The sequence below is a fragment of the Manihot esculenta genome, chromosome 16, assembly GCF_001659605.2.
Source record: "Manihot esculenta cultivar AM560-2 chromosome 16, M.esculenta_v8, whole genome shotgun sequence".
NCBI classification, from domain to species: domain Eukaryota; kingdom Viridiplantae; phylum Streptophyta; class Magnoliopsida; order Malpighiales; family Euphorbiaceae; genus Manihot; species Manihot esculenta.
In genome coordinates, this window is record NC_035176.2 from 31326078 (window position 1) to 31445867 (window position 119790).

Sequence of the window (119790 nt, forward strand, 5' to 3'; positions counted from 1 at the left end):
TTTTTCTTGTTAGATAAATATTTCATACTTGAGCACTGAATGATGTGGTTTTCGGAAAATGGCATAGATGCAATTATACATTTTATGGCATAGATGCAATTATACATTTTTTACCTGTTGTGTGATTCTAACTTGAGTGATGCATCACAGACATTCTATAAGGCCTCAAAACAGAGGTTTGATGCTGATTGTGATTTTAAGGAGAGGGCACAGAAAGCAGTTGTTCGCCTTCAGGTAAATTATTTACTTTTGACCTGAAGAACACATAAGTTGATCTGTCTTGCAGTATCATAGTAAAGTGGTAGTGTTGGACTTATTGAACTTTTTAGGATAGGGATTGAATATGATGTTTCTTTTTGTATACAGGGTGGAGAGCCCAAGTACCGCGAAGCATGGGCACAGCTCTGCGACATCAGCAGGAAGGAGTTTGATAAGGTCTATCAACGCCTTGGAGTTCATCTTGAGGAAAAGGTAGATACTCGTATTTCTCTATATAATAATAATAATGAAATGATAACTTTTGTGAATATCAACATAAACTGTTTTAGGAAGCCGTGGAATTTTCCAAATAAGATATGACTTGGGCTGGTTCGTGAATTAGCAACATGCTGTTCTTTCTTGATGCTAAATTCCTTTATCAAGTTTGATGCAATATATGTCATTTGCTAAGGCTTCTTCCTTTTTCAATTTCTTGGATATGCTATAAAAATACATTTTGTATGGATGTTTTGCTGGAGTGGGTTGAGAGTGTCTCTAGTGAAGTTATATCTGAAAAATTAATGATGGTTAAAGTTCAAGTTGCATTCTTTTCCCTTCCTTTTGGTGGGGGTTTCAAGAAGCCTTTGTGTGACAGGGGATGAGAATAATTATATTTCCATTTACCTTATTAAAACCATCAAGCCCCAACAATTTCCTTTTTTTTCAATGACATAATCAATAAGCAAAAAATGGAAAGCAAATTCACATAAATGTCTTTATATATTTTTTGTTTGCAGGGAGAAAGTTTCTACAGTCCATTCATTCCTGGGGTTATAGAGGCATTGACCAATCAAGGATTAGTTCAAGAGAGTGAAGGTGCTCGTGTAATCTTTATTGAAGGAATTAATATACCTCTTATTGTTGTGAAGAGTGATGGTGGTTACAATTATGCTTCAACTGATCTAGCTGCCCTTTGGTGAGTTTATTTTCCCACTTTGAATAAAATCTGGAGTTTTAGGTGACATTATCTTATTATGCAAAGTACTTAGTCCCTGGTTTCTATACTTGTTACTGTGTGATCTGTGTTTTTGTGCGGAAAAATTTGAAATTCCATTAATCGGACTTGGTTTGCTAAATAGTTTTTAGATTCTATCTATTCTAAAATGTAAGATTATTATGACTTTCTTGGCTTTTCCTCAATTTTTTCTTAACTCTTTTGATAGTTCAAATAACCTCTAGAAGTTACCAACTTGGCCTCTGTTTGTTTTAGGAAAATATTGCTGGTGCATATGTTTGGAGACTTTTTTAACTTGTTTTTTGGTAAAAGGCATCAAGGATGTTTGCGCGTACAGAGTTTGTTAATGCTCATTTGATGCCATATGTTTTTTGCATGTTTTGGTGCATTGTTAAGGAAGAAAAAGGTTGGGTTTGGAGGTGAAAATTGAAAATGTCACATGTTGCTTGACATATATAGGTATCGCCTTAATGAAGAGAAAGCTGAGTGGATTATATATGTTACTGATGTTGGTCAGCAGCAGCATTTTGATATGGTATTCAAAGTAAGTACCTGTCACCATATGTTGAATGGTGCATTATGCATGATCTTTAACTTGTTAAGGTTCTAAGCTTTACTTTTTATATCCCATTTATTAGTCCTTTTTGATGTGAAAATACCCAACTTGTTATTTATTTCCATACATTCTATGCTTTAAACTTAGTGCTATTCTTAATTTTTAGTTAAGGTCTAACAATCATTTGGTTTCTAACTCAGGCTGCCAAACGTGCGGGTTGGCTGCCTGCTGATGATAGAATATTTCCTAAAGCTAGCCATGTTGGATTTGGCCTTGTTCTTGGAGATGATGGCAAGCGCTTTAGAACTCGGGCCACTGAAGTGGTTCGGTTAGTTGATTTACTGGATGAAGCAAAGGCTCGGAGCAAAGCAGCACTTGTTGAGCGTGGTATAATAACTAAATGATCTATGGTTTATATGTTAATAGCTACTCATATGCCTTAAAACTTTATCATCCTTTATGTTTGTACAATATATAGAATCTGCTTTACCTTGCTTCATGATTAGATTGTTTCCACATAGGCTTTCAACTTATATAGCAAATAAATATTATTCCATATCATGGACAGGTAAGGCAGAAGAGTGGACTGAAGAGGAGCTTGAGCAGACTGCTGAGGCCATTGGTTATGGTGCTGTCAAGTAAGCTATCTATACTATTTTCAACTTTCCTTTTTTCTGAGTATGTTGTATTTGTAATCATGACCAGTTCATTTGGTGGTGTCTTTTGTTCTAGGATTGAGCACACTTCTAACATTTGCTTGTGGTGGGCCTGATGGCCTAGGGAGTGAAAAGATTAGAGATTTTATGGTTTTGAGCAAGAGAAAATAGTTCCACTTTTTGCAGCAAAAAGTTTGCTCAGAAATAATGAAGTCCAGTGGCCGAGAGGTGAAAGTTTGAGTCAATATATAGGAATTTCTTTTCGGTTTAGGGTTTATAATTGTAGAAGCCTAGAGGTTCTAGCGCCAAAGCTGCAGGTATGAGTTGTTGGATCAATGGATCTCACTACCCTGTTGGGGGCCATAACTGGGAGATATTAGGGCTACTGTGGATGGTTAATTGAATTCACTTTTACGGGCTGGACAATTAACAGCAGCACATATATACTCGAAAAAATAACTAATGTGGGTAGGTATTTGCATCTCTCTTTGCCATATCATGGTATTAGAATTTGGAAAATTCCTAACTAGTAAGAGGCTTCTTGGATTTATGACGAAAACCTTGAATTCTTAGAACTTCATTGAATGATGGAAGACTCTGTTTAATTTATCTAATTAAATTGCAACAAGATGAATGAGAGTCATCTCTGTTTCCAGAACACCCATAATTTTTGGTTTTGCACTTACCTTTTTCTTAATCTTAAATCTTGTACAACTGGACCTATCAAATGTTAAAAAAAATTCCATTATATTTTGGATGACATTCCTATGCAAGAACAACCTGAAGTTGCCAGATCTGAGAACAATGTGAAAGGGAGTGATGTGTTGCCCTATTGCTGCATATCTGACATATGATTCCATGAGTAGAACTCATTGTTTACCCTTCCAAGTTGTGGGATAGTTTGCTGCTTGAGGATTACTATGTGCTTATTTCTTTGTACAAAATTGCTTATCGATATAAACATGTTCTTTTATTCATTTATCTGTGAACTATGCTTTTGATGCATTTTACATTATTAATTCTTTTTCTCAGGTATGCTGACTTGAAGAACAACAGATTGACCAATTATACATTCAACTACGATCAGATGCTTAATGATAAGGTAAATGTAAATATATGATTTGCTGGTTGTTAGATTGTAGATTACCTGAATTTCTAGAAGCTAAACTTGTGCATTATAATGAACTTCTAGTTCTTATGTTTTACCACCCCCATGCATGAGTTTTTTACTTGCCTATTATGCTTTGACATAGATGTCATAAGGTTCTCGTTGCTTTCTTATCTTGAAAAATTTTTGAACAGGGAAACACTGCTGTTTATTTGTTATATGCACATGCTCGGATCTGTTCAATCATCAGGAAATCGGGTAAAGACATAGAAGAATTGAAGAAAGTAAGTTCACTTTCTAGTTGAAGCTCCAGCTATCATAGAAATTCATGTTGCACATTCATTCAACCCCAAAAAAGTGGTTTCTTTTTCTGACTTGACTGCATTAGTAATATCACTTGGAGTCAATTGTTTATGTCATATGACTTAATTCCAATACAAATCTAAACACAGTGACAATCCTTTTATACTTCCATGATAGTGGCTTGACCATGATAGAGAATTTTCAATGGACATGCTGCGCGCTAGTTTTATTACTGCTTGTAACTTTATACCCCGACTCTATCTTTATGACCAAAATTTCGTGTAAACCTCTGGCAAATATTTTATATCACAGTCTTCTGATAGCTAAATTTTAATTTCTTTGCCACTTCTAAACTTATTATTGAGTTGCTTGTGGATTTTAAGGATTGTAATGACAGTTGACATCGCAAGTATCAAAGTTGCTGTTGTTATTTTATTCTCGCTTCTCATGTCCATTTTTGTGATGTAGACTGGGGTTTTGGTATTGGCTCATCCTGATGAGCGTGCACTAGGGCTTCATTTACTACAGTTTGCAGAGGTAAGAAATGTCATCAAGAATCCAATATCTTGCTTCTTCACCTTGCCTTCCGTGCATTTTAAAGTTATGGCTTTGCAAGTTGAGTTATGATGAATGCGTTTGTCCTACTTTTCAGACCGTTGAGGAGGCCTGCACCAATCTCCTGCCAAATGTGTTGTGTGAATATCTCTATAATTTATCTGAATACTTCACCAAATTTTATTCCAATTGCCAGGTCCAGTCCAACTATGCTAAAATCTTAGTTCTCTCCTTTTTCTTTATTTTCCCTTTTTTTTTTCCTCTGTGGATTGACAATAATATAAAGACTAAGATGTTTACAACCTAAGAGCTAACAATGTGATATTGGAAAATTGAGCAGGTTGTTGGGTCAGCCGAGGAAACGAGTAGACTCTTGCTGTGCGAAGCAACAGCCGTGGTCATGAGGAAATGCTTTTTCCTTCTTGGAATTGTACCTGTTTACAAGATATGACAAAACAAACCCAAGAAAAAGGGGTTTTGTCTATTTTTCTTGAGACACTGAAAATTGTATAAAGATCATCATATCATTTCTTGGCAATTTTGTCGGAAAGATTCTTCGTTTAGTAGTTAGGTTTCATATATGATTTCTCAATATTTTAAAAAGGGCTCACTCTCTAGAGGAAATAGACGGATTGAACCTTACTGAGTTTCTGATATTTCCCATCACCTACACGTTGCCTGCCACCCAACTTTGTTTTTAGGCAACCTTCCTGGATGTTAAATACTCCTATAATTAAAGACATAATTAAATATTAGAAGCCAACTCTAGTCGGTTCAGGCAAAAGCCTAGAGAGCCAATAAGTTTATCCTACGCGGTGAAGTTCATTTCAGTCTCTTGAGCAAAGGAGTACTTGGTTAGTCTTGCTTTGATTGGTTAATCTTGTTTTGGATTTTTTTTAAAGGTTGTTATAATAGATAACTTGTGATTTGGCTTTAGAAATATGGTTTTAATAGTATACAGTAAGACTAAAAGCTGTAATTTCGTTAACCTGATTCTGTCTCTAAAAATGGTAAATTAATTGACTGATGAAACAAATCAAATATGAAAGGTTAGTAGGGGGGGGAAATGGCTCTATAAATGTCTAATTAAAAAAAAATCTAAATGGTATTATTTTAATAAATTACTGTTAAGTTTGTGTATTTTTCTTAAAATTAACTATTTAGTTTGTTTTTTTTTTTTGGCATTTCAATCCAAAGAGCCAAGTTAGTTTGGGATATTATATCCAATCAGGATTATGACGGATTTTCATTTCTTAGGGTTTGATTTTGCTATGCCCTTAAGACTGCTTGTAAATGGTTAATTTTGCTATGCCCTTAGGGTTTCTTTTCAGTACTGAAAATTGAAATGGGTTGCAGTTGCGAAACTTTACATTCAATTCCATTAGCCGATTATATATAAAAAAAAGTTGATGGCAGATTAATAATTAATTAAGTTCAACTAATTTCAGAACAGATAATCGATCCTTCATGCGTATTTCAGCTTTAGCCAATTGAACTCACCTGGATTTGCCAATGTGATTACTTGAATAAAAAAATGTATCTATTTCTTTGGTTTCCATTAGACTGCAGCATGCTTAAAAATAATTATGCTTTCTGTATTTTCATTCCTAATTTCTTCACACGTAAAAACCAAAAAAACACTCACTAGCTTCCAATATTAATTCTGCAGACTCATTAAGTTTTCATATATATGGTTTCCAGAAGTAGTAGTTGCCGTTGCAGAGGGATGAGAGGCCCTAGCAATCGCCCATTAAAGAACTTCATCTCCTTCCTAAAGAAGATAGAAAAGATCCTCTTGATCTTGAGTCCCTTTTTGATATGGCAGCCTTTGGACTGTAACACTTGTTAACATCTAAAACCCTAGCATAGCTCTTGCATGACTTCATTTTAGATCTGTATGGAATCACAGTCACTTTCTTTGCAAGATCTTCTAAGCTCTTCACACTTGCTAGAGATGTGTAAGACTGAGACTTCCCTTGATAAAACTTTGAAAGACCTCTCCTTCAAGAGTTAAAAAAATACATTATTAGAGGCTTTTTCATAATCAAGTTTCATCTAAAATTAGGAATCCTAACTTTTTATATATATATATAAAATTTATACTTACTTGACGGGAAGTTGGGCCATGAGTTCTGATAATTCATACAGAGGTCCATTCAATGTTGATGATGATGAAGATGCATCTTCTTCTAAATCTGTTGAAGAGATTGAAGCTTCCATGGAGGATTCAGCTGTTGTTGATTCATACTCAGAAGCACCATTACCACCTACCCAGAAGAGATCTTGCTCGTCTCTATTAGGGTTTATCTTTTGCAAAGTCATATCCAAAAAATTTTGCTCTGCTGCTTCAGCCATGTTGATGATCACCAGCAACAAGCAATAACAAAATATATAAAAGATGATGTTGTTGAAGACTCTTAGTTTTCTATGTAGTCTTTCAGAAAGAGCATATATATATATATATGGCCAGCTGATGAGTAATATATTGACGACACATAGAAAAAATATTATTTTATAGCAGAAAAGGTAAAGGGTAATTGACTATTCTTTGAATTATTAATATTTTAATATATATTTTTCTTTATCCTGTGACTTGTCGTCATCGTCATCATCTTCATATACTAATGGTGGAAATTGAATAGCATCCCATGGTACAAGGAAGTGGATAAGGTCTAAATTTGAAGACATCTAAATCTGAGTCACCAACCTTTTTATGGGAGAAAACTTGGGTCACTGTCTGAGGCTACTTTGCCTCTTAAAGCAGTGGCAAATTTTAATGTTTTACAGGCACCCAAATATTAAAAGCTATATTTCAAGAATGAATCTTGATTTGAGAATTAGTTTAGACGACAAGCTCTGGTGGAAGTGGGTATTTTCCCACTAATCCTTGTTTGCCAAGGATCCTACTACCTTTCGTTTTTTTTTTTTTTTTCAGGGATACTCCTAGTTTGTAGTTTGGATAAACAATCGATCAATTCGATTCGATTCGATTTGATTTTAAATAAATCAAAAATTAAAATTTTAATTTTTAAAAAAATCAAATCGATTTTAATTAAAAATCGAATCGAACTGAATCGGTCTGATTCAGTTCAATTCAATTTGATTTGATTTGATCAATTTAAATTTTTAATAAATTTTTTATTTTTTACACTTTATTTTTAATATTTTAAAATTTGATTAGAATATTTTAATTTTAATATGATGTAATCTCTATATTATTAAAAATAATATATTATTATCACTAATCGATTCGATTCAATTTTTTTTAATTAAAATCAAACCGAATCGAAATAACTAAAATTTTTAAAATTAAAAATTGAATCAAATCAAAATGAATAAAAAACTAAACTAAAATTTTAAATTAATTCGATTCCATCGATTTTTTTAGTTTTAACTAAATAATACTGACTCCTATATATAGTAATGAAACCCAAACACGGTGAAAATTAAAATGTGTAAGTATATACAACGAGAAAAACAATTTTAATTTGGAGGGGAATGGTGGGTAAGATAAGAGTATAGAATTAAGGATAAGGAGGTTGAGTTGGAAACTGGTGATGATAACGTTGGGGAAAAGAGGAGCACCACATGCTTTTGCTGCCTATTCTTTTGCTTCACATTCATACATATATTTTAAAAAAATATATTTTGAAGATTTTTTTATAATAAATAGAATAATTTTTTATTTGAAAAAAAAATATAAAGATTAATATGTCGAGTTTTTAAAATAGTAGGCATTTGGATTTTTCCTTTTTACATATCATTGACACACACGTAATCCTAACACTTAGGACCAATTACACCAAAATTCTCAGCCCATTATTTCTGCAATCTTTATGATTACATAGATTTTGGCAATAGACATGAGTTTCATGATAACATCTTTCTTTCTTGCAGGACTTGATCACTTCCGCTTCCATCCTTTGGATGAAAATCTTAAAAAGATTTTTTTTTTTTTTTTAAATGGATCTTAAAAGATTTTTAATACTGTTGAGATTATAAAAAATTACATATTCAAATCTAATAAATATAGATCGTGTATAGATTTTTTATTTTTTTTTATATTTTATATAAAATTTCAATATAATTTTAATACATAAACATCTTCAAATAATTAAAATTGGAGAAAAAAAATATACCAAAAATCCCAAATAAACCCTCTGCCATTCATGACACATAAATCTTGTATTTAAAATTAAATTAGCAATAATTACCAAAAATCCCACATAAAATTTCAAATTATTTTCTAAAAATATTTGAATCTTAAAATTAAATTAGCAATAATTATTTATAAAGTACAAGCAGTGGTTAGAACAAAACTATTATTATTAATTTTAATTTTATAATATACTGGTTAAATTCTAATCTGACTATAATTTAATTTTAAATCCCTTAACTCTCTTATTGTTCAGGTTGAGTTTAAAAATATTAGATAAGGTTACTAACAAACGTTGAAACCTAAATAAAAGCAGCAGAAACGACATTGAGGGTTCTAAGAATATAAATAATCAAAACAAAAATAGACAAAAGAAGATTGAAATCAGTTTTAGACATTAAGTTTTCCAAATTTAAGAGCCATATGATTTGTGCAATAAGAAGACATTAACATGTGAGGAGCAACTACGCTTAGCTAACAGCCTATGAATACATTAGAATTGTTTAAGGAGATAATTAGATTTCATTAGAAAAAGGGCTTGATCAAATCCTATTAGCTATGAAAGTAGGTTGGAAAAATAACAAAACTAAGCAACAACAGGCCTAATACTCGTAGTCCAAGCCCATAACCCACGCCAATTAGAATTCTAGTGCCAAAGTTAAGAGAGTTCTGGAAACAAAGAGATCATTATATTACTTTGTGATTTAGACGTCCGGAGCAACTTAGCATTAAATTACGAGACATTCGTTTGTCATTCATTACTAGGAGTAGCAAAACTAATTATCTAATTATCTAGATATTTTGAGTTCAACTTTGCGTTTAACATATTTACAGAAAAAAACAAAAGAGGCACTCGTATATAAAATTATAAATATAATATTTATAATGTCTGAAATTTAAGAATGATTTTAGGATTAAGTGAGTTTTTGTAAGTTTGATTTTTCTTTTTTTTATTTTTTTTTTATTTTTTTCAGGCGTGTTATCACCATTTTACACCTGTATTCATCTGTCATATTTATGCGAGCAGTCTGCACATGTGTATTGTATTCTTACTCTTGTCATGCAGCTATTTAATTTATTCCGGTGCCATTTGGACACGATCTCTATTATTGCAGGTTTTCTCTTTATACGGAGGCTAATGGTTGTTCAGGCTGAATTGCTCCGAGCCCATTCGAGTTTTATTTGGTCCACAAAGTCAGGCCTACATTAATCTGAAGCTATCCCTTCATCACACTTTGAGCTCGTATTAGATCGGCATGTTCTTTTTTTTGTTTGGGCCGCGGCAGGCCTAGGTGTCTAGAGCCCATTAGTCATCAAGTGTCATTTCATGATTAGTAAAAGAGTAAATGTCGAAATTCCCAATTACTTTTACACGGCTTAAGAAGAGAGTTCTATCAGACGTTACTTCTTTCGTCTTCCTCGCTTTGAATCTCACTTCCATTCGTTGCTCTTCCTCTTGCATCACTTATGCTATTTTGCATCCATTCTCTCTGTATTCTTGATTCTTCGGTCAGAGGTACGTTATTGCTCTTCTTATGACTTCTACTGAAATACCTACGGTAGATGATTTAGTTTCCTATTACCCTTTCTTTCCTGCTTCAACATCTTTCTCCTGATCTAATAGATATGAAGATATTTAAAATTAGGGCACCCCTGAGTAAAGAGCAGATAGTCCTTCCTAACCCACCGCCTACGGGCTTGATAGACGCTCAACAGGAGCGCAGTTTGGTATTTTTCCTTAAGTAGCACGAGTTTGAGTTAATTTTTCTTTTTACCCCTTTTTTCATTGAGGTCTTCCGGCGCTTTAGGGTAACTCCCCGAATGTTGTCTCCTAATTTCATACTATTCATGTGTTGCTTCAATTCAATTTGTTTGTGTTGGATTTACCACTTCTGTCGATTTATTTTCTACTTTATTTTGTCTAGTTAGGTCTTCTCTTTGGTTTTATTATTTTAGTCACTGAGCAGGGTTATCCATTTTTACTAGGTACAAAGATTCAATTAAGAGCTGGGTAGAGTATTTTGTTGTCGTTGAGCTAAAGGATAGCTCTAGGGTCGAATGGAACATTAACCTATCTTGAGGGGATGTGCCTCAAGGTTGCAACGAGTTCCCTAGGATAAACCTCATAGATCAGATATGCTTTCTCTGACCGACCTCTGTAAAGAAGAAGTATGACGTTGAGAAGTGCACGTTCATGTCCTCCCTATAGGTCTATCACCAAGCTGGTACTTTTAAGTTTTTCTCTTGTATTTTTCTTTTTCTTTGCGATGTTGAGTTCTGATTAAATCTTTGTTTCTTTTTTAGCTTCCGACGTGCCTATGGACAAGATCAAGTTCCCTAAGAACTTCATCTTGTCTCAAGAGAACCTTAAGGACACCCTGGCAGCCTTCCGGGCTAACAAATTTGTTGCTGATGTTGCCCAAGAGGTCTTCCATGCTGGGACTCCAACGTCATCAATTCGTCCTCCTGCTCACACCCCTGCATCTTCACTAGCTTTGGTGCCGGTGTCAGGAGGTTCTCGTTCTGCGACCTTCAAGATATCAGTTCCTCCCAAGGCATCGACCTCCTCCAAGACTCCTGCTATCCCAAAGCGTCGGCCTCCTCTAAGACTCTTGCTACTCCAAAGTGTCAGCATCCTCCAAGATATCAGTTCCTCCCAAGACGCCGACCTCCTGCAAGACTCCTGCTCCTTCTCTACTGTGTTGAATGAGCATTCGACTATAAAATCTGCCAATACTTGTGTTTTAATTACTGTATGAGGCCGATAAATGAGGCAGTATGGACTTATCTCTATTGACCAGGCTAGCATTTGTCCCAAGGTCTCGGGCCTATGCAAGATTTTTCTCAAGAGTTGATATGTCATTACAATTCTCTGATGGTCTTCTAGATACATCTTGAACTTCCTCACTGTTAATAGTAAGGCGAATGCCAGCTTCTCTATGTTCATATATATGACCTCGGCACCTTTATGTACTTTGCTAACATAGAAGATTGGTTTCTAAACTCCTGCTTCTTCCCTTACCAGCACAACACTCACAGCCTACTCTGATGCGACTAAGTAGATAGAGAGTTCTTCCCTTGTTAATAGACTGATGAGCACGTGAGGAGAGCTGAGGTATTTTTGAGGTTTTTGAAAGCCTCTTGGCAATCCTTCGACCATTCGAAGTTAGAGACTTTGCTCAATTTTTTAAAGGAAGGTAAACACCTTTCTACTGATCTGGACATAAATCTGTTGAGCGTCATAACTTGTCTTGTGAGCCTTTGCACATCCCTCACACAGGTCGGTTCTGGCATATTCAAAATAGCTTCTACTTTCTCTGGATTTGGCTCTATGCCCTTTCCACTAACCATATAACCCAAAAAAATTTCCCCTCAGATGAAGAAGGCACACCTTGCTGGATTCAACCTCAGTCAATAATGTTGTAACACCAAGACCACCATATCATTGATATACACCTCCACACTCTTTCCTATCTGGTTCTTAAAGATTTTATTCATCACGCGTTGGTACGTGGCCCTTGCATTTTTTAAACCGAAGGGCATGGCTTTGTAACAATATGTCCCATTTTCTGTTATGAAAGAGGTCTTCTCCTTATCACCCTTATCCATTGAAATCTGGTGGTATCTAGACATAGCATCCAAAGATGACAAGTAATTGAAGTCGGCCGTAGAATCGACCAGTTTATTTATGTTAGGAAGTGGGTAACAATCTTTAGGGCAGACCTGGTTCAAATTAGTAAAATCTATACACATTCTATATTTTCCATTGGCTTTTTTAACTAGCACAGGATTAGCTAACTACTGTGGGTACATGACTTTCCTAATGAACCTTGCCTCTTCTAACTTCTCTACTTCTTCCTTCATGGCCTCTTGCTTCTCCTTGCCAAAGACCCTCTTCTTCTGCTTTATTGGCTTTGCATCGAGAAAGATTTTAAGCTTGTGAGTCATCATTTTCGGCCTGATTCTCGGCATATCCGAAGGTTTCCAGGAAAAACTTGATGCATGCCCCCTGATTAAGTCCATTGTTGCTTCCTTCTAGCTTTGCTTTAGGTTCGAGTTTGTGCTAAAGATCTTATCGTCCTCTTGCTCCGACAATGGGAAGGTCTCCAGTTCATCTACTGGTTCAGTCCTGGCTTCATTTCTTTTATCTCAAACTTCCATAACCTCAGGGTTGATTTCTTCCTGCTGAGTATTCTGTTACTTTACCGTAACCCAATATATAGCTCTGACTTCTTTTTGTCTTCCCCGGACGACACCGACCCCTCCACTAGTTGAAAACTTCATGGTCAGGTATCTGATGTTTGTCACGGCCTCAAAGTCATATAGCATCGGCCTGTCCAGAATGACATTGTAACTTGGTGGTAACTTTACCACTAAGAACACGGCATAGGTGTGTTCGTGACAGAGGAGGCTCTCATAGGGTGAGAGCTACCTTCACCTTCCCTTCCACTACTATGGGAGTACCTCCTATTCCCTTGACCGGAGCCTGGTCTTTCACTATCTGCTCCTTTGGTATCTTCATCTACTAAAAGACCCAGTAGGGGAGCAAGTTCACTTTACTGCCGTCAACCACCAGTACTTTTTGAACCTTGAATTTATGGATCACCGCCTCAATGACTAGGGCATCATCATGGGGCATTTGTACCTCCTGTGTGTCTTATGGGGAAAAGGAGATAGCCATCGAGGTATGCTCCGTAACCTGCATTACCTCCATGTTGCTTTTATTTTCAGTCCTCCCCCTCTTCTTTCCTCTTTGGCTCATCTGACCTCCTATTCCCCCTACTATCATATTGATCGTGCCACTGGAGCCATCGTTCATAGGTGCTTCGATCCGCCTTCTTACTTTTTCTCTCGTCTCTCCTAGTTGTGGCCTCTGCCCTTCCATTTTCTTCACAAAGTTCTGAAGATGGCCCCTCTTGATCAGTCTCTCTGTCTTATGTATCAATTGGTAGCAGTCGTTGGTGTCGTGTCCATGAGTTATGTGATATTAGCAATACTTGTCTGGATCTCTTCTTTTCATATAAGTTATTAGAGGTTTAGGCCATTGCACGTAGTCCTTGTCTTGGACTGCCATGAGCACCTTGACTCGTGATACATTCAAGGGTGTAGCTTCTGTTGGAACGTAAGGTTGATAAGGCCGCTGGTCTTTTCTCTCCCATCTGTGCTTATTCAGTGCCTCTAGGCCTTTGTCCAGTCTTTTCTTTGGAATGTCTCTCCTTCTATCATTAATGCCTCTATCCCTCTCTTTGTCTTCCCATGCGAACTGGCTGATGGCCAAGGCATCGTCCTGCCTTATATACTTCTTTACTCTCTTCATCAGCTTCGGCAGGGTAGTTGGGGGCTTGCAACACAAGGATCCAAAAAACTATGGAGAGATCGTACCTTCCTGCATGGCTTCCACTACTCTTGCTTCATCCAGCTCTGGTATCTGCAATACCTCCGAGTTAAACCTGGCTACACACTCTCTTAGGGACTCATTTCTCCTTTGCTTGACCGTCTCCAAGTAACTTGTCTTCCTTTCAGTAGGGACTCCAGCAATAAACATCCTGATGAATAAGTTGGCCAGGCCAACGAAGTTCTTGATGCTTCCTAATTCCAAGCTATTGAACCAAGCTCAAGCTGGTCCCATCAAGGTTGTGGGGAAGTCCTTACACATCAGGGCATCAGAGTGGGTTTGGAGTTCCATGAAGGTCTTATAGTTTAGCATGTGATCTCGAGGATTTCCTATTCCATCATATGCAGCCAACATTGGCATCGTGAACTTCTTTGATATGGTCTCCTGCTGGATCCGTTTGACGAATGGTGATGAGGTCGAAAGCATCGGTCCATTATTGTCCTTGGCCCTGAGTTCCATCAGTAGCTTCTCCTCTAGCCTCTCCAACTTTTGATCGACCTCTATATCATTCCTTCTGGGCCTCTTCTCTAGGCGGTGATGACCTCCTTCCAGTTCTTCACTTTCAGACCTTTCTGCAGGTTTGGATGAATAACTTTCTGCTCCATCATTTTCTATGAGATCCTTTGCTATCCTGCTCTGAAGTCGGGCTATTGGTTCATTCCTTCGGCCTATTTCCTCATTTCCTTCCCCTGTCCTCTTGCTGCTCTACTGGGGATCTTGATTGTTCAAAGTGGGTTGGGGCTCGCTGTGCTTGAGCCCGTTCGCTATAGGTAGCCTGTTCGGTGGAGTGTTGAGACTTCTCTGTTGCAACATCTAACTTAGCTAGTTGCCAGTGTTTTGTAGTTGTAAGGCCATATTTTGGAGTTCTTGGTCTGACAATGGGGTATGAGGCATGGCTACAGTTGAGTTCGGTGAGTGGTTTGGCAATGCAAGTGACAGGTTTACCGAAGTTGGCGGGCTAGGGAATGAGAATAAGATGCTTTCTATATCGAGCTCAAGTCATTCTGAGTGATCCCTGTGTGGTTTTCACCATGGTTAGCCACATGGATCTTAGTGGCTGAATGAGAATTCAGGTGACGTTAAGATCCCTTCGTTCCCATAGACGACACCAGTTGATGTCTGAGATCCAAAAATGGATTTAAGATTAAGTGAGTTTTTATAAGCTTGGTCTCTATTTTCTTCCTTCTTCCTTTTATTTCCATTTCCTCTTATCTTTTTCGGGCATGTTACCACTGTCCTACACCTGTATCCATCTGTCACGTTCATGTGGATAGTCTGCATATACATATTGTATTTTTACTCTCGTTAAACAACTATTTAATTTCTTCCAATACTATTTGGACATAATTTCTATTATTGCGGACTTTGTCTTTGTCTTTATACGGAGACTGACGGTTATTTGAACCAAGTTGGTCCGAGCGTATTCGAGTGTTATTTGGTTCACCGAAGTCAGGCCTGCAATAATCTGGAGCTATCCTTCATTGCACTTAAGGCCCATATTAGATCGCCCTGTCCCTTTTTAAGTTGGGCCGCGACAGATATTGGTGTTTGGAGGCCATTAGTCATCAATATCTATACATGTGTATCGCCACTCTATTTATAAAAAAATACTAAATATTATTAATTGTAAAGCGTATTGTTGATATTGAGCAAATTTATATAGAATTAAAAATAATATTAGAAAATACTTTAAATTAATTTACCACTTTTTAACAAAATTTTTAATTTAAACGATAATAAAATTTAAAAATTTAAGTATTTGATTTAAAATATAAAAATTAATTTATTAATTATACTAAAATTTAAAAATTAAAATATAATTGACCCTTTTAAATATCTATATTATTAAAAGCTATTTACATAAAAAATTTAAATAATTTAAAGTTTTAAAAATTAATAAAATTATTTAAAATTATAAATTTTATTACAGTTATATTCAAATTTAAAACTTAAATTAAAAAGAGTGTCTTCTTAATATAGCAAAAATTATTTTATCATATTCATATGTCTTAAATAAATACTATTAATATCAAAAAATTTAAAATTTATATTTATTTTTTAATTTAATCTAAAATTTTAAAATTATGTAATTCAACTCAAAATCTTTAAATTTATCTTCCTTTCCGATTAAATTTAAAGTCATATTATTATACTTCACTTCAATTTATTTAATACAATAAATTATAATTTAATTTTTTTTTATTTTTTAATTACAATTCTTTAAAATATTTTATTTTAATGTAACGTCAATACTTGTATTTTTAATATGCTAAACGGTAATAGAATATTAATAATATAACCATAAATAATAAAATTATAATTTTTATTTTTTATTATATTAACATAATCTTTTATAATAAATATTATGAATTTTATTGTGATAGATCTCTAATAAAGTATTAAAAATAAAAAAATTAATAAATATAAAATATGTTACATTTTTTATTGAAATTAATAGTAAATAAATAGAGAGAAATTAAATTTATGATTTTTTTCTCAACAAGAGAGATAGAGCCCTTATTTTATTAATTTAAGTCATGAAAGTCACAACCTATCAGCATCCAGTAAATATTTAATAGTAACAGGAGACTATTGATGAATTTTCAAATTAAAATCATCACCAATGATTAAATTAGTCAAACGATCCGCTACCGCATTTGTTTCCCTGTAAATTTTCACCATCTTGACTTCCCAGCTTCTATTGATAAGATCACGACAATTTCTCACCAAATTAGAACTCTAAAAACTCCTGCACCTCTACCTGCAAGTAAATCTAACGCGAGTTGAGAATCCGTTTGAACTTCAATCTTCTTCCACCCTGAATCCCATGCTAATACTAAAGCATAATATATTCCCCATAGCTCAGCTTCTATTGCTCCACAATTACCTAAAAACCGTTGAAAGCCCAAAGCCATCTACCTTCATTGTTTCGAAAACAACCTGCACAACTTGCCCTTTCCGCTAACAACAATGCACTACCATCGGAATTCACTACCACCCAGCCTGTTTCTGGCGGCTTTCACCAAACATACTTCAAAGACCGGCCTGTCGGTCCAGACTCAACCTGCACCGAAAACCTCCATGCGTGAACATATTCTTTTGCTCGAAGCTGAATAAATGACGCATCAATAGTATTCTTTTCATTATTCTCATTAAAAATCAACAAGTTTCTTCGCTTCCATAACTACTAAACAGCCGAACTAAAAAACACATCCCATAGTATTCCATTAGCCAATAACCCTACTTTTTCTATATTAGCATGTAGCCATAAAGGCACATTCAAAATATAAAAAAATGGAGAAACTAAATTGGTAGATAAAAAGGAATTCCAAATTTGTTTCACATGTTGGCAATCTCATAGAGCATGCAAAACAGATTCACTTGCAACTCCACAAAGAAGACATAAATCATAATCAATAAATTATCGCTTTCGACGTTGAATATTAACCATGATTTTCTCATGTGCCATTTCCCACAAAAACAATCGAACTCGCTGTGGCATCCTAACCTTCCATAGCCCTTGTCAATCCATATTAGATTCTGGCACATTTGAATAAAACGTATCAAACCCTGACTTAACTGTATATAAGCCAGAAGAAGAATGTTTTCACGCAAAACCATCCAAACACGACATATCATCAACTAAAGTAATTGGTTGGAAATATAAAAGGACAACAGTAGGAAGAAGAGAATTTAAAATGTCCCAATTCCAGCCTATATTAGGAATCCATAAATATCGAACACAAACCTGCATATTCAACTCAATCAATGGTTTAAGTGCAAAATTCCAAAGAGACCCAATCGGAAGCCAATCATCCAGCCAAAATCTAGTGTGCATCCCACTATTCATATCTACAACTACCCCTTTTCGAAGTAGCTCCAAACCATAACAAAAAGATTTCCAATTGACTGAACTATTATGTAACACCCCTTACCCGTCTATAAAATAGCTTAATAAAGGATGCCACATACTATACTATATGCAATTACATATGTGGAGTTAAATTAGCTGTTACCCTATAACTTGTTCTTAAAGTTGTTTAAACACATGTTGAGTCACAAACAATTTTAACTGGAGAAACTGCAAGAGTCTCCCCTGTTTATTAGCAATTATCCCTATGGACAATAGTCATAAAATCAGTTCATTTCATTTAAGCAGGCACGTCGGCTTTAGGAAGCACCTCAAGCTAGCATGTCGGGAAATCCTTAAGCACCTCCCGAAAGTAACCTGATTCCGACCTATTTATCGCATTAGATGCTTTATTTTAAGATATGTATGTTTTCTTATTTGGGCTTTCTATGATTCAGTTATTACAGCTTAAAAATATTAAAATACTATTATTGGTCGTTCTTATTTTAACTCTATCTTTGGATGTATAACTCTATATGAATGCAAGTTAGACCTCTAAACACAACTTTTAATACTCTATCTATAAACCAATTGTCTGTCAAACGGTTATGGATAAGCTAGCACCTCCCCTATTCAGCTCGAGGTTAAGCTAGCACCTCCCCTGAAACTAATTACTCTAACTTTAGCATTCTACAAGTTAAAGCTAATGGTTGCTCTATTTCTATACGTAGGTTTTGGAATGTTACATATTAGCTCGCTTAGCGACCTCCCAATGAACAAAACCTGACTCATATTTATTGAAAAGACATCTAACCCACAAAACTTGCGAATTATTATAAGCTCGCCAACACAACTTTCCTAATAGAGCCTGGTTCATTTGTCGCATATTTCTGATGCCAAAACCACCTAAAAATGAAGAAAAAAGAAGAAAAATTTATAATTTTTTACATTAGCAAGATAAAAATGAAGAAAAATAAATTAAAAAATTTTAAGTTAGAATTACATTAATTTTTAAAATTTTAAATTAAATTATAAAATAACTAAAAATTTTATATTTTTTATCAATAATATTTATTTATATGATATGAGTATAATAAAATAATTTACATTATCTTGCTATATTATTAAAATACACTATTCTCGATTCAAGTTTTAAATTTAAATATAATTATGGTAAAATTTATAATTTTATTAGTTTTTATAATTTTAAATTAAATTATAAAATATTGAAACTTTTTTTATTTATGCTAGTTATTATTTTATGAAATATAGAAATAGTTTAATTAAATAATTTTAATATACGAAGTTTTAAAAATTTAAAAACCTAACAACAATTATCTTAAATAATTATCCGATGTAAATTGAAGAGATAATTATGGTAAAACCCAAAATTCATATTTTGAAATATTGATCTATCGTAAATCGACTGTAAAGTTGGTGCCGTTTTGGGTTAAACCAGTTAAGAGTTTAAAATAGAAAAACAATAACAACAAACAAGCAAAACGCTGCCACTAGCTCGACTTGGTTTCGTCAGAGCAAAAAGGTCCGAAACGAAGGAAAAAGCGTTTCTAAACATCAAAGAGCAAAATAATCACAGCCTAACTTCTTCTCCTTCTTTGGCTTTGCAGAGACGAAAAACATTGTTTCTTCAACACAGAAACCACAGACAAAAGGAGCAAAACAAATGCAAAATAATGGGCAACAAGATCGCCCGCACAACGCAAGTCTCCGCATCAGAGTACTACCTCCACGATTTGCCTTCCTCCTACAATTTGGTCCTTAAGGAGGTGCTTGGCCGCGGCCGCTTCTTCAAGTCTATTCTCTGCAAGCACGACGAGGGTTTGGTTCTCGTTAAGGTTTATTTCAAGCGAGGCGATCCCATCAATCTCAGAGAGTACGAGCGCCGTCTCGAACAAATCAAGGAAACCTTCCTTGCCCTTGACCACCCCCACGTCTGGCCCTTTCAGGTCCAAACTTTTCCATTTCCCATTTCCTTTTTTCTGTTTTGGGATTTTGGAAATTGCTAGCCTTTTGCTTTTGATTTGGTGGGAAACGCAGTAATTAAACGTAATTAAGAGTTTTTGATGTTTAGATAAGTTTAATGTGCTTCTGCGAGCTTTACTTCAATGCAACTTTGATTGGGCTCGAATTAGGTACAATTGGTTGGGAAAGAAGGGAAGAAGGTGAGTGGTTTGAGTGTTTTTTTTTTTTTCTTGGGTGTTGTTTTCGGTTTTATGAATGATAATATAGATGTGATAATTCTTTTAAATAATGGTGATAACTAAGCTCTGAACTGGAGAATTTACTGTCTTGTTTGATTTGTAGGGAACTGGTGAATTGAATCTTAGACTTGAGGGAGGAGAGCTAAATTAAGTGTAACAGACCTTTGCGTTTGAGCTTACTGGATAAGATAAAGAAGTGCGAATTTGAGTATATCCTTAGTTTTATAGAAAGATAACTGGTGGCTAGCACGAATAAGTTAGCTCTGTTATATAGTTATTCAGATTTCAGAAGCCAAATAGTTAAGAATCTTGTTGATGATTACTCAATCTGAACTTTGTTAGGGAATTAAATTAGGCATTATAGTACGAACTTCTGACAAGGTAGTTTCTCTTCCAGTTTTGGCAAGAAACAGATAAAGCAGGTTATCTTTTGAGGCAATATTTCTTCAATAATCTTCATGATCGATTGAGTACTCGACCTTTCCTCAGTCTAGTGGAGAAAAAGTGGTTGGCTTTTCAGGTCTCCTTCTCTCTCTCTCTCTCTCTCTCTCTCTCTCTCTCTCTCTCTCTCTCTCTCTCTCTCTCAATACAGACATGTGATGTGCGCCCGCACACACATTAAAGCTCTTTGTTTCTATTTATCTCTCTACATAAATTACTTACCATGGGTGCAATTCCAATTAATATTTTGTGGTTGTGCAGTTACTTCTTGCTGTGAAACAGTGCCACGAGAAGGGTATTTGTCATGGTGAGTGCAGTATAATGAGAGAAGGTTGCTTTTGCAGCTATAGTATTCTAATGACTGGGTTTCATCTTTGTTCATTTGGTTTGCTGCAGGTGACATTAAGTGTGAAAATGTGCTGGTTACTTCCTGGAATTGGCTTTATCTTGCTGACTTTGCATCCTTTAAGCCAACTTACATTCCTTATGATGATCCTTCGGATTTCTCCTTCTTTTTTGACACTGGAGGAAGGAGGCTCTGTTATCTTGCACCTGAGGTTTTTCTTCTTCTTTATCTCTGATAAATTTCTCTTTCTAGTTTTAGTTTATCTTGCTAGTTAGGATTTAAGACTTAGTTGTTGTTGTTTCCTCCTTTATTTGGTTTTTTCCCTTCTAAGTGCAATTTTTTATTTATATATATATATAATTTGTTTTTCATCAGTTACATTGTCACTAAGGAGTTAGAACTCCATTAGAAATGCTCTAATAAGCCACCTGCTGAATTAGTAACATAGATAATGAGTAGAATTAAATTTAAAGGTTTCAGATATAAGAGATACAATTGATTGTTTTTGCTGGACAAATCCTAGTGTTTAAGGCTTTAAGAGTCACAAGCTACTTTTACATCTCCTACCCTGTGTTTGGGAAGCAGGTGAAAGTGTGCGAAAGAAGAGAGAGTGGTGAGAGAAAATTAGGTGAAAGAATCATCTTTTCATCTGTTTGGGAGGAGAGGTTGGGAGGAGAAGAGAAAAACGTGTTAAAAGTTGTCTTCTTGGGCCACTACAAATTTTCACCTGGGTTTGAGGGGAAAATCTCGGGAAAGATGGTGCACTTTTAACCCTTAGTTTATTTTTTATTTTATAATATGAGTTGAGGGTATATTATTAATTATATTATCTAATATTTCTTTCCCTGCCCACATAAATTATGTTCTTGCATTTTCTCTCCCTCTCTTTTCACCTCATTCCAGACAAGAGAGGAGAAATGAGTATTCACTTCCCTCACATTCTACCTCTCTCTTTTCTTTCTCCTCTTTTTTTTCTTCCACCCAACGTTCTGCTCACATAGCATCAGATTTCACACGTTTTAAGAACCATTTGCTACTATTTTTCTCTAGAGTAACCAGTCTTCCAAATCTCTTCTCCCCCTCCTTGCTTTTAAAAATGATTTTATATGTCTTTCTGGAGTTGATTATAGTTTCATATCCTCATAATTTTCAGAGATTTTATGAACATGGAGGTGAGATGCAAGTTGCTCAGGATGCACCATTAAGGCCCTCCATGGACATCTTTGCTGTAGGGTGAGTTTTGGAATTACAAGCATTTTTATCTTTTAAGTTATGGCTGTCAAATGACATGTTGATTGTGCAGTTATGCTAGAGATGACTATTATTATCTCTGCAGTAAATAATGCATGAGGTAAAGGCGAATTTTTTTAAATAAAAATTTAAGTAGGTTCTGTTTGGTTTTCTTAACAGTGTTTTTTATTGTTGTGAAACTAAAACAAGTCTTCTTTTCGGTGAAGGTGTCGGTTTGCACGTCTAGTTATTTTCTAAACATGTGGTAAATCCTACCTGTTTTAAGACCTAAGGAATATTATGTTTTTGGGATAAGTTTTGAACAGTCCTTTTATTCACCTGGTATTATTGACCTGTAAAATTTTTCTTTCCAACTCCTCATCCTATTCACTTCTTTTATTTTGCTTTCTTGGCTGGGGTTGTCGGGGAAGGGCATGGAAGTGAAACAATGTCACACTGGATGATGCTTTCAACCTTGTGATCTCTAAGGAGGGTCTGATATATGCAACCCTCTTCTTGTATGAGTTGTTTTGATGTGGTTTGAGCCCTTGATCTCCTCGTCAGAGTATGGAATCCTATCCATGGGATGGAGTTGGTGTTATTTCAATGTTGTTGTAGCTCTGTCTTGTTAACATTGCAAACTCAAGAGAATGTAAAAGCCATTTTGATAGCAATTTTGCAATTTTCTTTCTCAAGCATTGGTTTCTATATTTTGTTATGCTGTTTCATGATGTGATACTTATTTGAATCATCATGTTGTCAAATAGGTGTGTAATTGCAGAGCTTTTCCTTGAGGGTCAGCAACTGTTTGAACTCTCCCAGCTTCTTGCTTATCGCAGAGGACAGTATGATCCTAGCCAGCATCTTGAAAAGGTTCTATGTCTCTCTCTTTAACTTGTCCTGATTTATATGCCTTTTGTTAGTTATTGATTTAAAACTAAGTTGCCTTTGAATTACCAACCAAAGGAAAAGTGGTGTTGTTGGGGGGGGAGGGATGCAACTTATTCTCAAATTATGGTATTGATTTACCTTTGGAAATGCTATGCATTTAAATTTGGAGAGAGTGCTAGATATGTTAGACATTAATTCATTTTAATATTGAGGTGGTTTGCAAATCAACATGGCTAGTAAGGTAGTGTTGTAATCCAATCATTTATGTATTGCCCTTTGACCTTATAGATACCCAATGTGGACTTTAAACGCCCCTCCCCCCCCCCTTTTAGTGTGACCCCATAGTTGTAACTTGACAATCAATTAAAATGAACCCACGCTAAAATCCATGACCCAAATCAGTCTCTAATATCATGTTAAATCTGGAGAGAATGCTGGAAACATTAGATATCAGTGCATTTTAATATGGGATTATGTAAGTGTAATTGAGTTGCTTTACACATCAAAATACCTAGCCGAGTTGGTGTTGCAACCCAACCATTTATATATTTGTCCTTTCACCTTATAGATTCTCAATGTTGGTCTTTCATCCTCGTCCATTTTCCAACACATGCCATCTACAGTGTGATGTGTTTTTTCACAAGCTATATTTCACTGGTCCATCTTAGCCTTAAGGGCAAATCTTGCGAAGATCTGGCCTATGTGAATCCAGGGTATAAATGTATGGGTCTTAATTATTTTTATATGGACTCACTATAATTGTTATGTGCCTTGGGTCCATGTAGACTGGGTCTAGGCAAGTATTGCTCTAGCCTTCAAACTTTGATTTTCACCTTGTCCTGCCTTTAAGTTATTACTTGTAGCATGTGCAAGAACTAATCAATAAACAGTGAGATTTTGTAAGTGTGATTATTCTTCTCTTTGTCAATTCAAATAGTCTGTGAATGCAGATCCCAGATTCTGGAATCCGCAAGATGATTCTTCATATGATCCAGTTAGAACCAGAGGCTCGACTTTCTGCTGAAAGCTACCTGCAAAATTATGCTAATGTTGTGTTTCCTGCCTACTTCTCACCATTTCTACATAATTTCTACTGCTGCTGGAATCCTCTTCATTCTGATATGAGGGTAAGTAATTCTGTTATACCATGGAAATTTGAGTGTCCTTGTTGCTATAAGTACTCACATATGCTTGCTGCTCTTTTGTCAGGTTGCAATGTGCCAGAGTGTTTTCCATGAAATACTTAAACAAATGATGAGCGATAAGACAGGAGAGAATATAGAAACTGCATCTGTGAATTCCATGAGTGGTAAACTAGCGCTAGATATGGTTGAAAAACCAAACTTGGACTTGACAATGGACTCAGTAAAGAATGAAAAGACAGAAAAGGGTTTAGTTCGTGACCAATACAAACTTCTTGGTGATATCAGTACCCTTCTTGGGGATGTAAAGCAAAGTAATGACTATGCTGGTGTGAATTTGGGGCCCGAAAGTACACCCAATTCTGCATTTTCCCATGACATCAAGCAATGTGGCATGCAATCACCTGGTGAGCTTCTTCAAGCAATCTCCAATGCATTTAGGAAAAATGATCATCCCTTTCTGAAAAAGATCACCATGGATGATTTGAATTCATTGATGTCTGAGTATGACAGTCAGTCAGATACATTTGGCATGCCTTTTTTACCATTACCTGAAGATAGTATGAAATGTGAAGGTATGGTTCTGATTGCCTCTCTCCTCTGTTCCTGCATACGCAATGTCAAGTTGCCCCATTTAAGGAGAGGGGCTATACTACTGCTGAAGTCGTCTTCCTTATATATTGATGATGAAGACCGCTTGCAGCGGGTACTACCATATATAATTGCTATGCTTTCTGACCCGGCAGCAATAGTGCGTTGTGCTTCCCTGGAGACTTTGTGTGACATTTTACCTTTAGTTCGAGATTTTCCTCCTAGTGATGCAAAAATATTCCCTGAATATATTCTTCCAATGCTTTCCATGCTTCCTGATGATCCAGAAGAAAGTGTGAGAATATGTTATGCTAGCAATATAGCTAAGTTGGCACTAACTGCTTATGGTTTCTTAATTCACTCAATAAGCTTGAGTGAGGCTGGTGTTCTTGATGAAATGAATTCAGCACGGAAGTCACTGGCATCATCCAATGAGACATCTGGACGCCTTCAGAGAGTAAATAATGATTCACAGCTTGCACAATTGAGGAAATCCATTGCTGAGGTTGTTCAAGAGCTTGTGATGGGTCCAAAACAAACTCCAAATATCAGGAGAGCACTCCTGCAGGACATTGGCAACCTGTGTTGCTTCTTTGGCCAGAGACAGAGTAATGATTTTCTTTTACCTATCCTTCCTGCATTTCTAAACGATCGGGATGAGCAGCTAAGAGCATTATTTTATGGAAAGATTGTATATGTCTGCTTTTTTGTGGGACAAAGAAGTGTGGAGGAGTATCTTCTACCTTATATCGAGCAGGCCTTAAGCGATCAAACTGAGGCTGTCATTGTCAATGCACTAGACTGTTTGGCGATCCTCTGTAAACGTGGCTTCTTGCGGAAAAGGATACTGCTTGAAATGATAGAACATGCCTTTCCATTGTTGTGTTATCCTAGTCAATGGGTTAGAAGGTCAGCTGTCACTTTTATTGCAGCCAGCAGTGAAAGCTTAGGTGCAGTGGATTCCTATGTTTTCCTGGCACCAGTTATACGGCCTTTTCTTCGCAGACAACCTGCTTCCCTAGCTTCTGAGAAGTCTCTACTTTTATGTTTGAAGCCTCCTGTCTCAAGGCAGGTATTTTACCAGGTTTTGGAAAATGCTAGAAGTTCAGACATGTTGGAGAGACAGAGGAAAATATGGTATAATTCATCAGCACAATCCAAACAATGGGAAATCACTGATGTACTCAAAAGAGAAGATGGGGAACTAAATTCAGTAAAGAGTTGGTCTGACAAGAAAGTGATTTCTGAGACTCAAAAACATGATGGTGATGTGTTCAAGAAACCAGAGGATGGTGAGGCAAAGTTGAGAGCTATGGGCTATATGAGCAGTGTTTCTAGTATGGTTGACATTCGTGATCCTTTATGCTCAGAAAAGTTGCAATTTTCAGGCTACATGTCTCCACAGATTGGTGGTGTCAATAGCTTCATATATGATAAGTCCTCAGAGGGCATACCTTTATACTCTTTTAGCATGGACAGGCGAGCAGTAAAAATTCCTCCTGCAGCTTCTGATTCTTCATTGCGAATGAACTCACTTGGAATTGGTTCATCTTACATGCCTTGGATGGATCCAGTAAATAAATCATTTAGCTTGGCCAGTTCAGTCCCTGCACCTAAGCTGGTTTCTGGATCATTCAGCATCAGTAATGGGTCTAAACAGTTCTACAGAGTGGTTCATGAACCAGAAAGCAGGGAAAATGATCAAACAACATACATTAACAGTAAATTTCAGGAGATGGGATTATCTGGTGGAACAAAGGGAAGTTCTTTTGCGGTGGAAGATGCTTCTGCTCCGACTGATCTAGCTGGATTGCCATCCTTTTCACGGACCACATCAATACCAGACTCTGGCTGGAGACCTCGTGGGGTGCTTGTAGCCCATCTGCAGGAGCACCGTTCTGCTGTCAATGATATTGCAATTTCAAATGATCATAGCCTGTTTGTGAGTGCATCTGATGATTCAACTGTCAAGGTGTGGGATTCAAGAAAGTTGGAAAAGGACATCTCCTTCAGATCGAGGCTGACATATCACCTGGAAGGGAGCCGAGCACTTTGCACTGTAATGCTTCGTAACTTTCCTCAAGTAGTTGTTGGAGCATGTGATGGCTCAATGCATGTATTTTCTGTTGATCACATATCCAGAGGCCTTGGCAGTGTCGTTGAGAAGTATTCAGGTATTGCTGATATAAAAAAGAAGGATATTAAGGAAGGTGCAATACTTAGCCTTTTGAACTATACATCTGATAACAATGCTAGTCAGATTGTTATGTATAGTACTCAAAATTGTGGAATCCATCTCTGGGATATTAGAGCAAATGCAAATGCATGGACATTAAAAGCTGTTCCTGAGGAAGGCTATGTGTCTTCTCTAGTAACAAGCCCGTGTGGGAATTGGTTTGTCTCAGGATCTTCTAGGGGTGTGCTTACACTTTGGGATCTAAGGTTCCTTATACCTGTGAACTCATGGCAGTATTCTCTCGTATGCCCTATAGAGAAGATGTGCCTTTTTGTTACTTCTCCAAATGTCAGTGTATCTAATACAAGACCCATGATATATGTTGCTGCTGGTTGCAGTGAAGTTTCTCTGTGGAATGCTGAGAATGGGAGCTGTCACCAGGTACATGGCATTGTTTTATTTTTAAATGCACAATATCCATGGTATGTGGGCCAAAATATTGACCAGCAGAATTCTGTTAGGAATTAGGTTGTAACCCTAACACATATGAGAATTAGAAGAAAGAGAGAGAGAGAAAGAGCAGAAGAAGAAGAAGAAGAAGAGAGAGAAGCAGAGATTTGAGAAACAATTGAGAAAGAGAGAGTAATTGTATTCATGAATCTGGAAAAAGAGTAGCTGGATCTCTCTACTGGAATTTATACACTCCTTAACTGTCAGCTAAAGTCAACAGAAAAAGTTGCAAGTTTTTACAACGGAAAGAACTACTATTCACGCCTATTCCAGCTATTAACTACCCGAGACCTTTCTAGAATTCTTTCTTCTCTTCCTAAAACATGTGACAAATTCCTACATGCAAAATTGAAAAAAGCAAGAAAAGATTAAAACCTTGTGTGTTCACTTTTTCATTTGATGGAGGACTAAGTTAGTTAGGTACTAGGATTCTTAAGGTTCAAGTTCAACAGATTTAAGAGTAAAGGCTGAATACTGTTGTAAGTGTTGTATTGCTCTTTGCTATATTATTGGAAGGAAATGTTCTGGTCTCACATTGTTAATGCTCAAGCCTTTGCTCTTTCTGCTTCTGCAGCAGCTAATTTGTTTATTAGATAAATTATAGTAGGATGTTAGTACTTTTCTTGCCAACATATCATCTCCCTAGATTTGACCATTTTCTAATCACTAAAGTTCATTAACTAGTATCCTGAAGTGATTCAGAGAAAATTTATTGGCTAAAATTATGTGAAGGGCAGATGCACAACATCTCAAACCTGTATGAATCCTGATCAGGAATATCGCATCGTGGAGCTAGATAAAATCTATTGAGAGTTAGAAGAATGGTTGTTATACTTTTGTAGTACAATTGAATTGACCATACTGTACTGCATATAATTGAAAGAAAAATTAAAGTATAAACTTTGTTGTTATTAATGATAGTTATCTATCTTCTAATTTTGTTGTTATTAATATATGATGCGCTAGATGGTTGATATTGTTTAGCATGTCTCAATTTTTCTTCCAGGTACTGAGGCTGGCAAATTATGATAATGATACTGAAATGTCTGATACACCATGGGCCTTGGCCAAACCATCCAGTAAGGCAAACTTTAAACCAGATATAAGGCGTAATGTCAGTCCAAAGTATAGAGTTGATGAGCTAAATGATCCTCCTTCCCGTCTTCCTGGTGTCCGTTCAATGCTTCCTTTGCCTGGAGGTGATTTGTTGACTGGAGGTACTGACTTGAAGATACGTCGATGGGATCATTGCAGGTTATGGCATGAATTTCTCCTTTTATCCCTTCTACTCTTCATCATATGGCAGTTAACTAATTCCGTTTCATTATCATTGCAGCCCGGAGCGAAGTTACTGTATTAGTGGGCCAAATTTGAATGGAGTTGGAAATGATGATTTATTTGAAATAAGATCAAGTTTTGGAGTGCAGGTTGTGCAGGTATGTTGGTATAGAATGTAGTCCTCTGAAAAGCTTCAATAATTCTCTTTTGAGGTGTCATTTATTTTTTATTTTTAATCCTTTCTTTTCTTTGCTAAGTTAGATTTTACCTTTGGGGTGATCATATATTTGTCCTTTTAGGATAACATGGTCCTGCAGATGGGGAGAGGGGGAGCTGCCCCGTGCCCCTCCCCCACCAAAACCTCCCTCCAAAATTCCTTGTGTGTGAGTGTGTATACTTAGGGAAAAAATATTTATTTTAGTTATTGGTCTCTCAAATTATTTTATTGATCACTATATAGGTATTGTGAAATATTAATTATTTATTTCTCATTATATATTAAACAAATTTTTATAGAATTGGCACCCTCAAAGAAGATTTTTAATTTAACCCCTCGAAATATATGGACAATAGGTGTAGTTAACAAATTTTTAAATCAAGATTTTATATGTAATGTTGGCCCCCTTAAAGGTGTGGTTACTGAGGAGCAGTCCAATAATCTGGAAAATTTAACTGTGTGAGGAATTGGAGAATAAAAACAATATTTTCTTTATCTCTACCCTCCTTAATAAACAACTGGCCATACCTCCTAAGTTTCTCTTGATATTCATATTTTACGCATTTGCATCGATGATCAACTTATTTTTATTGCAACTGGCTGGAGATGATGGTGAAGGGATCACAAATCAATCAAGTCTGGTGTTCACATCTCTGTTTTTGCATGGAACATTATGTTTATTATTTTGCTTTTTTGCAGGTGTCTCATGTTTGTTGATTTATTTTACTAATTATGTGAGACATGTAATGTTAAAGTTACTTACCTTGCCAACAGGAGACAAAAAGAAAACATCAAACTACCAAGTTGACAGCAAAGGCAGTTCTGGCAGCAGCTGCTACTGATTCTGCTGGCTGCCATAGGGATTCCATCCTTTCTTTGGCTTCTGTCAAGTTGAACCAAAGACTTTTGATTTCAAGTGGTAGAGATGGGGCTATCAAGGTTTGGAAGTAAATAACTTAAGCATACAAGTGCTTTATTGTACATATAATGTATTTGTCACGATTGTATATAGCATATTAGGACCAGGAAGTCAAATTCTCATTTTGATGCTCAATTTTATTCTCAGCAACTTGCTTATACCCGCTCACCCCTCACTCCAGAAAAAGAAAAGGAAAAACCTCAAGGATTTGTACAGCTTCAGAATTTATTTACTAATCAGAAAAGCTATGATATCTAGGTGTACAAATTATTTCTCCAAATGCATATTTTATTTTATCTTCAAAGCAGTTGCCTCATTTCTGTTGATCTCCTTATTATCTCAGATATGAATTAGTATTGGTTACTTGAACCCAGTGTTATTAAGGCGCCAAGCGAGGCCCCCTTCACTGGGGTGCCCTCCTCAGTGAAGGGAGGCGAGAGGTGGGTGAGGTGCTGCCACTTTGAAATAATGTTCTTTTACTTTTTAAAGTTTTAAATTATTTTTAAAACATAAGACCCTAGTCTTCTGCTCTCCTAAAGTGTCCAACAGCCTCTCAAGTAATCAACAGCAGCCTCTCCTCCTTTCCTCTTCAACTTCAAGACTTCAACTCTCTTGCTCTCATAACAGGTATGTCTCTTTTATCTCTCTCCTCTTCATCTCTCTTTCTTTTCTTCTCTTCTCTCCCTGTCTGCAACTTCCTGCACTTTCAGGACCAGCAGTTGCTCTTCTTTTTTTCTTTTTTTTTTCCCTTTTCTCCTCCTCCTCCTCTTCTTCTCATCTTCCATATTCTTTCTTCCCTTTCCCAATATGGCAGCCAGCAATGCTGCAGTGGGCAGCAGTGTTGTTGTCGGTTTTTTTTTCCTTTAATTTTGTTTTAAATTTCTGCAATTTTAGTTTAAATAAATCCTTAATGTAGATTTTGTTTCATTCTCTTGCATTGATGTGGCCTTGTATTTTTCACAAGCTAGTGCCTATAAAATCAAAGTGGGGAAATGAGATATTGATATGATAAATAAATCATACAAGATTCTACTTGGTAATCTATGAATTCTAGAGAATGCTGCAGGAAGTTGCATTAACTTAGAATGGTGGGATGGTTGATTCACATTGGGCTGACTAAGAAGAGTATTGTTTCCAGATCATATATGATATGTGGGCAGAGCTATTAGAGAGAGTTTATTAAATAGAATATGGCTATAGGTGATGGTAGGCTTTGTAGTTTCTTTATAAACCAAGATAAAGCCTTAGTGATGAAATTAATTATGCACTTTATTTGGATTACAAGGCCTTATTTGGTTTTTGGCATTAAAATTGTTAGATAATGTTTACTGCAATGGAGAAATAAATTCATTTTGTGATGCATAGCTGATATGGATTTTTGATGTTGGATCTTATTCATACCATGCTATAGTTTATTGTGCCCTTTTTGGATTAAGGTTGAGATTATAATTCCTGGTCTTAAAAGAAATTTGGCAAGACAGCCTTTTAAGTGGAATTTCTGATATATATGAAATATTGCCCTTGTCAATTTTTCACATCTGTTGTCATTATAGTGTATGCTAACTACATATAATGTAATTATTTTATTCTGATTCATGGTTTTCCCCCCGGAAAAAAACCAAACAATCTCCTATAATTTTCATAAGGACCAAATAAGCTTGATTTCAACTTTTTGGTCGAATAAATATACAACTTTGTATTTTGCACTAAAATAACTAAACAAATAATTAGTATTTGAAATTATGAAAAATAATTTTTTGGTTAAAGAAATAATATTACATTATGGTAGGACTTATAAGTTCTAAATATGTTTGTTAGAAAGTATTCAAAAGTAATTTAAAATTAAATTTGATAAATTTTAGTTTTAAGAACTCCGGGTGTACAACTTCAAAATAATAATAATAATACTACCATTTGAACAATAACAATATTAATATACAAATTATATTATATATAACTCTCAGTAATAATATTATATTATCTTTTGCATAGTTCTTAATTATATAATTTTTATTTTAAAGTATATATAATTAGTATTCAAAAGCATATTATATAATTAATGTGATTCACTCATATAATTAAAGATTATAAGATAATTTAACGCATTTATGACTGAAATTTTTTAAAAAAGTATAAAAATAAAAGATACACTTATTCCATGGCCTCCCAGAGAGTCCATCTTGGTATGCAAATGCTCGTTCTGCCATCACGAGGCTTTCATTGGGTTCTTTTACTTTTAAATGGTCTTCTTCAATCTTGATGCCCAGCCTCTGCTTCCTTCTGTTGCCTGGACGATTAATAAATTTTTGTGTTGGTTCTTTATAAACGTTTTTTATGCCAATCTTGAGAAACAGACTTCTGACATACCTTTATCTCGTTATATTTTTGCTGGCTCCTTTTATTAGATCCTCAGTGGACTTGAAATCTTGAATACAGACTTTTGTTAGATGATTAAAAGGGAAAAACTCCTCATCTTCTAACTGAAGAGCAACCAAACCCCAAAAGTTAGCTGCCGTTTTTCAGAGAGAATTGAGAGAGGAGGGAAATATGTGGCAAAATTATAATTTGGACTACTTAGCACAATTGGGTTAACATTTTAGATTTTCTTCTCTGATTCATAATTTGGTTCAGTTACTGTATCAAGCAATAACTAGGGGTTTGATGGTTCTTTTCTTTTTTTTTTTTATATAGTTCTGTTTTTTTTGTCATTTGAATTATTTAAAAGTTGAAATGACTTCAACTTCAATTATCTGTACATGTATAACTGCATATTCTGTAACCAACAAACTATAAGCAAACAATGTGTTGCTCTGTTTGTTTGGAATAAATTTTGATACTTTTAGATACTAGATAGATAGAAGTTTGACATCAGGAAGTCATCATGTAGAGTGTATACTTGGTAGTGGCCGGGTACCCTATCGATGATCATTTACCATCAGTCTGGCATGGGAGATGTTAATCTATGTTATTCATCCCTTATCACTGTAGCTTTTCAATGCTTAGCTAAAGTTTAGAAAAGCTTATTTAATGCTTATGTTATAACTTTAGGATTAAGTTAGCTAAAGTGCTTTGCCATAACAGTGAGCATCTAAAAAAGAATGTCAAGTATCATGCATATTTACTTCTGCCAAGGTGCTGTAGGAAAATGCAGGCCATGCTATATGCCCACACAGCGGAAGTTAACAAAAGGTACCTCCTTCATAAGATGTATCAACTGATGCAACACTGATATGTTGCACAAAAGCTGCATAATCTGATCCTCAACCACCCAATTTCCCGATCTTAATTTGCTGTTTCGTTAGCGTCAGAGAGTTGACTTGTGAAATAAGCCTAGTTCATATGATGAGAGTCATCTTCTATCTGTAACTTTTTGTTCTATGGCAATGTCATTTTTACTGGTAACTAAAATGTGGTTTATCTTTAAGTAGTATGTTCATTATAATCAATTTATCAAGATTTGATATGAGATAAGATTATGCTTACCACAGGAGAGCTGCCAGAACCAAGACATGACTTGGATGGCTTTGAGTTATGGGGGTCTTGAACCATTGAAAATCAGCAATAATCCTTTTGTACGAGTGAGAGGAGTTACTTCTTTAAATTGTAGCCTACAATGTGATATTTTACTATGCCTCTTTATGTTAGTTGTCTCTGAAGTTGCTTTATATCAAAGGACAAAATGATACGAGATACGTTTTGTTCTTGTACCTTAGTGGCTTACATGTTGTAGCTTTATTACTTTTGCCGGTAATGGCATTTAGTTCTACTTGTTTACATGCGCCTGGATTAGTAGCTCATCGAGCTGAGTTGCAAAGGTATGAAATCCTGCCCCTAAATACTGCACAATCAATGTTCGAGTAGGATATGGCCCTTAAAGCTGGCATTCCCAACTGGACAGAAAAATTCGTCTTTGAGATTTCCACCCTGTAGCTTTGCAAAAAAGCAACATAAAATGCACATGTTAAAGTTGCATGAAGGGCTGCTTTTTCCTGCGTCATAATTTTTGTTTTGCTGAGAGGGTAAATAACAAGGCGTTTATTATGGCCCAAGAACCTCTAGCAGTGCTGCTGTGCCACTGTTGGGATCAACAGCACCAACTGTCCATGCTTGGACAAATCTATAAATGGTTGCAAACGGTGACTATATCAGTAGAACAGAGACTATTATTTGTATTCTGTTTTTATCTATCTGGCCTTGTCTTTTCTTGGCTGGCGCAACTAGTGTCAGGTGAAATCCTGAATTCCTGGTATATTCTGCTCCCCCTGAAGTCTCATCCAAAAGGTGTCATATTCTGTATTCCTAAATGTGCACATGCATAGATATAGACTTGTGCAGTCGGAGTTCACTGCTTGCAGCATAATGAGGTTTTAAAACCCTGGTCCTGGTCCTCCATGTTTGCCACTTGTCCGCCCATTGATCTCATTATGGTTTCACCATCAAATGCTGATAAGTTGCGAAAATAGAATGTTTCTAAATGTTAAGTGTGATTAAGATAATGGATTTTAACCTAATTTTTATTTTTGTTTTCATTTCCCACTTCCCGACGAAGCATTTGGATTTTGGAACGCCTACTTAAAATTTCAACTGGTGAGAAGGGGGAGTCCTAAAGAGTAAAGTCCCTCGTCCTTTCTTTATTCAAATCAAGTAGACAAACTATTTCATGGGATGAAAATTTTTTTCTGAAAATATCAAATCTAACTTTGTAGAGGTGAATTCTTTAAAAATTTGTATAGTTTACATGTAAATTTGCATAAGGAGTTGGAAAATGTTGTATGGGTAAATTAAAACATGGATTGGTCTTGAAAATGTAGATTTAATTTCATGATATGAGCTTCTTCTGTTTGTGTCTAGTCATGTGATAAGATTTTTTACTTTAAAAATGACCAAAAGTTTCAATTATTTATATTATAAAGAAATTATTTGAAAATAAAATATAGAAATTTGTAATCTTATTGGTAAAAAGTTCGATTCAATTGAAAGGGACTTTGAAATTCTTGTCCTAGTGATCTCTATTCTTGAGTTTAATCATAAACTGTTCAAAGTTCGCAGCCAAATTGGACCAACAGTTTCTAGTAGCTCTAACTTGATGATAATTCATATTTACCCTCACAAATTAGTATATACTAACCTCAGAAGAAAATAATTTTACATGAAAAATATTTTGAAGAAAATTATTTTTTATTACTTAATTGTATTTTTTTTAAAAAATAAGAATATTAATAAATTCAATATGTTGATATTAATAAAATTCTCAAATTTCAAAAAATACTTTTTGTTTTGAAAGTTATTTTCATTAAAAAAGATTTAATCCTCTTTTTAAACTAATAAAATATTTTCTATTAATTAATTTTATTAAGCATTTTGAAAGTTAATAACTTGATATAATAAACTAACTAATAACAATATCAATTGAACAATTTTTATTTTTATTTCTGTCTCCAAGTGGATTCAAAATTAGGACCTCACTGCTGTAGAGACTCTACTCTGTGCAATTGCTCTAAAGTTGATTAGTAATTGAATCATCTTTCAAAAGGTTACAATTTTATCCACTGGTATTAGTCCAGTTCACACGAAAGTTGATATGACCAAATTCTTTTTTTTTTTTAAAGAAACTTTTAGTTAAAGTAGAATTAGAATGGTCACATAATAAGAGATTTGACAAGGAATACTTTTCCTATTTGTTAAAGAAAGTTTCTCTCGCATTGCTCAGATTCTCCACGACAGTTAGCTAATTTTGGAGTCTATTAACAGTGGCTTGTAAATACTTTCTTTTGATTCTCTGCAACTAGATTTGAAGTGACTTTAGTTCTACAGTACTCTATTGGATTTAATTTGTATATCTATTTGAAATATCAAATGAACACATTCTCTCTTTAAAAGAATCAAAATCAATTCTCTCATGTAGTTCTCGGCATGTTTGCTATGGTCATTTTTTGCTAATTGTTGAAGGAGTTTTCCCTTTGGTCGATCCTCAACTATGGGTGGTGATCTCCTTGAAAAAGTACGTTGGTAGCTTAAAGTTATACCGGATTGAGTTATTGGAATCCAAAATTTTCTATTACTTTTTATTTTTCTTATTTTTCTTTGGGCCGTAGAGCCCTTTGATGTTTTGGACTTTAATGGTTTGTATCTCTCTTCATCTTAACTTAATAAATCTACTTTTTGACAAAATTTTTTTTTAATTATATTAAAATTTATTTAATATAAAACTTTTAATAATTAATTTGAAAAATAATTAAAGAGTTTTATGTTCCATTTATTTTTTAAAAAATAAATTCTACATAAAAATATTTTTAAAAAATTATTTAAAAAATATAATTTATTTTCCATTATTTGATTATAATATTAAAAAAATTAATAATCTATATATATATATATAAATTTTTTTTCCATAAAATATAACATAATTAATAAATTTATTTATTTATTTTTAGAATTCAACACGTTGTTAAAATTAGACTTAATATAATTTTTTAATAGAAAAATTTTAAAAGAAATTAAAGTTAAGAGACTGAAATATTAAATTTTAAAATAAAAAAATAAAAATATTAATTATGCTTTTCAGACAGAAAATTTTTCCATCTTAAAAAAAAGCACACAGACAACTTTTAGGACTAATTATTGGACGGTCATGATTGATTGTTAGGTAATGCTAACAGACCCACGGGCCACGGGAAAGAACTAAGAGTTGGGTGATTAGATAGAAACAAAAAGGCATTAACAATCAGCAAAGCAATTAGCCATTAGCAATTATCCATTATCCATCTTTTATGAACAAGAATATATTCACCTTCACAACCACACTCACTCACGGGCACTACAAAACAATGCCCACGTAAAGCAATTTTCTTTTTTTTTTTTTTTTTTTTAATAATCAACGGCCAGCCAGCTCTCTTTTGTGGCCTACATCGTTTGCCCTTCTTCTCTCTTCATGGATGTCAGTGGAAGCACCCGTGACCTCTCACTCTCCCTGTCAATGATTCTCTCTTCTTACAACGTCACTTTCCACCTAAACCCCAAGTACCAACTACTTGTTTTCCTTCCTTCCTCATCTATATATATATATATGCCACTCAGCCTCTGCCTGCCTTCTCCAAATTCTGCATTCTTCTTTTCATTCTTGCTCAGAAAAAAAGAAATGTCAAATTCTCATCATGTTCTCTGTATCTTGTTTCTTCTCATTCTCCTCCATAATTCAGGCCTCTCACTAGGCCATACCAAAGGAATTAGGCCCCGGAAATCTCCCGTGAATCTTCCAACAATAAATGAGACTAGAGTCCAATTCTCAGAACAACAATTCATGAAGTGGGTCAAGTTTGTTGGCAGCTTAAAGCACTCTCTTTTTAAAGCTGGAAAGAATAAGCTTTTCCCTTCTTATACTCTTGTTGTCAACAAGAATCCAGCTGCTGGTGACTTTACATCCATTCAAGATGCCATTGATTCTCTTCCTTTTATCAATCTTGTTAGAGTGGTCATCAAGGTCCATGCTGGAGTTTACACGTGAGTTTTTTGATATATATGTATATTTTCTTGTCCTTATGTTTCTTGCTGGTCTTGCTTTGGCTCTGCCAAATTGGTCTGTTTCTGCTGAAGCATTGAGTCTTGAGTCTTTTGTCGATATTCACTTCTACATTATTTTTTGTTTATCGTAACAAGTATGGGAAAGTGATTCCAGGTTTTGTTTTATGTTTTGTCTTTTTCCTTCAACTCTCATGAACTTTATGCTCTGTTTTCTTTTTCTTAGGGGAATTTTCCTTCAATTTAATTTCATCGATTTCTAATTTCGCAATGGGTTTGTTTTTATTAAGATATGAAAGAATTTTTGCAGAGAGAAAGTTAGTATACCTCCATTAAAATCCTTCATAACCATAGAAGGAGCTGGAGCAGATAAAACGATTGTACAATGGGGAGACACTGCTCAAACACCTGGGCCAAAAGGGCAACCTATGGGGACCTACAGTTCTGCAACTTTTGCTGTAAATTCACCTTATTTCATTGCCAAGAACATTACATTCAAGGTAACAACAGTCTTCATCTTCTTCTTCTGCTGCTACTCTTTCTCTCTGTTTGGCTCTCATTACATATGCAAGCAATGTGGAACAGAACACAACACCAGTGCCACCGCCGGGAGCAATTGGGAAGCAAGCAGTGGCATTCAGAATATCAGCAGATACAGCAGCTTTCTTGGGGTGTAGATTCTTGGGAGGTCAGGACACTCTTTATGATCATCTGGGCAGGCATTATTACAAGGATTGTTACATTGAAGGTTCAGTTGATTTCATCTTTGGAAACGGCTTGTCCTTATTTGAGGTCTGCTTTATTTCCTACCCTTTGTTTATTTCCTGCGTGTATAAAATGGTAGTGGGAAAATCTATACATGCAGATCTGCTATAAGCGAGAATTGGCCGTTAATTAGATAGAATTTAAAGTTCACTGGATGAATTGCAGAGGGACCAACTAGTTAAGAAAATATAATAATTTGATTTTGATTTTGTTCTTAACTGAATAAAGAAATGTAAATTAAAAGTTGGAATCCTAGAAATTGGCTAATCAATAATTGAAAATGGGGTCATGAATTTAACTTTTTGGACCATTTCCTTGAATATCCAAAAAATATCTTAAAGTAAAAAAAGGGTGCATCATTTCTCAAATAATTGATTATGTAATAATTCTGACTGATTAATTAGGATGATAATCTAAATATGATTTGATTATAAAGAAAAGAAAATAAGAGAGAGTTGGAATGGCAGAGGTGTCACGTGCATGCAATAGCACAATACACAGGAGCACTAACGGCGCAAGGGAGGAGCAGTCTGCTGGAGGACACGGGGTTTTCATTCGTGAACTGTAAGGTCACGGGCTCAGGAGCTCTCTACCTTGGAAGGGCGTGGGGACCTTTTTCAAGAGTCGTCTTTGCTTATACTTACATGGACAACATCATCATCCCCAAAGGCTGGTATAACTGGGGAGACCCTACCCGTGAAATGTAAGTCCTCTCCATCAATATAAAAATTCATGTTATTTTGAAGTATTTTAATTTTAAATAATTTAAATGCAAAATCTAATAAACATTTTATACTTAAAGCACCCTAGCTTGAGCAAATGGTGATGATTGCAAAGTTGCTTTTGGGGCGCTGATTCTTTTCTTTTGTTTTATCTAAAATGGGAGAAATAGTGGAAACTTGGACGGTGCCCGTGCCACAGCCTCCTCGATGACCTGCACTGCACTTGATAGGTTTAGGTGAGAGCAGCTTTTCTGCAGACGAATGACCAAAATGCCCAACTAAATCCAACCCAAAATTCTCCACCTACACGCTTCAATCCACGGGCAGATTCGGCAGATGGGGACAAAAATGGGTGGTCAGAATTGTGGAAACCATACCCATGAACATATACATGTCCTTTACTCCTTCAGATTGCAAAATCTACGTGTAATGCACCTCATAAGATTGCATAGAATAAACCATCCACCCAACAAATGTGCATTGCCGTGCTTGTGCGTAGCCCATTTAAAATTTAGGCCACGCCAGAGCTGCATGGCATCTGCGCATGTTAACCTAATCCTTGGCTGCTTGTTTAGTTTTGGCATTTTCAGCTTGTCCATAGCATGATGTCCAATTGCATGAGTTGTTTTTAATAAGTTTATCAATAATTTATAAAAATTTAATTTAATTAATTTTTTTCTAATAATTTTCCTATTTAAAAATTCTTTATTTAGAAAAATATTTATAATCTTATAGAACTTGTTTAAATTTACTTTTATAAAATGACTCATATCAAACAGATGGCCAAGGTTCTGTGGGTACTAAGGGTTGTTGTGGCTTGACAGGACTGTGTTCTACGGGCAATACAAGTGCACAGGACCAGGAGCTGACTTCGCAGGAAGAGTGTCATGGTCTAGAGAACTCACTGATGAGGAGGCTAAGCCTTTTATTTCACTTAGCTTCATTGATGGATCTGAATGGATCAAATTATAAACCATATTTATATTTTTCACCATATAATTTTTATGCCCTTTTAATTATCATTTGTAAAAGCCATCTTAGTGATATTTTTGGTCCATAATTTATATTCAGATTTTTTTTTTTTTTTGGAAGGGGGGTTTTGATGAAATCGATGAGCATTCATGTATTAACTTGAGTAAAATGATCCACTGCAGTAAATTACAATACATATACTATCTTAGTTACTATTTCCAACCCTCCCTTACTATTACTGGCCATAGTTACAAAGCTTTTATAAGGTAACATGTAGAGTTAGATCTGAAGGGTGGCTAGGTTAAAAAAGGCACCTCGCTTGTTCTTTAGCTGACCATAAGTTCCTCGCTCCACCACCTTTCCATCTGCAATAAAGGCAATGGAATCAACCTTCTTGATGGTGTTAAGCCGGTGAGCCACCACGATCGTGCTTCTTCCGACCATGATTCTGTCTAATGCTTCTTGCACAACTTGCTCAGATTGCACGTCAAGTGCACTTGTTGCCTCATCTAGCAATAATATTGTTGGTTTGCGAATTATAGCTCTTGCAATTGCTATTCTTTGCTTTTGCCCTCCTGATAGTTGCACTCCTCTTTCCCCGCACTCCGTCTCGTAGCCATCTTTCAATGATCTACGGCACAAAATTTTATATTTCGTACTCATTTAATAGAAAAAAAATATGGGGTGTTAATTTTAGTATTTATGCTTTAGTTGCAGCTCTTACGAAATAAATTCATGAGCATTGGCAGCCGTGGCAGCCTCCACCATCTCGTTTTCAGATGCATCGAGCTTTCCAAATACAATGTTGTCACGTATGCTGCCAGAATACAACACTGGCTCCTGGCTGACGAGCGCCGTGTGCTTTCTGTACCATTGAACATCTAGTTCCCTTATGTCTACTCCATCTACTTTTATTGAACCTCTCTCAACATCGTAAAATCTTTGAATCAATCCGATCACCGTTGATTTTCCACACCCACTTTTCCCTACTAGTCCAACGCTTGTGCCTGGTTTCACCTCCAAGCAAAATTGGCGTAATACTAACGTTTGTAGCCTGCTTGGATATGCAAAATCAACCTTCTTCATCTCTATCCATCCATTTATTTTTTCTAGATTGGTTCCCACACTAGAACCACCCCCCACCTAAAGGAAACCACAAACATAACATGAAACAATGATGAAGAATTGTAAGCAAAAAGATTATGCAACTTACATGGGAAGAGCCTGAAATGAGAGATTGTCTGTCAAGAATTTGGAATACAGATGCCACTGCTATGGAACCTTTGGCTAAATCAGAAGTCATGCTTCCTGCTTCAGCTATAACCTTTCCAGTGCTTACTAGAATAAAGAAAGTTTTAAACACATCGCCAGCTGATATCTCTCTCTTTTCTACTAGAGTTCCTCCAAACCAAAAATCTAGAGCCCATGACATGAAAGTTAGGCATTGAGCAGAACCCATACCAATTCCTGCTAGCCATGATTTCTTCCTTGCTTCCTTCCTTGGTTCCTCTTGAGCCTCATCAAACAGTTGAAGTACCTTTTCCACACTTCCAAATGAAGTAACAATTTTATGGTTATACACTGCTTCTGCCCCGATTTGAGTACTGTGATTTTGTGCCTTGACGAAATTTGATGTGATACTAGAGAGCAAAACTTTTCTAGTATAGAAACATAGAATAGTGAGGGGCTGGACGGCGATCATGACAAGTGCAAGCTTCCATGCCACAATTAGCCCCATAATCATTGCTATGGTAACTGCAGAAGTAGTTTGAACTAACAAAGAAACTCTGTCTGCGACAAGAGATTTAACCATGGAGGCCTCATTGCTCAATCTTGAACATAGAGCCCCACTAGAGTTGTTCTCTTCATCAAACCAAGCTGCCTCAAAAGTCAAGATCTTCTCTAGCATTCTCATTCGAATTCTCTTGGTTAGCCTCTCACCCATAAAAGCAAAATTGTAGTGTTGTACAAGATTTACTGTGATGGAAATCAAAGAAAGTGAGCAAAATATTAAGGAGTATGTACGTATTCGAGCATGCATTTCCTCGTGGCTCGGTGCAAAGAAAGCTGCAATCATCCCACCAATGGTTAAAGCGTACACAGGTTGCACAGCACCAAACAATATAGCTGAGAGGCTTCCCATAAGGCCTTGCTTCCATTCAGGAGCGTTCAAAGAGAGAAGACGAGAGAAGGAAGGTGGGGGTTGAGATACAGGTTTTGGGCCGTCAAAAACAGGTAATGGTGAACCAAAGATGGCTGGGCTCGATCTTCCTGTGCTTATCCGCCCTGCACTGCTTCTTCCAACTGAAGAAATACGTGCTTGGTCTGGATTCTGTTCATGGTCGTCACAACTGAATTGCTTCTGTAACTTTGCAAGATTCGCATAGTGGCCGTTTTTTATGTTAATGAGATCGTTGTGTGAACCTATTTCAATGATGCATCCATTGTTAACTACTGCAATGAGGTCTGCATTTCGAATTGTAGAGAGCTTGTGGGCAACCACCTGATGATTGATCAATACCATGCTTAGACAAAAATTAAAAGTGCTGTGACAGGTAATTGATAATGCTAAAATAATCATGTAGGACCACTGATACTTACCAGTGTAGTTCTTCCCATGGAGGCTTGATCAAGAGCATTTTGGACTAATGTCTCTGATTCAGAGTCAAGAGCACTAGTTGCTTCATCAAGTAACAGAATCACAGGGTTCTTGATGATGGCTCTAGCAATGGCAATTCGCTGCTTTTGTCCACCAGATAAAAGTGCTCCTCGTTCCCCAACCTTTTAAACCTAAACATGTTATATTTAAACTGAATCGAATAGTATCCATTAATAGATAAAACAACTTGAAGTTACCTTTGTTTCATAGCCCTCTGGAAGCTGCCTTATAAAGTTATGAGCATTTGCAGCCATAGCTGCAGCTGTGACTTCATCCATGGTTGCATCAAGCTTCCCAAACATTATATTCTCTTTAATTGACGTCCCAAATAATGCATGTTCTTGACTAACAAGACCCATTTTTCTTCTTATCCATTTCAGATTCAATGTTCTTATATCAACACCTTCAATCTTCACAAATCCATCATCGACATCATAGAATCGCTGCACCAATGCAATGGCAGTGGACTTTCCACTTCCACTTGCACCAACGAGAGCTACTGTTTTTCCAGCTTCCACTTTGAGGCTGAAGTCTTCGAGGACAGTGGAATCCGGACGAGATGGGTATGTGAATCTGACATGTTGGAATTCAATTTCTCCTTGTATTTTGTCTAGCACAACTCCTTCTGTGTCTTCACCATCAATTTCAGGAACCCGATCAATTCTGTGGAATATTCGTGTAGCAGCAACAGAAGCTTCTGTAAAGTACCTTAAATCAGGAAGTGCCATTCCAAGGGATCTGCATTGGGTGCATTGACTGGTTCATTAATAAAAATTCTACTGCAACTAAAGCCACATACGAATACCCATTTCTAATAATGGAGAATATTTAATGCTAAAAGAAAACCATCAATGTTAAAGAGATTAAGAAAAAAATAAAACAAAAAGAATCAAAATATTATGTTTACTAGTGCGCAGCTTTCTTTTAAGATTTTTCAAAATTCTCTTTTATCACAGAATAATTTGACCGTATGCAGTAAAAAGGCCAGTGGGATTTGATAATGTTGGCTGAGCATTGGTAAAGGTTTCAAAAGTAGAATTGCATGTGGAGGAAAAGAAAATGAACTTTTGGATGAATAAATACTAAAATAAATGGAAATATATTGATCATGAAATATTAATATCCATTCTTCTTAATTTACTACAATGGAAAAGAAGTTGAATGAGTTTTTTTTTTTTTTTTTTTTTAAATTGTTATATAAAACAAATTGCCACCTTTTATTAAGATAAAAAGTTTCCATGATTAGATAAAGGAACTTTCATAAATTGGAACATACATTAAGGTAAACCGATCTAATTTGTTTGTTCACTGTTGAATTCCATAATAGTAGTCAGCAACACAAAGAATCCACAAGCATTAGGCTTAAAGAAACTTTAAGTAGTGGGGTTTTATCATAATCCTCATGAGGTAAAGGTTTTCGTATATATGAAAAGTAAAGGAAGAGACAAAACTGCACACACTGTAAAGAAAAGTAAAACCAGAGACAAAAGCTAAACCAATTGAGTTGAAGCTGATTAGAAAGGAGGCATATGGAACCCTACCATCAAAGTCGTCCATAACTCCCGTACTGGATGCTCCAAGTATACCATCTCATTACACTTGGGAGGTGGTGAATACCATCTCATTACACTTGGGAGGTGGTGAATCGAACCAAAAATATTACAATAAATAATTAAACAAAATAAAACTACCCATTGAAGCACATAACTCTTAGCCCCATCATCTTTTTTTTTTTTTTTTATAAAAGATAGAATTTTATTAATGGTCACGGAAAACTTAGTTTAAGACCCCCATAACTAATCCCAGGCAGAAAATCAACCTAGAGAGAATCAAGTTAAATGAGAAAACCTCATATGGAACGAATCCATTATGCAAACATAAAGTGTAAAGACAAGTTAAATAGAATCTGGGGAAATTAAAGGAAAGAGATAGCTATTTCTTTGGAACTCCGGTTTCGAAGGCTTAACATAATTACTAGACCTAACTTTCCCAAGAAAATTAAATGGGAGGACTCCACTAAATCTCTGATTTTGATCAAATAACTTTTGAAAAGGACAAATAGTGAATATCAACTTAGCATGCTTTGTCTATTTTTATATTAATTAACTAGGTATAAGTTAATAAATATGCTTGAAAAGTAAGCAATATATGAAGGAAAATGTAGGCAAAGGAATAAAAGGAACATACAGTCCTCCCAATATGAAGGAAATTCCGCCAGCATAGATCCTTCCTCCACTTTCTCCTTTGTACATAACCAGGCGGCTTCCATACCAAGCAAGGAAAGCCCATATTGCAAATGAAAGACCAGTGCTCCCCACTGCAAGACCTTTAGCTATGCCTTGCTTAATTCCCAGCTTCGATGTTCTATTCAAAATAGCTGAATATTTATCAAGAATCCTCTTCTCAGCAGTGAATGAATACACAGTCTTGATGGAGCTCAGTGCCTGCTCAACTATGGCGTTTGCTTTGCTGTACTCCTTGTGAGCTTTCTTCGACAAGTAGAGAAGATATTTCCCATAAATCATTCCAGGGATAATTAAGAGAAGCAGAGTTGGGAAGGCTACTAGAGACAGTCTCCATGAAAAGTAGGTGGAGAATGCAAGTCCTGAGATGAAGACTGATGCGTGCATCAAAAATATGGGTACCTGAAAAATTAGACAGAGGATTTGAAAATCAAGTGCAAATTGATAAACTAGCCATGAAAAATTAATTGATGGATACAGATCTTGGAAATTGCGTCCATAATGTCTCGAAGAAACTATAACAAAAACGTTGTTGGATTACCTTTTCACTTAGTACTTCTTGTAGAAGAGAAGTATCCTTTGATATGCTATTGATGATCTCTGAAGTAGTTGCTTCTTGTGAATCGAAAAACCCAACTTCTTGTCGGAGAGCAGCTTCCAAATACTTGTAACGGATCTTCAAAACCTGTCGTTCGCTGGTTTTGCTCCAACAATAACCTTCTGCAATCATCAAAGATAGATTTACGACCCATACATATGCTCTAGCCAGCCTAGGGCGAGGATTTCTATGTTCCACCAACACACAAATAATCATTTTCTTTAAAGATAGTGTGAAGATTAGGGCATTTTATAGGGTTCCACACAATAACGACTTCATTTGTCGTTGTTTTCGATGTTTTCAGATCATGTCTCGTCGTTACCACTCCCACCTTGAGCTCTATGTGGGATGCTATTTAATTGATGGGTTCATTTAGCTTGTCACTACATGTTCAAACAGCTTCTTGCCCAAAGAAAGCAAAGCAAAGAATATGCATATATAATTTGGTAGTATAAAGTTTTTGAAATTACCCATAAAAGCCACCACCATGACTGCTAATCCCAAGTATACAAAGTATAAACTGCACTGTTAACAAAAGTGTACACGTTAGGTACAGAGAGAGAGAGAAACAAGAATGATGGGAAAGTTGACTGCTAACCTTTTCAACTTCAGTCATGAAATTCCCTTGATTTTTTTGGCCCTTACCATAGCCCAAGCTATTCATTAAGCGGCTGGCAAACACCAGCAGGCAGTTGGTGGACATGCCATCGCCAATAGCTCCAACAGTACCCAGAATCATAAGTAGCATATCAATCCAATCTGCATATCTGAAGATTATGGCTATGGAGTTTCTCTCTTCGTTTCTCATCTCATTCTTCTTTGGAGAACTCATTTTCTATCTGCTTCCAAAACCCTTTGTTCAGAGAACTTGCAAGCTAAGATTTTTTTCAGTATTTGCTAGCACATTAGCAAAAAAAGAGAAAAAGGACAAGGTTTGTGCATATATAAAGGACTTGGCTGGCTCAAACAAACGATTTGCACATCTTCCTCTGTCTATATATAGAAGAAGGAGGGTGGGGATTTTCCATCAATCAACCCTTATAAATTATAATTAAAGGTTTCCTTTAAAAAAAATAAATAATACATGTGGGGTGGTTAAAGTATTCTTTTAATGTTCTAGTGGTGAATACTTTCCATACTATCAAGACTTTCCATACTATCAAGATAGCCTCCATTTGGCCAAATGTTTTCAAGACAGAGGACTCAGTACTGTCTGATTCGCCTTTGAAAAAAATATTTCACATAACCATGTTTTTCATCACTATTAATATTTGAATTTCTATTTGAAAAATAAACTACTCCATTAATATTTGAATAAAATCATAATATCTCAATATTTTGTTGAGTACTCTTGAAATAAAATCATAATATTTTATTGTCATATGTTAGTCCATACAACTGTAAAATTAATATTACTATAAAATTTCTTACTGTTAATTTTAATATTTATTGCAATGAATATTGAATCTAAGTAAAATTAAAAAAATTATACTTTGGTAATATAAAATTCAAATATTAAGATTTCTTATATTTTATGATAAATATTTTATGATTGTAAAATTAATGAAGGCTAATAATGATAAATAATAATGACAGAATTCAAGAATCAAATACTGGATTACTTTTTCTTTTTGTATTATTTTGAATCAATTTATTATCCCAAATTTTTTCAAGAGGGAAGATGGTCACTATTGTCCCAACACCCAATTATTGTTCTTATTCCTTGATCAATTTGTCAAGTTTAGTTCCACCTTCACGTGAGGTTGCTCTTTTTTTCTTCCTTAAAGTGTCCTATATTGTCGGCTTTTTAAAGCTTTCTATTTTATTAATAATAATAGTCCTGGCTAGCTAGAGGCATATATTCCAAATCTAATTGATTATTTTATTTTTAATTTATTTTTTATTATTAAATTAGATTTCTTTCACTACTGTAAGAACTCATGCTTAATTATTGTGATTAATTTATAAATTAAGACCAAATATATGCCTAAAATTTTCAAACTTTAATAATATATTCATTCCGATATTTATAAATCTTGTACAGTATTTTTTCTTGTTCCTCCGCTCATCACCGGGAGGATTAACTGAGTGAACAGCAGGAGCATGGTCAGATTGTAATACGTCACCCCACTATGCATCCCCAGCTGTATTTGTCTCTCAAAAATGAATAAAAATATTATATAGATGTGCATTTTACATTTCCCTTTCTTCTTCCACTTGTTCTTTAGTTCTTGTTTCCAATTAGGATCCAATCTGTCAAGCCTTTGCCACCTACTCTTTGCCTCTTTTCCTGAGAAATGCCACGGATGATATAATTACCCATATCTTTGCTTTGAATATATATAAACATTCTTGCATCTTTGAATACCCAATTAGTCATATAGAATAAATTGCATTCCTAGACTTAATCCAAATAATTAGCTACATCAAAATTTCATTAAGGAATTCCGAATTTAATTTTTCCATTTTTTATTCCCTTAACTTAAATAATATATATATGTATAATATTTTTATTATTATATAATATTAAAAAAAGTTATAATAAAATGATATTAAAAATATAAATTATTTAATTTTAAGCAGCAAGAAATGCAATTAATCAATATTTTATGTTGGGGAAGAAGGTTGGGTTGATTCTCTATTTTTTTTATTATAATTTCAATTATTATTATTTTTTTAATGGGCAAATACTAATTACAAATAAACAAAAGGATTAAAACACATGATTATTAATAATAATAATATAAAATTTTATAGTGGGATTGCAGTGGAGTCTTTCAGGAATCATATTCTCTCTTACCAAAATTGACTAGGGTTTGACTTGGTTTTACTCCACCCTTAATAATTTAATGATGCTTCAGCTTTATGCTTGCCAACTCTTTGCCGTCCAAATCCTATCACCAAGATTATTTTCATTTAATTGTTATACATATTCATTTATTTAATTATATATTATTAAAAAATATAGAATATATTTTTTTTAATCTTTTAAAACGATTAATATACATAATTATATGTATGAAAGCCACAAAATTATAAAAATAAAATAAAATAAAATAAAATAAAATGAAGATGAATTATTGGACAATAAAAGAATCATCTTGGCATAAGTACAGGCCTCCGCCTTGTAAAATCATTTGGAAAAAATAATTCCTACCTTATAATAATATTGTTTTATATGAAAGATTTCGATTTGATAATAAGCATGTGAATCATGTTTGATATATAAATGGTGGTCAGGACTTTGCCAGTTTTTCTTTTTTTTTTATTATTATTATTTTAATTAATTCAGGTTAATTATTTATTCTTATTTAATCTATTGATTTGAGAGCTATTAAATGGGTTAAATTAAACAATATATTTACAAACGTGTTAACATGTTAAAACTATTAACTTAATATAATTAAATATTAAACTTAAAACTTAATCGAAACAAAATCACTTGTAAAATAAGCCGTATTAGAGTTTAAATTTCTTAATTAATTTATGCAATGATTATAATTAATTAAATTTATATAAAATTTATTATTAATAATAATTATATTATAAAAATTTTTCTGTCATGCAGATGGAGACTAAACCTGAACGCTTATGGACAATTTAATATAAACAAAAGGAATAAAAGTAGAAACGAATTGTAGGTGGGGACAATTCCAACAAGTTGCATAACATTAACATTAGCAGAAACTACTTTTGGTTGTTTTATTTTGAAGTACTTTAATATTGACAAAAATTCTCTAATTAATCACATCTCATATGTGTAGATATAATATTGATTTGAAAATCACAATTAAAATCAACCACTTAAATTTATCATCGGTTATAATTATGATAGAGACAATGCTAGTTCAGTTTTAAAATCATATTCAAAATCAACCGCTTAAATTTATTTTTATAACTCCCATAGCTTTGTATTGATTGAAATTTTTATATATTAAATATTATATTCATATCAAAAATAAAATAAATTTTCATTCTAATAAAATTTTTTAAAATTTTTTAATATAAAATAAATTTTTAAAAAATAAAATAAATTTTCATTCTGATAAAATTTTTTTAAATTTTCTTAATTTTTTTTTTCATTTCGTTCATTTCAAGCATAGGGTCTAATAATACCACAAATATTGCTCAGATTTCCTATCGTTATATTTTATCCATATATGGTATTCAATTTTAATTAAAATTTATAGTTATAAACTATCCAACAGGAAGAGTTTAAATTTTTCTTAGGTCACAGTTTTAAAAGTTTCCATATATCAATATTAATAAAGTTCTAACTTGTAATGTTTGTTTTATAAAAAGTGGGATAATTAATCACATAATATATAAAGTCTATACAATAAATTCTAATAACATGATCCCATTAACATATCAACTAAAAGATTGAATTGCCAACTAGTATTTAAAATGCAGTCGTTAGATTTTCATCACCTTGAAAGTCTCTCCCATGGACATGGAACCTTCCTTTCCATGACTTAGGAGATTGTGAGTCAGAGGAGTATGTTCTTTTTTTTTTTTTTATACTTTTTTTCCTTTTTTATAAGCCAAAATTATTAAAAAAACCTTAGCATAGTACATTATATTCATCGACAAGACCCAAAAAAAAAAAAAACTCAATAATAATATGATATGTTTTAAAGAAATTAATATTTTAATTTTTTAATCCACTTTAAAAATATTAAAATTTAAAATATCACACTCCAAAATAATTTTAACACCATTGAGGTAAGTAATAAATATTTCTTATATTTAAACTACATTAATATCTATTGCATTAATTGTTGCTTATATTTTATAACTACAATTTATTCTTTTATTTAATTGGTTAGGAAAATATAAATATTTATTATTGTTTAAAAATTTTAAATTTGATTGGTTAATAGACTTTTATTTAAATTTAAATTAGTTAAGAAATAGATTTATGTTTAAATTTAAATTGGTTAAAAAATTAGTTAAATACTTCAATTCTATTTAATTACAATTTTTGTTACAATTCAAAATAAAATTTTAACAAATAAATAATAGTTAGTCATCTTTTAAACAATTTCCCCTTTGAAAAAAAGTTTTCTTTAAATTTAATTAATAACATAATCTAACTTAATTTTTATAAATATATTACAAATTATTAATGTAAGTTATAAATAATAAAAGTATATTTTAAATATATTAATAATTAAATATTAAATAAAATAGCACAGTCTCCCTACTAAATTTATAATGTTCTCATCCAACTAAATTAAATATTATTGCTAAATCAAGACCCAACCTTTAAATTCATTATAAACAAATTCACTTTTCACTTCCAATTTGAAATTCCCATATTCCGTTGATCGGACCAAATCCAAAGGCACTCTTGGTCAAATAATATTTATCACTATAAGGTATTTGTGTTAAATGTAATTTCCTTGAATACTCTTATAGTTCAAAACGAGAGATATGATTAGTAATAGTTTAAATAATTAAATTTAATTGTTTATTTTGAGTTTTTTATTATTATTATGTAATTTTAATTTAATATAATATTTTAAAATTAATTAATATATATAATTGATTGATTGATTAAATTAAGCAAGAAAGTGGGCCTTAGAGTAGAGGTAGGTCCACCACTTTAAACCCAAGTCACTAAATTTAATTATTGAAATCATGGTTTTGCCATCATCGACCACAAAGAGAAGGGGAAAAAACACTTAACAGGGCAATAGCTAGTGGGGATTCACAACTTTACCAATCATTATCATACAAAGAAGGTGACAACACAATAAGAATGCGAAAATGACAAAAGCAGAAGCCTATGTTTTATTACATTACATGCAAATAAAGAAATAAAAATGTAAGCTTTCCATTACATTAACCAAATATAAAAACTAAATGGACACTTCTTTTCTTAAAAAATTTACACTTAAAAAGAAAGAGACAAGCAAGAAGGTATTATTGGAGATTTATTAAAAGTTAAAGCAGAATAATAATGGATTTCCAACACCATTAGAAGAGCAAGAGAAGATTAGGGGGTCCATTTCATCTGTTTTTTCTATTTATGGAATTCAATTAGGTGGCCTAGTCTTCTTTTTCCACCTACCCTCCAAGAAATTGCACCAGGCCGGCAATACTAGCAATTAGCAAATAGCAACTGTCACACCCTTTTAAGTTTTCCTTTTTATTGCTCTAAAGCCTAATTCCTCTCTCACGCATAGATTTAGCTGGCATGCTATCAAAAATAAAATTATTTAATGAAGTTATTTGTTTCTAACCAACTGACGCATTGAAGATAACAATGTTGAGGTAGAACTGAATGTGAACCGTTTCTCTCCTTTTCCTGAATAATAACGTTTCAATAGTTGCCTTGGGGAGTGGATTCTCCAAAAACTTACTAACCAATCACTTGTGTTTGCCTTGGTTAGTATCCCCACAATTAAGGATAAGTAAAATCTGCTTCAGTTTTCTCTGGAAAATTGAACTTTTACTATAAAATTACAGATAATACAAGATCCCAATGCAGTCTGCACCTCAAATTCGGCAACGTTCTTTCTCCTTCCCATCCCCATAATGTGAATGTTTAAGAGATCTTTCTCCAGAAAAGGGAAATGATGATGCAGCTGTTAGTGCAGAATTTTACGGGCTAAAACAAGACACTGCCACTCTGCCCATTTTGTTTTAGCAACATTCTTCCTGGTTAGCACTCCTACAATGTGAACGTGAGGATGGCGATCTTTGTCCACTCAGAAATGCAAAGACCTGTTTCAAATTTCCTCTAGATGGACGAGCAGTCACTGCAAATTTACAGATGAAAATAAGCCTCCGTCTCATCTCGCACTTGGTAATTTGTATATTTCTGAAGGATTCTCCATCATCAAAGGTTCCTAATAAAAAGGTTCAAAGTTTAAAATAGACTCAAGAAACAGAAGATCAGTATTCTTAACTTTTTTCAGTATGACTAAAGGAGCACAAAAGATTGGTGGTAACACAAGGAAATTGACAGCAGTATCTCAACTACAACTCGGTCTTAATTTTCCAACACTGGGAAGCAAAATATATTGCCAAGACAGTGAGATAAATACCAGCAAAGCAAAAGCAAAGGGAAAAAAGTGAAAGAGTTTTTTGTGGCATTTGATTTTCGCCCAATTCTCAGGCCTCAGAAATGATTTCATCTTTATGGAATATACAAGCATCTTACCTGCATCACTGAATAAAGATGTCAAAATTGCTAGACAAACACACACGCTGATATCTTCCCCTGGAAACAGAAAATATTAAAATACATTGGCAGTCAGCTAAACATGCCTGGTTATCCATGCAAAATTAGTATGTCAGTTATCTAATACAGACAGCAAATACAATAACTAGAGGAAAAAATGTGCATGCTAGGCTGCTATGTGAAATCTGAAAATTGAAAACAGATCCTTTAGTAAATGCAAAAATGGGACTCGTTTCAAAAGCTGCAACATAAAATCACACACTGCTCAATTTTACATGGAATGATTTCAAGTCCACTAAGGCATCATTTACTCAGCTTTATTTATCTAAGCCTATCCAACAATGCGAATCCAGAAGGCAATGCCGCATATACAAGTCCTTACCATTGTTGCAACAAACAAGAAGTCTATTCCCTTTGCCAAGATTCGCCTTTGCAAAGCTGACTGCAGCAGGGAGATTGCTTAATATGGAAAATCGATCCAATTTTGAGCTCTGCACAGCCAAAAAAAAAAAAATTTAAAGAAAATGTTGCGTTGACGCAACAGAAATATTTGGCATCCCTCTATCTCTTCCATACGCACCAACATAGGAAGATGCAAATATGCTTCACTATCTTGTAGATGGGTCTGGAAGGATTCTTGATCACAATTCAAGATGCAATCAACATCAGATGCGTGTGCTGCTGCAAAATGAAGAGAGGGAGGGAGAACCAAACAGAAGGGAAACATTAAAGATAATATTGCCATCACAACTATATAATTAGGAAAAATAAATAAGAATAACCATCACACAAGGAATTTTAAATTCAAAGAGATAGGGAGAAGACAAAGAAAGTATATATATATATACTGCCTGTTTGAAAAAAAAGAGAAAGCATACTAAGTGCTAACCTAATTATTGAACATAAAGGAAACCATCAAAGAAGTATTTACTATATGCAAGATTAGAAGAAAAAAATCAGCTAACGAACTAGCATACCATGTTGAGTTGTGCCCAATGCAAGATTAGTCGAGCCTAGCCAAAACACTGCATGATCTTCATCTATGTTGCGAGACATTAGAGTACTATTCCCATTAGATAGATCCAAAGATAATGAAGGATCCATTTGAGAAAATTCAGCAGTGCTGTCAGAATTTTCAGGAGGCTTCAAAGTCACCTGAGGAGCATTTTGCCCCCTTTGAGCACGATATACTCTGTCCTTTTCAACAATATCAGCTACCTTCTGATTACACAGATCAGGTCCTGAACTTATTAGATCAAATGCATGCTTCCAGAAAAGACTGGGTGAGAGACCTCTTGCCCAACTTTCTTCATCATCTCCAGCTCCTGCTATATAACTCCAGCTAAACTCAGAGGTGGTACGATGTTGATAAATCCCGCTCGAAAAGGAGGTTGAAACAAGGATAATCGGAGTGAAATCCCAGGAATCATGATCAGGTACTTCATTCAACCAGATGACAGTCTTTTGTGATATCCATAGGGGTCGTAGAGGCTTTTTCAAGCATGACGCAACAGAGGCAATATCAGCTCCACTGTCTTCCAATTGTTTACTCCACCCGTCTATACGTTCCTCAATAGCTGCTTTCTCTGTTTCAGGAACCCAAAGGGGAAGATGCAAAGAACAATCCCAATTTTGAGAGAGCATTCTTGTATTTTCAGCATGCTTAGAGGAATCAGCCTCCTGCTAGCACAAGAAGAGATGCGCAAGACTTGATGAAAGGGTACTACATCATAATTTATTCTAATAGCTTCCTAATGTAGTTCATTAATCAGATAATATATAAGAATTTTTTGTGAAAAAGACATAATATTTCCTGGAAAGGTTGATGCCCGCAGGAGTAATGATACCCCAGATCATGCTTGGACAGTAAATGGCCAAAGATTTAATTCATTATAAAGAACAAAATGAGGTTACACGATCAATCTTTTTCTATAATAGAACTTCAAAATAGCATTATTAACAATCACCTCCTGCATTATCGTCCCACTATCTCGCAGTTTGCTGATATGATTAAGAATGGAGCGATTCAGAACACAAGTCCAAATGGGTATTGTTTTCGACATGCTATCTGGAAACCGTTTCCCTTTCCGAGTAGAGTCAACAATGATACACCCTCCTTTCTGCCCTACCCATCAAACAAACAAAACAAAACAAGGTGGTCTCAGACCAAAAACCACCTAGAAAATACCATAAAATGCTAAGCTTGTAAGGTAATTAGATCCACTGTATCGAAAGAATTTGCAGGGAAATATATACCAGCAAGCTCGGCAATATGGAGGTTGAGGCGAGAGGTGTTAAATGACCAATTATTGCTGTGGCCATCGGTGGATTTGAAGTAGCAAGTAGCGTCGAATTTGGGAGAGTACCAGAGGCCACACCGGAGGTTGGCGAGAAGAGGAAGGTCGGGCCATAGCTGGGAGATCTCGCCAACAAAAATCGAGTCTTCGTATATGGATCTCAAAGCGTTGTAAAGAGTATTATCTCTTCGTTTTATGGTTCTCACAGCTCTGTATATGCTTATCTTCCCTTCACTATCCATGGATGTTGCTGTGTAAATTTGCAAGCGTTCGAGAGCTAGGGTTTAGCAGAGAGATATCGACAATTTGCTTCAGAACGACCTGTCGTTTCTATAAACCTAGGGCTCAACCACCCCTAGTCTGCAGAATTGTGAAATTCTCCAAAAGCTGGCGTCTCACCAGCGAGAGTGTCAAGTAAACGTCTTGTCGCTTATATCTAAGAAACAGCAAACGACACACTTACTACAGGTACTAATTTTTTGCTTGCAAGTCCCAACAGGCGGGATGGAGAATGGCTTCCCGCCCTGGGGTCATTGCTAAATTAATGTAAAGTTTGCAGAAAGAGCTTGTTTTCTTACAACTTCAGCTGAAACAGGCCATTGTTTTGCTGTTCTTGCTTTTATTTAATTAGTGAATTTAAACTTGGATGTAAATAAGATTATAAATTTCAAATCAAACAAGTAATAAGATAATCAGATGATCAATCAAATACATTGTTCTTGTTTTCAACTTGTAAATAATACATTCATTATATGGCTTATGTCTTGCTAGTTCTGTACTTTGCTGCATTCCTCAGCATTCCTCCTTTGACAGATGATGCTGGATTGATTGCCTTTCTTATCTTGAATATATTCCAAGCAGTGTTGATACAGTGCCCTGCAGTTGCAAACGCATCCTCAGTAGCCTCCCCTGCGTTTTCGCCAAACCTGTCGCCAGAAAATAACAATTTCCAGGAACAACAGGCGTTACTCACTGAAGAAATTCAAGGGCATCAGCGACTGAAGGCATATGCTGCCTCTTCTATACAAGTGAAATATAATTGCATCCCATTTTAGCTATTCTTGGATTGGATGAATTATCCAAAAAGAATAGCTTAACTGTAGCAAGAGCACGAAAAATTGAGCGTTTCATAGGTGATTACCTATTAGTGACCATTCTGCTTGTAGCCTTTGAGGTTGCAGAGAAAGCTTGTTTTTCAGCAGCTTCAGCTGCATCTACAATCTTGTCTGGAGTTGGCAAAATAAAAAATGCAGTAATTCATATAAGAACTTGTTTGGATTCATCCCACATTGCCTAATAACTTGGATTAATTATTATGATGCATTAATCATTTTGGTTAAAGTGAAAAGTGCTCAAAAAATTATTTGAGTAAATTTGGGCGATACTGTTACAACTTGCTTATAAAAGACAATACTAGTAATTTGTTTTGAAGGTTAAGCACAAATTGTGGCTTCACTTACTGACAGCATCAAGTGAAGCTAAGATGACTTCTCCTGGTACCGTAGATAGCAATGCCTTCCCTGCTTGGGATTTCACCACAGTCCCCATAACTGAACCAGTAGCAATTCCAACGCCATCAAGCATAGTTTTGCTCAGCTTTTCTGTCATGTTGGACAGCTTTCTCACACTACATTATTAGTAGCAGCAATTAGCAATCACACATTTTGACTAGAAAAAAAGAGAAAATAGACATGTTCCTGTTATTTTAATATTGAAATTATTTGTTCTGTTCTTAGGATACCGTTTTAAACTTTTGTTGACTTTGCTGTTCTTTGTGGCCCCAGTACTTGATTTGCTCCTGCTAATTTCTTTGGCTGGAGCACCATTTTTCTCCTCTGCAGCACGAGTTAAAATCATTTCCCCTCCTTTCTGGACCTGCTTCCCATGTCTCTTTTAGAATAATTATCCATAGGATTAAGAGTGACTATTTAAGGACTAAGTTAGTTACTGATCCATAAAACCAACCTGGTTATTGTATGCATTACTACATTTGAAGATTCCCTTGACAAGCTGACCAGTTCCTTGCGCAATAGCCTTGGCCAAAACATTGTTGTAATCTTCAACACTTGGAGCAAACTCTTTCCAATCAAGATTTTTACTCCTAGTTGATGAAGCAGGCCTCGAAAAGCACGAATTTTCAGAAAGAAACGCATCCAGCAAACCCAAACTGCTACTGTACTGCTCCAAGAAAGTTACACCATAGCTCAAAGGATCATCATCTTTCATTGGCAAAGAGAAGAGATAGTGTAAACCATCAAGCTTAACCACCGGTTCATCTTTTGTCAGAGGCCATTGGAGATCACCAGCTTTCACAATTGTAGCAAGAGAAACATTATCGTCCAAGATACGAACGAGAGTGAACTCACCCGTGGCGAGTTCTAGAGCTTCTCCACCTTCCATCAGATGAACTGTGCATGCTGGGATTTGCAATAGAACTTCTTGTTTGAGATTTTTGGGTTCTGGGTTTTGTTGGTAAGCTGTATGAGCAGCATTTGATGAGGTAGCCTTCATGGTAGAGGTGGTGCTGGACCTTGTTGGCCTAAAACAACCCATTTTTATTTTTGGGTGGGTTCTTGTTTTCTTTGATGCCTGAAGAGGAGAATGCTATTTGTGATGTGAAAGACAGGAAGCAATGAAAATGAAAGAGAATATGAATTTTCGTTTCTTCTTTGTGACTTTATTCTATTCCTGATTGATAAACGAGCAACTGTAGGCCTTTCGGTGGAGAGCTTTATTTGACAAGCTAGCAGAGAGGGGGACTATCAGCTAAGTGAAAAGCAAATGAATAAAGTAGCCACCTCACCTCCATATGGAAATTTATTCGTCCTCCTCTCACCCATTTCTTGCCTTCATTTGTGTAAGAATTAAAATCCTTAACCAGTTCTTTTCAAATGCCCTAATACATTCCTCGGAACATAACAATTGCTCACAGTTTAAATCTTATCTATATTAACGTTAGTCAATGTCCAAATATTAGAAAAAGAGTCTTGAATCTTTGCTTTTTTTTGTCTTTTTTTCCCCCTCCCTGCTAGCTAGCACCTCAAAATACCTACTATTCTGCCTTGTAGAATACACACAAATGCCTTAACTTTCCGCACAACAAATGGTCACACCACTGTCCCGTTTGCAAAGAGGCACACAGCTAATTTTTCATAATGTCCATGTAACCACTAAAACGTGGTCGTGCAACTAAACGTGGTCATGAAGATCGTGCAAAAAAGGAGTTACTCTACTAGCTTGTGGCAGGAAAAATGGGAAAATTTATGGACAATAGTTGTACGGTAGTAGCTTATCATGGTGAGACAAACATATAACTCAAAATAAAATTATTGTATAAACAAACGTTAATATAGTAATATTTATCTAAAAAATGCGCCAACAAAATATTTAAATAGAGTAGAAAGAAGTTTTTAAAATAAGTTGAAAAATTATACAGTTGACAGTTCGGGTAGTAGTATCAAGTGCTCCATCAGGGTAGGAGAAGCTTCTTTTTTCTCTCTATCCAGAAGTGGTTTTTCCGTCTATATCTTTGTACAAAATTATACTTAAGAGTATTTTTGTTGTTGTAAGCAGATTTGGTGGTAATACGTGAGGGAATGTATAGATTTGCTTAACTAGCTTTGGCATGCGACAAGGGTAGTCGATATAGCAAGCTCTACTATTTTATGTGGCTTTTCTACATGCTGGATTTGTGATCATCAATGGTGGTTTCTAGCTTCAGCTGCATACAACAAGTATAGCCTTGCATGGTGGGAGGGCTCTTAAGTATTTGACGGTGGTTATTTTCGGTGTCTTAAAGTGGAGCTATGGCTTTTAGTTGTAGTGGCAACATTTGTTGATCTTCTAACAAAAGTCATGTAGCTATTATTTAGCTCATCCAATGACAGAACAATTTTTAACTATAGAACCAAAGTAAGAAGGAGAAAAAAAAAATCACAATTTCAAATGGCCTGTAATAGCAGCATCGCATCAGACTAAATAAGGACATTTGCAAAACATTTCAATGTGAGCCAAGACAAAGCAAAATGAACCCAAACCACCTCAACTATCAAAGAATCTATTAGCCCAATTAGATAAATAATTCGCGGTTATTCTATTTATTATAGTCCAAAAATTTAGATTAATTTTTAATCAATTTGAAATAAATTCTGATATTATTAATATAAATTAAATTTAAGTTTGGATAATTTAATTTTCCCGGTGAGCCTATCCGTATCCGTTTACATGTCTGTTGGGCTATAAAAACAGTTTTTAAAAAATTATATAAAAGAAGGACTATAATTTAGATGGACCTAAAAAATTATGTACCAAAAAGAATGACTATAGTTTCCAGGTCCAGCCCACGTGACGTTGTCTAGAGCAAAAACGTTATCAAGCTCCGAGATCTAATTCAGGGGCCACGTGCGGACGGAAGAGACCATGATTCAAAGAAAACAGCCAAAATTAAACAACTCACTCGCAAGCTCACACTCTTGCTTTGTTCGCTTGCATCTGCATTTGAACGCTCCCTTTTCTCGCGTTTTCTCAGCTGCCAAACGCAGTGCCCTGAAGAAGGTACCCCTCTTGAAAACATGGAATCAGCTGTTTAATTGGCATTTCTGCATACTTTATTTTCCTTCTGCATATTTAGTTCTCCTCATTGTTAAGTCTGTCAATGGGCATAAGGCGAAGGAACTTTCAACTTCTTTTCTACATTCAGAATGGTCTTTTTTCCTTTTCAACCTCTTTTGAATGATCTTGTGACTAAATATATTTCAAAAGCTTATGAATTGCGCATACAATGTCATTTGATGTGTATACTTTCTTGGGTGAGTGTGGTTTTAATGCAGGGGAAGGAGCTAAATCTGATTTCTGAGCTATGGCTGTAGCTGTGGTGGCATTGATTTTGGTTTTCCTATTGGGAGGTTTTATTTTGATTCCTCGACGCCTTAAATCTGGTAACTTTTCCCTTCCTTTCCTTTCTTTTGTTTCCTATCTATTGCTTTTCAAGGTATACCTGATTAGAAAGTGAGGTTTCAGAGAGACAGAAACATAGAATGTACTTTTTATCTTTTACTGTGTTTTGATTGATGGGTGAATATTTGTTAAATGCAGCTCAAAGACAGAAGGTGCAATCAAGTATTAGCGAGAAGAAGGTGTGTGTAATATTAGGAACTTTAACACATTCCTAAAAGATTTAATGATTTTAAGGTTCAAGTACTCCGTTGCTTGCATTACATACTTTGTTCACAATTTGCTTGCTGTGGAAGACAAACTGTTGGACTCATTGATTTTGTACTCTGAACTCTCTAAGATTTTATGACTGTTAGTATTTATGTATTCATCATTCTTATAAATGATGACGAATTAGGTCCTTTCTTTATTTAGTTCAAAGTTGATATTCCTTTGATTGTTGGTAATGCTTGATCCACATTTCTTTTTTGCTCAAAGCTGTCTTTGCCGAGCACATTTTTGAGGAACTGACTTCTTAGCCTCTGACTCGCTGATCATTGACTATAGAGAATCTAAGTTTTTCTTTTCTATCATCAAGGGAATAAAGAGGCAACTAGCCATTGAATTGGAGAGATCAAGCTGGAGAGATGCCATAGTCTGCTTATGTTGATACATATATATTTAATTATTGATGTATATTAAAATCTATGTACTTTTCACTCTTGTAAATTGGTTTCTGGCATGGCACTGTAAATTTGTTACCATAAATGATATGATATCATGACCATTTATTTCAGAGACTGGTGAGATAAATGACCTACAAAGTGAAGATGTTGGTCGGTTCATTACTTTCTCACAATAGCATTTGTCCAATTTGTGTGTTAATTAACACTTTCTTGTTCTCAGGTATCCAAATTTTACAGTAAAGCCGAAGTATCTCTGCATAATAAGAGAACTGACTGTTGGATCATTATCAAGGAAAAGGTATTTCTTAGGTTTTAGTTCAATCTTCCATATGAAAAGCTGAACTGGTTCTCACTTTAGGGTGATATTATGTGACAAGGCTTCTTCTTAACGCGTCCATCTTGTATGACTATAGGTGTATGATGTTACCTCATATGTAGAAGAACACCCTGGAGGCGATGCCATTCTAGCACATGCTGGGGATGATTCAACCGAAGGATTTTATGGGTATGCATGTCTCTACTGAAATAAGTTTCCTTCTTATATATTTCAAAGAGAAGTTTACATCAAATAATTGTCACCGCCAATCTTGTTCTTTTCTCTGCCAATGTTATGTGAAGTAGTATTAGGATCATAAATTCAGTAGTGAATTGTTCCAACTGATTACAATCAACTTAAAATATTTTGAGTAGGAGTTTTACCCGGTTGGTCGAGCCCACCTTTAGCTGTGCATCAATCTGACTAGGGATAACTTTGCAATTTGGGTATTGTAAGTAAAATGAGATGAAATTATTGTTTCAGGCTTCCAACTCCAAACTATCTGTAAATAGAACTTTTCGGTGACACTTATCTCCCTCATTCTCCCATAATGAGTCAGCTTATAAACAGTTCTTGTGAGAATTCTAATTGGTTGGTGATTGCTGAATTTGTCTGTTTTGAAGCACTCAAGAGAAACCTATTTGAACAAAAATAATTCTCATTTCTCTTGCCCTCCTCAAAATCCAAATAATGCATTGTACTTATTTATTTCCCTTGCCTAATTATGTTATAGGGCAATTCTTACCTAGACAAGTCTACATGGACCCATAATGTAAACACATGGTGGGTCCACATGAAATCCCACATGTTTATAGTACGGTTCATATAGACTCGGTTTAGATAAGTATTTTCTTATGCTGTGCATTTTTTTTAGAGATTATATTGTGTTTACTTATTATACAGTGTTTTAATTGCATAGTTAGCCTCACCAACTTTTCCATTTTCAATTCTATACGCAGACCTCAACATGCTACAAGAGTCTTTGACATGATTGATGATTTCTATATTGGAGACCTAGAGCAGTAATTTTCTACCCCATTGGATCACAATATTATCCAGTACTTTGGGAATAACACTATTCTTGTGTTGGCTTTTTGTCTTTCATCCGAAAGTTTTCCCATATTTTTGGCTTCTGCACTTCATTAACTTTGTGAAAGTAGACGATGGACTAGCCTCATTCCAAATACAGGATGAAATGATAGTGGAAATTATTTACAAATTTTTATCCTTTCAGGGTGTTCAAGTATTGAAACTTTAAGATTAAAAAATGGCAGACCATTTTCAAGCGTCAAATGAAGGCCTTAACGTTTTCTTGTTCGACAGATCATGATATTACTCCTTCCTCCAAAACACTGCAATTGCCTGGAAAATGTCATAAACACACGAGAAATTTGAAATACTGCAGACTCACATTTGCTATTAAACTGTATAAATTACATAGCTTACACAACAAATGTCACCACAAATTACAAAATCAGCCCAAGGCAACAAGATGGCCTAAATTGAAGAATAAAGATTGATTGAATGGAGATCTATTTAAAAAATGAGGCTAAAAATTCCTAAATCTCTAAAATCAAATCAATAATGTGCTGGCCAACCTATTCGAGAGTACCACAATACACCAAGAATTCTGCTCCCAAAACCCTAACGGTCCATTGGGTCCTTCAAAAGCCGGAAAAGTCCCGAGATTTCAGCCTTTAGGGCCAGTTTCTAGCCATCAAACTTCTTAGGCTGTCGCCACTGTGCCAAACTCTTTACCAAAGAGCCAAGGAAAGAGGTTTTTGGAGGAGCTCCTTTCTTCCCGTATAAATGTTTTCCTCCCAAGTCCGTGTAAATTGGGCCTTTACCCTTGCTTCTTTCGATCTGTGCAGAAAGGGAAAGTAAAATAACACACAAATAACAATAATAATAATAAATAATAATAAAAAAATGAAGCTCCAAAAGTGTTCATTAGACTAGAAAAAAAATATGAAAGCCAGCTATAGTTTCAAGAAGCAACTTAATTACAGTGACCAAACACTAAAAAGGCACGTTATACAGGGAGATTTTGCAGTTTTAAAATAGAGTCGTTTATGCTTTCAAAGTCTAAAACAGTGAAGTATTAAAATGCAACACTAATTTAATTTTCATTGGAACTTCAAAATGGAATTAAGAGACGAACCCTCAAAAGAATGTTAACTTTTGTTACTCAGAAATTCCCTTTGCTTGTACTCAAAGCAACGTGACAATCCTCGAATTTAGCTTAGAGATATCCTAAATTCATAAAAACCTTTAACTAGCATACCTTGTATATTTTCCCATTCTTCAAGTGGTACCGAATACCAGACCAATTTATAGACTGAGAAAAGTGTGAACGGAATGCAGATATGGGGTATAGGAAGTTATCCACCAGCATTGCAATGAATACCTGTTGCAATGTAAGACATTTTGTTAAAATAACGTAAGCTGCATGTCATCAATGATTTGCATCCCATCCCAAATCAAATGATATTTGGGACTTCTATTGAAAATTGAGGCCTTTCTGTCAAGATATTGAACAAATACAAGCTTTCATATTTCCAAAGAAAACCATTCCATTTAGAAATCGATCATCTTGTTCCCCCGAAGCCTGGTTTATACTTCATTTCAACTAATCTAAATGAGAGGTAGAAACTGTTGATTTAAAAGTCAAAGAATATTAAAATCCCCGCCGCAAATACATGGTGCTAAAAAATAACTAGAACAAAGTCAAGGTACAGGCTAGTGATAGTATTTCATTATAAAGCAGACAATTATCCAGACCAATGTAAAACATTTGAACCATCTTAAATTTTTTACATATAGGACTTCCACATCCGCAGCCAGAATGAAAGTTTACCAAGTATGCAAATGAATAAAAAAAAACTGGAAGTACTCACAAGGACCCAGTTATAAGTAGCAAGAGAGAGTTGAGGTGCCTCAGGGGATAGCATGTTGCATAGTTGAACTTCTATTCTCGTCAAATTCCACATTGAGAAAAGTTCTATAAAAGTGCACACAGCTAGGCCGGTGACCAGTAACAACCCTGGAGAAAAACATATCACTCAGCTTTAAGGATATATCATGCCATCACACAAGACCAAAGCCAAGTCTCAACTTCAATAACTCTAGATCCATATTTCCAATGTATGTCACACTGTTCCAGATGTATTAAGAGAAACAAGTGAATGTGGAAAGAAGCATGAGTGATAAAAAAAAATATATCAAGGATGTTGTTAAGCCAAAAAAAGAAAAAAAAGAAAGAAAAAGGAAACATTTCTGGACTTGAAACTATAACAAACTACTGTAATTGCTGTAATAATGGCTTCTTTACTGAAACACCTGAAACGAGGCGGAGATGTATTGGGGATTCTAATAGCAGTGTAATATTGGTTACTGGAAAACCGCACAGAAATGGTTAAAATGGCAGGTGGCAAATGGAAAGTTTTATCATAGATCCTTCTAAAAGCTATCTACATGTTTCACCTTAGACTGAGATACCGCCTTCCCCCAAAAAAATGCTCCATCAACGGAGCAGAGACAGAGATTTGCATCTTAATCAGCATACAACATTTACTTCTTTTTTGACAAGTGAATCAAAAAAACCAAAGTGCAGTAATGTGCTCACCGTTGGAAACAAAGATTGTTTCCTCGTGTGCATATCCTCGGATATAGATTCGGAGTGCAGCTGCAACATGAGTCATAGCCATAAGGTATGGCGCCACAAACCCCCATGACAAGTAGCAGTGGGAAGAAAATAATGCACGGTTCATTATCCAATTAACCTTTGTTGTATATGATTCCAAGACAAATGTTTGCTTCCTCAAGTAATTCCAGTACCTAGACAAAGTAAATAGGTCAGCATGGAATAAACTGGGAACATTAATGTCTAAACAAGTGATGTTACAAACCTCGAAAAACTAAGATCACTAGCAAGTGGGTGAGGAAAAACAGCAACTGGAGGTGATGTAATAAGCCTCTTATGAGCCCCTAGAAATGGATGGTAAAGTGAGCCATCTAAAAAAGATGATAGCCTATGCTAGCAAAAAGTTATGCCCTGTGGAGACCAAGAGAACAGCAGCGTCTAACTAAAATTAAAATCAACAAATTTATGAGTCCATTACCAGCTATAGCTGCAAAAGTCATATCATCCGAGTATCCACCATCTCGTAGTCCTGATACCACACCATAGCGGTCATATCTAAAATCATCAGCATGCATCTGAAAAAATCCAGAACTATTAAGGCAACTTTTCAATCCTGTTACCTGTACAAAATTTTAAAAGCAATCTGGTAGATACTTACCATCATGCACCCGCCCCAAAGAAAGAATGTTTTCCCACCAGTGGCAAAGCCCATTGAACAAGGCTGTTCATAGAAATTATTCAACATTTCCATGGATAAAGGAAGTGAAAATGAAGAAACATATACAGAATGCAGTCAAGAGAGTTATTATCATAACAATATCAGTCCACACAAACACAGTTCAATAAATGCTTGTAATTTTTCAGTCCAAATTCACTAAACAAATTCTTATCCAAATAGCTAATAACTAAATTTGAAGATATATATCAAATTTAAATTCTCAGATTAGGAGCAACAAGAAATTTCAGGAAGAAGTCTCATTCTTTTATTTATTTATTTATTCTTTTCTTATTTGAAACTGAAAACAGGATTCTTTTTCAATATGGTGCTTCCCATAGACAACCATATTGTAAGAGTTAACCGCATGCTCCTTCTGTCCTAGTTCAACTGAACTAAGCCCACAATTTTATCTATATAACAAATCAACATATGACCTGCATAATGGTCATAAAGCTTATAAAATATATAATTATATATGGAAAATTAAAGAATAGGAAAAGGTTATAAGCTTGTTATACCATGTGATATTCATAGATGCAATAGCTTCCTAAACTCCCCGAAGGCAGATCAAGAGGGTACCCAGTTTGAATAAATATCTGCATGTCATTTGCAAAAAGTTAAAATCATAAAATGAATCCATAGTTTTCAGACCACTACATTTTTATACCTTAACAGTAACAAGAATGCATACCTCAGGGGTTTTTTCCATTTCAGCAGTCAGGGCTCCAATTGAACCAGGGTGCAGTCTAACATCATCATCCAAAAATAATACATACTTGCTGTCTTTATGCATTTTCTCTACACCAAACTGGACAACACCACCATGACACTGATTAAATGCTAACTAAAAACATACTTCTAGAGAGATAATAACAAAGTCAACATAAACAACATGTACAGGCAGGCTCAACTTGCTATATGATCTAGATCATATAGAAAGGTCATACAATGTTCAGTACAATCAAGCATCTAACCCAAAGAAGAAATTCCTACTTGACAAGAATTTTGGAACTTATAGCCATGCTGTGGAAATGAAAATAATAAATCATGTTTGTGACATAGTTAACCAAAAGCCAAGAGGATATTGACAAAGACCTTTTAACAAGTTGTAAACCACATACATACCAACTGGTTGTGGATTTTCTGACTACAAGTTGTTGACAAACCAGCTACAATAACTCTAGCATCAACATCATCCTGCATATTTAAAAAAAAAAAAAAAAGAAGAATTAGTGCCAATAATAGCAATAAATAAATAAATAGAATTAAGAATCAGAAAAAGAAAAATTTAAGATCAGTTACAGCATTTATAATTTTCGTAATGCTCATAAACAAGCATCCATAATTATGTGTCCTTATTTCCATATTGCCACTTCCTATATTGTTTCACTTCAAAATTGAAGACACCGTTGGTTTGCCATTCAAAACTGCTCTTGAACTCAAAGATTAGAGAATGAGCACAAAACAAATGCATGCACATGCACACACACAGAGGATTAAAGCAATAAAAAATCAACTCAATTTTTGTGAAAAAATGCAACACCATCAATGATGCTCTATGTCAAGGAGTAAGTGATTCCAACACTAGAATGACACTTCTTGCAGTGAAAATTGGACCCTACGAGAGGCAATATTTGTGGGGGGTTACATCTATCATAGGGAAGAAGTTCCCAAGATGGATGAACAATTCGCAATAGCAGATATAGCAAGTGCCAATTCCATGCACATGATATTATTGTTGAATCCACATTGGTTGTGGAAAGGGGTAACGTGTCCTTTATATGAGCCATAGGCAATCCTCCCCTTGAGCTTGCTTTTGGGGTGAGTTAGGCCTAACCCAAATTTAACATGGTATCAAAGCCTGCCAATCCGATGTTGGGGCTCCCATAAATATGTCACGCACCAGTAAAATTTTGGGCATGAGGGGTTGCATTGAATACCACATCGGTTGTGGAAAGGGATAAGGTGCCCCTTATATGAGCCATAGGCACTCCTCCCTTTGAGCTAGCTTTTGGGGTGAGTTAGGCCAAGCCCAAATTTAACAATTATAATTGATGTCTTTCCTGATTGACACTAGAATTCATAACTCTAAAGATAAAGTAGATTAGTAAAATAAATTAACCTTAAATTCAGTTACTAAGCGAGATATAGCATGGTATGCTGGGTCTTCTGTACTTTCCACCACAAAAAGGAATTCTAGAGGACCACCATAGAGAGATGTTATCTGCATATGACAGAGAGCCAAAATCATATACTTGAAACAATATAGAGTCTTGTAGACAAAAGTCAAATAGAATTACAAATAGTAGAAAGACGTTAGCCCTGCCAAACGAAGATCAAAGAAACATGATCAAGATGGTGAAGCATCATCTCAAAGATTTAAGAGAGAGAAAGAGAAGAGAGACTTGTCTTCTAAGAATCTAGAAATTCACAAAACCAAAGGACTTAATCAACTTTATTAAGAGAAGAATCTTAAAACTTGAATGTGACACCAATAGATTGACAGACAAGCGGCACATATTGATTTTACTTCTCTTTGTTGCATGTAATGAAAGGAAACAAAATCTTAAGATTTCAGGGCTGACAAGGAAAAAAAATTGACGTAAACGTGGAGAAGTCATAGGTTAACTTTCTGTTTAGCTCTGAGAAGAAAGGGGGTAAAGAACACCAAACGGCACCCAAAATAATCAACTTACCTGACTTCTCCAATTATGTAAGTTGTGTTCTCCAAACCCCTTTAAAGGCATAACAACAGTAACTCGAGGCAGATTGACCTGATTTGAGTGCTCCAGTTCAGTAATATCATGAAAAAGAAATGCAAAGCTATTGCCAGCTCTCATACTATTCTTCATCCGCTTGATCTCTCTATTTCTGCACGAGAGAAAAGGATAAAGATTTAAAAACAATAACCAAGGATCAAAAACAAAATACAGAGTGTTTTAAATTATGTCCACCAAATGCTGATACCTGACAAAAGCAGCAAAAGCCCACCCAATGGCAAGTGCTAGGCAGATCACACATCCCTGCAGCATAAATAAAAGATCCCAAGTTACAACTACACCGTCCGCCTAAAGCATTCAAGATGGCGATAAGAGGACATAAGGGCAATGGGTCAAATTAAAACAGGTGATAAAACAAATAAAAATAATAGTCAAACACTAAGCACCTGTTGGGTAACCTTAAAAGGGATGTGTATTGGTGAGTGTAAAAGCCATGATTTAAAAAAGAAAAAAAAATATCAAGCTGTAACAATCTATATCACAATATTTTGCATGCAAAATATTTGCTTGCAAAATAGCTATTCTCATTGTATAAATAAGAACTTTTTTTTACAGTACAGGCCAAATCTGGTTAATTCTCTATAGTGCTGTCAAGGAAACAGACCAGACAAGTGAATTTAGCAAAATGCAGAACCTTTAGTGCAATATAAGTTCATCAAATGCTTCAAAAACATCATTTGACCATTCCTTGCCTAGTTCCATCCAGTAGCATATAATCAATCATTCCCCACTTTCTGCTAGCAACCACCCTTCCCCACCTAGTTCACTTCCAATGCCATAACAAATGAAGCAGCTACAAGGTGTATTAGCTTAGATTAGAAACGTTAAACAAACAGTTAAAAAGGACAGCCATTTAAAATCTAAACAGCCAACCAGTAGCAGCCAATAAATAATCACATCATAGCAACAACTGAAATAAAAACATCGGAGCAGCTCTTATCTCTCTCCTGATCCATCATAAGTTAATCCTGATCATTTAAACTTCTTATCCAAACAGCACCTTAAACATAAAGAACAGCAAATAGATATGCAGCCAACTTTATTCAAGCAGCATCACACCCAAAATTCCAAAGCAAATTCCACCTAAGATTCAGAATCAGATGAATAGGGTGCTAGTTTTTGCAAAAGCTCAAGTAAGAAAGGTCTTGAAGACCAGGCCATACAGAATTTAAACATTTGTCAAGGAAATCCGGATAAAAGCAAAAGTAAAATAGAAAAGGATAAAAGATGTCCTGGCCTACTTGGAAGTATAATACCTACTTGCGCTACTTGATCATTCAAAATTTGTGTAAAATGCAGTTATATAATCCCAGGTAAAAAAAAAAATCCTAAGAAAAGTAATGTAATAAAAATTTAAATACCTTTACCTAACCTCCATTATGCCGCAGAATTTTCAGTTCAATCTCACAAAGAGCAAAAAGGGAAGCAAAAGAACTAAGAAAAGGTTCCGAAGTTTCTATATGTGTCTACATAGTGACATTCGTTGCATAAACTGAGCAGCCGGAGGTCCAAAAATTAGGGAGCAAAAAAGCTTTATCAATGTATAATAGTGAACACGAATGAAAGAGGAGAAAAGCACTTTTGAGAAGGATAACTTCGATACGAGAAAAGTTACATTGGAAAAAGTTGCAGCAGTTAGAAATTTATAATTTAAAACTCAAATCACCTAAAACTTTTTTTTTTAAATATGGAAATGAAAACTTGAATGCAGTGAGCTCGTGCAGAAGAATACAAGTATTCAAGGCATCTTATATAGCAAACAAAATTCAAAAAATAAAATGCATCATTCAATTTGGCATGAAAATTAAAAGGAACTAAACAAAACTGGATCTATATGAGAACAAGAAGAACTAGAAGAGGAAAAAACCTGGATCTGAATGAAAATAGCGAGAGGACTACAAAAAGCTCTGCTGAGAGAGAAGAGAAACCAATCTAAATACCTCAACGCCGGCATTGTTTCCCCTCCCTCCCTCTCTCTCTCGCTCTTCGTCTCTGTGTCTGCTTGTGTGTTCCCTTTCCTTCCCCTGCCTCGCCTCTTTCTCTTCCTCTTCTTCACTGCTTAAACAAAAACTAAGAGGAGAACCCTAAATTTTAGGCGCAAAATCTATCTCCAGCTCTCTCAATACACGCAAGAGTAGATAAAAATGTCACTTTTTCTCCCTCAAACAGCCATGGAAGGAAACAGCAGAGAAAACAGGGAGAGTGAGAGAGAGAGAGGGGAAAAGAAAGAAAAAAAGAAAAATTAAAAAGAGAGACGGCGTAATTTTATATTCGAAAGAGAGTCCCCATTTCCGAATAAATCATTTTTCTTTATTTATTTGTTTATTTTGGTAATAATAATTGAGCAAGAAGCGAGGGAGAGTGACCGTTGGATATGAGAGAGGACTTGGGAGAATGAGATTTGATTTCATTGTTTTTTTTATTGCTTAAAAGAAATTATATTTAAAAAATGAAAAATTAAAAGAGAGAAGAAAGAGAAGATGCCGCTTTCTGATCCGAATCCTCTCCATTGGTGTCGCTTTTATGACACCTTGTCACCCTTTTCTTTTTAAAATATTATTATTATATAAGTGCTGTCACATATAACATGTTTGGTTGTACTTATTACAGACTACACAGTGCTACCGTCACTTTATTTTTTCACCGTTATAATTCTAATTAATCATTTTATCAATAACAATAATAATAATAATAATTTGTCTTTTTTTTTTTTTCCTCTGATTAGCTAACTTTCTTTGTCAATCTCCTTTATTCTTCGGTAAATGTTTCATGGCCTTGGCTATCGTAGAAGGAGTGGCTTGGCAGATATGTTATCGTCGACAACAATAATTAGTTCTTTCATAGAAGGTTGCGGCACTTTTCCTTGTGGTGCTACCGAGTCAGGGCTCTTGAATCAAGTTTTTATTGGGCGTTAGGATTTATTGTATCTTAGGTTTTATTTGTTTTCAATTTTTAAACCCTAATTCAGATGTTGTGCTTTTTTTATGGCCTCAGACCTCTTACTTTTTAATAAATGACTTTTTTATCTTTGAAAATAAAATAAAATTATCAATTATTCATTATAATTAACTACTAATTATTTTAACATTTAAATTAAATAAATCTTAAATTAAGATGATATATTTTTATAAATTATTTAAAAATTAAATTTACGTAAAAATTAAAATTATTTTTAATTTTAATTATTTTTAAATTATTATTAAAATATTAAATAAGGTTATCAAGCTATACTCTACTTATTTATTTAATTTTATTTGATATTTTAATAATAATTTAAAAATAAATATAAATTAAAATATAAAAATTAATATTTTTAATTTCTATTGTATAATATAAGAGTAAATATAACCTTTATGCCATTTATATATACTTTTTATTTGGCATAAAATTTATTTTGTAAGAAATTAAATATTATAAAATCATGTAATATTTAAATTTTTTAAAATAAAAATTTTAAAAATAAAAAAGAATTAAATTATTTATTTTAAATAAAAAATTAATTCAAACGACATGAAAAATAACGTTTGATAATTCAACTAGAGAATTTAATATTTTTAAAAAGTGTGAAAATTATTTTTATTTAATTAATATTTTTTTAATTTTCTAAAAATTAAGAGTTAATTTTATTTTAATAAAATAAAATATTTTATTTATTTTAATTTAATTAACTTACTTGAAAATAACTTCTAAAAATAAACACATTTAAATCAAATAAAATTTATATTTTTAAAATCGTAATGTGGAGTGAGTTCATTGGGATAAGAGATATACGTGTATGTGGAGAGAGAGAAAAAAGCGAGTATTAGAGGTATACGTGTACGCTAAATGGTTGAAGCTACTCTAAAACAACGTTTATCTAATTTGATATTAGGTACGTGAATCTTGCAAGCAATCAAATCTCAACCAATGTTAATTTTACATAATATATATATATATACAAGTTTGAATGAGTGGTTGCACAATTCCAGCTGTGATGATCATTGCTACTAAAAATGGGATGGGAAGAAGAACGAAGAAAGTTTAATAATTTTGTCTAGTTGTGATGACTGTGAATGAAAGAGGCAGTGAGGCAAGGAGGCAGTCATATGCCAAGTAGCAGCTTTCACATGGCTCGCCAGCTATTTGCTTTTAAACCCAAATGGCCATATTAGCTACATTGTCAATGTAACGGCTCATCACATGGCCCCATCCACCTTGGTTCAAAGGTTTCCAAATATTTATCATTTCCATGATTAAATATAGGATCCACGGTCTACAGTCTAAACCTGCCCAGGGCCCAATCTATTATGACCTTAATGAAGATTAGAAGAGATGGGGCCATCAATTGGAAACTTTTCCATGGCTGGGTGCTTCTTCTGTCTATTATTTTGGAATACTGCATGTGCTGGAAACTTTCTTGTCTTTCTTTAGATTTCTTGTTCCACCATAGATTTGTTTGGTAAAGCTTCAGTGATTCTATGGCTATGCTTTCATTTAATTATAAAGATCTATTGGCAAAACTTTGTGTTTCAAGAAAAAACTAAAAGACATGATGAAGGGACACATTCTGTAATCTACCAAGGCATCATCTAAGCTGTGTGTGCAAGTTCAACCATGGATGTGATATGAAGAAATCACTAAATCCACTGCTCTGGTTTAATTGGAACTTCTGCAGAAACCAAAACCTCTTAAAGAAAACAACATTAGATTCAGAAGAAAGCGCACATACCGTAATTTTATTTGCTTTTGGGAATGCTTTAATTTCTCACACAAGTTAAAAAGACAACAGTTATCTCATATCAAGGCTTGTATTATGAGAGAGCTGTCTCCATTATCATTTCTAATTGCATCCATTCAGAACATATTCATTTGCTCTTTTAGTGAGTTGAAATTTTACTCGAGCATAAATCATGCCAAGGGACTCACCTTCGTCTTCCTGATGAAGCCAAATATTGCAAGCAAGTGAAATGAAAAGGGTAAGACAAACGTACACATTTCTGTGCAAAAATTAAATGTGGGGATAAAAGAGAATTTGATTCCAAGGCCACGAGTGTGCAAGTAACAAGAGGAAATTTCTGCCCCAAGTGTTTCCACCAACAAGTGGAAAGAGAACCAAAACTTCAATTTCCCCATCTCATATGTATCCCTATTATTGATAAAACTCTTACACTAAAGTACTTTGCAACAAGGAAAGCCAAAACTAAAGTCATAAACATAACAAATTTGTGTAACTAAAAAGCAATGGAGTTTCAATGCAGCTTCCACATGAAGTGTCACTCAAGTAAGAAAGCACAATCTATTTATCATCTACGCATACCGCATCATTGTGGCTGCTCCCAATTAAGTGGTGAAGAAGCACACCAGCAGCAACACTGACATTCAAACTCTCCACAGCCAAAAAGGATCGGAACTCTTCACTGGAGTGCTCAAGGTTTGTTTCTTCAGATTCTAAGTCATCATTCCCTCGCCTTGTTACATCCACAGGAATATTTCCAGGGATCCGAACCAACTGCGTACATGATCTCTCCACTAATGGCCTCAATCCTGTACCCTCGCTACCCAAAACAAGAATTGTGGGTTCACCGGGCAAAATTTTATTCAAGGAAACAGCCTTAGGAGAAACAGAACCTCCAAGAACCCGCCACCCATTTTCTGCAGAAGCTACTAGGAACTGCATCATATTCTTGCAATACCTGAGCTCCATTATTTCGAGTGATCCTGCACTTGCTTTGCTGACAACGCCACTTAAAGGAGCTGAATTTTTTGCACATAGCACCACCCCTGAAGCCCCAAAGAAGTAAGCGGACCTAATAATTGCCCCCAAGTTCTGGGGATCTGTTACCTCATCCAAAGCTACCCACAGAGAACCTTTCTCATCCTCAGGTGAAACAGGATCCAACTCCTTTATCTTCACCATCTCCAGTGGTGAAGCATCTAGAACTAGGCCCTGGTGGGGCCGATTATCAACAACCATATTCAGATCATGTTTTGAAGCTTCCTTTATACTTAACCCCATTTTTTGAGCCATTCTCAACACCTTTTCAAAGCCTTTCTTGTCCTTCTTCTTCTTGTTATTACCACCCAAATCCAATCCTTCTTGAACATATAATGCATATAATTCTCTTCTACCAGCTGAAAGTGCAGCCAAAACAGGACCTACCCCGTAAACCCCTTCACCAACCATCTTAGGCAAAGTTGATTCAGTAGCTTCTCTCCATGTCTTTCTACCCCAATTTTCCTGCTCATTCCACCTTCGAAACTCAGGTTTGTCAGTCCTACCTTTGACATCCGCCATTCCTTCGAACGTATTTTTTATCTTATCCCATCTTGGATCATCCACATTATCCAATCCATCTTCCTCTTCTTCAACAGTATCATTCTTTTCTTTGTAACCATAGTCATGTTCCCCTTCCTTCATCACACCCAACAATCTATTTCTATTATCTTTATTCCTCGACATGTAATTGCTCTGCTTCTCTGAAGCAGTTTCAATTGAATCCTCCCATGAAGATCGAGCATTTCTTCTAACTGCCCCTTTTTCTAACCCTTTTGCAGGCTCCTCCCATGACGAGGAGTGAGTTTTGGCAGCTTCTCCTTTCTCTAACCTTTTAACCGATTCCTGCCATGAGGAGCCAGCAGTGACTTTCCCCAATCTTTTGTTTGATTCCTCCAACTGAAAACGACTCCTGTTTGGACGTGCCCCGTTCTCAAACCCTTTCGATGCCGTAATCTTGTGAGAACTTAACCAAGGAAGTGATTTTCTAGCTCTCAGTGTCCCTTTACCAATTCGCTGGGAACATGAACTCGAAAAACTTCTAGCTCTTAACACAGTACAACAATATACAGCACTTATAAGCCTAAATCCATTTGAAACACTTTCACATTTGGAGTTTAGTTGGGATTTTAATTGGAACCCGATTGGTAAAGACTGAGATTTTGGGATGCAAAATTGTTTAAAGTATCCGGAATTTGGAGAAACCCTAAACACCATTGGAAATGCCTGGTTTTTAGCTATACTAGAGTACATTGTGTGCATTAGAACTATAGAATCTGTAGCTAGGAGATAAACTGGAGAACAATAATAAGCAATGCAAAGGGAAAAGAGCAGTACCCAAATCAAGCAGTAAGAATCTGTAGCTAGGAGATAAACTGGAGAACAATAATAAGCAATGCAAAGGGAAAAGAGCAGTACCCAAATCAAGCAGTAAGCATGAGGCTTTTTGGATGGAGAAAATCACTGTTCTTATCCCAGAGTTGCAGAAGTATACACTACCTTCCCCCATTGCCATGGCAGATTTTGTGCCTATACTCTTATCTGCTCTAAACGACGCCGCAACAACGAAACCCTTCTATCTCGAATTGGGCTTAAGTGCGCACACTAGTAATTGTAAGAGGGTTCGAACCTATAAAACAAAATCATTGTTTTATTGTTAAAATATACATTAATTGTACTTACAAAATTTTTATGGAAAAATATTATTTAGATTTTATAATATGATAAAATTTAATAATTTATTTTTTTACTTTAAAAAATATATTAATTAATTTTTTATTAATTTTAATCTTAAATATTTTATTATTTAATTTTTATAATTTTAAATAATTTATTATTTAATTTTTATATTAAAAGTATTTAAAATTTTTTTATAATATTTAATGGTAAAAATTAATTAATAAATTTTTTAATTAAATATATTTTAATATATTTTTTAAAATAGAAAAATAAAAAATAAATTTTACCATAGTTAATTTTTCAATTTTTAAAAAGCATAAAATACTTTAATATTGAAAAAGATATTTTTATATAAAATGATTTGAAATTAATAATTAGCCAAAAACCAAGTGAGAAAGGTCCAGCCTCTCCACATCAAACTGCTACCGTTGTAGAAAATAATAATAATTGTTGAAATTAAAAAAATTATCAAATAAATATAATTTAAAATTTTATTTTTATTTTTGAAATAATTTTATCTAATCCGTGTAATTTTTAATTTTTTTTATTAATTTTAAAAAATAAAATATAAATTAAAATAAATAAAGTTAGAATATGAAACTAAATTCATCAAATTCTCTCTTTATTTTCTATTCTCGGAAAAGACTTTGGATGATCAATGTACCAAGTAAGATTAAAATCTTTTTGTGGTTATTATGGTTGGAACAGTTGCCATGCAATGAGTTTGTACACAACAAGACATCTCATCTTGGTCTTGAATGTCCTTTTCATGGGGAGATGGAATCTATTATTCAATTTTTTTTTTTTTTTGCCTATCCACATGTTATGACAGTTTGGTTTATTTTCTCTCTTACACTTCGTTCTACACAACTTGCTGGTTCGATCACGATGGAGAAGTGGACTAAAGTTTGTGATGGGCTTCATCAAGAACAGGAAGAGTAAGAACTAATCCAACTTACAGTTTTTCTTCTTTGGCATATCTGAAATGATTGAAATGAATATATTTACATTTTGATAACTCTGACTGGAAAGGCTGGGGAAGATTTTCGAGATTCACAAGAACCAATATCTCTTAACTTGCTTTCTTGAAATCCATCACCCCAGTTTTGGGGGGTGTTTTTAAATTGAATTTTGATGCAACTTTTAATTCTCAATTTAATAAAGGTGCTATAATAGTGTATTTAAGAGATTATTTTAATGGTCAGAAGATATAAATTTCATTTTAATGGTCAGAAGATATATGTAATTGTAATTTTTTTTTGAATAGCATGTCCAAAAAAATAAATGAAAAAAAAAGTAATTTTATCATTAAAATACTTTGTTAAATTAGAACTTATTTAAAATTTGTGATTTTATTTGACATAGAATATCAAATTAGTCTATTTAAATTTTGATGAATAATTTAGTAGCTAATTTAAATTTGTCCTCGAGAAAAAAACCTCCGCAAACCACAATTTCTCTCCTCCTTGCCCGTAAAATTACCACGTTACCCATTGTTTGACGTACTTATACGCTAGCGACAGATAGCTGTAGACATGCCAACTTGAAGAGGGGTATATTCGAGATTTGATGTATGCTTGACCCTTCAGCAACACCAATCGAAAACCTATTTCGCTCCTCCCGGACACCGTAGCCTCACAACAAAGCAACAATTTTCCTACTAACGTGACAAAACTTTAATGGGGACGCCAGAGACTTCTCGCGAGCCTTGTCCGGATCGTATTTTGGATGACATCGGCGGCGCTTTTGGTATGGGGGCAGTGGGCGGCTCTGCCTTCCACTTCATAAAAGGCGTCTACAACTCCCCCAGCGGGGCCCGTCTCATTGGTGGCACCCAAGCCGTGCGGATGAACGCGCCTCGTGTGGGTGGAAGCTTCGCCGTTTGGGGTGGCCTGTTTTCTGCCTTCGATTGCACGATGGTATATGTACGCCAGAAGGAGGACCCCTGGAACTCTATCTTTGCGGGCGCCGCCACCGGCGGCTTTCTCTCTATGAGACAAGGGCTGGGCGCTTCGGCTCGCTCAGCTGTTTTTGGTGGGATTCTCCTCGCTTTGATTGAAGGAGCTGGAATCATGCTCAATAAGGTAATGAGTGCTCCACAGAACATGCCTATCATGATTGACGAATCAGTACCTGCTATGGCTGGTGGACCTGGATTCCCTATGGGTCTTCCAGGCCAGTCTCAGCCTCAACCCCAGCCAGTGCAAGAGACGGCATCGGCGAGTGGATCTGAGTCTGGTTCATGGTTCGGTGGTTGGTTTGGTGGAGGGAAGAAGGAGCCGGCGGCAAGCAGCGGAAGTAAGACGGAGATTTTGGAGAGTTTCGATGCGCCACCAGTGCCAAATTTTGAATATAAGTAAAAAATTAAGGTCCAATTAGAGGACCTCAAATTATTATTATTACTATTATTTTTACTAGTTTCGTTATTAGGTGGTATTGATTTTCTAACTGGTGGGCCTTTGCAGAACCAAACATGACCGATCCTATGATTTTACTGTCTAATTTTTCGTTTGCTCTTTTCTTTTCCATTGATTAGTTACAAAATTAGCAACCATCAATGTATAATAAACTTCCACTGCAATTTTGTATGTATGCATTGAATTGATTGTTGGATGGTTAATGTTCTGGAGCCAAACATGATGAACCTTATGATTTTCCTGTCTAAATTTCATTTGCTCTTTTCTTTCCGTTGATTAGTTACAAAATTAGCAACCATCAATGTATAATAATCTTCAACTGCAATTTTGTATGTATGCATTGAATTGATTGTTGGATGGTTAATTCTGTAGAACTGTGTGTGTATATCATTCATGATTTGTTAAAAGGCTCTCTAAGTATGTGGGTTCAAAATTATTTTTGGGTGGGGGCTTCTTGTTTTCTTCTTAACATATAATATAATTATGGATATGGAGCAATCAAACTACGTATGGTAGCATAATATCAATAGAGGAAAACCGGATTGCATTTCTCATCTGTAACTTGCAACTCTTTGTTCACGTTGATTATAGTTCAATAGGTGTTGATTTATTCTGGTGTGCATGGCCTTTTCTCTTTTAAATTTATAAGATAGATTTCTCATGTATTCTTTGCTTAAGGTTAATCAATGCATTTTTTTTTTGTGAAGTTTTGCTTGTGGTTTGCATGTGTGTGAGAGAGAAACCACCAAATGTGCCATAAATTTGTTGAGACTGTTTACCATCAATTCTAGCTAGTTGTGTAAAATTAGTTCTTATATTGCCCATCATCCTGAAGAAATCAGAAATTTATACAAACATAGTCTATGCGAATTACCTGATTTAGCTGCGCTGTTTATAAAGATTGCATAGGAAGGGAATGCTGGGGATATGGAAAACAGCTGATTGATCTGCAATTGGACCCGAAACTGGTAGAAGTAGAGAACCATTCAGTATTCATAGAACTGCACGACGGCATTCTATTATTGCTTAATTTATTTATTTATTCATTCCTTCGTGCTCGTGTGTGTCTCAGTGGCTGAACTAATTTTAATCTGTTTGAAATTCAATTGCTATGTAGTGTGGCAGGAGTAGTTCTTTCACATGCATATTGGATGTTATGATTGGTTGCATTTTTTCTTTAATTTGTTCTTGCTTGAGTTTGATCAATTAGATTAGATTTTCTCTTTCTTGTTGCATTTGGTGTACTGTACATAGTTTTTGTTCTGTTGGAAGTTCGTATGAATGCAGTGCCAATATACAGGTAGAAAAATGCTTGAGATGGATTGAGAAATTGGATCATGGTACAGAGATGTAGTGTTTTGGTAGTTGTTATATGTTTATGGTAGTTTTTTGTTTTGTCAATTGCCTCAGTTTTTGCTAATAGCTCTAAATCATAATTTAGCTAATCTTTTGTTTTACTTGAAAATCTATCTCTGAGTTGATATAAACTGATTGTGTCCTTAATATATGTTGGTTGATAATCTATTCACAATGATCTCAAATCAAATGACTGGATTTTCATATTTGAGGCTCAGATAGATGGTGCATGTGGATGTTGTCATTGTCCAAGCTCCACTGCCCCTTCGTGAAAGGTAGCTCACCAGGCTGCACCATCACAAAACATTGGGCATTGAGCAACATGGGGCAAGTTATATGGAAGTATTTGCAGAGAACTGGTGAACAAGATAGATTGTCAGATAGGTGAAATCTGAGGCCCCACCTCTGGGGCACTCCAAGGCCTCCACTCTGATGGGTTCCTCATTGACATGAGCACATTCGATGCCTCTCTGGCCTCTAAGATCTCTGCAGTTTTTGCCACTCCATTGACGCCTTAGTCTCTGGCGGCAACTACAGTCCCAAGAATGGAACCCTGCCGATTTTCGCAGGAGGGGACAAAGTCGTCATCTCATCTGAATCCCCTGTTTGTCCTTTAGGGCAAAGGTTAATTATATGGGTGCCCCTGCCAAATGACAATTTGCGAAGCTAGCCAATCAAATAACAATAGCACTGCTATGATTGGATTAGTGGAGGGGGTCATTTACGCGTATAACTGGATTCAATATGGAACTGTACTTAAACACCATATCTATAGGCGCTGCTGGGTCCAAGTTGCTTGATTAATATGGGAATAGCGAACAGGGATTTCGAGGCAGGGTTCTGTGTGAACCTTTTTGGAAAGGATTTGGAATTTTTTTAAAGGAGCGTCAAAACATGGGTCTTGCTTTGCCAGGTGTGCATTGGCTCAATGACTTCATTTGTCTTTAAGGCTCATGGCGAAGAGAATTTTGGCATCCAAGCGCTTGTTTTAGCTCTAGAGAGGCTTAACAATGTCTCTGTTGAAATCCTTGCATCTCCAAATCCTGCAGCATAGTCTGATAATGGTCTTTGTATGCAACATTTAAATTTACTGTGTACTTGTTTATTATAAATGTATGGACTACTTAATAAGATGTTTTTGCCTTGGCGTAATTTTAGTCTTCATTTAGAAGTCTTCTTCGCTTTTGTGCCTGTCTCAGAATATGAAGCTTGTTTTTGAGATATGCATGTGTTTGCTTAGTATTTTGGTATTGTGCCATACCCTTAGTGATATCTCGTTGATTCTATGGTCTGCAATATGCGTCTTATATTTCTTGTTTTCTTTGTTAACCGCTGGAATTTGGCAATGCTATTGTGTGCATGAGTTCCCTAGAAACTTCACTTTACCTTCTTGATGACTATCATATATAAGAATTATTTGCGTAGTGTGTATACGTCGAATATCATGGCTTATGTGTGTAACTATTCAAAATTTGTATCATCTTGTCGATAGAAACATGGATACAAGAAAATGCAAGGCTCTATCTTTTGTTTGATGGCATTTTCTGGGCAATTTGTGAGCTTTTGTACCGCAAAGTGCACACAACTAGTTGTGGATGTCTCTGGTCTTAGATTATCCAAAACGTCATAGAATAGTTATACTAGGTGTTAAACTGTACCTTCTGTTTGTTATTGGTTGCATGATTTCTAGGTGAAGTGAAAAAATGCTGTGGCTTCATCTTTAGAGTCAACAAGGATGTTTAATTTGTTCGCATGAAATAGGAATTGTTATGCCAGTCGTGTAGGAAGACCATGAAAGTGTGCTACTTCGTCAAAAGGACGAGTACATGTTGCAAGAGGTCAGAAACAGTGAATTGCTTCTTCTACCGACCTCTGCTACAATTAGGGATGTCAGGCGGGCGGGTTTTCACAGGTACCCGATCCGCCCAAATCCTATTAGAACGGATTTGAGTTTTTATAAAATAGATTTGGGCGGGTTCGGGTTTGAAAAATTTTACCCGTCTCAGATTCGGGTAGGATTCGGAATTAAGTGATCGGATACCCATTACTCGAATCCGATTACCTATATTAACAAAATAACCCTAATCCCTCATTCCATTTTCCATTTTACTGATTCCATTTTTCATTTTACCTCTCTCTCTCCTCGGCGACGTCTCCTTTCTCTCCAGTCAGCGATATCTCATCTCTCCGGTTGGTGACATCTCCCACTGTCCCACTTTCCACGGATCCCTCTCTCCCCACTTCACTGACTGCCGGCACCCCAATCGGCATCGGCACCGGTGACGTCTCCTTTCTCTCCAGTCAGCGATATCTCCTCTCTCCGGTAGGTGATATTTTCTACGCTGCTCCGCTGTGTCCGTCTTCTGATCCGTCGTCTCTTCTTTGCTTCTTTTCCTCCGGTAACCACATGAACATTGAAAATAATAATAATAATAAGCGTTCATATTTGTTTTTATATTCTGATTGTTTTTCTTTTTTTTTTCTTTTTTTTTTTCTTAATTTTTAGTATGAATTACTATATTCTTCATTACTTTAGATTTTCAAATTTCTCTTGAATGTCCGTTGTGGGTTTTGGATATTGCTTATAACAGTTTTTGCTTCATTCTTTTTTAATATGTATAATGATAGTTGTGGAATTAAATTTATGTGGTGCATAAGAAAAGGAAGATGAGTATCCAAATCTTTAAATTTTTTATCATTAAATCGAATTAAAAAAAAATCGAGTTCGGGTATTATGCGGGTATTGTTAAACGGATTTGAAACGGGTACGGTTAATAAAATTAAAATATTAAACAGATTTGGGACGGGTTCGGAAATTTTATATATAATCGGGTTCGGATTTGGATACCCTCAATCTCACAGGTATCCTACCCGTTTACATCCCTAGCTACAATTCTTGACTGTAAGTATGATATACTACTGCAAGATCATGGTGGAGTCGTAGGTCATGTTTTTACTATCTGTTATTCTTGAAAAGTTGAAACTAAACGTTTTGCAAACACCACTTGTTAGCTCATTGATGAAAAATATATTTGCCACAGTTACTAGTTTTATAGAAATTCCAAATTTGATGATATGGATCCTTCTGCTTGAGATGGCATTCATGGTGTCATAACTTTGTTGTGTTGTGTCATATCTCGGCTCATTTTGTTCACACCATGGGCCGCATACTGAACTATTTCTTATTGTCGTTTAAAGTTTTCTTCTTTCCATTCAAGCGGAAAGGGGGCATTAAAGGGAACGGATTTTATAGATGCTTCCGCCATAATATTTTATTCAGATGCACTTGCCACCAGACTAGGCTAAGCCTGTGAGTGCCAAGTTTGAAGTCTTTGCCTCTATTGCAATAGTCATGAGGACTTTTTGCTTTCTTTCCAATGTGGAAAATGTATGAACATTGAAGAAATAAATATGGCAGTGGCAGATTATAAAAGGATATAAGTCAAACTGAATTTTTGTATTTTTATTTAAAAATTAAATAAATTTATTTTAAAATTTTGAGCTAATTAAGTATGTAGATCTAAAATTTTAAATTAATTTTATTTAGCTTTTAAAAAAAATATAAAATTTAATTGGACTTATTTCTGATTTTAAAATGTATCAATTATGATAACTGACCAAACATAACAAGTATTGAGGGAGGCTACATAGAGGGAGAGATGCTATAGGTAAAATCTGTAAAATCGTGATCTTCAGAGCTTGTTTGGATGGGGAGAAAAGATAGGGAAAATAAAATCACATGGTGTTGATTTTTTCAGGAAACCAAAATGACATATTCTGATTCAAATGAATGCCAACATTGATCCAGTTCCAAATCAGAAGGTGGAAATTATTCATAGGAAAGAATCATTAACTAATCAAGAATTATCATAGAAGGGCAACCCTATGAATCTGTCACAAATTGATAGAAGAAGAAAGAAACATTGGAGGAGAATTTTATTACAGAAGAATAAGTGTTGCTCGCCGTGTCCGAGGAGATGCATCCCAACGTTTTCATTTGCTTCGCTATCAGCACAGCACAAACAAATGGCTTTAAAATTTTCTGTCGTTAAGGGCCCTATGCGAATTAAAAGGTGAAAGGGAACGATTGACCCTTGACTTGTACAGGAATTTCCATAGTGCTCCTATGGCTCAAGCCCATTTAGTGCAAATCATGAGCTCCACTTTCTATGAACAAGGAAAAAAAAAATAATGTTTTTTCTTTCTTAATATAATTCACTCCCACTCAGTTTAAATTCAATATATCTAGTAGCTAAATTAAATAGACTATATAAAAAGAGCGCGTAAGTTTGAAGTTGGAAAGAAGTCACCCATTTGTTTTTCTGGTAAGCTGAAAATCAAGTCCTTTTTCCTAGAATCTTCACTTTGCAATTACGTTGTTCAAATCAAAACCAACAATTCTAGCTTCCAATCTCCTTAATGCGGAGAACAACCCTCATTTTTCTCTCATTTCACTTCTCCACTCTCTTCCTTTGCCTAAGTTATACAAAGTCCCAGGCCTATGATCCGGAACAAGCAATCCTGCTAAGGATAAGGCAATACTGGCAAAGTCCACCTCCTCTTAATCAATGGTCCCCTTCCATCTCCTCCTCTCATTGCTCTTGGCCTGGAGTCAACTGCACAAACAGCTCCATCACCGGACTTCATTTTACCAACATGAACATCATAGGAACGATCCCTCCATTCATTTGTGACCTCAAGAACCTCACAGTTCTTGATTTTTATAACAACAGCTTCGTTGGAATGTTCCCTGTGGCTCTCTTTAGTTGTTCCAAGCTCCAGTACCTGAGCCTCTCTCAAAACTACTTTGCCGGCGCAATTCCTGAGGATATTGATGGCTTTTCCGGGCTCTCAGTCCTTGACCTTTCTGGTAATAACTTCACTGGTAATGTTCCAGCAGCTATTGGACGTCTTCAGTAGCTAAAAAAACTTGGGCTTGATCAGAATCAGTTTAATGGTACTTATCCTCCAGAAATTGGCAACTTGTCTAACCTTGAAGAGCTATCCATGGCCTACAACGATTTTCTACCCTCAAGTTTGCCTTTCAGTTTCACCCAGCTGAAGCAACTCAGGTGGTTGTGGATGTCTGCTTCAAATCTGATTGGAGAGATTCCAGAAACTGTAGGAGAAATGGTGGCACTGGAGCACTTGGATTTATCAAGGAATAAATTAGAAGGCAATATCCCCAGTAGTTTGTTCATGTTGAAGAACTTGAGTATCCTGTATCTTTTCAGGAACAGGCTATGTGGGGAGATTCCTCATGTTGTTGAAGCTTTGAAATTAGTTGAACTCGATCTTTCAGATAACAATTTGACAGGGAAAATACCTGATGATTTCGGAAAGCTTCAGAATCTATCAGTCTTGAATCTGTTCTACAATCAATTTTCAGGTGAAATCCCAGAAAGTGTTGGTCGTCTTCCAGCATTGAAAAGGTTTAGCTTGTTTAGCAACAATTTATCTGGTGTTCTCCCTCCAGAATTGGGCAGACACTCAATGCTTGAAACTGTCGAGGCTTCATCCAACAAGCTTACTGGAAGGCTGCCTGAATTTATATGCAATGGAGGAAAGTTACTAGGAGTGGCAGCCTTTGATAACAATCTCCATGGAGAGTTGCCAGAATCACTTGGGAATTGCAGTAGTTTGCTGATGGTTAGTATTTCACATAATTCATTTACTGGCAATGTTCCTGTTGGCCTGTGGACATCTTCGAATTTGATCTATCTGATGCTAAGCGACAATTTGTTAGCGGGTGAGCTTCCTGATGAAGTATCAGGGAATCTTAAAAGGCTAGAGATCAGTAACAACAGGTTTTCTGGTAAAATCCCCATTGGTGCTTCTTGGAGGAATCTCACGGTGTTTAATGCCAGTAATAACTTGTTTTCTGGCATTGTCCCTCAAGAATTAACTGTTCCTCCTCTTCTCACTACTCTTCTGCTTGATAGGAACCAGCTCAGTGGAGCCATTCCATCTGATATAGTCTCATGGAAGTCATTAACTACACTGAACATGAGTCAAAATCAACTTTCAGGACAAATTCCAAAGGAAATTGGTTTTCTACCTAATCTTCTACAACTGGACTTGTCAGGTAACCGATTTTCCGGCCAAATTCCACCTGAGTTTAGCTCCCTGAAGTGTACTTTTCTGAATCTCTCTTCGAATAATCTCACAGGGGAAATCCCAATCAGTTTAGAAAACACTGCTTATAAAAGCAGCTTCCTGAACAATCCTGGTCTCTGTACTAGAAGCTCATTGCTAAGCCTTAATCTATGCCATTCCAATACCCAAAAATCAATAAAAAGTTCAACCCAATTCATAGCTCTGATATCAAGTATTTTGGCAACAGCCTTTGTGTTAGTTTTGCTACTCTCATTATTTGTTATCAGAGTCTACCCAAAGAAGCTCATAGTAAATTCACCATGGAAGCTCACCTCATTTCAGAAGTTGGATTTCACAGAATCAGATATATTGCCAGGTTTAACAGAAACCAACCTGATAGGAACCGGAGGATCAGGAAAAGTATACCGTGTTCCTGTGCAGCGATCAGGTCTTGTTGCTGTGAAAAGAATTCGGAGCGACAAGTTAGACCAGAAACTTGAGAAACAATTCCATGCAGAAGTTCAGATACTTGGTAGAATAAGGCATTTCAACATAGTGAAGCTGCTTTGTTATATCTACAACGAAGATTCAAAACTTCTCGTCTATGAATATATGGAGAGAAGTAGCCTGGATCAATGGCTCCATGTGAAGAAGAGATTAACAAATGTCTCAGGTTCAGCCTGCTTGGACTGGCCGATGAGGTTCCGGATAGCAGTGGGAGCCGCCCAGGGCTTATCCTACCTCCACCATGGCTGCTCTCCCCCCATTATTCACCGAGATGTGAAGTCAAGCAATATCTTGCTAGATTCTGCTTTCAATGCAAAAATTGCTGATTTTGGTTTGGCCAAGCTGCTGGTTGAGAAAGGAGAAGCTTCAGCATCTGTCATGGCTGGCTCTTTCGGCTATATAGCTCCGGGCAAGTAAATTCTCCTTTTTCATTACTGAAATGTCAACATTAATTGTAGATTATGCTCCATCCCCCCCCCCCCTCCTTTTTTTCCATGACTTAAGAATCTAGTTGAATTGCAGAGTATGCCAACACAGTGAAAGTGAACGAGAAAATTGATGTTTACAGCTTTGGGGTTGTCCTTCTTGAACTAACAACTGGGAAGGAGGCTCCTTTTGGAGATGAAGATACATGCCTAGCAAAATGGGCATGGCGTCACATGAGTGAAGGAAGACCTATAGTGAATGCTCTGGACAAGGAGATCACTGAATCTTCTTACTTAGATGAAATGATAATTGTTTTCAAACTTGGGGTTAAGTGTACAAGCAAACTGCCTTCTGATAGACCTTCCATGAGAGAGGTCTTACGAGTCCTAGGTCAATACAATTATCCAGTCGTTAATGGACTGAAGAACAGGGGAAGAGATAGCCATGTCACTCCCTTCATATTGAGTTCAAAGAATGGACGTGCATCAGACAGTGATGAAAATGTCTGATCTCACTGTTAGACCTGCGTACCAATAAGTTTTAATTCAATGGTCTTCAAGTCCTCTTCGGTGGTGTGAAGTCTCTTGAGTTGGTCTTTTAGCAGAACTAGGTTATAGAATAGTTTAGGCAAGTAATCAAGACTATTAAGAAAATAAGCAGCTCCTGCACAACTATGTCTACTTAGGACTAGGAGCCTTAATTTCGTGCAGATCTACTTTCTGTAATTCAGTGACTTCCACAATCCAAGCAAAGCATCAATGGCATGTGTAAAAAGTTCAATATGCTTTGCAACCACCTACTTTCTCTGATAACCATTCAATGCAGTTTCATATCCGGATGCCAAATTGTTAAGCCATCTATAGCTTGCATATGACACAAATGTCCAGTAAGGGACAGAGATCAAAGGCAATCCCTTGGCATCCCAAGGATAGTTCTCACCATTCAGGCCACCAAGCTGCAGGATTTAGAGAAAACAGAGTTCTGCTTGTGATGCAAATAAATCTAGTTTGGAGATGTTATCCCCGCATAAACAACTATAATACTAAAAGGCAATACAATCAAACAAGACTTGCAAAAGATGGAATAGGCGGCATTTAACAAAATAGAGAAAAAAAAATCTTCATCAGCCTATAATGCTAATGACAGCAAAATCTACATTTTATTTCCTTTTGAAACGACAAACATACTTTGCCAGTATGTAGGAACTCAAATAATAGTACATCCCCCACCTTATTTGCTAACTCGAAATTGGGTATGTGAAAAAAAGGAGACAAAGGATCAAAATGGCAGGGCCCACCATAGAAGCTTGGCGTCGGGACCATTGTTAGGCATTTTGAGAGAGAATTTGATCCATCACTCAGTTATGAACTCTATAAGACCATACATTAAGATTCTGGTATTACCCGTCACTGGCTCTAGATGATCTGGAGTAAGTAAAAGGGGAAGATTAATATACAAAAACTGAAAAAAATCTTCTCATCTACCTACACTTTTTAAGCTTCTGCGACCTCCAGGTACTGGGAGTGGGAAGCTGCAAGGAGAGCCGCTCCAATGCCTGAGCCATCATTTGAGTGCTCAATGATTATGCTTTCAGAAATTTCCTCTCCCAGCAATTCCTTGAGAGTGCTCTCCATGGAGCTACGGAATTTAGTGTAGTGCTCAAACAGCCCACCATCTAATGCTATTACTGATTTCTGTTTTTCCCCATCCTTCACTGCGTCTCTTCCCAGTTTCTTGAGGATGCCCATGATTCCAGCAGCAGACAGCCGGGCACCACGAGTGGCAACAATGTCGCAGAGCTCAACAATAGCTTTCCTCATTTTCAGGGAGGTATTTGATATCTGACCAAGAAATACAGTAGCTACATTATGAATTTCAACTGCAAAAACCACAATAATTTTTTTCTGTGCTACAGATGCCAAGTTCACATGTAGAAGGGAATTTTGCTGCTACTATATTAACTTCTGTATGAAGCAAAAAAGCTTGAACACTTGAATTACCTAAGAAACAAGAAATTAAAAAGTACAGATACAGGTTCTAAACAGCATCAGAAGGCATGAATACCTCTAGGATATCCTTTAATTTGCTTCCAACAACTTTAAGATCTGAAGATGTATCATGATGCATTGCAGACATGTGTGGTGTCCTGCATATTTTGCAGCGAGGAAGTTCTCATCAGTCACAAAATGAACAGCATTTGGGATGTCCATGTAAGCATATACCAATCCAATGACAAAATTAACCTATTCACCCCTACGATAACTCAATAGGTATTGATATGGAAGGATACGGAAGATGACAGATGGAGAGAAAACGATGTTTTGACAAATCCATTCTTAAGAGTAGGGTCTGAGGTAAGCATAGATGTGTTTGGGCAGAGACAAACACAAAAAGCCAAAGCCTAAACATACAAGGAGGACTAAATAATAAAATATCTCACAACCTAATAGTACCTTAAGATAAATGGAATCTCCAGTTTTGGTGGAACAACATCACCAAAGAAGGCAGCTTCCTGAGCCATTCTCAATAGAACTCTGCGTACAATTTCTCCCAAATACATACCAGAAATTAACTTTTCAAAAATCTGCAGATAATAGTGACAAAGACCTCAAAACTTATTACATCAATATGCAGCAATAAGATGAGAAGGGAAAAAAAAAACAAAAATTAAGCTTACCTGTTCCCCAGGGTTCAGAGACTCAACATCTAATGCTTGATCAAATTCTGTCAATGGAAGGTGTGAGGACCGAAAGTTACCCCACTCCATGTTGATAACCTACATAATAAAAAAAAATATTTTAGTATGTTTTATGCTCATGGCAAATAATAAGAAGAAATCCTGCCTAAGAAATATGATAGTCAAATGTAAACAGATGATATGTTAAGAAATCTACAAAAATAAATACATGTATATTTATGTGTATATATATATATATATTTACACAAACACACACATATATAAACAAAGCTAAGTTTTAGAAATAGGTTAACACAATATTGCCAAGTGTTCATACTATTCTTTTGCCAACTGACATTCCAAGCCCATTGGTTTTCCATCTGTCTCCATTATTCATCTCCTTTTGGATTAATTATGGTCCCTCTTTTGTTGTGTCCTTCTCATCCCCTTTCCTTCAATTTCAAAGGGTAACTAAAAGGCAATTATATAATAACTAGAAGAATTTAAATATCAATAAATTTAAGAGGTGTGTCTTTGGTTATTTGGGGTAAAGCCATTCCAAATAACTCCTCATATGTCCCTTATACTGTACAATAAATAGGTCTAGTCCTCATTGTGCACACCCATATCTATATCTATATAAAGTTGGTGTCTGAAATAATTTAATGAGAATTTGCTACATGTCCATTTCCTTTACTATAAGAATATAGCAGGTGACATGCCTAAGCTTCTAATAACATATATACATGTCCTTAATTATGAGGGCAACCCTATGAATCTGTCACAAATTGATAGAAGAAGGTGGAAATTATTCATAGGAAAGAATCATTAACTAATCAAGGATTATCATAGAAGGGCAACCCTATGAATCTGTCACAAATTGATAGAAGAAGAAAGAAACATTGGAGGAGAATTTTATTACAGAAGAATAAGTGTTGCTCGCCGTGTCCGAGGAGATCCATCCCAACGTTTTCATTTGCTTCGCTATCAGCACAGCACAAACAAATGGCTTTAAAATTTTCTGTCGTTAAGGGCCCTATGCGAATTAAAAGGTGAAAGGGAAAGCCTGACCCTTGACTTGTACAGGAATTTCCATAGTGCTCCTATGGCTCAAGCCCATTTAGTGCAAATCATGAGTTCCACTTTCTATGAACAAGGAAAAAAAAAATAATGTTTTTTCTTTCTTAATATAATTCACTCCCACTCAGTTTAAATTCAATATATCTAGTAGCTAAATTAAATAGACTATATGAAAAGAGCGCCTAAGTTTGAAGTTGGAAGGAAGTCACCATTTGTTTTTCTGGTAAGCTGAAAATCAAGTCCTTTTTCCTAGAATCTTCACTTGCAATTACATTGTTCAAATCAAAACCAACAATTCTAGCTTCCAATCTCCTTAATGGGGACAACAACCCTCATTTTTCTCTCATATCACTTCTCCACTCTCTTCCTTTGCCTAAGTTATACAAAGTCCCAGGCCTATGATCCGGAACAAGCAATCCTGCTAAGGATAAGGCAATACTGGCAAAGTCCACCTCCTCTTAATCAATGGTCCCCTTCCACTTCCTCCTCTCATTGCTCTTGGCCAGGAGTCGAGTGTATAAACAGCTCCATCACCGGACTTCATTTTACCAACATGAACATCATAGGAACGATCCCTCCATTCATTTGTGACCTCAAGAACCTCACAGTTCTTGATTTTTATAACAACAGCTTCGTTGGAATGTTCCCTGTGGCTCTCTTTAGTTGTTCCAAGCTCCAGTACCTGAGCCTCTCTCAAAACTACTTTGCCGGTGCAATTCCTGAGGATATTGATGGCTTTTCCGGGCTCTCAGTCCTTGACCTTTCTGGTAATAACTTCACTGGTAATGTTCCAGCAGCTATTGGACGTCTTCGGGAGCTAAAAAAACTTGGGCTTGATCAGAATCAGTTTAATGGTACTTATCCTCCAGAAATTGGTAGCTTGTCTAAACTTGAAGAGCTATCCATGGCCTACAACGATTTTCTACCCTCAAGTTTGCCTTTCAGTTTCACCCAGCTGAAGCAACTCAGGTGGTTGTGGATGTCTGCTTCAAATCTGATTGGAGAGATTCCAGAAAATGTAGGAGAAATGGTGGCACTGGAGCACTTGGATTTATCAAGGAATAAATTAGAAGGCAATATCCCCAGTAGTTTGTTCATGTTGAAGACCTTGAGTATCCTGTATCTTTTCAGGAACAGGCTATGTGGGGAGATTCCTCATGTTGTTGAAGCTTTGAAATTAGTTGAACTCGATCTTTCAGATAACAATTTGACAGGGAAAATACCTGATGATTTCGGAAAGCTTCAGAATCTATCAGTCTTGAATCTGTTCTACAATCAATTATCTGGTGAAATCCCAGAAAGTGTTGGTCGTCTTCCAGCATTGAAAAGGATTAGGTTGTTTAGCAACAATTTATCTGGTGTTCTCCCTCCAGAATTGGGCAGACACTCAATGCTTGAAACTGTCGAGGCTTCATCCAACAAGCTTACTGGAAGGCTGCCTGAATTTATATGCAATGGAGGAAAGTTAGTAGAAGTGGCAGCCTTCGATAACAATCTCCATGGAGAGTTGCCAGAATCACTTGGGAATTGCAGTAGTTTGCTGATGGTTAGTATTTCACATAATTCATTTACTGGCAATGTTCCTGTTGGCCTGTGGACATCTTCGAATTTGATCTATCTGATGCTAAGCGACAATTTGTTCGCGGGTGAGATTCCTGATGAAGTATCAGGGAATCTTAAAAGGCTAAAGATCAGTAACAACAGATTTTCTGGTAAAATCCCCAGTGTTGCTTCTTGGAGGAATAATGCCAGTAATAACTTGTTTTCTGGCATTGTCCCTCAAGAATTAACTGGTCATCCTCTTCTCACTACTCTTCTGCTTGATAGGAACCAGCTCAGTGGAGCCATTCCATCTGATATAGTCTCATGGAAGTCATTAACTACACTGAATATGAGTCAAAATCAACTTTCAGTACAAATTCCAAAGGAAATTGGTTTTCTACCTAATCTTCTACAACTGGACTTGTCAGGTAACCGATTTTCCGGCCAAATTCCACCTGAGTTTAGCTACCTGAAGTGTACTTTTCTGAATCTCTCTTCGAATAATCTCACAGGGGAAATCCCAATCAGTTTAGAAAACACTGCTTATAAAAGCAGCTTCCTGAACAATCCTGGTCTCTGTACCAGAAGCTCATTGCTAAGCCTTAATCTATGCCATTCCAATATCCAAAAATCAATAAAAAGTTCAACCCAATTCCTAGCTCTGATATCAAGTGTTTTGGCAACAGCCTTTGTGTTAGTTTTGCTACTCTCATTATTTGTTATCAGAGTCTATCAAAAGAAGCTCATACTAAATTCACCATGGAAGCTCACCCCATTTCAGAAGTTGGATTTCACAGAATCAGGTTTAACAGAAACCAACCTGATAGGAACCGGAGGATCAGGAATGCCTTGTTCTACCAAGTATCTGAAATTCTGCATGGAATTGTTTCTCATGGAAGGTCTATCAGAAGGCATTTTGCTTGTACACTTAACCCCAAGTTTGAAAACAATTATCATTTCATCTAAGTAAGAAGATTCAGTGATCTCCTTGTCCAGAGCATTCACTATAGGTCTTTCTTCACTCATGTGACGCCATGCCCATTTTGCTAGGCATGTATCTTCATCTCCAAAATGAGCCTCCTTCCCAGTTGTTAGTTCAAGAAGGACAACCCCAAAGCTGTAAACATCAATTTTCTCGTTCACTTTCACTGTGTTGGCATACTCTGCAATTCAACTAGATCCTTAAGTCATGGAAAAAAAGGAGGGGGGGGGGGGGATGGAGCATAATCTACAATTAATGTTGACATTTCAGTAATGAAAAAGGAGAATTTACTTGCCCGGAGCTATATAGCCGACAGTGCCAGCCATGACAGATGCTGAAGCTTCTCCTTTCTCAGCCAACAGCTTGGCCAAACCAAAATCAGCAATTTTTGCATTGAAATCAGAATCTAGCAAGATATTGCTTGACTTCACATCTCGGTGAATAATGGGGGGAGAGCAGTCATGGTGGAGGTAGGATAAGCCCCGGGCGGCTCCCACTGCTATCTGGAACCTCCTCGGCCAGTCCAAGCAGGCTGAACCTGAGACATTTGTTAATCTCTTCTTCACATGGAGCCATTGATCCAGGCTACTTCTCTCCATATATTCATAGACGAGAAGTTTTGAATCTTCATTGCAGATACAACAAAGCAGCTTCACTATGTTGAAATGCCTTATTCTACCAAGTATCTGAACTTCTGCATGGAATTGTTTCTCAAGTTTCTGGTCTAACTTCTTGTCGCTCCGAATTCTTTTCACAGCAACAAGACCTGATTGCTGCACAGCAACACGGTATACTTTTCCTGATCCTCCGGTTCCTATCAGGTTGGTTTCTGTTAAACCTGGCAATATATCTGATTCTGTGAAATCCAGCTTCTGAAATGAGGTGAGCTTCCATGGTGAATTTAGTATGGGCTTCTTTTGGTAGACTCTGATAAGAAATAATGAGAGTAGCAAAACTAACACAAAGGCTGTTGCCAAAATACTTGATATCAGAGCTATGAATTGGGTTGAACTTTTTATTGATTTTTGGGTATTGGAATGGCATAGATTAAGGCTTAGCAATGAGCTTCTGGTACAGAGACCAGGATTGTTCAGGAAGCTGCTTTTATAAGCAGTGTTTTCTAAACTGATTGGGATTTCCCCTGTGAGATTATTCGAAGAGAGATTCAGAAAAGTACCCTTCAGGGAGCTAAACTCAGGTGGAATTTGGCCGGAAAATCGGTTACCTGACAAGTCCAGTTGTAGAAGATTAGGTAGAAAACCAATTTCCTTTGGAATTTGTCCTGGAAGTTGATTTTGACTCATATTCAGTGTAGTTAATGACTTCCATGAGACTATATCAGATGGAATGGCTCCACTGAGCTGGTTCCTATCAAGCAGAAGAGTAGTGAGAAGAGGAGGAGCAGTTAATTCTTGAGGGACAATGCCAGAAAACAAGTTATTACTGGCATTAAACACCATGAGATTCCTCCAAGAAGCACCAATGGGGATTTTACCAGAAAACCTGTTGTTACTGATCCCTAGCCTTTTAAGATTCTCTGATACTTCATCAGGAAGCTCACCCGCGAGCAAATTGTCGCTTAGCATCAGATTGATCAAATTCGAAGATGTCCATAGGCCAACAGGAACATTGCCAGTAAATGAATTATGTGAAATACTAACCATCAGCAAACTACTGCAATTCCCAAGTGATTCTGGCAACTCTCCATGGAGATTGTTATCGAAGGCTGCCACTTCTACTAACTTTCCTCCATTGCATATAAATTCAGGCAGCCTTCCAGTAAGCTTGTTGGATGAAGCCTCGACAGTTTCAAGCATTGAGTGTCTGCCCAATTCTGGAGGGAGAACTCCTGATAAATTGTTGCTAAACAAGCTAATCCTTTTCAATGCTGGAAGACGACCAACACTTTCTGGGATTTCACCAGATAATTGATTGTAGAACAGATTCAAGACTGATAGATTCTGAAGCTTTCCGAAATCATCAGGTATTTTCCCTGTCAAATTGTTATGTGAAAGGTCGAGTTCAACTAATTTCAAAGCTTCAACAACATGAGGAATCTCCCCACATAGCCTGTTCCTGAAAAGATACAGGATACTCAAGTTCTTCAACACGAACAAACTACTGGGGATATTGCCTTCTAATTTATTCCTTGATAAATCCAAGTGCTCCAGTGCCACCATTTCTCCTACAGTTTCTGGAATCTCTCCAATCAGATTTGAAGCAGACATCCACAACCACCTGAGTTGCTTCAGCTGGGTGAAACTGAAAGGCAAACTTGAGGGTAGAAAATCGTTGTAGGCCATGGATAGCTCTTCAAGGTTAGACAAGTTGCCAATTTCTGGAAGGTAAGTACCATTAAACTGATTCTGATCAAGCCCAAGTTTTTTTAGCTCCTGAAGACATCCAATAGCTGCTGGAACATTACCAGTGAAGTTATTACCAGAAAGGTCAAGGACTGAGAGCCCGGAAAAGCCATCAATATCCTCAGGAATTGCGCCAGCAAAGTAGTTTTGAGAGAGGCTCAGGTACTGGAGCTTGGAACAACTAAAGAGAGCCACAGGGAACATTCCAACGAAGCTGTTGTTATAAAAATCAAGAACTGTGAGGTTCTTGAGGTCACAAATGAATGGAGGGATCGTTCCTATGATGTTCATGTTGGTAAAATGAAGTCCGGTGATGGAGCTGTTTATACACTCGACTCCTGGCCAAGAGCAATGAGAGGAGGAAGTGGAAGGGGACCATTGATTAAGAGGAGGTGGACTTTGCCAGTATTGCCTTATCCTTAGCAGGATTGCTTGTTCCGGATCATAGGCCTGGGACTTTGCATAACTTAGGCAAAGGAAGAGAGTGGAGAAGTGAAATGAGAGAAAAATGAGGGTTGTTGTCCTCATTAAGGAGATTGGAAGCTAGAATTGTTGGTTTTGATTTGAACAATGTAATTGCAAGTGAAGATTCTAGGAAAAAGGACTTGATTTTCAGCTTACTAGAAAAACAAATGGTGACTTCTTTCCAACTTCAAACTTAGGCGCTCTTTTTATAGCTTGAGCGATAGCACTATGGAAATTCCTGAACAAGTCAAGGGTCAAACTTTCCCTTTCACCTTTTAATTAGCATAGGGCCCTTAATGACAGAAAATTTTAAAGCCATTTGTTTGTGCTGTGCTGATAGCGAAGCAAATGAAAACGTTGGGATGCATCTCCTCGGACACGGCGAGCAACACTTATTCTTCTGTAATAAAATTCTCCTCCAATGTTTCTTTCTTCTTCTATCAATTTGTGACAGATTCATAGGGTTGCCCTTCTATGATAATTCTTGATTAGTTAATGATTCTTTCCTATGAATAATTTCCACCTTCTGATTTGGAACTGGATCAATGTTGGCATTCATTTGAATCAGAATATGTCATTTTGGTTTCCTGAAAAAATCAACACCATGTGATTTTATTTTCCCTATCTTTTCTCCCCATCCAAACAAGCTCTGAAGATCACGATTTTACAGATTTTACCTATAGCATCTCTCCCTCTATGTAGCCTCCCTCAATACTTGTTATGTTTGGTCAGTTATCATAATTGATACATTTTAAAATCAGAAATAAGTCCAATTAAATTTTATATTTTTTTAAAAAGCTAAATAAAATTAATTTAAAATTTTAGATCTACATACTTAATTAGCTCAAAACTTTAAAATAAATTTATTTAACTTTTAAATAAAAATACAAAAATTCAATTTGACTTATATCCTTTTATAATCTGCCATATTTATTTCTTCTATGGCCATACATTTTCCACATTGGAAAGAAAGCAAAAAGTCTTCATGACTATTGCAATAGAGGCAAAGGCTTCAAACTTGAACTAAAACCAATCAACTTTTCTATCAATTTTTTTATTTAATTTAATTTAATTTACTAGTCGTTTTTTTTTTTTGAAATGGGAAGTGAGAATTCGAACCTGAAATCTCTCAAATATACTCGGATGCACTTACCACCAGACTAAACCTGTGAGTGCTTAATTTACTAGTCGCTATAACTAATTTCACCACCTATTTGTTATTAATAATTTAATTACCATCCCTACCTTTCTTTTTCAATCATTCATACTTTAAATATATAATTACAAAATATTTTTTATAATAGTCGATACTTTAAACCATTAAATCAAATCAGACTATATAAAAATAATTAATATATTAAAAAATAATTATTATTATTTTTAAAAATAAATATAAATATATACTAAATTATTATAACAATAATATAATTTTAGAGATGTTAGCATTTAAAATATTTAATAAAATAATATATAAATAATAAAAATAAGATTCGAATTTGAAATCACATAATCAAACGCTATGTATCTCATCCAACTAAGATGAGAAAAGAGATATTGACTGCACTATTGAGAAAAAAGCAGGCAGCACAATTATTGATCCCTGGCACTGCGGGGGGAGACGATTGTGTTCGGGCTTTTTGTAAATTTAGGGGCGGGGAATTAAAATTTGCTGATTTGGGGTTGGAAAAAACTTATTGACGGATTTGGGGTTCGCCTGCCACGTGGCAGGCGAAAAGAGAGTCTGGCTGGCGCCTTTCAAAGAGGCGCCAGATTAAGTTTTGGCGCCTCTTTGAGGGGCGCCAGCGTGGCCTGACGCCTCAGGAAGCGTTGACCGGCGCTTCCCAGGTCACGCTGGCGCTTGTTTAAGAAGCGCAAGCCTGACCGTGGCGCCTCGGGAAGCGCCAGATCAGGCTGGCGCTTCTTACACAAGCGCCAAGTAAGGCTGGCGCTTCTTAAAGAAGCGCCAGCCTGACCCAGGCGCCTCGAGAAGTTTCGCCTGACGCTTCCCGAGGCTCCAATCTATGTCCCGAGGCAGGCTGGCGCTTCTTAAAGAAGCGCCAGAGTCAGGCTGGCGCCTCAGGACACATACTTGGCGCTTCTTAAAGAAGCGCCAGAGTCAGCCTCGGGACACATTCCTGGCGCCTCTTAAAGAGGCGCCAACCCCCCCTACCCCGACCCCATAAATACCCCCTCCACCACCATTTTCCTGCTCCCTTTTACAAGACTTCATATCCACCATTTTACTCTTCTTCACCATTTTACTCTTCTTCATATTTACCTATCACGAGTCTTGATTTTCTTCTGTTCTTTCTCATATTTTCCCTCTCCTTTTATTTATTTATTTTTTGATAATTAATTTGCACACTTTTTATTATTTGTTTTTTCTGTTTTAGGTAACTTATGGCTTATATTTATGTTGTTTCAAAAGTTTTACGAGGTAAATTAGCTAAAAATAGAGTGAAAAAAATGTAGAGAGAAATATATAAATTAAGAGTAGATTCTGAAAATAATTTTTTTCAACATATTTTATAGATTAATTATTATTTGCAAGAAATAATTTGCTCTGGTTATAATATTCAGAATATAAAAATGATTAATGTTTTGATCGAAACAGTTCCGTTATGTTATTTTAAAATTTTAAATTTTATTTGGTCAAAACCCGAAATTAAAAATTATTCTGATATAGTTAATTATTATTTTCGTGTTTATGAAAAATTGGATTATGAACCTTGGATGCGTCTGCAACACAGTCTTCCTATTTCGCAAAAAGAATTCTGTAAAAGAGAGAATAGAATATTAAGAGGTACGTATTTAGTTAAATTTAATATTTAATATAATGTATATTTTTAACTTTATATTCACTTATTAATTTTAGGAGGAGGTGAACGTACCAGTTATAAAGCGAATCTGTATGACTATTTGGAACAAAGAAGGGGAAGAATATTTAAATCCGCTAAACGTTCAAGCGAATGTCGCAAATTTAGAAAATGTAAAAATAAATAGAAAAATGAAAATATATGTAATGAGTTAGTATTTTAAATTTATATTATCTTTTTTATTTTAAAATGTATATTTTGTTATGTTACATATATTTAATGTTAAAATTTTTATTCAAAATTTTTTTTGTTAAAATTTGATTGGATAATAACTTAAAAACTGCCTTTATAATGAAAAGTATATAATATAATATGGAAGTAATTGTTCTTAAATAATAAAGTTTAAAATTTAAAAAAATATATTTAATTTAATTGTAATTAATTATAAATGCATTGAAAAATTAAAGTACATTAAAAATTATACTTTTCACATATGTAAAATATTAAACTTTTAATAAAAGAATTACATTGTAGTAAATTATAAGGTACATAACTATATAATTAATGAGAAAAAAAATTAATTAATTTTTATAATTAATAATAATTAATTTTTTGACTCATTTTAAAATTTTTATTTGAAGTATTATAATCACAATAACTGTAAAACCAATAAATAAATAAAGAATTATAATTTGAAAATTTGTCATTTATTAATTAATTTGAAAGCCAAAATAAAAAAAAAAAATTGGCCATGCATGAACGTCCTGGCAGAGTTTATTAATTATAAGACCAATAAATAAATAAAGAATTATAATTTTAAAATTTGTCATTTATTAATTAATTTGAAAGAAAAAAATAAAAAAAAAAGTTGGCCATGCAACGTCCTGGCAGAGTTCGTGGCGCCACTTAAAATAGCGCCACGAACTGTTCATGGCAGAATCTCTGCCATGAACTCTCTTCATGGCAGAGAATCTCTGCCATGAAGAGACTTCTCTTCATGGAGAGAAGAGTTCGTGGCGCCACTTAAACTGGCGCCACGAACTGTTCATGGCAGAGAATCTCTGCCATGAACTCTCTTCATGGAGAGAAGAGTTCGTGGCGCCACTTAAACTGGCGCCACGAACTGTTCATGGCAGAGATTCTTTGCCACGAACATTTCGTCTCTTCATGGCAGAGATTCTGCCATGAAGAGAGGGGCCGAACTGGTGCGCTGTGACGTGAAGAGAAAAGTCCCGAGGCGTGGAAAAGTCCCGATGCGTGAAGAGAAAAGTCTTGGCGCCACTTAAAGTGGCGCCAGAATGCTGTCTCGAGGCGTGCAACACTGGACGCCTCGAGACGGCTACAAAACCATCATGCTGTCCCGAGGCGTACAACACTGGACGCCTCGGGACGGCTACAAAACCATCCTGGCGCCACTTTAAGTGGCGCCAGGATGCAGTCTCGAGAAACTTGGCGCCGCTTTAATTGGCGCCAGGTTTCCATTTATACATCCCCCTTCCTCACGTCATTTACTCTCCCCCTCACAAACCCTCCTCACAAACTCTCCTCACATTTACTCTCCTCTACTGCACTAAAGTAACAATTTTCAGTCCCATTTTGAACACACCCTCCTTTCAATTTTAAAGAAATTGTGAAGGTTAGTTATATTATTTAATATGTTTATTTAATACTTTATATAGTATAATATAATTATTAGTATGCACCATTTTTTTATTATATAATATATTTATTTCAATTGATGTTAGTTTTAATTTCTTAATTAATACATAAGAACCATTGCTTAGAAAAAATTAGACTTATCTTCATATTAATTTTTTTTTTCGTAGGTTGCTTCAATAATTTAAGGTTATTTAATTATTTTGTATATTATAAAATAAGATTATATATCTGTATGAGGGAAAGGAAAACATGAAAGATAAAATATGTCTTGAATAAAATATAAAATAAATAATAGAAATTTTTTTTTTTCTAATTTGTGTTTATTTACAAATCTGCTGGGTAAAAACTTTGTAATATAAATTTAATTAAAAATTGAAGAGTTTTAAATAATAAATTAAAATAAAATGTCTGAAATGATGCGTACATTAAAAATTTAAGAAAATTTAGGATACAATTATCCTTATTTTTTCAGAAAATTGAACTTTACATAGTATTTTTATTTTATTTTATTTATATATGTAAAATATAAATTATTTTTGATACAATAACTGTTTCACAAAAATATATTACATTAACAACTATTAATAAATAAATATAAATAATATATATATTCTTTTTAATGGCAGTAAAATTAATTTGATTACATAATAAAAAAAATAAAATATTTATCAAAATCGAATTTTTATAAATATATAGCAAAATTATAAGATCAAATTTTTATAAATATATAATAAATTTAACTGTTGATATTGCAGTTTGGGGTACAATCTTCATTGTCAGGCCATAAGATCAAATTATTCAAAACAAACAGGTACGAGTAATTATATTGCACTTAAATATATTGCACTTATATTTTAGTATTAATTAAATACTTAATTACTCTTTGTTTTGTTTGATATGTGTATGATAGATTTGACAAAAATTAGTTTTCCGACTTATGGAATTGTACACTGGGATGGTAATGTTATTAGAACCGAATTAGGTTACGACTATGTTGGTGGGCAGCACAATTTTTTTCGTATGAAACGAATATTGAATTATGAGGATCTTTTTATGAAAATAGTTCGTTCTACAAATTTGTTAGACCACAACCAATTCATATGCAAGATTGAATATAGGAAACCAATTATTAGTGGTAACGATTACAAATTTGAACTACATAAGCTGCTGAACGATGACGATGTAGAGATGATGTTCGATTACGTCAGTACATTAGGGTCTGACAGCATAGTTTTTTACGTCGATGTCGTTAGAGATATTCATAGAAATCAGAACGATGATTGTGTTGGTCCCTCTAATACTGATCCAAGAACGATGATTGTTAATGAAGTTGTGGATGAAGTTGATGAATATGTTGATTTAGAGAGATTATCTGATTCTGACATTGACGAGTACGAAAGTGGTTGGATTGAGGACGACGAATTATTATCAGGTGATGATAATGTTGTTGCTCAGTTTACTAATCCTATTTTGCCACTAGTGCATCCACCGCCATTTTCAGAAATAGATTTTGAATTAATGCGTGTAGACCCTTATGCAAAGCCACCAACTGATATGTTTTGGAGTTGCCAGATTACTGTCTACAGGGTAGACAAATATGGAGATCGGTTGTTCCACTGATTTGTTTTCATATTGTTGAGTGGCATCAACCTGACAGGGTGCTGAGACAATTTGGATTTTCTCAACCCATTCCACAACCACCACGTCAAACAGATGATATGCATTCAATAAAATTGACTTCTTCAGCTACTAACTGGATGACCGAGAACCAACATTGGATTACGCTCTGGGAATCAAGGCACCGACGGATTGTGGCCAGCAATACTATGACCCAGCCGTTACATTACCATTCACAGTATATGGAATGGTACAGAATGATTGCACGTCGGTGGGTGTCTCAAAAGGGTGCATCAATCGGCGCTGTGGTAATGGGCGCTTTGATTTTTGTATTAATTGTATAAATATTTACATTACTTAACTTTTGGGATACATATCTTAATAAATACATTTTGCAGGAGGATGATCTGGAGAACTGCCGCTTATGGGCTAGTCAAGTTCGTCACCCAACAGTAGACAAGATTGGAAATGCAGTTAATTCAATGTTTCATGCACTTCGTTTGTTCGATCGCATTTCCCAAATACCACCTCCACAGCCTGCGCCACCTTCCCAACCGCTTCCGGATGACGTACATGACGCACCCTCCTCCTCCAGGAATCCTCCACGACATCGTCGCCACACTACCAGACCATCAAGGGAGACGGAAATTCCACAGCCTACGCCAAATCCTGGTGTAATGCAGATACCATCACCAGTTGCATTCCATCCATACGACTCATATACAGAATTGGGTCAATCTTCACAAATGCCAACTTATGGAGACGATTTTCATAGTCAGTATACAGGATGGACACCAGGGCCTTCTTCTATGCCTTTTAAGTCGTTTACTCCAACTCCTTCCAATTACGATCAGACTGGAGGGGAAGGCATGGCTAGCACGTCATTCGAATTCTTCTCCCCTGTGCAACCACATACTCCATCAGAGTCTGTTTTTCCAGCATTCCCTCGACAATCACTGGTTGATCCCTCAAGCCGACGTAGCTTGTTTTCCTCGGATTTTCCTGAATTATTTTCGGCAACCCCTTATTCAGGAGATTTCGGCTTTGCAACTCAGGATCCACTTGTTGGGGAGAGTTCAAGACATCGATCTCAACCTCCTGATTTAAATATATTTATGGCTGACGATGATGTTGGCAATTCTCAAGAAACTCAACAGGAGCCATCATTTGATGGTCGTCGGTACAACACAAGACGTCCTGATGAGAGAAGACTAAGACATTGTGGCACGGGCGGTCATTTGCATAATCATCATTAGACATCATTCAAAATATTATGTCAATTTTTGTATAATTAAATTTAATTATTATTAATGTTCTTATCTTTTAAATTAATTTTAGATATAAATATATTATATTACACATATAATCTTGATGCATGGCAAGCTTGGCGCCTCTCAAAGAGGCGCCAGATTAAGTCTTGGCGCTTCTTTGAGAAGCGCCAGACCCTGGCGCCTTTCAAAGAGGCGCCAGATGGCGAACCCCAAATCCGTCAATAAGTTTTTCCCAACCCCAAATCAGCAAATTTTAATTCCCCCGCCCCTAAATTTACAAAAAGCCCATTGTGTTCACATCTTTCATAGCAAACGTTTTAGTCAATCTTAACTTATTGACTTGGCTTGGCTTCACCTGAGTGGGGATTTGAACCTAAGATCTCTCAGATTTATTTGAATGCACTTACCACCAGACTAAATCTGTGAGTACCCTGACCTGAGGTTTATGTGCTTGGTTGTTAGAGAGACTCAGCCAACTAATTTGCTCATCAATTTTTTAATTTTTCTCCTCTATGCTACTTTCAAATGCGCTAAATGCATTAAGGAAATCGTATAAAAAAATTATAAAGTTTGTATCTTTTTCAATTTCCTTATTTTTTTTTAAATAAAAATATTTTATATTAATATTTTCTTACAATTGTACTTTTCATTTATATTATTGTTAACAATATAAAAAAATTCTAAATTAACAAATAGAAATGTTAAAGAGTTGTTTCATTTATCTGCGTTTCTGTTAATCGTCTTGAACCGGATGTCGAACGTTGAAGGTTTAATTACAAATCAAAAAAATACTTTTTTATCTTTATAGCTATTTTTAGATAAATATTATTTTAATTATGGTTTTTTATTAATTAAGAAATTTTTTATGCTAAAAATAGGTTTTTTCATTAATTTTTAATAAAAATATAGATAGAGTATATAATTGTAAAAATATTATTAGTATATAAAATTTTTATAAAAAAAATTAAAGATACAGTTATAAAAAATGCATAATTTGACATTATTCCTATCCTTTATAATATTTCAATAAAAATATAGTATTATGATTATCAATTAGTCAAAGTACATTATTTTCAGAAGCTCTGTCTTGAAAAAGAAAAGTAATGCATGGTTGAATTTAAATAATTTATTCTCATATTTGAAAGACTATTAAAGTTTTTAATGTACCCTATCTTCTAAATTATTAGACACTAATAATTATCAAGCATAATTTAATCTTATTTGGACACTAATCAAAATTTAATGGCTCATTTGAGATTTGTTATTTTCCAGTTATTTTAATTATATAAATATTTTTTTTCTTAAAAAAAGTACTAAATAAAATTAAAATAGAGTTCACATAAATATATTAGACAAGGATTGCCTTTTTTAAAGAGCATGTACTCTAATTGCTATTCTCTTATCAGATTTTGAACATAACCTAGCTTAGAATCAAGAGTTCCAACTTCATTCAAAAAAAAATAATAATAATTCGTTTATAACAATTTAAACTCTAACCCTTTATTTGCAACAAAAAATTTTATAAGAATTCAATTCTTTTCTATCACTTTAAAAATAAAATAAACTTAAATTTGGTTGAAAATCTAAATGGCCTATCCATCATAACAAATCCGAAACAAAAGGACATTGGACAGTATAGGAACCAAATGAATTTCATTGTTTGAATTATTAAAATATGTAATAAAGGTTAACAAGCTTACTGGAAGGCTGCCTGAATTTTTATGCAATGGAGGAAAGTTAGTAGAAGTGGCAGCCTTCGATAACAATCTCCATGGAGAGTTGCCAGAATCACTTGGGAATTGCAGTAGTTTGCTGATGGTTAGTATTTCACATAATTCATTTACTGGCAATGTTCCTGTTGGCCTGTGGACATCTTCGAATTTGATCTATCTGATGCTAAGCGACAATTTGTTCGCGGGTAAGATTCCTGATGAAGTATCAGGGAATCTTAAAAGGCTAAAGATCAGTAACAACAGATTTTCTGGTAAAATCCCCAGTGTTGCTTCTTGGAGGAATCTCACGGTGTTTAATGCCAGTAATAACTTGTTTTCTGGCATTGTCCCTCAAGAATTAACTGGTCATCCTCTTCTCACTACTCTTCTGCTTGATAGGAACCAGCTCAGTGGAGCCATTCCATCTGATATAGTCTCATGGAAGTCATTAACTACACTGAATATGAGTCAAAATCAACTTTCAGGACAAATTCCAATGGAAATTGGTTTTCTACCTAATCTTCTACAACTGGACTTGTCAGGTAACCGATTTTCCGGCCAAATTCCACCTGAGTTTAGCTCCCTGAAGTGTACTTTTCTGAATCTCTCTTCGAATAATCTCACAGGGGAAATCCCAATCAGCTTAGAAAACACTGCTTATAAAAGCAGCTTCCTGAACAATCCTGGTCTCTGTACCAGAAGCTCATTGCTAAGCCTTAATCTATGCCATTCCAATATCCAAAAATCAATAAAAAGTTCAACCCAATTCCTAGCTCTGATATCAAGTGTTTTGGCAACAGCCTTTGTGTTAGTTTTGCTACTCTCATTATTTGTTATCAGAGTCTACCGAAAGAAGCTCATACTAAATTCACCATGGAAGCTCACCTTATTTCAGCAGTTGGATTTCACAGAATCAGATATATTGCCAGGTTTAACAGAAACCAACCTGATAGGAACCGGAGGATCAGGAAAAGTATACCGTGTTGCTGTGCAGCAATCAGGTCTTGTTGCTGTGAAAAGAATTCGGAGCGACAAGAAGTTAGACCAGAAACTTGAGAAACAATTCCATGCAGAAGTTCAGATACTTGGTAGAATAAGGCATTTCAACATAGTGAAGCTGCTTTGTTATATTTGCAATGAAGATTCAAAACTTCTCGTCTATGAATATATGGAGAGAAGTAGCCTGGATCAATGGCTCCATGTGAAGAAGATATTAACAAATGTCTCAGGTTGATAGGCGGTTGTCGAAGCCGTAAAAAATAAACCTATTATCAACCAACAAAATAAATTTGTAGATAGTGGCAATAGGGTCAAACCACAGGGAATTGACACCAAAGATTTTCCTAATAATGACTAGGTAAAGTAAATAACAAGTAAATAAAAGAGGGGGGTTTTGTTTTGATGATAGTGAATTAAATGGCAAAAGAAAGTAATAACTTAAATAGATGAGAAATTTCAATAAGAGAAAAGCTTCTAGTTGAAGTATGGATCTTATTTCAGATTGTTTAGAATTGATCATTGATTCTTTAACACTCCTATTTATTCCAATAAATTAGTTTTGGATGTGGAAGACGCTTCTCACAATCCAAATTCCTCCTTAGTTCTAGTTTGATTAGGAAACGTTCGCTAATCAAACACTAGTTAACAAGTTGCCAAGGAACGTCCTTGGGGCCTTTGGCATCGAACAACTGTTAACTGCATTAAGACTTAGAGAAACCTAATTCCAACCTTGCCAACCGCGTGGTCAAGTTTAGATCATGCAACTTGATTAAATGTGAGTTTAAATATTCTAAGCAATTACGGACCTAAATTATTTAAACAATTGTTACTCAAGCAATTAAAAGCAATGGGCCCTTATTGATTCTAAAAGTAAAGCAACAATTATAGAAAGATCAAATTGCATAAATATTGGAAATAAATAGAAGTTTAACAATGGAGATTTAAATCTCCCAATTCATCACAAAATCTGAAATTCACCAACTTCAACTAGAAAAGAAAGGAGTTTAGCCACTCATTGTGGACTAAATACACAAAAAGACTAAAAGAAAAGAAAAGGGAAGAAACTGCAGTTCTGCCGAGAGGGAGAGAGGCTGAATAGCTGATCAGAAGATGCCCCTTGCTGGTTTGGAGGTTGCTCTTTTATATCTGAAGAATTTCATCCTTCTAGGGTTTTGAAATCCCTTTTTAATTTGGCTTGTGATTCCTCTTTTGATGTTGAATTTAATTGCAACTGGAATTCCTTAAGTGAGAAACTCTTTCGTGGCTCTTGGAATTGTTTTGGTAGTGATTGAGTTGGATTTGGACTTCTGAAAACTCAAAATTCGGTTTCCTGAACAATTTCCCGCTCTGCTGTATTTTCTGCTGTCATTGTGATCGGGGCAGTGATTTGGGCAAATCACTGGTCCAATCACTTTCTGCAAGTCTGTGCTATCTCTGCTAGTGATCTGGGCAGTTTCTGCGAGTGGTTTGGACAAATCACTGACCCAATCACTTCTGCCTGTTGCCTCCAGGTTTCTGCTTCAGCTTGATTTGGACAGCGATTTGGGCAAATCACTGACCCAATCACTTTTCTGTCATTTTCTGCACTTTTTCTCCATTTTTCCAATTTCTTCCTTTTCTGTAAAAATAAGGTAAAAACCATAAATTAAGCTAAATAATGTGTAAATAAACAGTAATAAATATAATAAAAATGTGGCTAAATTATACTTGATCAAATACCCCCACACCTAACTTTTTGCTTGTCCTCAAGCAACAAATAACTTAGTCAATCAAGCTCCTTTTTCTTTTGAGCCTAAGTACCACTTAATGAGCCCCCCCAGACTCCTAATTTGAAACACTACAGTGTAGGATGCATGTACTAAGGTTGTCCCCTTCTTTCCTTGTTTCCTATCACTCACCATGGCCAAGGGAAAGTTTTTGATTTGATCATGCTTATTCTTTTATATTAGGTTTAATGCAATCCCTTAAGAGTGACTTGCCCTATTTTAAGCATTTTTAATTACCAGCACTTTTTATCCTTGCCTGAAAAAATCACCAACCTTTTTACGCGATGGTGTATATGGGTGATACACCCCCGGTTACTCAGTTTGTCACTTGTCCAAGTGGCTACTAGCTCTGTTCATAATCTTAGACCATCGAAACTTTATTTTATGCTTGAAAAGTCACCAACCTTTTTACGCGACGGTGCACATGGGTAATACACCTCCGGTTACTCAGTTGGTCACTTGTCCAAGTGACTATTAGCTCAGTTCATAGCCTTAGATCATAGGAACAGGTTGTGCTTTTTGATTTGCTGAGTTTTTCTTTTTCTTTTTCCTTTTTATAACAATTTGGGCAAATCAACTCAATAGAGAATTACGCTAACCTTTTATTGCATGCAATTTATTTTCCTTTCCTATTGGCCACAGCAGTTTCAAGAACTCAATTCAAGAAAAAGATCTTCCTAAGTAAAGGCTACACACTGTGCATGATTCAATTTAGGCTTAAAGGGGTGGCAAATCAATGGGGTCATGAGACAAGGAAACTCTTTTAACTTTGTTATCTATGTTGAGTAGAGCAAAAGCTAAGACAAAATTCTATGTGTGTGTGCAGAAAGTGTGAAAAAAAATTCTGGTGTGTGAAAAAAGGGGTAAAAATAATGCAAAAAGAAACAAAAAAAGAACAAAAAGAAACAAATCAATGATGGAATCAATGCAAAATTAACCTAACAATACCCCCACACCTATGGCATACATTGTCCTTAATGTATAAGCATATATATATAAAGAATGAATGAGGAAAGGGAAAGGGATTTCCTGGCCTGTGGGTGGTTTGGCCAGTGATTTGGGCAAATCACTGGTCAAATCACTGTCTGTCACGGTGCTGGGATAGAAAATGGTCTACCAGCAGGTCCAATAGGTGCTCCATCCGTTGCATTCGGTCCTCAATTCTAGTGAGACGAGCCTCTATTGTCTGGTTGGGGGCTTCATCTTCAGGTGGCTGATGGGCATCCTGCTGGGGGGCTGCTGGGGGTGCTTCCTGTGCTGGTGCTGGTTCCTGCCCTGTTTCCTGTGTTGTCCCATCTGCTAGGGCAGCGATGGAGGCTGGCTGTTGGGTGGTGGTATTGTTGGCTTTCTGTCTTCTGAAAACACGCTCGTGGCGTGGTGTTACTGGACCTGCAGGTGCAATGGAAAAAATATCCCCCACTTTGCAAAGAAACCCCATGTCATCTAATGTGCGTAGGTCTAAGGGGGTTATTTTGGGGGTGGGGGAAAGGTCAGTATATGCTGGGTGCAATAATTTGAGATTCACTGCAATGGCAGTGATCAAAGGGCCAAAAATTAGAGGCCTGTGGTATTGTATGATGTTGGATATTTGGGTGGCAACCCAATATCCAAGATGGATTTTTCTGTGAGTGTGCATGCACCAAAGAATATATAACTCAGTTTTGGTCAGGATGTTAGAAGCATCCTTCCTCCTAGAAAATGTGTAAGCCAGAAATCTGTGGATGTATTTCAGGCTGGGGTTGCTGAGGTATAAGTCCTTGGACCTGGTGGGTGAGTATGTGTCTGGGGGATTATCACTTAACTCCAAGTATGCAGAACTTGGGTTGAACTTAGCAGGGAAGTCCCAAGTAGACTGGGGGCATTCACAGCCCATGGCATTGCTAAATTCCTGCAGGGACAAGCGAAATCATTGTCCCAATAATCTGAACCCCACTGTGCTTTGTGTGTGCAGTTTGTGCATGGCAGGTCTGTTAAAATAAAATGTGGTGAAGAACTCCTGTGTGAGTTCAAGGAATGAGGGCATGCGAAGGAAGAAGAATTTCTCCCAACCAACAGCAGAAATGAGGGAGCATACCTGATTCTGGAGTCTCAGTGCGCGAAGGGTGTCATGATGGATGTACTTACCTAGATGATATGGAAGAGATGATATTTTGGCCAGCCCGGTCTGCTCATAAATTTTGTTGAATTTCAGGGCCTGAGTGATGTGATCAGGGCATGTTGGTCTGGGCAGATCACTGGGCAAATCGCTCGGCATATCGCTGGGCGCATCAGTTGGCAAGTCAGCGGGCAAGTCAGTGGGCGTATCAGTGGGCAAATCGCTGGGCGCACCACTTTCTTTGTGTCCTGCGGGATGTATGGCAATGGCAGTCTCTGTTTCTTGTTCTGGGTGTGACGGTGAGGGTGGTGACGGCGTCCTTGGCCGTTTCTTTCCGTGGCCGGAAGAAGTGGTGGCTTCTGGTGGCGTTTCGCCTGCAGGGTTTGCTGTCGGGGCTATTGGGGATGTGGATGGTGGAGGTGGTGTCGGCATCCTTGGCCGTTTCTTTTGCCGGCGATATGTCTGGACGGCCGGTGAGTCAGTGCGTCCTGATGCTGTTCCCGTAGCCGGTGGCGTTTCGGTGCTGGTGTGGACTGGTGGTGCGTCCCATGTTTCGTCATCACTGTCAGAGGGACTGGGTGGTCTCGGTAGCCCTAATTTCTTCCACATGAATGGTCCGCCGGTGGCCTTCATCGTGATTCGGACCATGGTGGTCTTGAGTTCGCTGGTGGGTGAGTGGTGGTTGGAGAAGAAAATCTTGAAGAAGAAGAGATGAAAATAGTAAATTGCGTAAAAAGTAAAAAATAAGAGAAAATATACTTAAAGTGATTTGGGTAGGTGAACTGCCCTGATCATTTAATGTTGGCTCTTTGGATTCTTGACAGGGTGATTGGAGCAGTGATTTGGGCAAATCACTGCCCCGATCACTTTCTTCCTTGCTGTTGCTTGGCTGGTACTATTCACGTGACTGTTCACGCCTTTCCTGATGATGTGCTTGATTTGGTGATTTGGCCGGTAATTTGGTCAAATCACCTGGGCAAATCACTTCTTTGGTGTAACTGTCTGATTGATCGCGTTTTGTTCCTGTCGATGTGGCCTGTCGATTTGGGCAAATCACTGCCCCAATCACTTGATACTACTCTATAGTCAGGTGATACGCCCAGTGATTTGGGCAAATCACTCCGGTGATTTGGGCAAATCACCACATCTGGGCTGCCTCCCAATAGCGCCCTGTTTTCTGTCTTGGGCTGGACTTCAGTGTCTTGCTCAGCAGTCTTGGGAAGGGGGGATCCAAGGGAACCTCCTCCACAACATGAACAGTAAAACCTTCATAGAATCTCTTCAAACGATGCCTATTAACTTTGAAAACTTTGCTTGTTTGTGGGCTCCGTATGTCAACAGCTCCATGTGGATAGACATGCTCAACCAAGAATGGCCCAATCCACCTAGACCGAAGCTTTCCAGGGAATAATTTGAACCTGGAATCAAAAAGCAAAACCTTATCACCAACCTGGAAGTGTTTTCTGGAGATGTTTTTGTCATGGAAGGCTTTGGTCCTTGCTTTATAATCCCATGAAGTTTCATATGCATCACGCCGGATCTCCTCAAGCTCTTGGATTTGCAATTTTCTGTGAATTCCAGCCTCTTTTTCATCAAGATTGCGGCTCTTCACAGCCCAATAGGCTTTGTGTTCAAGTTCCACAGGTAGATGGCATGCTTTCCCATGAATCAGCCTATATGGAGACATCCCAATTGGAGTTTTATATGCTGTTCTATATGCCCATAAGGCATCATTTAGGCGCACACTCCAGTCCTTGCGATTTGGGCAGACCGTTTTCCCCAAGATTGACTTGATCTCCCTATTTGACACTTCAGCCAGCCCATTTGTTTGAGGATGATAGGCGGTAGAGGTTCTATGGATGACATGGTGCTTCTTTAGGAGAGTTTCTACCACCTTGTTGCAAAAATGGGTGCCTCGGTCACTGATTATGGCCTTGGGCAGTCCAAATCTTGAGAAAATGTGGGATTTTACAAAATCACACACTGTTTTTGCATCATCAGCCCTTGTTGCTTTGGCCTCAATCCTCTTGGACACATAATCTACAGCAAGAAGTATGTAGGTATTGCCAAAGGAAGGTGGGAATGGTCCCATGAAGTCAATGCCCCATATGTCAAAGATTTCACACACCATGATGGGGGCTTGAGGCATTTCACTTCTATTGCCAAGGTTTCCTGTTTGTTGGCATCTTGCACATGACCTACAAAATAAATAAGCATCTCTAAATATGTTAGGCCAAAATAACCCACTTTCAAAAACTTTCAAGGCTGTCTTGCGTGGCCCAAAGTGACCTCCACAGCTGTAAGAGTGGCAGAAAGTTAGGACAGAAGTGATCTCATGGTTTGGGATGCATCTCCTTATGACTTGGTCTGCACAATGCTTCCATAGGTAAGGCTCATCCCACACATAATACCTTGCCTCTTTCTTGATCTTGTCTCTCATATGTTTGGGCAAATCAGTGGGCAAATCACCTATGGCAAGGTAATTAACAATATCAGCATACCATGGTTCCTCTTCTTGGACAGCAAAGAGGTGCTCATCAGGGAAGGTCTCATTGATGGGGCATGTCTCCATCTCGGTCAGAATTCTGCTGAGGTGATCAGCCACAAGGTTCTCCTTTCCTTTCTTGTCGCGGATTTCCAAGTCAAATTCTTGCACCAGCAATATCCATCGCACCAGCCTAGGTTTGGACTCCTTTTTCTTGATTAAATATCTTAGTGCAGCATGATTTGAGTATATAATCACCTTTGTCCCAAGTAGATAGGACCGAAACTTCTCCAATGCAAACACAACAGCCAGCAATTCTTTTTCCGTGGATGAATAATTGCATTGTGCAGCATCTAGGGTGCGTGAAGCATAGTGAATAACATGAGGAGAGTTACCTTTACGTTGTCCCAATACTGCACCTACAGCAAAGTTGCTGGCATCACACATGATCTCAAATGGAAGAGTCCAATCAGGTGGCTGGATGACTAGGGCAGAAATCAGCAGTGATTTGATCAAATCAAAAGCTGTTTTGCAGCTGCCATCAAAGTTGAATGGTACCTCCTGCTGTAACCACCTGCACAAAGGTTGAGTTATTTTGGAAAAATCCTTGATGAACCTCCTATAAAAACCAGCATGTCCAAGGAATGATCTAATCTCCCTAATGCTGGTTGGGTAGGGCAGATTTTTTATGGTGTCAATTTTTGCTTTGTCCACCTCAATCCCTTTTGCTGAAACAATATGGCCTAAGATTAAGCCATGGCTGACCATGAAGTGGCACTTCTCATAGTTGAGAACCAAGTTTGTCTCTAAACACCTTTGAAGTATCTTCTCCAAGTTGGCTAGGCATTCATGGAATGAGTTGCCATACACCGTAAAGTCATCCATGAAGACTTCAATGATTTTCTCCACATAGTCAGAAAAGATGTTCATCATGCACCTTTGGAAAGTGGCTGGTGCATTGCAAAGACCGAAGGGCATCCTCCTAAATGCGAAGTTGCCAAATGGGCAAGTGAAAGTGGTCTTCTCTTGATCTTCAGGTGCAACGGGGATTTGATAAAATCCCGAATATCCATCGAGGAGGCAGTAATGACTTTTTCCAGCGAGTCTCTCAAGCATTTGGTCCATGAAGGGCAAGGGAAAATGGTCCTTCCTTGTGACTGTGTTGAGCTTCCTGTAGTCCATGCAAACTCTCCACCCATTTTGCACACGAGTGGGTACTAGCTCTCCTTCAGAATTAGGGACAATGGTAATCCCGGTCTTCTTTAGTACCACATAGACGGGACTCACCCACTTACTGTCAGAAATGGGGTAGATTACCCCAATGTCTAGGAGCTTCACTATCTCCTTCTTCACAACCTCCATCATTGGTGGATTCAGCCTTCTTTGTGCCTCACGAACAGGTTTGCACTCATCCTCCATAAGTATCCGATGCATGCATGTTGAGGGTGAGATTCCCTTTATGTCCTCCAATGTCCACCCAATTGCCTTCTTGTGCTTCCTCAACACATCCAGGAGCTTTTGCTCTTCTTCTTGGCTGAGCTGGTTGGAAATAATTACTGGGAGTGTATTTCCAGCCCCCAAGTAGGCATATTTGAGGTGGCTAGGCAAGGGTTTCAGATCTGGTGCTTTCTCTGTCTGCTGGTTTTTTGTCTGCTTGCTGTCTGATTTGCCCAGTGATTTGGGCAAATCACTGGTCAAATCACTTTCTGTTAAGTCTATCTGCTCACTGATTTGGGCAGATTGTCTGGGTGATTTGGGCAGATCGCTGGGCAAATCACCTGTAGCCAGCTGTGAACAGTACTCCATCTGGTCTGTCTTGGTGTTGCTGTCCACTTCTTCTCTCCTGCAAAGACCTTCATAAAGTAAGTTTTCTTGATCAAAATCAAAAATTTCTTGACTTAAATCATCAATTATATCAAGGCCATAAACAGGAGAAACATCATTGGGGAATTTCATGGCATCATAAACATTAAATTTTATAATTCCCCCTTCAAACTCCATGGTCAATGTGCCATCATGCACATCAATTTTTGTTCTTGCTATGCTCAAGAATGGTCTCCCAAGTAAGATATCATAGGTGGTGTTGCTCTTATCTTCCTCCATGTCAATGACATAAAAATCAGCTGGGAAGACTAGTTGGTCCACTTGCACTAACACATCTTCAAGCACTCCTTTAGGGTAGACAATGGATCGGTCAGCCAATTGGATTATGATGTTGGTGCCCTTGAGTGTACCTGCATTCAACAAGTTAAAAATAGAAAGGGGCATGACATTAATTGAGGCTCCAAGGTCACACATGGCCTTCTTTATTCCCACATTGCCTATCTTGCATGAAACTGCAAACATCCCTCTATCCTTGCATTTGACTGGAAGTTTCCTTTGGATGACAGCTGAAACACACTCCCCCACACTTACCTTTTCACGTTCAGCAAGTTTCCTTCGGTTGGTGCATAGCTCTTTGAGAAACTTGGCATACCTTGGAATTTGCTTTACAGCATCAAGTAGGGGTATGTTGATTTCCACTTTGCGTAGTGTCTCCAATATCTCTTTTTCCTCTTTCTCTTTTTGGGACCTTGCAAATCTCTTTGGGAAGGGAGGAGGTACCTTGAATTTCTCCATAGGTTGCTGTTTCTACCTTTGACTGGTTTCTGCCTGGTCTGTTGATTTGGGCAGATCACTTTCTGCCTTCTCTGGTGATTTGGGCAAATCACTGCTCTGATCACTTTCTGGCAGATTTTCCTCCATGGCCTGTTTTTGCAATTTTTCAACCCCATTGTCTTGCAACTCTTTTCCACTCCTCAATGTGATGGCACTAGCATTTTGCCTTGGATTTATCTCAGTTTGGGAGGGTAGCTTCCTTTGAGACTCATATTTGATCATTGAAGTGGCCATTTGGCTCACTTGTTTTTAAAGATTCTGCACCGTATTTGCTAAATTCTTCACAATCTCCTCAAGAGGTGCATTGGAGTTCTGAGGTGCAGCTTGAGCTTGATTCCTTTGCTGGTAGCTTGGATATTGATTTCCCCTTGCATAACTGAAATTTGGATGGTCCCTCCAACCTGGATTATAAGTATTTGCATAGGGATCATACATTCTTTGCCCATTGAAGCCTCCAACAGCATTGACTTGCTGGTCCTCCTCTTGAAGGGAAGGACATAGATCAGTTGGGTGGTTGTTGGCACATATTCCACATGTCTTGGGCTGCTGAATCTGCTGGACTTGTTGGGTTTGACCCACAACAAGGCTACGGATAGCATTGGTGAGATCAGAAATTTGGGATGCCAATTCGGATGTACTCACCTCATTCACTCTTCTTGGTGGCTGTTCATGGTCTCCAAACTGCTGAGAAGCTGCAGCCATGGTGGAAATTAATTCCCTCATCTCTCGAGGTGATTTTCTTTCAATTGATCCTCCACAAGCTGCATCAATAAACTTTCTCTCCGAGGGTAGCAAACCTCCATAGAAATACTCAATGAGAGATTGGTCAGAAATATCATGTTGAGGACAGCTTGTGCACAACTTTTTGAACCTCTCCCAATACTCATACAAGCCTTCAGAGTGCTTTTGCCTTATGCCACTTATCTCTCGACGGATGCCTATGGCTTTTGAGGTAGGAAAGAACTTTCTCAAGAATGCTCTCACCATACCAGCCCATGATGTGATGGATCCGGGTGGTAAGTAGAATAGCCATTCCTTGGCATAGTCATTAAGGGAAAAAGGGAAGGCTCTAAGTTTGACATCCTCTTCGGGAATACCTTGAGGTCTCATGGTGGAGCACACAATGTGGAATGCCTTCAAATGCTTGTGAGGATCTTCATTTTCTAGGCCTCTAAATTTGGGAAGGAGATGGATCAGACCTGTCTTAAGCTCAAAAGGTGCTGTTAATGGGGGATATGCAATGCATAAGGGTGCTAGGTCTCCTGCTGGTTCAGCTAGCTCTCCGAGAGTTCTTTCCCGTGGCTGTGGTTGTGGTGCTTGGACAGGGATAAGCAAATTTCCAGCTTGAAGTTCAGCTTCCTCACGGACAGCAGGTTGTTGCGCCATTGCTGGATTTTCTACCATAACATGGAATCGGGTATCAGGTTCAAATGCAGTAGTGGCTGTAGGAGAGTCTGTTGGTGCAAAAATTTCTGCAGCAGGGGCAGATGTACAGCAAGTGCTTCAGCTGGTGCAGAGGTAGGTGAATTTGCTGGTGCAGAAAAATCAGCAGGTATAACAACAGCTCTGTGAGATGGTGTTGCTGATGAAGATGCTTTTGAGGCTTGGTTCCTCAAATTTGCTTGCTTCCTTAAGTGCTTGGCAGTTTTCTCAATCTCAGGGTCGTAAAGAAGAGTGTCTTTACGGCCAGACCTGGCCATAAAGGGAAAATACGTTAGTTAGATCAGTTCCCCGGCAACGGCGCCAATTTTTGATAGGCGGTTGTCGAAGCCGTAAAAAATAAACCTATTATCAACCAACAAAATAAATTTGTAGATAGTGGCAATAGGGTCGAACCACAAGGAATTGACACTAAAGATTTTCCTAATAATGACTAGGTAAAGTAAATAACAAGTAAATAAAAGAGGGGGGTTTTGTTTTGATGATAGTGAATTAAATGGAAAAAGAAAGCAATAACTTAAATAGATGAGAAATTTCAATAAGAGAAAAGCTTCTAGTTGAAGTATGGATCTTATTTCAGATTGTTTAGAATTGATCATTGATTCTTTAACACTCCTATTTATTCCAATAAATTAGTTTTGGATGTGGAAGACGCTTCTCACAATCCAAATTCCTCCTTAGTTCTAGTTTGATTAGGAAACGTTCGCTAATCAAACACTAGTTAACAAGTTGCCAAGGAACGTCCTTGGGGCCTTTGCATCGAACAACTGTTAACTGCATTAAGACTTAGAGAAACCTAATTCCAACCTTGCCAACCGCGTGGTCAAGTTTAGATCATGCAACTTGATTAAATGTAAGTTTAAATATTCTAAGCAATTACGGACCTAAATTATTTAAACAATTGTTACTCAAGCAATTAAAAGCAATGGGCCCTTATTGATTCTAAAAGTAAAGCAACAATTATAGAAAGATCAAATTACATAAATATTGGAAATAAATAGAAGTTTAACAATGGAGATTTAAATCTCCCAATTCATCACAAAATCTGAAATTCACCAACTTCAACTAGAAAAGAAAGGAGTTTAGCCACTCATGGTGGACTAATACACAAAAAGACTAAAAGAAAAGAAAAGGGAAGAAACTGCAATTCTGCCGAGAGGGAGAGAGGCTGAATAGCTGATCAGAAGATGCCCCTTGCTGGTTTGGAGGTTGCTCTTTTATAGCTGAAGAATTCCATCCTTCTAGGGTTTTGAAATCCCTTTTTAATTTGGCTTGTGATTCCTCTTTTGATGTTGAATTTAATTGCAACTGGAATTCCTTAAGTGAGAAACTCTTTCGTGGCTCTTGGAATTGTTTTGGTAGTGATTGAGTTGGATTTGGACTTCTGAAAACTCAAAATTCGGTTTCCTGAACAATTTTCCGCTCTGCTGTATTTTCTGCTGTCATTGTGATCGGGGCAGTGATTTGGGCAAATCACTGGTCCAATCACTTTCTGCAAGTCTGTGCTATCTCTGCTAGTGATCTGGGCAGTTTCTGCAAGTGGTTTGGGCAAATCACTGACCCAATCACTTCTGCCTGTTGCCTCCAGGTTTCTGCTTCAGCTTGATTTGGGCAGCGATTTGGGCAAATCACTGACCCAATCACTTTACTGTCATTTTCTGCACTTTTTCTCCATTTTTCCAATTTCTTCATTTTCTGTAAAAATAAGGTAAAAACCATAAATTAAGCTAAATAATGTGTAAATAAACGGTAATAAATATAATAAAAATATGGCTAAATTATGCTTGATCACAGGTTCAGCCTGCTTGGACTGGCCGACGAGGTTCCGGATAGCAGTGGGAGCCGCCCAGGGCTTATCCTACCTCCACCATGACTGCTCTCCCCCCATTATTCACCGAGATGTGAAGTCAAGCAATATCTTGCTAGATTCTGCTTTCAATGCAAAAATTGCTGATTTTGGTTTGGCCAAGCTGCTGGTTGAGAAAGGAGAAGCTTCAGCATCTGTCATGGCTGGCTCTTTCGGCTATATAGCTCCGGGCAAGTAAATTCTCCTTTTTCATTACTGAAATATCAACATTAATTGTAGATTATGCTCCATCCCCCCCCCCCCCTCCTTTTTTTTTTTTCCATGACTAAAGAATCTAGTTGAATTGCAGAGTATGCCAACACAGTGAAAGTGAACGAGAAAATTGATGTTTACAGCTTTGGGGTTGTCCTTCTTGAACTAACAACTGGGAAGGAGGCTCCTCTTGGAGATGAAGATAAATGCCTAGCAAAATGGGCATGGCGTCACATGAGTGAAGGAAGACCTATAGTGAATGCTCTGGACAAGGAGATCACTGAATCTTCTTACTTAGATGAAATGATAATTGTTTTCGAACTTGGGGTTAAGTGTACAAGCAAAGTGCCTTCTGATAGACCTTCCATGAGAAAGGTCTTACAAGTCCTAGTTCAAATACAATTATCCAGGCGTTAATGGACTGAAGAACAGGGGAAGAGATAGCCATGTCACTCCCATCATATTGAGTTCAAAGAATGGACGTGCATCAGACAGTGATGAAAATGTCTGATCTCACTGTTAGACCTGCGTACCAATAAGTTTTAATTCAATGGTCTTCAAGTCCTCTTCGGTGGTGTGAAGTCTCTTGAGTTGGTCTTTTAGCAGAACTAGGTTATAGAATAGTTTAGGCAAGTAATCAAGACTATTAAGAAAATAAGCAGCTCCTGCACAACTATGTGCTACTTAGGACTAGGAGCCTTAATTTCGTGCAGATCTACTTTCTGTATTTCTGTGACTTCCACAATCCAAGCAAAGCATCAGTGGCATTGTAAAAAGTTCAATATGCTTTGCAGCCATCTACTTTCTCTAATAACCATTCATTGAAGTTTCATATCCGGATGCCAAATTGTAAAGCCATCTATAGCTTGCATATGACACAAATGTCCAGTAAGGGACAGAGATCAAAGGCATTCATGGTGTCATAACTTTGTTGTGGTGTCATATCTCGGCTCATTTTGTTCACACCATGGGCCGCATACTGAACTATTTCTTATTGTCGTTTAAAGTTTTCTTCTTTCCATTCAAGCGGAAAGGGGGCATTAAAGGGAACGGATTTTATAGATGCTTCCGCCATAATATTTTAAGCAATTTCCTGCAAGTTGCAAATGCCTGAAAGAAATAGCAATAGCAAAGCAAACCCATTGTGTAACTTCACTGAAATGATGAGAAGAAAAGGCTAGGTTACTGAACATTACATTTCTTCAGGGTTTCCATACAATAAAAGGTAACTGGTGTAAATGTTTTGAATCAGAGTTTCACATGAACAACCTTTATTACATATTTTAATAATTCAAACAATGAAATTCATTTGGTTCCTATACTGTCCAATGTCCTTTTGTTTCGGATTTGTTATGATGGATAGGCCATTTAGTTTTTCAACCAAATTTAAGTTTATTTTATTTTTAAAGTGATAGAAAAGAATTGAATTCTTATAAAAATTTTTGTTGCAAATAAAGGGTTAGAGTTTAAATTGTTATAAACGAATATTTTTTTTTTTTTTTGAATGAAGTTGGAACTCTTGATACTAAGCTAGGTTATGTTCAAAATCTGATAAGAGAATAGCAATTAGAGTACATGCTCTTAAAAAAAGGCAATCCTTGTCTAATATATTTATGTGAACTCTATTTTAATTTTATTTAGTACTTTTTTTAAGAAAAAAATATTTATATAATTAAAATAACTGGAAAATAACAAATCTCAAATGAGCCATTAAATTTTGATTAGTGTCCAAATAAGATTAAATTATGCTTGATAATTATTAGTGTCTAATAATTTAGAAGATAGGGTACATTAAAAACTTTAATAGTCTTTCAAATATGAGAATAAATTATTTAAATTCAACCATGCATTACTTTTCTTTTTCAAGACAGAGCTTCTGAAAATAATGTACTTTGACTAATTGATAATCATAATACTATATTTTTATTGAAATATTATAAAGGATAGGAATAATGTCAAATTATGCATTTTTTATAACTGTATCTTTAATTTTTTTTTTTTTATAAAAAATTTATATACTAATAATATTTTTATACTCTATCTATATTTTTATTAAAAATTAATGAAAAAACCT

At 36.1% G+C, this 119790-nt stretch overlaps 15 protein-coding genes and 2 pseudogenes across 24 annotated transcripts in view; 9 read left to right on the plus strand and 8 right to left on the minus strand.

The window, feature by feature from the left end:
* The window catches only part of LOC110604232 (arginine--tRNA ligase, chloroplastic/mitochondrial), a 7378-nt gene extending 2424 nt beyond the window's left edge, over window positions 1-4954 (plus strand). For 2 of the 3 annotated variants that reach the window (XM_021742378.2, XM_021742379.2), the window contains exons 8-18: window positions 151-234; window positions 367-471; window positions 996-1174; window positions 1673-1757; window positions 1970-2156; window positions 2338-2407; window positions 3458-3527; window positions 3728-3817; window positions 4305-4373; window positions 4489-4587; window positions 4732-4954. In XM_021742378.2, coding sequence (XP_021598070.1) covers window positions 151-234; window positions 367-471; window positions 996-1174; window positions 1673-1757; window positions 1970-2156; window positions 2338-2407; window positions 3458-3527; window positions 3728-3817; window positions 4305-4373; window positions 4489-4587; window positions 4732-4842 — 1149 coding nt within the window. In that variant the 3' untranslated portion in view covers window positions 4843-4954. The remainder of the gene's footprint in view (window positions 1-150; window positions 235-366; window positions 472-995; window positions 1175-1672; window positions 1758-1969; window positions 2157-2337; window positions 2408-3457; window positions 3528-3727; window positions 3818-4304; window positions 4374-4488; window positions 4588-4731) is intronic. The other variant, XM_043951998.1, reaches the window with a different exon arrangement.
* A 959-nt stretch (window positions 4955-5913) lies between these two features.
* On the minus strand, window positions 5914-6872 carry LOC110603442. Its single transcript, XM_021741172.2, has 2 exons — window positions 6499-6872; window positions 5914-6392 (listed from the first exon to the last, which is right to left on the minus strand). The coding sequence occupies exons 1-2, from the start codon at window positions 6744-6746 to the stop codon at window positions 6152-6154; spliced, it is 489 nt and encodes a 162-aa protein (XP_021596864.1). The 5' UTR covers window positions 6747-6872; the 3' UTR covers window positions 5914-6151.
* Window positions 6873-19290: 12418 nt separating this feature from the next.
* LOC110603076 (serine/threonine-protein kinase VPS15) lies at window positions 19291-30059 on the plus strand. Its single transcript, XM_021740746.2, has 12 exons — window positions 19291-19335; window positions 19421-19759; window positions 20412-20534; window positions 20717-20762; window positions 20852-21012; window positions 21955-22034; window positions 22799-22904; window positions 23873-24049; window positions 24132-27272; window positions 28348-28595; window positions 28678-28777; window positions 29611-30059. Exons 2-12 carry the CDS (start codon window positions 19487-19489, stop codon window positions 29785-29787), a joined length of 4632 nt encoding a protein of 1543 aa, XP_021596438.1. The 5' UTR covers window positions 19291-19335; window positions 19421-19486; the 3' UTR covers window positions 29788-30059.
* A 6691-nt stretch (window positions 30060-36750) lies between these two features.
* Window positions 36751-39945, plus strand: LOC110603035 (probable pectinesterase 53). The gene is made up of 5 exons (XM_021740684.2): window positions 36751-37255; window positions 37584-37773; window positions 37859-38065; window positions 38506-38741; window positions 39585-39945. The coding sequence occupies exons 1-5, from the start codon at window positions 36822-36824 to the stop codon at window positions 39730-39732; spliced, it is 1215 nt and encodes a 404-aa protein (XP_021596376.2). The 5' UTR covers window positions 36751-36821; the 3' UTR covers window positions 39733-39945.
* Window positions 39946-40003: 58 nt separating this feature from the next.
* On the minus strand, window positions 40004-46229 carry LOC110603034 (putative ABC transporter B family member 8). The gene is made up of 9 exons (XM_021740683.2): window positions 45831-46229; window positions 45703-45757; window positions 45176-45354; window positions 44579-45036; window positions 42589-43129; window positions 42334-42513; window positions 40946-42235; window positions 40457-40875; window positions 40004-40363 (listed from the first exon to the last, which is right to left on the minus strand). Exons 1-9 carry the CDS (start codon window positions 46062-46064, stop codon window positions 40012-40014), a joined length of 3708 nt encoding a protein of 1235 aa, XP_021596375.1. The 5' UTR covers window positions 46065-46229; the 3' UTR covers window positions 40004-40011.
* A 5206-nt stretch (window positions 46230-51435) lies between these two features.
* LOC110604008 (uncharacterized protein C3F10.06c) lies at window positions 51436-55211 on the minus strand. Of its 5 annotated transcripts, none has more exons than XM_021742023.2 (7): window positions 54681-55211; window positions 54392-54549; window positions 53402-54104; window positions 53005-53102; window positions 52807-52915; window positions 52404-52463; window positions 51436-52089 (listed from the first exon to the last, which is right to left on the minus strand). In XM_021742023.2, the coding sequence occupies exons 1-7, from the start codon at window positions 54961-54963 to the stop codon at window positions 51884-51886; spliced, it is 1617 nt and encodes a 538-aa protein (XP_021597715.1). In that variant the 5' UTR covers window positions 54964-55211; the 3' UTR covers window positions 51436-51883. The 5 variants fall into 5 exon arrangements, with proteins under 5 accessions (XP_021597715.1, XP_021597714.1, XP_021597718.1 ...); XM_021742022.2 differs by having other exon boundaries at window positions 53005-53105; XM_021742026.2 differs by having other exon boundaries at window positions 53005-53105; window positions 54392-54601; window positions 54681-54982.
* Window positions 55212-55356: 145 nt separating this feature from the next.
* On the minus strand, window positions 55357-57473 carry LOC110604009 (senescence/dehydration-associated protein At3g51250). 2 transcript variants are annotated; one of them, XM_021742027.2, is made up of 5 exons: window positions 56687-57467; window positions 56463-56596; window positions 56182-56348; window positions 55863-55947; window positions 55357-55647 (listed from the first exon to the last, which is right to left on the minus strand). In XM_021742027.2, exons 1-5 carry the CDS (start codon window positions 57272-57274, stop codon window positions 55479-55481), a joined length of 1143 nt encoding a protein of 380 aa, XP_021597719.1. In that variant the 5' UTR covers window positions 57275-57467; the 3' UTR covers window positions 55357-55478. The 2 variants fall into 2 exon arrangements, with proteins under 2 accessions (XP_021597719.1, XP_043807905.1); XM_043951970.1 differs by having other exon boundaries at window positions 55552-55693; window positions 56687-57473.
* Window positions 57474-59127: 1654 nt separating this feature from the next.
* On the plus strand, window positions 59128-61880 carry LOC110603711 (cytochrome B5-like protein). The gene is made up of 6 exons (XM_021741567.2): window positions 59128-59275; window positions 59551-59658; window positions 59816-59856; window positions 60560-60637; window positions 60753-60844; window positions 61615-61880. Exons 2-6 carry the CDS (start codon window positions 59580-59582, stop codon window positions 61679-61681), a joined length of 357 nt encoding a protein of 118 aa, XP_021597259.1. The 5' UTR covers window positions 59128-59275; window positions 59551-59579; the 3' UTR covers window positions 61682-61880.
* A 165-nt stretch (window positions 61881-62045) lies between these two features.
* LOC110603710 lies at window positions 62046-70055 on the minus strand. 3 transcript variants are annotated; one of them, XM_021741566.2, is made up of 15 exons: window positions 69664-70053; window positions 68431-68589; window positions 67984-68039; window positions 67713-67887; window positions 67139-67240; window positions 66142-66213; window positions 65708-65824; window positions 65535-65612; window positions 64957-65019; window positions 64777-64873; window positions 64564-64642; window positions 64281-64492; window positions 63553-63698; window positions 62940-63062; window positions 62046-62518 (listed from the first exon to the last, which is right to left on the minus strand). In XM_021741566.2, the coding sequence occupies exons 4-15, from the start codon at window positions 67866-67868 to the stop codon at window positions 62366-62368; spliced, it is 1398 nt and encodes a 465-aa protein (XP_021597258.1). In that variant the 5' UTR covers window positions 67869-67887; window positions 67984-68039; window positions 68431-68589; window positions 69664-70053; the 3' UTR covers window positions 62046-62365. The 3 variants fall into 3 exon arrangements, with proteins under 3 accessions (XP_021597258.1, XP_021597257.1, XP_043807798.1); XM_021741565.2 differs by lacking the exon at window positions 68431-68589; XM_043951863.1 differs by lacking the exons at window positions 64957-65019; window positions 68431-68589 and having other exon boundaries at window positions 69664-70055.
* Window positions 70056-72790: 2735 nt separating this feature from the next.
* LOC110604039 (rRNA methyltransferase 1, mitochondrial) lies at window positions 72791-75120 on the minus strand. Its single transcript, XM_021742077.2, has 2 exons — window positions 74968-75120; window positions 72791-74886 (listed from the first exon to the last, which is right to left on the minus strand). Exon 2 carries the CDS (start codon window positions 74809-74811, stop codon window positions 73072-73074), a length of 1740 nt encoding a protein of 579 aa, XP_021597769.1. The 5' UTR covers window positions 74812-74886; window positions 74968-75120; the 3' UTR covers window positions 72791-73071.
* Window positions 75121-76739: 1619 nt separating this feature from the next.
* Window positions 76740-77915, plus strand: LOC110604003 (mitochondrial import inner membrane translocase subunit TIM17-2). The gene has a single exon (XM_021742016.2). The coding sequence runs from the start codon at window positions 76908-76910 to the stop codon at window positions 77586-77588; it is 681 nt and encodes a 226-aa protein (XP_021597708.1). The 5' UTR covers window positions 76740-76907; the 3' UTR covers window positions 77589-77915.
* A 1011-nt stretch (window positions 77916-78926) lies between these two features.
* Window positions 78927-80164, plus strand: LOC110603305 (annotated as a pseudogene).
* A 2837-nt stretch (window positions 80165-83001) lies between these two features.
* LOC122722128 lies at window positions 83002-86812 on the plus strand (annotated as a pseudogene).
* A 325-nt stretch (window positions 86813-87137) lies between these two features.
* LOC110603879 (hexokinase-2) lies at window positions 87138-89415 on the minus strand. The gene is made up of 5 exons (XM_043952027.1): window positions 89045-89415; window positions 88708-88806; window positions 88484-88614; window positions 88095-88176; window positions 87138-87871 (listed from the first exon to the last, which is right to left on the minus strand). Exons 1-5 carry the CDS (start codon window positions 89102-89104, stop codon window positions 87524-87526), a joined length of 720 nt encoding a protein of 239 aa, XP_043807962.1. The 5' UTR covers window positions 89105-89415; the 3' UTR covers window positions 87138-87523.
* Window positions 89416-90340: 925 nt separating this feature from the next.
* LOC122722097 (receptor-like protein 52) lies at window positions 90341-92081 on the plus strand. Its single transcript, XM_043951759.1, has 2 exons — window positions 90341-91901; window positions 92056-92081. The coding sequence occupies exons 1-2, from the start codon at window positions 90341-90343 to the stop codon at window positions 92079-92081; spliced, it is 1587 nt and encodes a 528-aa protein (XP_043807694.1).
* A 25-nt stretch (window positions 92082-92106) lies between these two features.
* Window positions 92107-95202, minus strand: LOC110603307 (receptor-like protein kinase HSL1). Its single transcript, XM_043951760.1, has 2 exons — window positions 92607-95202; window positions 92107-92492 (listed from the first exon to the last, which is right to left on the minus strand). Exons 1-2 carry the CDS (start codon window positions 95200-95202, stop codon window positions 92107-92109), a joined length of 2982 nt encoding a protein of 993 aa, XP_043807695.1.
* Window positions 95203-104317: 9115 nt separating this feature from the next.
* On the plus strand, window positions 104318-118140 carry LOC110603308 (receptor-like protein kinase 5). Its single transcript, XM_043951761.1, has 3 exons — window positions 104318-105443; window positions 117452-117694; window positions 117814-118140. The coding sequence occupies exons 1-3, from the start codon at window positions 104318-104320 to the stop codon at window positions 118131-118133; spliced, it is 1689 nt and encodes a 562-aa protein (XP_043807696.1). The 3' UTR covers window positions 118134-118140.
* Window positions 118141-119790: the final 1650 nt, after the last annotated feature.

What these genes read in the sequence shown, in the direction of transcription:
- LOC110603442 (XM_021741172.2), bottom strand. Translation starts at nt 6,746, where the DNA reads ATGGCTGAAGCAGCAGAGCAAAATTTTTTGGATATGACTTTGCAAAAG. An exon ending in ATGGCCCAACTTCCCGTCAA is followed by an intron (nt 6,393 to 6,498) that starts GTAAGTATAAAT and finishes TAACTCTTGAAG; the next exon opens with GAGAGGTCTTTCAAAGTTTT.
- LOC110603076 (XM_021740746.2), top strand. Translation starts at nt 19,487, where the DNA reads ATGGGCAACAAGATCGCCCGCACAACGCAAGTCTCCGCATCAGAGTAC. An exon ending in CCCACGTCTGGCCCTTTCAG is followed by an intron (nt 19,760 to 20,411) that starts GTCCAAACTTTT and finishes TTTCTCTTCCAG; the next exon opens with TTTTGGCAAGAAACAGATAA. An exon ending in TTGGAGTGCAGGTTGTGCAG is followed by an intron (nt 28,778 to 29,610) that starts GTATGTTGGTAT and finishes CCTTGCCAACAG; the next exon opens with GAGACAAAAAGAAAACATCA.
- LOC110603035 (XM_021740684.2), top strand. Translation starts at nt 36,822, where the DNA reads ATGCCACTCAGCCTCTGCCTGCCTTCTCCAAATTCTGCATTCTTCTTT. An exon ending in GTCCATGCTGGAGTTTACAC is followed by an intron (nt 37,256 to 37,583) that starts GTGAGTTTTTTG and finishes GAATTTTTGCAG; the next exon opens with AGAGAAAGTTAGTATACCTC. An exon ending in ACGGCTTGTCCTTATTTGAG is followed by an intron (nt 38,066 to 38,505) that starts GTCTGCTTTATT and finishes TTGGAATGGCAG; the next exon opens with AGGTGTCACGTGCATGCAAT.
- LOC110603034 (XM_021740683.2), bottom strand. Translation starts at nt 46,064, where the DNA reads ATGAGTTCTCCAAAGAAGAATGAGATGAGAAACGAAGAGAGAAACTCC. An exon ending in TCATGACTGAAGTTGAAAAG is followed by an intron (nt 45,758 to 45,830) that starts GTTAGCAGTCAA and finishes TTTTGTTAACAG; the next exon opens with TGCAGTTTATACTTTGTATA. An exon ending in CATGGTGGTGGCTTTTATGG is followed by an intron (nt 45,355 to 45,702) that starts GTAATTTCAAAA and finishes TGATGATTGCAG; the next exon opens with AAGGTTATTGTTGGAGCAAA.
- LOC110604008 (XM_021742022.2), bottom strand. Translation starts at nt 54,963, where the DNA reads ATGGATAGTGAAGGGAAGATAAGCATATACAGAGCTGTGAGAACCATA. An exon ending in CCATATTGCCGAGCTTGCTG is followed by an intron (nt 54,550 to 54,680) that starts GTATATATTTCC and finishes TTTGATGGGTAG; the next exon opens with GGCAGAAAGGAGGGTGTATC. An exon ending in ATTTGCATCTTCCTATGTTG is followed by an intron (nt 52,916 to 53,004) that starts GTGCGTATGGAA and finishes TTGGCTGTGCAG; the next exon opens with AGCTCAAAATTGGATCGATT.
- LOC110604009 (XM_021742027.2), bottom strand. Translation starts at nt 57,274, where the DNA reads ATGGGTTGTTTTAGGCCAACAAGGTCCAGCACCACCTCTACCATGAAG. An exon ending in GTAATGCATACAATAACCAG is followed by an intron (nt 56,597 to 56,686) that starts GTTGGTTTTATG and finishes CATGGGAAGCAG; the next exon opens with GTCCAGAAAGGAGGGGAAAT. An exon ending in AGCAGAATGGTCACTAATAG is followed by an intron (nt 55,648 to 55,862) that starts GTAATCACCTAT and finishes TTCTGGCGACAG; the next exon opens with GTTTGGCGAAAACGCAGGGG.
- LOC110603711 (XM_021741567.2), top strand. Translation starts at nt 59,580, where the DNA reads ATGGCTGTAGCTGTGGTGGCATTGATTTTGGTTTTCCTATTGGGAGGT. An exon ending in TCCTCGACGCCTTAAATCTG is followed by an intron (nt 59,659 to 59,815) that starts GTAACTTTTCCC and finishes TGTTAAATGCAG; the next exon opens with CTCAAAGACAGAAGGTGCAA. An exon ending in TCAACCGAAGGATTTTATGG is followed by an intron (nt 60,845 to 61,614) that starts GTATGCATGTCT and finishes TTCTATACGCAG; the next exon opens with ACCTCAACATGCTACAAGAG.
- LOC110603710 (XM_021741565.2), bottom strand. Translation starts at nt 69,750, where the DNA reads ATGCCGGCGTTGAGGTATTTAGATTGGTTTCTCTTCTCTCTCAGCAGA. An exon ending in GACTTTTGCAGCTATAGCTG is followed by an intron (nt 64,643 to 64,776) that starts GTAATGGACTCA and finishes ATCCATTTCTAG; the next exon opens with GGGCTCATAAGAGGCTTATT. An exon ending in CTACTTATAACTGGGTCCTT is followed by an intron (nt 63,063 to 63,552) that starts GTGAGTACTTCC and finishes ACATTGCAACAG; the next exon opens with GTATTCATTGCAATGCTGGT.
- LOC110604039 (XM_021742077.2), bottom strand. Translation starts at nt 74,811, where the DNA reads ATGCACACAATGTACTCTAGTATAGCTAAAAACCAGGCATTTCCAATG.
- LOC110604003 (XM_021742016.2), top strand. Translation starts at nt 76,908, where the DNA reads ATGGGGACGCCAGAGACTTCTCGCGAGCCTTGTCCGGATCGTATTTTG.
- LOC110603879 (XM_043952027.1), bottom strand. Translation starts at nt 89,104, where the DNA reads ATGAATAATGGAGACAGATGGAAAACCAATGGGCTTGGAATGTCAGTT. An exon ending in TGTCAGTTGGCAAAAGAATA is followed by an intron (nt 88,807 to 89,044) that starts GTATGAACACTT and finishes TTTATTATGTAG; the next exon opens with GTTATCAACATGGAGTGGGG. An exon ending in CTCTGAACCCTGGGGAACAG is followed by an intron (nt 88,615 to 88,707) that starts GTAAGCTTAATT and finishes TATTATCTGCAG; the next exon opens with ATTTTTGAAAAGTTAATTTC.
- LOC122722097 (XM_043951759.1), top strand. Translation starts at nt 90,341, where the DNA reads ATGAACATCATAGGAACGATCCCTCCATTCATTTGTGACCTCAAGAAC. An exon ending in CAGCTTCCTGAACAATCCTG is followed by an intron (nt 91,902 to 92,055) that starts GTCTCTGTACCA and finishes ATTTGTTATCAG; the next exon opens with AGTCTATCAAAAGAAGCTCA.
- LOC110603307 (XM_043951760.1), bottom strand. Translation starts at nt 95,202, where the DNA reads ATGAGGACAACAACCCTCATTTTTCTCTCATTTCACTTCTCCACTCTC. An exon ending in TGTCGGCTATATAGCTCCGG is followed by an intron (nt 92,493 to 92,606) that starts GCAAGTAAATTC and finishes GTTGAATTGCAG; the next exon opens with AGTATGCCAACACAGTGAAA.
- LOC110603308 (XM_043951761.1), top strand. Translation starts at nt 104,318, where the DNA reads ATGGTTAGTATTTCACATAATTCATTTACTGGCAATGTTCCTGTTGGC. An exon ending in GATATTAACAAATGTCTCAG is followed by an intron (nt 105,444 to 117,451) that starts GTTGATAGGCGG and finishes GCTTGATCACAG; the next exon opens with GTTCAGCCTGCTTGGACTGG. An exon ending in TTTCGGCTATATAGCTCCGG is followed by an intron (nt 117,695 to 117,813) that starts GCAAGTAAATTC and finishes GTTGAATTGCAG; the next exon opens with AGTATGCCAACACAGTGAAA.